We start from the raw sequence: 144,179 nt of genomic DNA on the forward strand, positions 1-144,179 counted from the left end.
CAAATTTTATCTTTCACTCTTATTTCCATACCGAAATGTTCTCTTTTTTTTTTTCCCCAGAGTCATCTTTTACCACCAAGGGAACAAAATCCCAAGTATGGATTCAAAATGACCGATTTTGTGGGTTTTCCTTCTTGGGGATGATGTCATTTGTGGGGAATTGTTGGGTAAACCATCCGCTCTTTTCAGAAACCTGCAATTACCTCTCTGAAAAAGAGATCAATGTCATGTTTCTAGAAATAATAGCTAATGATGCGTCTCCCGAAAGGAAGCGGCGTTATTAATTACCTGGCCGTGAGCGCAGTTTATAGGCAGCGCCCAGGGCCACTTGCCCAATTAGGTGTAACGACCGAAGCTGCAGTGAGTCCACCCGCCCGGCCCCTGGGGCAGCGAGGCCCGGGGAGGCCGCGTGCGGAGGGCCGGGCGGGCCTGGCTGCCCCTCGCTGGCCGCCCTTACCTTCTCCATCCTCGGCTTTGTTTCCAGGGGAGCCGCGTTGCCATTGACCCCATCTCCATGCCAAGGTGCACTCATTCATGTTCCACATTAAATGTCTATTTAAATATGTATAAATGTACTTAAAATTTAATATTATATTTATGTACTTATATAGAGATTACGTAAGTGTAAATATATAAAATTTAAAATATTATATTTATATACTTATATGTAACTATTAAAGTTCATATAATATATAGTATTTATATATAATTATGTCATAAATTTATATATAAATTATAAAGGTAATTACATAACTATATATATATTCTTATATAAAATATAGCACATAAAAATATATTAATACCCATTCTAGTATAAAGTGACAAGAATAACACTTTATAACCCAAGGTGGCCAAGGTTAGAGGCTGAAATTTACCTCAGTGAAGAATAAAGACCTCAAAAATTTTAAATAACATACTACAAATATATATACAAGGTGCCCCCCCAAGATGTATACACACTTCAACAGCTAATAGCTCAATTTTGAAAATGAAATATATTTTAATAAATACTGCCTTTATAATTATTCAAAGTGTGTGTATACATTTTGGGGGACACCCTACACATATATATACACACACACACACACGCACACATATATTTATTATTATTAAATGCTCTTGTGCTTTCAAGTCATAATGTAGGCTGATTACCAAGCCCTGGCCATATATCCATGTTTCAAAGTGAGCCTGTCTTTAAAGGATATGCGTCTCTCTCCATGCCAGCATCAATATAATTGATCACAACAGTCCTAGTTTGGTTTTTCTAATTGGCTACAGGGGCTGTGGGCTGAGCTCTGAGAGAGGCCATGCAACCCTTAGGGATGGTTTTCAAGGACCAGAAGGGTGAGGACACCTGGACCGGGGCCTGGACGCATTCCAGGCTCCCAACGCCCTTAGGCGAGTCCCAGAGTCTCTGGGACAAATCTGGTTCTGAGCCTGAGGATTCCTCAGGCCCTGATTTATGACTTCCACAGTGAAGCAGCCCCTCCCCGCCCCGCCCTGGGGCGACTCCACCTCCTCCCCAGGGCTTGGGTGGATTAGGGATCACTCTGTACGAGTCTCTTTGAAATCCTGCAGCGGAAATCAGGGGGCTGGCCTAAGGTCTGGGGGCTTCCTGAGCAAGCCCGGAACAGCCAGTGCCACATCCTTACCGAGGGCGGAGGACACCTGCCCAGCCTGCTGCTGCTTCACTTTAGGTCATTCCCAAGGTCAGAAGCCTGATGACTCGCTGGGGACGCCATGCAGAGCCCTGGCCACTCCCTGCAGCAAAGGCCCCATGGGGATTTCAGTCCGCTCCTCAGCTCTGCTAATCATCAGCCCAGGGTGCAGCAGGGCGAGCGGAGCTAGCGGCTCATTAAAGCTAGACCCTTAAGGTGCCAGGGTTTTGGTTTTGTTTTTAAGCACAGTCGCCCATTCCATGTCTCTCTTCCTCCCTCCACACACTAACATATTTGCAAAGAACCAACGTGGGCCAGGCATTACTACCCATGAGAAGGAATGATGAAGCTAGACTGTAATCCCACCTTCACCACAAGTTTCTCAACCTCTATGAGCCTCTGTTTGCCCACCTGCAAAATGGGGACAACACTCTCTATGTCAAAGAGTAGCTGTAGAGATTAACAGTGACTCTTTCTTTATGTTGGGTAGGCAGTCGGGGATGTGCTGTTCACCACAACTTAGATATCAGGGAGCCCCTGAAACTTCCCCTTGGCTGCCTTAATTAATTAAATTATTTTAATCTCTACGCTTTCATTTTAATATTGGTGGCATGAACATGACCCAGATTTCACTCCTAAAGAAACACTTTTATGTGCCCCAGGAGACATGAACAAAATGTTCACAACAGCCCTGTGTGTGGAGCAAAATTTAGAAATGACTGAACTCCCAAGAACAGTAAAATTGACAAATAGTAAGATAGGTTTTCCAATGGAATACTACGCAGTGATGAAAAATGAAGCCACGTTCCCATAAATCCTAGAGACATAACAGTGAGTGAATGAAAGCATGACGTAGAAGAATGCGGCATGCTGGGCAAACTGAGCCAAGCTCAGTGGGGCGGAAGGGACGGAGGGAGGCAGGGGGCCTGCGTGGGCAGACGGACAGTCCAGACCCCGCAGTCCCCCTCCCGCAGTGTGCAGCTCTGCTCGCCTGGCCGGTGGCCTGAGGACCACGTCAGCCCCCTCCTGCTGTTCGTGCCGAGTGGCGTGGCCAACCTCAGAAGAGCAGCTCTCCCCCAGGCTCAGCGGGGCCCGGCGGCCCATCCTTCCAGGCGCGTCCACAGCAGGCTCATGGGGAGACCCGCTGACTTCCAACCGGACGGACACACAGCCTCCTGCGGGGCCCTGTGAGCATCTCCGGGGCCAAGGGCGCCCAGATCATTCCAGAATGCTATGTGGAGAGAGGATATTCAGGAAAGGTGGGGAGATTGGCTGGTCCCATGGCCAGCAGTCCCCCAAGCCCCCTTATGGGCTCTGAGTCACCAGGAGGCGCTCAACCATCCCGGGCCCTTCCAATAGCCCGGCTCCCCCTCGGAGCCGAGGGGGCCCCGCTCCACTGCGGACCCAGCGGGCCAGCTGGGGGTGAGATAATCCTGTGGCCGCGGAGCTGTGAGCAGGAGGAAACGGAAGGGCCTGCCTGGCTCAGGGCAGCTGGGGAAGGCAATGCTTCTCCAGTCACACCCAGACCCCCCTCTCAGGGCCTGTGGCTGAGGTCCAACACGCCACCGCCGACGAAGGGCCCCCGAAGCTAAAAGGTCCTGAATCATGCCATGGAAAAAAAGTAGGAAAAGCTTTTAAACTATAATTTCACTATCCTAACATTAATATTTTCTTCTTTGTATAGGTACTTCTAGTCTTTGCTCTTAAACTTTTTTACATAGTTACAGTCATATATGCACATATTGTGTTTTTAAATTTTATACTGTATCATAAACACTTTTCCATATTCCTCCCAGCCTTTGTGGCTAACAAAGTAATAACTGCATTATTATATTACCAAATAAATGTACTGTAATTCATCTAACCAATACCTTTCTTTTGGACATTTGAACAATTTTAGTATTTTACCACTGTGGATAACCCTGCAATGGAGATTTTCATGCATATAACTTTTTCTTTCAAATTTTATTGGAAATTTGACCTTGCTAAATTTTTAATACGTTTATTCATGCATATATGACCATCTCTCCTTTTCAACTGTTATTTTTCCTAGAGATACTTCTACACGCAAGCAGTTTAGTGCGAAGCTGCCCTTTGGTGAATCATTGTCTCTCGTAATGACGTGTGATGCTAACTAAAGATGCAGATGGTGTTTTGCAAACTTCCTGTCCAGACTGATCTGGGACACCTTGTGCTTTTTCTTTGTGGATGAGAATTTGGGGCAGAAGGTCTTCTCTAGTCTCATTTCTCACAACAAACTTTCCCCTCTTTAAATGATAACTTCTCTCCTTATGCAACTTCATAGAAAGAAGAAAGCCTTTAGAAGGCTGGGGAGTAGAAAGGGGCCTGTCCTTAGACAACAGTGGCCTGTCACCCATGGTGCCCCCTGTGGGCTCTGCCTTCCCTGGGGAGAGCCCACACTCACACTCTCTCAATCTGCTGAGTCCACCCCTTAGCGGGCTTCAGGCAAAGAGAAGCACCTTCCCTCCTTCGAAAGCTGTGCTGAACTGACCCTCATGCAAACAAGGGCACCCAAAACAGAAGCATCCCCTTAATGGGGTGGCTTAGCAAAGAATTTTCCCTGAAGATTTTTTTCATTTTCATTTGAAGGGAAGTTTTATAAAGGAGGTGGAAGGGAGGTCAAGGGGCAGAAAGTTTGCCCTTGGACAATTCTGTTAAGATTACCTAAGCCCATTTCGAGCTCTCCTGCACAGATGGAACGCAAAGTTATAGCTGTGGCAACTTGGATAAATCTAAAGAATGACATTTCTAAGAATGACTTTTATCAATCTATCCACAGCCATCGACGGAGAATTCGTGTTCCTATAAAATAAAAAGTGCCAAAGAATTTACTCTTTATGTCAAATTGAGATTTGATGGCAGAAACAGTCAGGCAATTAATTATATTTAGGGACCATGCATCTTGGCTTTGAAGTTGAATGTATTTCCCTGTGGCTTTATATTGAGAACAGCTTTTATTAAATTCAATTACTTTTCCCTCTGGTCTGCTCCATAAAGGTGCGCTCCCAGAGAAGGATGGCTCTTAACGGGATTATTTCCACTGGAAAAGATGATGATGGAGTGGAGCTGGTCACTTGAAAGGGCTAGTCCTCTATAAGCAAAATAGCAGGTGGGGGGGGGCTGTTTCTGGTGCTCTTTGGGTTTCGCCACCTTCTCATTAGCCAGCAAAACAAATAAAGAAGAGAAAAAACTGGAAGGGTCTCCTTGCCTAGATCACCACCCAATGCTTTAGCCTTTCCCAGGAGGGACCAACTCAACGCGGCTACCAATCCTTGGACCATAAGTCTCCCCTCAAGATGCTCCCAGAGTTACAGCCCATTGGCCTTGGAAAGAACAGAGAGTAAATGGCCGGGAAAGGTCATTGGAATGAAAGTCGCCCATTCTAGGCCTCTACCTCCAGCCATGTGACACTCAGTCGTTTCTGCTCCAGGAAGCTTACTTGTTCATCGCACCAGCAGGCATCAAGCCTCGGGCCCTTGCCATCCCATGTGGCTGTTACAAGGATCAGATGCGATGGTGAGGTAACACGCCAGTGGTGGTTGCCAAGCACTGGCAGAATTGATAATAATTCTTTACGAAACCAGCAAATTTTCTGTTTCCGTATCACTTAAACTGTGGCTTGGTTGAAGAATGTTCTCTCCCAAGAGTGCTCAGTTGTATGTTACTATTCATAAAGAATGGTTTCTCTCCCTAAGCCACACAAGCAAAGATGTTTTTCAAAACCTAATATAATATTTGGTTAGAAAGTGACTGCAAAATTAACTGCATCATCGGCTGATCAGGTGGCAGCTCCCAACGGGGCCTTTTCTAACCAAAAGTATAATGTATTTCTGTAATAAAATGACCAATTTTACAAGTCCCAAGCATCGCTTAAAAAATGGTTGTATTAGGATCAAAAGCTTCAGTGCCACCTGGGACCAATAAGTGGTCTGTTTCCTTCAGAAACGTCACCTACGTTCGCCCCAATCCTATGGTTCTGGCTTAAGAAATTAAGAAGCATGAAAAACACAAGGCAAGTCCCCAGGGCTTGTAGGAGAGTTATGTAGGTAAAACCCAATATTATGGGTAAGTCATTTTCCTCCCAGTTTGTTCCAGAAAGGGGCCAAGGTTACAGTTACAATCAGCTTGACTTCCACCAGCAACACACTTTCCAAAGCTCAGCAGCAAGATCTACGAGGAGCGGTCTCCTTGGTGGCCTGTCAAGTGCCACCGAACCTGGTTGTTCGGAGCCATGCTGTCCTCCCTCATTTTTCATCGTTGATCCCGTTGGGGACATGAGTCACAAGCAATATCGGTTTCATCAGGCATGTCACTACCACTGCTTAGGAAAACCTCCTCGATGACAGGTCATTAAACCGCCACATCGGGCCTTCGGGTGGACGGAGCATATCTCCTGGCACTTTCCTTGGGTAGCCTAGACCCGGCTACTCAGTCAGCTTTAAAATAAGTTAAAAACATAGACATTCAGATGGGCTGACCTCACAGCCCCGCAGTGAAGTCACTGAAAGGCTGTATGTGCCGTTCGGACAGCGGGATCAGGTGGGCACAGGAGACGGTGCTGAGCTTAATGAAACAGTGCGACCAACACGGAAGGAAAAGCAGCAACAGGGGTGGCATCTCATCAGGATCAAACAATTTTGTTGATTGTCCATCAAGTGCGATGAATTGGTCTAGGAGGCGGGGGAAAGACATAAGAAACCTGCTGGGCGTGAGTGCATTAGACACAGCGCATCTCTGTCCTGTTAACTTACCCATCCATGGGGGAAGCACAGGGCCCAGACATACTAAGCGTTCAATAATGCTTGATAAATGAAAGACTGAACCAACTACCGATATTTAAGATGTAAGGGAGGCCTCCCACCCGGGATGGAATACCTGCGGATGTCTAACCTCGCCCTCCCAACCCCAGTCATCAAAACGCTAACAAAGGCAGGCCTGCTTCAGGAAGCTAAGGGTGCCATCCCCGTAACCAAGCATTTCCAGGTCTCCTTCACATGGAGACTGAGAAGACTGCACAGACGGAGAAAGAGAAGCCTCTCCTCGAAGTCCCCTTGTTGGGAGAGAGCAGCATGAGCGGGAAGGAACTGGATGAGCCTTCCTGTGTCTCCACTGACAGTATCCAGTCTGAAGGTCAAGGGCTCATATGAGGTCAAGCTCACGAGTGGCTGGCCCAGCAGGGTTCCTTCAAGGGCAACAACCCCAATGAAAAGGCTGAAAGCTGAGGTCACTCCCCGAAAGCGGCTGGGTCGGAGGACATCAACCCCAGCAGGGTCAGAGGAAATTCCTCTCTCCAAGAATCCAGATTTATGCAAGAAAACTGCACAAAGTTTCATATTAATGAATATTCAAGAGGAGCCTGGATCTATAAAACTAAAACACCAACCCTTAGTAACAAGCCAACATCAGGAGAGAGTATAGGGACATTGAAAACATAATTGCTGCATGACAAAACTTTGATAGAATCATTAATAATACACTCAATAATTTAAGAATTCAAATTAGCAACATAGAATTAAAAAAAGTCAGTGGCTGCTCAAGGCCACACAGCTGATCTGGCTCCAGAGTCCGTGTTTTTAACCGTTACATTGTCTTCTCCATCTCGGAATTCTCATGGCTTGTCACCCTCACTCAAATTTGGGGGGCTAACCAGTTCAGTGATGTAGCTGATGATAGGAAAACAAAGGCCAACAGTCATGGGACACCACGTGCTAGGCTCCACGCTGAGCCATTAAATATAAATGGCTCATATCATACAGATATACAGCAGGGGAAATGAGGCTTGGAGAGCCTAAGTAATGAGTTCAAGGTCACTCAACTAGTTAGCAGGGAAGCCTGGGCTTGAACCCAGGCCTTTTGATGCCAGATACCATGACCTTGGCCACTGGCCTGTGGAAGGGTTGTACTTTGGTCCCTCGGTCAGGCTCAGGTCTCTCTCAGGAAGCCTTTCATTACCCACAACGCTAGGAGTTCACGACACCAGGTCAGGGGCGCTGGGTGCCCAACATTTCCCAAAGCTGATGCATCAACTAGCTGATTTCTTTGAAGATGGCACCACAAGACAGGCCAGCTCAATTCTGATCTGTAACAGAGGCCACGATAAACCGCCTTTGCCCACGAAAGAAAACACCCGCATTATATACAGTATGAAACTAAGGCGCCACACAACGCGCAGGGCACAAGTCAACGGAGCCCAAGCGAGATGCCAAGGGAGGAGCTTTCAGGGTCACCCAAGTTAAGGAAGCACCACGTCAAAGCGGGCAACGTGGGCGGGGCCATTGGTGCACCTCGAAGCTCAGAGCATGTTTCGGTGGTGGAGGCCACTGGATGTCCCACGGCCGGCATAACCTTAACCCTTCTGACTCTGGACTCCAGCCATTTCACTCCACCGCCCCAGGGCGGCCCCAGCGATAGCCGGGCTCTCCATTCAGACAATATTTACTTACCCTTTATGATGTCTCTTTGTCCCTCACCGCTTTCTAGGTCCCATACACGAGCAGATGGGATTTTAAAAAATACACAACGCCTAGTTAAATTTGAACTTCACTCACCACGATTTTCGAGCATATGCTGGTTTGTCTGCCTGCCACTCCCTGTGTCCCCACCTAGACCCTAAGGTCCTTGAGGGCAGGGCCTACGTTATTTTATTCATGTTTATACTCAGCACAGTGCCCAGCATATAACAGAAGCTCAACAAATAGTCAATAAATGAGTAAACAAGTTTTATTTTAGCTGAAGAGTTAGCATCCTGTTTTTAAACTTCTTCTGTGGTAACGGGGCAAGTTTCCGCCTCACAGAAGATACGCGTCACAGGCCAGCGCAGCCGGGGGCGGGATCGCAACCCGCCTGGCTCAGTAGTTGGACCTCATGCGACGAAGGTCAGCTGACGATGCCCTGAAGAGTCGAGGCGTTGAGTCCTGCCGATGCCACCTTGGCACCTTTCCAGATGATGCCGCCTCTGGCAGAAGCGGGAGAGGAGGGGAGCAAGAGAAAGAGGGGCGTAGGGGGGACCAGGGGCGCAGGCCCAGGCCAGAGGGCAGGGGAAAGGGGAGGGGAGACTGCTGCGAGCGAGAGAAAACAGAGTGATCCCCTTGGAGGGGCCACCAGGAAAGAGCTGGAAGCGCTGGGCCGGAGCAGAGACGGCGGAGAAACGCTGGGAAAGCAAAAGGTCACTGACAAAAGCCACAGTCCAGTAAACGAAACCTGCGCTGGCGCCTCATAAACACAGCTGCCGCATCCAAAGGGAAGGCCAGCCCCCGAGGATGCCCAGAGAGAGGACACCTCGGCAGAGCTTTCTTCTCAGAATTTGATCTGTTTGCTGATTTTTAAAAGGAAGGTGAGCACAGACGTTCAATTTCCCGGCAGTGCCCAGCGCCTATTTGCACACCTTCAAGTAAAAATAAGGGAACTCGCTCCACTCCTGGCCTACTCAGCCGCAGCGCCTAGGACGGAGCAAGGCCGTGCTCGCCCTGAGCCGCGCGGGCGGGGGCTGGGCATTTGCCTTTGCAATGCTCCCATCCTCGGAAGGATTCAGGGCTGTCGGGCTGTTTCCGTGGTCTAGAGGGGATCTTGAAACCCACGCGGGGCTCTGGCTGATGCAAGTTTACAGCAATTCCTCTCTCGGAAGGATTTGCCCCCAGTCACCTGGAAGGAAGGGTTCGTTGTGAGAGGCGGTGCAAAAACAAATTTGTCAAACGCTCTTCTGCCCTGGAGCCTCTGCACAGGCTGTTCCTTCCGCCACCGCTGGGCTGGCCTTCCCGGCCTCAGGACTCCACACAGAGGTCGCCAACTCAGGGGGGCCCCTCCTGACTCCTGTCTCAAGTAGATCCCCGGACTTTACTGACTCACAGGGGTCTGTTCGTTTTCTTCTCAGACTTATTACAACTTGTAATCATGGACCGATGATCACGTGTTCAATGCCCCTACATCCCCTGGACTGGAAGTTCCATGAGGACAGGGACTGTCCTCATCTTCACCACTGGATTCTCAGAGTCCAGCAGCATGCGTGGTGCACACAGTGGGCCTGGTGCACGCAGTAGGTCTAGAGACATTTTCTTCACAAATGACTATAAAACCCTAGATGTATAGGTGACTCCATGGAGCATTAATTAGGCTGACAAAGCAAAGTAGCTTTCAATTAAGAAAACCATAAGGTTAAAAATATAAGTTTAATTACAAATTCACTTTAAAGAACAAATTCATCAAGGACTTACTATAGAGGGTCTATGACACGACCACTTTGTACTTGTTTGTAATGTACTTGTAATGCTACAGGAAGTTCTTCAAGCAAATGTATATACTGCTTGGGCCAAGCAAAATATAACATTTTTATGTACTAATTTGGCCCACATGTCACCACCTTGCAATCTCCTGTGTGTGTGTGTGTGTGTGCATATCCACGTGCACATGTGTTACATATCTGGGGGAGGAATGGGACTTAAAATGCGGAGATTCAGTTCATAGTGCACTCATTCCACACACTGTTGCTTTACCCATGGCCCTGGGTTTCGTATTCTTAATCACATTGTTTATTTATTCCTGATTCTCCGCTCCCACCACCAGTCCCATCATACGCAACTACTCTGATTGACTAGTGTTCTTCGTTTGTATATTTTCTTGGTCTGTGTGAAGGTGTTGTTCATTTACACAAGTGGGACTGTCATCTCGATCTTACTCTGTTCCTTGCTTTTTTGGTCAAGACCCTGCTTTCTCACGTCGGTCTCTCTTGCTGTGCAGATGTCCCCCCCGTTACTTTGAGCCGCCGCATAGCATCTGTGCTGGGCCCTCACCATGTTTCATCTGCCCACGTCTCCAAGTTGCTTCCAGGACCGACTATGAAAAACAGTATTGCAACGATCGTCTTTGTACCAGTCCCTGGGGAGCCTGTAGAGCAGCCGCCTGGGATATCCCTTGGAGGCACATTGAGTCACGGCCCGCTCGCTGACACGCGGGGCATTGCCTTTCCGTCTCACCTGCAGAGCGGGGACACCTATATGCCACCTCCCCACCCCGGCGGCACCCACCTTCCTTCCTCCCGCTTGGCGGAAAGCGATACTTCGCTGCTCTGTGACATCCAACGAGCACGTCCAGAATTAACACAATTATTTTTCTTGGAAACCTCAGAAGTCTTTAAAAACTCCTTGTGTTCACCCTCACACCCAAGAGGTCGGTGATTCTCTGCTTCTTAGAGTCGACTCTTCACGCGCCGAAAGACAAGACCAGAATCGTTGACACTTAAGCCTCCTGAATCCTGGCCTCCCCCCACCAACAAGGAGGGGGGCACGGCCTTTCCAGCCATCGATGCCCCGTCTGTTTACTCAGCTCAGCCGTCTAACCCCTGGAATACACTTCTGGGGTGGGAATCAGACATACTTTCTACTGTGAGATTGTCCGTCTCAAAAAAAATGAAAGGGACATAAATAGATACCCAGGTGTGGTTTTCAAAGTGAACCTTTCCAAGTGACATTTGGAAAAAGGAAAGTCACGATCCCGGCCTGAGACGAAACACCCTCTGGACACAGAGACATGACTGTGCTTCAGTAAGAGAATACGGTGCTTCTCTGGTCCAGCCTCGGCTGCCTTGTCACCACCGAAGTCATGTTCTTCCTTTCGAGAGGCACAATGCAATCCCCCGGAACTGAGGTACGTGAGCGTGTCCCCTAAAGAAGCAGGAGTGATTACCGTGACCGTTAAGCAAACTTGTCGGCTTTAGTGTATCAAAGTCCCTTCCGTCCACCTCCGGCGAGACCTGCCCGCAGGCTGGAAGGGCCCTGCTGCTTCCCAGGCTGCCGGCTCTGGGGGGGCTGTTAGGTGTGCGGGGTGTTTTCTTTTCTATTCTGACATCACAGGAATATCACGGGTGATTTAATATTTGCCAAAATATTGAAAATCCCTCTAATTGAATAAATTTACTGAAAAGCTGCATCGATTTAAATGGTCTTACGAGTCATTTACTAGAAAAGATTGATTTCTCTAAGAGGATCCAGCTGTAACTTGCCTGGAGCATTGTACGAATTCTTTCGGGGAGCTGATGACTTCTTTGCCTTGTCAGTCTCGTTGGAAATGATACTCGGTAGTTCTCTTTATCAGCGGGGAAAACTTGTTTAAACACCTCCAGAACGCTGCTCCTGTTTTTATTGAATCTAAGCCTCCTGTTTCCCTGGTTAAGAAGGTTTGAACATAAACACAACCAGTTTTGTTCTGTGTGAGCTGGTAAGACAAAGAAAACCAAAATAGCTCTGCCATGGCTCCCAGTAGGCGTGCAAAGCCATTTCTTTATGGGACGGAATGATAGCACCCAAAGGGATCGAAGGAAGGCGAGGGCGAGCTTTGTTCACAATGAAAACGACTACAATTGAATTTCATAGGCCTGGACTGCGGGTTGCTCAGGACAGAGACCGAGTCTTAACTTTCTTTATAAACCCAGGTCCTGGGAATGAGCCTGGCTCCCCAGAGGTAAGTGTTGATTGACTTACTGGAATGGCAGGGACCACGATAAATTATACCCTTTTCTTCCCAACCTGAGACGCACGGAGGAGTCAGAACAACTGGAGAGGAAAATATCAACTTCATTAAAGATAAAAACTAAATTAGAGGGCATGGCTGCATTGTGTATCTAGAATAGGCTCCCTAATCTTTCATCCTGAATTAGAGGGAGCTGGCCCCTCAGTCAGGGGCAGCTCTGGCCAAGTGGTCCCCCTTCAGATGTGGGGCCTGCGCATGAGCTCGCTGCATGTCTGGGATGCCCCGAGCGCATGGCTCCTGTGGACAGGCTGCCTGGAAGGACGCTCAGCTCCCTTCCCAACCTGCCCATCGGGTCACCACACCCCGTTCCGCCCGGGAGGGTCAGACAGGAGCTGAAAGTGTTCCAAATACTTTTCCCTGCAGGAAGCACGGTGGGAACTGGAGGCCTACAGCTGCGGAAGCGAGTGCTTAGTAAAATGGGGGAGAAATGTGGTTTTAAAATGATGTTTTATTATCTACATGGGCTTCCCTAGGGCTAGATTTCCAACTCTATTGTTATTGTGGTAGCCAGAGTATAACTGTTGGCAAATACCCCTACGACTAACTTTAAAATTCATGCCGCTACTTAGATCCACGTTTTAAATCTTCCTTCGATATAGATTAAATTACGTTATTGTCAAAGGAATTGCTTGATCAGGCTTTTATTTATAAGCTTGCATTTTTCTTCCGTACGTATATACTTTTTGGAACCTGTTGCTGGGGCAACCCAGGAATTCTAAGCTCAGGCAACTATTTGAATCTGGCTGCTGTTCTTTACCGACCTTAATTGGCTGGAAAGAGAAGTCCTTGTTATAGTGCTTTCTCTTCTGTTTTGGGTTTCAGAATTTCCGGATGTGTGACAAATATTAAACAAACGATCACTTTGATTTGGGCTTTCGGGCTCAGATCAAAGTCACCATCATCAAACAGTGAGGGAGAGGTGATGAAACCAGGCACGGCTCTGCCGTGCAGGCACGCGGGCGGGCATGGCGTCCAGGGGTGTCTGCAGAGGGGCTCCTCTGAGTCAGATCAGTAAGGACGACACCTCGGTGTTGACGCTCTGCAGGTGTCTCCTCCACGCTCTGGCCTTTGATTTTCATACAGTTCGTTTTATGGTATCCTTGCCCCGGGTGCAGGTCAGGTTTGGTTGCTCAAAACCGAGCTACCAGAATTATGAAAGACAGAAAGACCTCCTCTCAATGTTTAAAAGGCATTTTCTAAAAAATACAGGGGAGGAAGGTAAAACCCCAGGCCACTGTATTTTATAGTCGTGGAGATGTAGGGCTGGGGGAGACTTTAGAGATGTGCCGGCCCCTAACCCGCTTCCTCTTTTTACAAAGTGGGGAAACAAAGGCAAACATATCTAGGAACTTGACAAAAATCCAAAGCTCATCAATAACTAGGGCGGGGCTGGAACTCAGGCTTTTGAGGTTCTCTATTTATCTTTATTAATCTCTGCTTCCCAAATGTTGCAAATGTTAAGGAATAACACCCAAGATCAGTAGAAGGTGCGTGAACTCTCCTTAGTTACCTGCACTCTGTGCATAACGCCAATTCGCTGGAGTATTTAACTAAGGTCCCCAGTGAGTTGCAAATAACATATTGTAGCCCAACGCATGCCTGTCCCTTGGTTCCAACAGTTTTCTAGCTTTCACTTCTCTTCCCAATACCTTTTATACTATAATCACTGTCCTGACAATCCAGCCTCACTGGACAGATCACAGCTCAGATCTGGGAAATCCAGGTAAGAATTGATCCATGAATTCACTTCCTCGCTTGAGTGGACCCAGGACTTAAATCACTCAATTGGCCTCCACTGTTTAAGATTTATTTGCTGTAGGTGTTGGGGGGGGGGGGGCGGTTCTGGGGGTTCCGGGAATGACAGGAAAGGTTTGGGCATTACATTTCAAAGCCTGAAAGTGAAAAGGTGAAAGGAGGGTGAGCAGGGGCGGAGGGCCCCGGGGAAGGAGGTAAAGACACCCTTCCTGAGTACAGGCTACTGGGAAGCGAGTGCGGGCGACTGGAAGCCTAGGGCCACCGTGTTTGGGAGCTGGATCTGGAAGGGCCTGAGGTGGTCTCCACGGGCCTTCCAGGTTCCCGAAAAGGCCATCGGCATCTCCATCTCAACCAAGAGCTGGACGCCTGGGGCGCCCCAGCCCAGCTCAGGGGACAGGAGGGCAGGAAAGGCCAAAGCTGCTGACAAGGAGCTCATGACAGCCCCAGAGGGGGAAAAAAACAACCACCCAAAGAGGCCCAGGAAGAAAGGCTTGCCAGGTGGCACCACTTCAGCTTAATTAGACAAAGGCCCGGGGGTGGGCTGTGGGGTCTGAAAGCAGGGACACCTGGGAGTGCGCGAGAAGGGGGGTCGGGGCAAAGGCTGAGAAAGACAAGCCACCTGGGACCCTCCTGAACCGCCGCCAGAGCGAGGTGTCAAGGGGGCAGGTGCAGGAGGCCGCAGGAGCCAGAGTGCGGGGGGGGGGGGGGGGGGGGGCGCCCGGACACCGCCTGCTGTTAGTCCAAAGGGTCAGGGGACCCAGGAATGACAGAGACGTTACCGAGAGAGTGTCCTCCACTGGGAGTAACAAGGGGTAAATGTCAGATCAGGAGAGATGGCAGGAGGTAGAAGAGACCCACCTAAAAAGTGTTCTTTCTTCTTTAAAATTTTTTTTGCTATAAATATCTGTTTATGAACCATATGACATTATAAGCCAAATCAGATTTTTCCTCTCCATTTCTTTCTCTTGAAAATGTCTAACTTATGGAAGAGTTGAAAGAACAATACGCTCTATGCCCATATATCTTTCACTTCGATTTACAAATTAACGCCACATTTGCTTTGGCTCGCGAGCTACACCTGAGCCATTTTAAAGTAAGTTGCAGACACCAAAAGGCTTCACTTCTAAATACTTCAACATGCGCTTCCTAGTAATGCAGCCATTATATTACATACCTGGGAAAGTTAACATTTTATTTAATATACAGTTCATACTCAATTTTCTCCAAATATATATATATATATATATTTGGCTTTAAAACATGCAGAATACAAAATTTGTGCAACACATTTGGTTATGTCTCATTCGACTACTTCAATGTGGAGCGACCTTGTGTGTTTATCATTTCTCATCACATTGAAGGTTTTAAAGATAACTGACTAGAAAACGCCACACTCTGATTTGTCTGGTTGCTTTTTCCTGAGTAGGGTCCAATTCAATAGCTTTGGCAAGACTAATAGACAGGAGAGACTCTTTTTTAGGACAATATACGTTACAGGTGTCCGTCTTACCTACAGGACAGAAAAGTCCTCATCAGAGTGGCACTGAGCTGGTTCCTTTCTTTACAATTGATGCTGATGTCATGGTTTCTACCAAAAAAAAAAAAAAAAAAGATTTTCAATAAATGCTTTGGTCACAACCAGACCAATAAAACAGTTATTAAACACCCTGTTATGAACTGAGCACTTAATCTGAGGCTAGGATTCCAGGGAAAGAAAGCAATTTGATAAAGGAACCGAGTTTCAGGACGTGGCCGTCCTACTCACGCAGAACATTTAAAGAGCAATTCCCGGCCTGAACCCGAAGAGATTTGTCATCAGGGGCACGATGAACATGTCCCACTGCGGCTCTCCGGCGGCCGCATCGGTCTCCAGGAGGGCCCGGGTCGCAGGGATGGGCGCTCACGGCAAGGGCCCCGCGTGTTCTGGACGCCAGATGTGCGGGCGGGAAAGGTGACGGTTTCGAAAACAGAGCAGCCCGACTCCTACGCTGGGCCAGATGGTGAACCACTCACCTCCGCGGGGAAGTGGTTTACTTGAGGCTCTCTATTTATTATTTTCCAAACGCAGATCACCAAATCATACAGAGTGGCTAAAGTCTAAAATCAGAGAATGGTGAAATGTTCCTGAAATTGGTCAAAACATGTATCTTATTGAATCCTGAAAATGGCTTGTGCGTATGATGAAAATTCGAACAGACCGAGAAGGCTTTATAGAAAGTCCTAGCCTTCAGGAATAACCACCATCTCATAGGTTCTTCCAGAAATGTTCCCGCAAAGACACACGCGTGGCCACGCATGTTTTAATATGCAAACTCCTGGAGCGCGCTGTGCTTTTCTGGCGCCTTTTCCTTCCCGTTAACAATGTATCTTGGATGTTCTGCCACATCAGCTTTATCTCACGCTTTTTATGCGCTGCATAGTGTTATTCCTTCAGATGCCAAAAATCGCTCATCTAGTCACCAATTTCCAGTGTTTTATTATCAATAATGCTGCGGTCATCATGGCAGCGAGCACGTTTGTACACATTCCAAAATATTTATAAGGTAAATCTCTAGATCGAAATTGCTGGATCAAAACAGGAACACACTTAAGATATTAATAGATATTGTGCAATCGCCCTCTGAAGAGCTTGTCTCAGTTTACGCTCCAAATGCCCCAGGAGAGTAGCCCTGTCCCCTTCTCCGGGTCTGACCGTTAACAGCCCCGCGCAATCCGATAGGTGAAACTTGGCATCTGCTTTGTTTTCTCGAATCTGCGGACGTTTAAAAGGCTTTTGGGATTTCTTCTGCTGCTTTGTCTTCTAATATTTTCCTAAAGGCTCATCTTTTTCTTATGGGTATATATAGGACTCTTTATATAACAGAAAATTAGACCTTGTCAGTCATATGTGTTGCAATCTTTCCCCATTTTTGTCATTTGCCTTTTGACTTTGTTTATAGCAATTTTTGTTGTTCAAATGTCTTACAAGTTTTATGTATCAAATACCTCTTTTCCTTTATAAAGCATTTAGGTTTCCTGAGCTGACTAGAAAGGCCTTCTCTGTTCTAATTACTAAAAAACATAACATAATAAAAACTCCCACATTTTTTGGTACTTCTCATATTTTATGTTTAAATTTTTAATCCATATAGAATTTATTTTGGTGTAAAGGGTGAGGTATGGATTGGAATTTGTATTTTTTCCAGGTGGCATTCAGTTACCTTAAGTTCATTTATTGATTGACCCATCCCTTCCCCGAGGCCTTGATGTTAGTTTTTCATCTTTTCAAGGTAATTATTCTTAATACAAAGGCCAAAGCAACCATTATTAGGTCCTGAGTATGACCGACTTCCAGTCAGTCTATTCAGTTTAGAAGCTACAGGGCGAAAACTCCTTTTATATAACAACTCATTCCACTCAGTGGTTCGGTACTTTTTCCCCCCCCTCTAAACCAAAGGACTCACTCACCATAAATATCGATGAGGGTTTCTTAAATAAAACTTAGTGTCATTCATCTTTCATTTCTAAACGACATGGGTGGAATTCCAGGCGCAGAGTGACAGTAAGTTCCCTGCGATGCAGAAAAGGGTAACGACAGCCATTTGCCTCCTTACCTTTAATTCTTCAAAAGCTGCCCCGATTCTAGAGACAACTCCCCTTTTCAGTTTCGCTTGGGAACACCTCCCAGGTTTCAGCCACGTTTTTTCAAAATGGAATCCATGGGTGAATTAAAAGAATCTTGGGGAAGCTGCACGTGAGCTCGACGTTGGTCCCTGAGCTCGGGACAGAGTCAGTCTCCAGGAGGCCGCAGGAGCTCCTGCCCTCACGAGGCAACCTGCATCGCCGTCAGGTGGTGCTGCCCTGACGGCTCAGGGGTGCTTAACTGGCTACTTCAACTTCAGGTGGCCTTAAAAGATCCAGATTGTTCCTTAGAAACTGGGGGGCAGGGAGCATGGACCTCACGAGCCCTTGGTAGAAGGCACTGTTTGCATTTGTTCATCTTGGTCAAGCCTGTGTCATTAGAGCCTAGAACAGCGCTTTGTGCATAACATGACCAATCTGTTGAGTGGGGGAAAGGAAAAATGGACGGATGGGTATTGGACTGGGCCCTCGGATGGATGGCAGAGCCCAGAGGAATCTTCACCAGCTTCCACGACACAGCACCGACTGTTCACCGATCAATGAACGGCCAGGGTGAAACGTGCTTACCTGCTGTACTGAGGTTTTGTTCTGGGCTCAATCTTCCTGACTGCTCAGTGAGAGAATATATACTCGATCAAGCACTCCCGTCGGAAAAGCCTCTCTTGCTCAGGGTTCTCATCAACATGATTTATTTATTTTTGTATCATGATATAATTAGGGACACTGTTTTTATATCTAAGGTTCCCATAAGACTCCCAATCAGAATTTGATTGATGTGTACTCCCTGTTTCAATTAGGGACCACTCAAGGGTTCTTTCTCGCTCATTAATTACAAATATAAGTCAAATTAGAACGGGAGCTCCTCCCTTCGTCAAGGATGCCTAGACCTTAGACAATAGAGTGTTTTTATAATAACCACGGCTGCAATATTTTAAAGTGCAGATAATTAAAATCTCAGCATGCTGCCGTCCAACAAACAAGTAAAACCTTCTTACATAGTATTTCAAAGAACCAGCCACTAAACTCCGTACTCCCCTCCTTTCTCCCACGTGCATTTACTGAGGACCTGGAATGCGACTTGTGACCTGTAAGTGGCAGGGAAGCAAAGTGAGCAGCTACTTTGTTCCATTCCATACGCGCACAGATGCGCAGGTACATAGACGTGTAAACACGTATCTGCCGTAGGATATGATAAGCGCTCACGAAAATAAAGAGATCCGTGAAGCAGCTGATTAAGCATGCTTATCAAATTTTGGTAGACTGCCTATAATTTGAGATGAACGTTTATTTCCACCTGTTCCCCATTTACCCTGGCAATGTCTTTGAAGTAATCAGTTCTCCTCCAGGTTCAACCACCAGTGCCTGTAAAAATAACCCTGATTTTATTCACTTTAAAGGGAGCGCCTTTATAACATCTGTTTATAATAGATATTCATAGCAACCATATAGATATTAATAAAAATAACCTGATCACTCATTCGACAACATTTGAGCACCAACGATATACCAGGCACAGTGCTAGGTGTCGATGTTGGGGCCATGCTGACTAGGGGCTGACACTCTTAGCCAGGAACTCTTTGTGTATTTTTATTTATTTCTTTTACTTATTACGATTTTTTTCAGCTTCTTCAGTGCTTTATTGAAACAAGGCCCTAACAGATGACTCATCAGGACCTTTGTATATTTTTATAAAATAACGATTAGACCCCAAAACAAAGACAAATAAATGGTACAAGATGGGGGTTAGCTGGAGCTCAGCAGAGATCAGACAGGGGACTTGTCACGGACTTTTCGAGGTCTAAGCATCCAAGTGTCCACATGAGGCTGAGTGACTTAGGAAACCTCAGTTTTCAATCTTTCACAACAAGGCTCCTTGCTGTGGGGCACCCACACCTGGTGCCAGCCTCCCCCCGCTTCCTCCACCAATTCCAAGGGAAAAATAAACGAAAAGCCTCAGGCTCCAACAGGGTTCAAGTATCTTTCAAGGCCTTGGATTCCAGTCCGGTCAGAGCACCCAGCTCAGTGATTTTCCTACCAAATTCCCCCCGAGGCTCCCCCAAACCCTTCCTCCAGGGATGATCCCCAAGACGCCCTAGGCACGGCCCCCTCTCCCACCCGCTTCACAAAACAGGGCGCCCGTCATGGTTCCCACGCCCGCCGCGGCCCCGGCAGCAACGTCCCGCACTCACCAAGAGCTCCTAGAAGCGCGGTTCTAATTAGTACTAATTCCAATATTTTTATTTAAAGTCTAGTCACTTAAAGTCAAAATGCCATCTTCATGCCATCTCAGCACAGCAATTTGCCCAGAGTAAGAAGAGAGCTTCGTTTTTGGAGAGACTGACGGCGAGGTTTCACACCGCAGCTTCTTCTCATTAACTCGTGGACTGTCTTCACAAGCGCCCGGGTAGTTCATGGTCTGAGCTGTTTGCTGTACACATCTTCGCAGCGCAGCTTAGTCAAATATTCCTAACAGATGGCCTCGAGCGCTGCGTATTACAGAGCACTCAGTGCATAGCTCGGTAAACAAATGAGCCAAGGATTAAACTATTTTACAGCTTATAAATCATGCGAGAGGCTCCATAACAGCACATTAATTAAAAAAACAACCCTTAAATGTAAACATAAAAACATTCAATGCCGCTATTGGATCAATGGTTTATGACAAATGAATTCTTTCCTAAAAAAGGCGCTCGTCCTGGAGGGTCTCGGAGATGAGGACCTAACTGAATCGGAGGTTGACCACTGGTTTACCTGTGAGCCTGGCCTCCTATCTTCCCCACCCAACTCCAGGGCCTTTCTCTGCCATCCCCCCCCCCCCACCACCACCACCATCAATAATGCCTTCTTCATAACTAGGAAAGGAAATTCATAAGCCAATTTTGCTACTCTTAAGACTAACTTTAGCAAAACTTGGCCGAAAGCGGTTGAAACGCCTCATTCAGGTTGAGGAATCTGAATCAGCTGTGATTTCGATGATCTGAGTTCTCTATCAGAGGCCAATGCTGGGCACTGACGTCCCCGCTGAGGCTTGGCGTGATGATTAAAACAAACAAAACCTTAGAAAACCCAAACCCAGCGACTTTGGCCAGTGTTCAGGTGTCTTCGAATCCATTTTACACTGTTCAGGCTCTAGCCCTGATTCCACTGACAAGGAGGAGCCAAGAAAACACTCTCCCAGGGCATGGTCTCTCTCATGCCACCCTGACTGGGACTGTTACTTAGCCTGATGCGGAATGGCCTTGTCCTAACCATTGGGTGTTTCTAGTATCTCTACGAGATCTAGCAAGACTTTTAAATTTCATCCTAGATTTCTCTAGAGAGCTCCACCCAATGTTGATTGTGAAAAGAATGTAAACTTTTAATGAATTATTTGTCAAAATGATTGTAACTAGCAAAGTTACGAGCGCCTGCTAAGTAAAACCTCCCACCTAAAGTCACGAGCTGGCTTTATTTGTTAAATTAAGGTTCATTACTCGGTTTCACACACACATTCCAAACTGTATTCTACCACATCCCGTATGTGGCTGCACTGTCTCTTTCCTCTACTTCACTAACGTCTGTGACCGCGGGCGAAGGCCCCTGGGAGGCTGAGAAAGATGCCCTCCTTAAGCAAACGTGGCAGAGCCAGGTCAGAACGAAAGGAAGACACTCTGGCAGCTTTACATTAAGGTCCACGCACGCTTCTGACTTCCCAACCGCAATGCCGAATCTTACCGCACAAACAAGGCATCCTGTCAGTGAATCAACCGTATTTCTGCACGTGTCTACTCTGCATAATGTACGGGGCATAGCTTAGGAACATCCTACCCTTATGAAGTTCCATCATGAAGGTTAAGTTTCTCTAAAATACAAAATATTCATGCCCCGGCCAGCCAGCAAGGCTCAGGTGGTTGGAGCGCCCAGTACATCAAAAGGTGGCGGATTCGATTCCCGGTCAGGGCACCTACGCAGGTTTTAGATTTGATCCCTGGTTGGGGTGCCTGTGGGAAGCAACTGATTGATGTTTCTCTCTCTCTCCCTCTCTCTAAAACTCAATACAAAATAAATAAATAAAAAATGTTCATTAAAAACCCCCTGAAAAAACAGGTCCGTAAATAAATTCAAGACAGGCAAGAACATTTACATTAAGTCAATAAAAGGCTTCTGTAAATATTAAGCTAAAAAAAAAATGAGGGGGTGTCTATTTAAGTGGTTCTCAAATATGCATTTGAAACACCTGGAGGGCTTGTTTGTAGAGCTTTCTGGGTCCCCCCCCCCCAAGTTTCTGATACATTAGGAGTTTCTGATTCACCACGCTTGCAGCGGCGGCCCTCCGACTGCAACTCAGGGACAGGCATGCTGGGGAAAGCCTTTTTCCCCTTTATTGCAGTAAAAACATTTCACATAAGAGCTGCCCTCGCAACAAATGCGTAAGTGTACAGCACAGTGCTAAGGGCGGATCTCTAGCGCTGACTCATCTCGCAGGCCCCAGACCTTGCGCCCCGAGGTCACTCCTCCCCTCCCACAAGGTCTTAGCGGGGCTGTCCTCCGTATCACACACGCCACATGCCCCCGGCCAACCCAGCTTTCGAACACACGCAGAGTCACCTGCGGGAGAGGCAGGCAGGCGCCGGGCTCCGGCCTGTTCTCACCGGGAGGAAGCCGGGCGCGGAGCGAGGGCTGGCGGGTCATCAGGGACAGTGCGCGCTGAAGAGGAGACTGCAAACTGGCGGCCTCCGATTTTTCGTTAATTAGTTGCTAACATTTGGAATCATATTTCACAAAAATATCTGTATTTTCAGTTTCTCTAGAAAGATCACGTTTAGCAGCCTGGCCTTGCACTCACCGCCACATGGCCTCGAGGAGCCGGAGCTGCACAGCTGCCGTCCACTTTTAGGGGAAAGATGGGCTCCCCAGATCGCCACTGTCCCCAGGAATCCCTACTCTTCCCCACCTGGCCTGCCCTGTCACCCACCTGACCTGCCTGGCTCTGCAAACCGTCAAGTCTGGGGCCTCTGCCCCAAGGTTGTAGCACAAATAAGAAAATGTGCAGGGAACTGCCAATACCCTGTGGTCTCAGTCTCACACTTTCACGTCCCTCCCCAGGGCGCAAGAGAGCGTAACGTTATGATGGCGACAATCTTCCTCTGTTCCAATTTATTACATAAATCAATCATGGGCAAACTTTGGTATTAGTGTTGAAACAAACCGGCCCGTATCTGGCATCGGCCCACAGCGCACCATCCCTGAAAACCTCTGGAACTTGCTTTTGTGCTTCCGAGGTAAGTTGACTCTGGAATGCGCGGAAGCAACGATGAAACCACTGAAACGTCAGAATCGAGTCGCAGGGCGCGAGGAGTGTGAGACAGAGTCAAGCGCGTCTCGTTCATGTAATTATAGGCATTTAACTCGTCCACACCAAAATGGGAATGTATGACATTTGCGTAATCGTGAACATTATCTGGGGAAAATGTAGAATGCTGGGCATCCAGGCCGTAAGCCCATCGCTTTGAAAAGCTGAACAGAAAGGTTTCTGAGGCAGGCACTGCCTTAAAACAAGACCAGCGCGATAAATGGCCACTTGAATGGAATAGTAGCTCCCTGCTTCCAAATGACTCCACAGACCTTCATCTCAGTGGACTGAGAAAAAAGAGACCAGGGATAGGTGGGAAGAGAGCAATCTAGAGATGCACTGGGGGAGGAGGGGGGAGGCAGGCGGGCCCTCCGAAACGGGCAGAGCGGGGGGTGTTCTGGCCTGCAGAGAGGCCCTCGTTCCAGAGAGCATGATTTACGTCCAAGGCTACTAGGTATGGATCACAACTCATAATACAGAGCCCAACTGCCTACACACTGCCGTAAACACACACACACCCCAGCCAGTCCCTAGCTGCCGTTTCCCTTGGATGCACAGGGGTCTACATGGACGCCATGCTGAGGAAGCACTGGGCACAGGCCCTACTAGCCTATGTGTAAATTCTCAAATGGTATTTTCTACCAAACCATGGCCCCACCCCTATGAGGGCTTATCTTATACGGAGCGCATTTCCACTTCTCTTGATGAATGTCCACTCGGGTCCTGGGACACTCACCTTTGAACAAATTTTCAGAACTGCTTTCACAGTGAATGAGTTTGTGGTCTCAGAGAAAGGACACTGTTGCACTGCGTCAACAGGAGGCACCCTACTTTAAAGGGCGAGGGGGACCCAGGTATAAATGCATATGCCACACTGCTTTATCTGCAGTAACAAATCAGACAGCTGAATTAAGATGAAACGCTTTAATCGACTATAATCGACTATAATAAATCAATATGCGTTATATAAAAAGTCCAATTCATGCATCAGATTACATAAATTATACAACTGTCACATTACGCAAGGATTACATACTTTTGAGTTTGTACCTGTAAAAACGTATACAAGTTACTAGAGCATTTTGCTGAACAAGTGTAATACTCTTCAGTTATAAATAATGCTTATATCCTTCAAATACCTGCTAAATATACACATTCCTAGATCTGCAGCATTCTTTTGTACCTCAAAATACAAACCATCTGGAAGCCTCGAAGATTTATAGGCCCAATGTATCACTTGTTACAGACTTCAATTCCATGGTAAGAGGGGATTTCTTGACATAGGAAATAAATGAAATAAAACGCCAACTCAAGTTTAATGCTTGAAGACCTTCGACACTACTTATTAAATACATCGGAAAACCCTTCAGATGCAGATGAATTCACTAAGGTGCTGCCTATTGCATATTAAATACTTCCAAGCGCCGCATCTGGATTCTGAAGGTTATAAATCTGTGAAAATGGGGGCTTTCCAATGTGCTGACAGACCCCCGCATCTCCCATCACGAACCAGCAGCCCCGTGATCCTTTACCTCTACCTTCAAAGGGATCGAGTGAGCGAGCATGCTTTAGGCTTCACTTCCACACGCACGAGGGACACCTAGCACAGCTACGAGACATGTGATACACGGACATCAAAAAGCTCCGGCCTGACTTACAAATCCAAGGCAGGGAGCTTTCCCTAAAAAGCTAGAGGAAAGGAAAAGCTCTGGTGTAACAAGTACTAGATATGTTAAAGACAGCTCTTTTTTCTTTTAAGACTCTCCTTTCTAAAGAATAAGCGCCCTTACGGGGCAGCGGGGGGTGAGGGCAGAGGGGCCGGTGAAGGCAGGATGTGAGGAAAGCAAGGCTGTCACTAATGAGCTGGGTTTTACTTAGGTTTCCAGTCGTGAAACCCTTTTAAATACAAGGCAACATTTTCACAGCTGGAAAATTACAACTAAATCTTCTTTTACTGCCAAAAGCAATAGATGCAGTTATGTATAGTCTATGGCTAATACCACAGTCACGGGGGACCGGCAAAACGAGGCTCAGTGCAGAAGACAGCGGCCAAGAGCAGCACGGAGGGCGTCTCGGGAGGGGCGGCCCGCAGCTCCATGTCCAGCTCTCAGAGCGGAGCCCGGTCCCAGCGAACGACACCCGAGGACAGTGGGTTCAATCTTTTCCAGGTGGAATTTTAAAGCTGGGAGGGGAACTGGTTGTAAAACAATACTACTTTTACAATAACAGAAATATTTTAATTATATAAAAAAAGTATAGTAACTTAAATAGGTTTGAGATAAATATCAATTCTGTGATTTTTTTAAAAAATCCTCTTATTGGTGGAGTTATTTTTGAACATGCATTTTTTAAACATAACTAAAATCCACTTATAAGTCTATAGTGCTGTGCATTATTTAATGAGTATATAGGTTTTATTTCCATTTCTAAGCTACTAACAAAATATACCATTAGGATACTTAAAAGTTCCATTTTGGAAAAACAAAGGGGACTTTTCGGCCTTCTTCCTGCAACGCCACTCTGTACGCACTCCGGCCCAAACACGAGAAACACTGGTGCTTGCTGGGGAACTCTTCTTCCCTTCCCCTTTGTAGTTTATTATATTGACGGATTATGGAAATAAATACGTTGTCCTCTGGGTCACGAGTAAAAATTCGTAAGCATCCAAACAGAACACTTTGAGGCAGTGATAAATGCAGGTTGAGTTTTCAATAGAATTCTTGTCCCAGATTTAAAGATAAAAGTATTGAGTCAGTTATAACCAGATCACTCACGTATGGATAAGGCTAATTCTTAACAGTTTTTATACAAGCAAAGAATGTCACCTTAAAAATGAATTTCCTCATGAAAAGAATAGCAGTTACTTGAACCATACTTTTTAATGAGCTCTGTTCACATAAATCATATCCCCAGTACAAAACCAACATCTTGGTTCATTCTATAAAGAGCAAATTTGGCCAAAGCATATTAAAATATCTGCAAATAATCTGTCATACTACTAAAAACACATGGATTCTGATATTTTTAAAAGTGTAAGAGCTTCAATTATACTAACAACAGAAAAAACAAATGCTAAGAATTTTGTAATATTTAATAAATGTCAATAAAAAATGGAACGTTAAAAATAATAATTAAGACTTTAAATGGGAAAATAAAATTCTACACCAGCTTTTAAGGCTTATTAAAGAAATATATAAGAAAAGTCGGTGAGGCTACTTTCCCTTCTGCCTTTCTCCATTTTAAAAAATTATTGAATTTTTGTATTTGGGGAAAATTTTCAGAATTTCAAAATCTATGCTCTCACAGGTAAAACTAAAGAAAGTCAGAAAATATAAATAGCAAGAGATTTTAGCTTATGAACTGAACATAAGCTTGGCCAAATATTATCTGATTCAAAATATTAAAATGAGCAAAACGATGATATCTTCTTTGTATTTAACTTTCAATGAAGTCTCAGTAGAGACACATATTAGACAAAATGCACTTCATTGAAAGACTGGGAAACATGTCTCCATGTACAGGTGTGTTTTTCATTTTAAATTCAGAAGAGACAGAGTCAGTGTTTCATAGTAAGTATTTTAGACTTTAAGGTCAAAGATAAGCAGTACATAATTAGTAATATTTTTATAACCATTGTTTTCCACTTTATGTTTCAGACTAATTTTGTACAACCACCTAAAGATAATTCATGGAAGTACTCAACATCCTGGGGGAGCAGACATAGAAACAGCCGACATATAATTTGGTGGTAAATCAATTCTTAAAAAGCAGATGCAGAATAGCGTGTAACATCTTGCTAGTTAAGGTCTGTTCTAAAAACTCACTCCTTCTTTAGTAACTGTTATTTTGGTTCAAGACCCAAATGCAACCATCTGTTCCAGTATTTATGTAACTTGAAACCAAGCCTAAGTCTTTATTCTGAGAATTTGCCCACTGTTTTGGGTTATCAGGCATCAGATGATCACCTCCTTTTACCCGTCACCCCCCCAAAATTATCTTCAGCTTCAACTTCTTAATATTTTCTTTGCTAGTGATTTATAGGCGTTCAGAATCTCAACAAATTACATTAGCTTATCTTCTGCTTATAGCTTAGACGAAACTCAAATGCTAAGATAAAAAGTGAATTTGAGAAATCCATGCTGTTGTGAAGTTAATGGAGTTTCCTTAAATAGGTCGTTCTTTAAAAAGGCCTTTGGAGCATTACTTTTGGAGAAAGAGCAAAAGTGTGGTGCTGGAGTAACATAGTAGCAGCTCACTTTGAAACCAAGGTCCACAGAGTCAAGAGTGATTTGAAGCAGCTCCTCTATGACAAACCAGGACACTGCAGGAGCGGCGGTGGTTGGTTTTGCGTCAATCGAGTGAGCACATGTACACTGTCAGATTAAGAGATTGGTATCCTCATGTTAGAGGCAACCAGTTGATTTTAAATGTTCTAAAAACACATGTATATGTGAGGTATACGCATGTATTTTATATGCAAAGATACGTAAACTTATATTCACATACATACACAAGTATGTAAAATATGAACTGTTTTTTAAAGTAGTGTTTACAATGAGCAGTGTTCCTGCAGCTAAACTGTCTGCAAACTGAACGCTGAGAAACCAACCACAGTATCCGCTCTCCCAGTGTCAGGTTATGAGAAATCAATTCCTGAGGAATAAGCCATGAACTCCCGAAGCCGCTGCCAGGCCTTTGGCAGATAGTGGGCTGGCTCCAGCACCTCCGTGAGGCCCAAGGAACTGCTATTTATCAAGAATCTATCTGGCCCACGTTCACTTTAAAAGCTTAAACCATTCAGCTCACTTCAAAGGTCCCTCTGGATAGTCCCTGCTCCTCCTGGTAAGTCCTGCGACTGTTCCCGACAGGGAGGGCGCGCTGGGCTTTTCCCTCCCCCGCGACACGCGCGCCGGGCGTCTAAGTGCTGGAGAACTTGCCAGCCCTCCGCGACGGCTCGTAGGGCACCCGGAGGATGCTGGGCGTCTCCTCCATGACCCGCACGAGCAGGTTGTCGATGTAGTCCTCCAGCTCCCGGATGTGCGTGTCCTTCCTCCGCAGGAGCTCCCTGTGCTTCACCAGCTCCTGCAGCACCTCCTCGTAGGTGAGGCTGCGGTACCCTGCCGTGGCGTCGAAAGGGTTGCTGTCCTGGAACAGGATGAAGACTGTCACTTCAGTAGCTTTGGCATAGGAACACAATCAGGATTACTTTGAATTCACCTTTTGGTCTGCAAACCCTGACCGAGTTTTCCGCTGTCCTTGGCTAGACCCAGCGTGACAGGTCACAGCGCGGCTAGCGAGTCCCCAAGAAGGCACGGCTCAGAGCGCCGGCGCCTCCCGACTCGAGCCTCGTACAGCCCTTTTTTACAAAGGGGACAGTGTCCTAACGAAAGAAGCTGACACACAGCTTAAGGTGCAGAAAATGTTCTATAATAAACATTACTAAAATAGATTAAAGGGCTCTAAGAATTAGTGTGGGGGAGCTATAGGAAGCTGAAAACCACCCAGCTGGACCGCAGTCCAGTCCCCAGGGACCGGCTTCCTCCGAGCCGCGGTTTAATGCTGCGCCCCAGGCCTCCTATTAGGACGGTTAGGAGCAGCGACACCAACCTGCTTCCTGCTGGGACATGCTGAAGGCACTGGGGTCAAAGCTACGAGCCTCCTGCCAGGACGCTCCCACGGGAGTGACTTCCGACTTAAGTTAGAGGCAAACAGCTGCTTCTCCCGAGTAACTAGTTCACCTCCTCACTGTCCCAGTACCTACATGCGGTCTCCTCTCCCCTTTGGCCCCGGTTACCAGGAAACTCAGTTCGACCATGATCAGGTTAATATTACTATTAGCCTATCTGCATGCGCTCCCAGTTCACTACTGACTTACTTGGTAAAACTTACTCTATTGATGAAAATTCTTTTTACATAAACATATAAACAAAAAAGAAAGGAAAAGGCATGGACTTAATTCATTTTCATTACATAGCATTCTAATATTAAAAGAAAAATATTTCTCAGGAATTTAATCACAAATAATGTTATCTATTTACAGTGCATAGTAATTAGATTTTTCATTATGTAAAATATAGTGCTCAAATATAGCATTTTTATGCCTTTTTATACATAGTTCTGTCACTAAACTCAGCAACTTAAAATAGTTTTCATCACTTTCTTTCAAAATATTTAGATTTGGCTTTAAGGAAAATAAACTAAAATATTGAGAAAATTGGTCTTGCTCTTTCAGACTACAGTATCTAACCTACTCAGTGGGGGACAGAGAATGGAGATCAATGAACGCGGAAAGGCCCTTTATCTGTTTTTTATAGGAATTAAACTTGTCTTTGCTCATTTTCAGGATCTACTTGTGTCTAGAAGTTTTCACGGGTAAAGCCAAAGTGTAACTTTTTACCCCCTCCTCCCCCGGGCACCAAGCCTCTGCCAGCACCAAAACTCCAGCTGGGGTACAGATATCAATTTGATGGGTGCGTTATCAAACCCCTTTCTCCAGGATAACAAGAGAAATTCAGGATGGAGAAACTCTTCCAGCCCCACAGAATCTCTAAGGTTCGGCGGAGACCTAGCCCGCACCAGGCAGAAACGCACATGGGCATCTGGGCAGTGGGCTCGGCCTGTTCAAAGGAAGCAGTGAGGTCCGAGGCCTGCTGGTCACCCCGGTAATCGGGGGAGTGTGGCTGGAGAGTAAGGTCAGGACAGGAGCAGAGAGGCCGAAACGGGGGGCTGCAAGCAGACCCTCAAGGACGCTCAGTGCTGTGATTAAGGATTCGTAGGTTATTGTTGTGGGAAACAGGAAGCCATTGAAGGTTTCCAAAGACAAGAAAACTATCATAAAGCTAAGTTCTAGGAAAATTCAAATGGCAGTAGCCAGTAAAATCATTTGGAGGGGTTGAGATTAGTTATAAAGCTATTGAAATATTACAGACAAGAGTTAATAAGAGCCTCCACCAGATTAACAGGATGAATCGGGAGGCTGCTAATGGGAGGTGAGTTTAAATCCTGCAAGCTACAGTTAAAACACCTTATTTTGTTTTAATGTTAGAAACTGGGAACACACACAGCTTTATGTGTTTTATTACCTTTGTCCCCAAAACACTTCAGAATATGGCTCTGCGAGAATTAAAAGGACAATTTAATCTACTCTCTATTCTCTTCGTTCTCAGATCCATTGATCTTTTTAAAGATCAAGTCTCAATACACACACCCTCTCATGTGCTGAACAGTTTATTTAATTGGGCATGAGTAGTTTAGAGATATAAAACTTTATTATAATTTCCTAATCACATTCTTATTAAATAATTATTATATTAAACAGGTTTCCACAGAAAAGATAAGACGTACTATAGAGGTAAGTATATATTTTAAATTTATTAAAAATAAGCTAAAGTTCCTTACTTTACCCTGAGTAATTCTGCACAAATCTGAGACAGAAACCAACCTGGCTCTCATGTCCTTATTTGAGAAATGAGATGTTCTCCAAGGTCCCTTTTAACTCTAAGATTTCCTGGCCTACACAGTGATTTTTCTGAAGTGTATTTTAAAAAGGTAATACCACCCAACTCATGTGATTTCATCTTTCTAATAAAACATTTACTGAAAAATAGGTATTCTGCTGAGAACTGCAGGGATTCATGACATTAAACTAAATGGGATTCATTACTGATTGGTTGACTTTTATGTTTTTTTCTTAATTTAACCTAAGAATAGCATGTTTGAGTCTTCCTAATCTTAATCAAATTATACATATCTGAACTGACTTTTCCAAACTAATTAAGTGATAAACACAGTTAGAAAATCACCTATATTGTTATATTTAGCACTACACCAGTCCTGCGAGATGATGTAGTGAAAACAAAAATTTTTTAACATTTCTCTAAAGACAATGAGGATGAAAGACATCAAAAAAAATTATTATTTTGACATAAATTGTTTAAATTTAATACCATGACCTAAATCTAGCTAACAATTTAATCTCAAAATAATCAATTATTATCCTGGAGTATTGTTTATTTGGCTTATTTTTTCCCCCCTACAACCATCTAATATTATGTTTAGGCAGATTTCCTGGAAATACACTTCTGACCTTTTCAATAAATTTTCCAGTTGTCCTTTTATGTGAAAATTTTACCCCAAATTTCTGCATCAGGTTTCTAGGCAGAAAAACATCTTAGAAACACATGTACTATAAACTATATTCTCAAAAAGAATATAAAATAATTAAAAACAGTTTTATGCTTAGTTCCAGATTTTATCCCATATTTGAAAATCATAAAAACCTTTTAATTTCAGGCATAAGATTCTTAAATTATATATATCAATAAATATATATCCTTGTTTGCTGATATATTCCAAATAAAATAATAATGATTAATACCAATTAATACATACAACAGAAAATTCAAATATTTTCTGGTCACAAAAAATTATTTTGCCTAAAGAGGAAAAGTCTCAGGCAGCTATAAAAATTGATTTTTTTCCAAAAGATACTTTTAATACTACTATTGAAAAACCTTCTAAAACTGAGAAATATTCAAACTGTTAAAGACTCAAATAACCTACAAGGGACTCATAAGTACTCAATGTTATTTCCTCCAGCACTCCATACAGATAGCACATGTGTTTTTAAGATGTCTTCTTATATTGAAATGTAATGTAAATTTTTCTTCTCTCTTCCTTTCACAACCGATCCTTTTTTATTCACACCCAGCCTCTGTTAAAAATTTCCATATGCAGATATAAGAAATTAGGGATTGGGTGAGAAAATAATAGAATTATTACATGAAGTTTTCTAATCAGAATTTTAAATAACAGTTGTACAAAAGACTTTGAGAATTACTAGCGATGTATTTTTACTTTACACATAGTCTAGCCTTTTAAACTAGGAAATGTATATATTTTTTACAATATTTAAATTTGAACAAAAGCAAATTATCAGGATTCAAAATAACTGAAGATTTAAAGAAAGGTTGTCCTGGTAACCAAATATTGGTGGGGCACTAACTGACATCCAAGGCAACTGGAGGAGAGAGAGAGAGATAAGATGAAGGTTTGGCATTCTCTGATCATCTCATTACTGTTCTAATGAGGAACTTTGCTCTGGGAATATCATCTCAGCTACTTTCACATCTTTTGTCCTACTCCCTTCATCTCCTTTCAGTTCTTAATTAGGCCTTAAAGAGCTCACACTGCCCTTTCAACTGGCTACTGCTCCTGCTTAAACACTGTGCTTTCACAGACAGGTGTTGGCACTAGCATATAAGACATACAAACTTAATTACAAAATACTATGTCCAGAAGGGGGAAAAAATAACTTGGCGGATGGCTATTATCGGAGAACTTAATGTAAATTACTTCAAACACCTTATAATCTTCAACATAAAAATTGTTCAAATACTTTTCCTCAAAAACGATCAGTCTGAGGATGGGCTTTCTCCTCTTAATTGTATCTTGCACTAAATTACCAACACCTAAGTAATCCTTTAACTGTCATTTAGAATAGTTAGTATTCCAGAGAAAAGTAATCACACATCAAGGATTCCTTTATCACCTTTAAATCCTTTAACTAAAACAATTTTCACATTTTATTTCTTTAAAGAATTCTAAGGATGCTTTTACAGCAATAAATTACAAGATTTGGGAAAATACACTTACAAGCACACAGAAATTATAATTAAGGTTACTTAATAAACAATAGCTACACATTAAATTGATTTTTTGATGTTTGCATTTTGTTTGAGATTAAGTAACCTGCCTGATAGAATTCATTTTACTATCTGATCAAAGGCTCACTTCATATATTCTGACATTTCTCTCCAGGCTGCCATATTATAAAGACTGCAGTATTTATGAAGCATAGAAACTTACAAATCATTTACATAAAGCAGCAAGAACAGGACAAGGTCCTCTGCTTCTGTTCTTGACAATTTTAAAGAAATAACTACATTTAGGATGGTTTATACAGCAACATGGTTTCTTCTGGGCATCGCTCATCATAGAAAATTGTGATATGTTATTGCTTTAAAAAATTCTTATTACACATCTGGATCACACACATTAAGGGCAGATGGTTCAAGCAGCAACCACCAGCGTCTTGGAGTAAAGGCTCTATTTCTGTCACCCGGTGGGAATTTCGTTTCTACCCGGAACAAGTGCCCATCTTTTTGTAAAGTAACTTCCTCTCTAGGCTGGATATATTTAGCACTGACCGAAGCAGCCATGCAACTCCGAGCGAGACCCAAAGCTGGACTTCACATGACAATAAAATGAAGCTGAGGTATCTGAGTAATCTTTGCCAGATACGGGAGTTAATTTAGCCTAGTGGCTACCAAGCCAGTTAATATATTTGGTTTTGTTCCGAAGGAAAGGGAAGGGAAGTGTCCTAAAGGTTCTTTCAAATACTTTCTGGTTAACTGGACCTTTTGCCAGATGCAAGATTTTTGAATGTTAATAAGCACTTTGATTCTTTCTTCAATCTTTGTCCCAACAACAAAAAAAGTTAGTCTTTCTCCACATGCTCTTATTTCATAACAACGTTGACCCTGACATTCAGCTTTCATGCTAACTGTAAAACAGTCTGCAAACAAAATATGTTATCTTCTAAGTAGGCTTCAATTATAATGTTTACCTGAAGTTCCATAAATTGTATAAAAGTCATGGCCTATCATATATTTAAGACTGAATTTTGCTTTTCTTTTTCCTCCCCAAGTTATCCCCCTAGGCTCTATCTGTAGGGCCCTGAGGGGTTCACGGGGATGGAAGCCCTTCTGGAAACGTGTGTCCGACCAAAGGCTGGTCTGTGGTTCCTTTTCTGGTAATTCTCTAACCCCTCTGCAACTTACCGGGATTTTCCTGAGGTCTTCACTACTTGTCGGATTCGTATGAAAACTGAGTAATAAAAGACAATTTAAATGTTAAAAATGTATCACAGTCCACGTGGGAGGAAATATAAAAACAGAACATTTTTAACCAACATTTCAGTAACAATTTCTAAAGTCCTAAATCACTGGGATGAGTGAAATTTAATCCAGGATATAGAAGAAAACCAGTATTTACTCAACACTCTAAAGCAGCTACAATTTTAAACTTCCAAGGCAAACCCTTCAGTCATTATCAGAACTGAAGACTTGACCTCTAAATATGTAGTTTCTAAACATCTGTAAACATAAGCGTTTTACCCAGTGAGACATTTTATAATACTAAATTTTATAACGTTAGTATTCATTTTATATACACACACTCACCTTAGGCCTCCTATATAAAGCGATGGAGAATAAAATAAATTTGGGTTGGAAAGACTGTAGCATAAAAGAGTTAAAGCAAACTTTTCAAAAAATTCTACAGGTATTAGAACAATTATCTTTTAAACATCAGTCTATCAATAAGAATACATCCCAAGTGCTAGAAACCACTTCTCTCCTGAATGTGATTTCTAAGTAGCTGGTCTTCAAAATTCAAATACCCAAATGGACCAAAAAAAAAAAAAAAAAAAAAAAGAATTCCTCCTGTACAGGGAGTAAAAAAACATCCCAGCTGAGTGCTATAATCACTTTCTTCTCTGAAACATGTCCATTAGGAAGGGGACTGCAACCAAAAAGCAGCCAAACTTCAAAGCTATCTGACGAGTCAATATTTCATCGTTGCCATTCAAGTTTAATTTTGAGCCGGCACTTAAGAGTATTAGCCATTCTAACCACTACAAAGCGTTACTGTCCTAGGAACCTTTTTATACCTCCCCCAAAAGACTTAACAGTAAAATATATTTTCTACATTATCTGTGCTTTATCAGCCAAATAACTGGACTCCTTTGAAAAAATTCACTTTCAAAACTTTGGGCTGTGCGCACTCAAAGTTTGAACACTAGCTACAATGTCTGGGAAATAATCTATTATTACAGGTACATATCCCAAGCTGTAAATCCACAGAGCACACAGGCCATGTACAAAGGAATTGCTCACAGATCCAGGTTTCATTTGTTATGACTAAGCTTCAGGAGCTGGTGGCTGAAATTTTCTAGCTAGGACTCCCACGGATGAATCGAGCATTTCAGTAGAGCTGGGGGACATGGTAGAAAAGACTGAAACATGTTTTAAATACCTACAATGCACCATTTACAGGCAGCTGACTCACTGTCTCATTTCCTGTATCTCACCGTTTATACTGTGTTCTCTATGGTCCCAGACTAGATCGCTGTACCAGCAAAGACTCATGAGCCTGACAAAAAGAGTGGCTTAAAAGAAAACAACAAAAACAAAATCCAAAATGACATTATGATAGAATACACCTCGGCCTCAGGTGCCTGCTGTCTTCCAGCAGGTCAAGAGACATCCTGCTGCACCTTGCTCCACCTGACCGACATTCAGGTCTCAGCACACCACAGGGGCTACAAGAAGTGAAGCGGTTGAGGGCCCTGGCACCAGGAGGTATGAGTTCAAATCCTGCTTCTGCCCTATAATTGCTGTGTGACCTTGAGCAAGTTCCTTAACTTTGATCATCTGGTTCCTTCCTCTGTAAAATGGGGATGGCAACAGTCTCTACCATATAAGACTACTGTGAAGGTCACGTTAGTTAATAACATGTAAAACACTCAGCACAGTGACTAGCAGGCAGAGCATGCTCAATACATTATTTTATTTAGTAAATATTTATATAGCACTTGGACTGTCAGATACTGTTCTAAGCAATTTTCCCAAATTAATTCATTTAATCTTTCTAACCTTTAAAGTAGGTATGATCTTCATTTCAGAAATGAGGAAACAAGAGCCACAAAGAGGTATGGTGACTTGTGTATGATCATACAGTGGTGATGGTGGAGGTGTCTGGCTCAAGAATCTGTCCTCCTGCCTGTGGCACAGCCCCAGCCCTGGTCCCTGTAAGCAGTGAGCACACTGTGAAGCCCTGAACATACCGGTCACGTGGACTGACCAAAAAGTGCACCTCACCTCCTTCTGGGCCAGCACCTGGTACAGTTGGGGGACAGCACTCCTGAAAGTGCTCTATCACAGCCATTGGCCAAGGAAGGCCTGAGTCAAGGGAATAGTGGGACTTTCAATTACATGAAGGATGGCTTTGGCAGGCCAGAGAGCGAGGACTCTCAAAACATAGGGCATGGCCTGGGGCTGCTAGAAAGCAGTGCCCCTCTGGACATCAAAGAGACTAGAACACAAGGCGGGGTGGGGGGGAAGCCCTTGAAGGGTTTGATGCAAAGATGAGGCGCTCAGACCTAACCCACAGAGCAACAGGCCATTTTTGGCACTTGTAGTCTCCTTTCATAAATGTTACTTAAATGTTTCACGTGCAGTAGCATAGTCCATCCCATTACATCTTTGAAGAATAAACAATATTACAATTGTGTAAATTTCATTGTGTCTCAGGAAAACATGACTAAGAAACAGAAACACTGGAATTATATTTATTGTGATAGGGGTTTTTAAGAAACATTTAGGACAAAGATTTTATCAAAATCATAAAACTAGCAACATGTAATATCCAATGGCATTAGCCTCTGGAAGTAAAGTGAAACTCAGTGACAACCTGGGGCACGTCTGAGAATTATTAGAAAGATTAAACCGGAGAGGTCGCAGCGGGGAGGGAAAAGCGTCGGGGTGCAGCCGGCCCCGCTATTTCCCGTCCTACCTGCATGTGATCGGAGCCCTCTGACACCCTCTGCAATCCCCAGTGCAGATCTGAGGACGGGGCAATTGTATGGGGCATTGTCTCACATCTAAAGGCAGGACCCCTCCCTTGTGGTCGGCTTTACAGCCACACACTGACGTGTCAAACACATGACAGGCTCAGGCATCCCCAGCTGCTTTTTTTGATCTGTCCTTAAGGGGGAAAAAGAGTTAACGGAACTGGATTGAATTAGTTGGCGAAAAATAAAAGGTCTCTATTTACCGAAGTGTGGCCCCAATTTGTGATCTCTCTCCCTTTGGACTGCTGTCCTCATGTCGCACAAGATACTGAATAATACAGTCCGACTGCTCAACTGAGCTGTTGACAGGCTAAGGAACACGATGTTTTTAATCAGATAGAAAATGAACTTAGACATGCCCACACTGACAGAAGTTTATACAAATTTAAGCTTCAGAATTAAAACACATTATTTTAGAATCATAACTGAAGGAGTTTGGGGGTGCCAGGGGATTTTAAAGTACCTATTCAGCTGATACAAATATTTTAAATTCATATTTTAAAAAGATGTTTAAGCTAATAAAATGCTTTACCTTACCATTCTAAAGTTTTTAAGTAAAAGCTTATTTTTTACTCTGTGATATTGCCAAATTTAAATCATTTTTCAAAGTAAACTCTAATTTTAAATTTTGAAATTAATAGTACTCAAATATATTTTAAGGAATCATTAGTATCTCTCCTATAACATCACTCACTGATTTATTTTTTAGGATAAATATTGAGTAAAAAAATAAGTAAACTGGTGAGAGCTTGAAGCTGTCCTTTGCTTTCACTATAGTCTTCCACACCTAGGTCAGAGAAGCAAACCAGTCTCACAAAGCGGTAAAGCTGGCTGCCAGCAATCACGAGCGCATTTGGCAACAGGCGGAGGTTTTCTTTGTCCTTCCTCTTCTCTTTTTAAAACATAAATATAATCGTTTGGAACAGGAATACCTAAGACAGGGAAGGGACTAATGAGAGTATATAAAGTGCCTGTCAAGATAAAAATAAAAACCCGCTGAAGAACAAAGATCTATTAAACCTGATTAACTGTCTTGTTAGCATAAGACAATGCAAACTGTGCAAATTCCTGGCTCTAGGATTTTAATCTTTCAATGAGAAGTCACAGTAACAGCACCAGAAGCTCTTTGAAGGCCTTTAAGAACAAGTATTATTCTCTCTTCCATACCTCTTTCTAGGCCCCATTAGTGCTAAAATTATAAAGGTAAATCCATTTTGGCCTACAACCTGATGCATTTTGTATTTACTAAGTGGACTGGAGTTATCTGAAAACTCCAGGAGGCGTCCCACCTGGCTGGGGGACGCGAGGGGAAGGAGCGGGGAGCAGAGGGGTGACGTTCTGAAGCACCGACCATTCTGCACTAGGTACGGGGTACGGGGAACACGTACGACTTGAAACCACCACAGGAGAACCCCTGACATTAATTATATTCAAAGGCAAGCATCCCGGTGGTCTTCCTGTTTCACTGAGAGAGTGGGCTCTTGAGACCTGGGGCTTCACTTTGGTGACAAATGCAGCTGGGGGAGGGGTACAAACAGGACAGGACTGTAACAAAACATAACATAGCAACACCTTTAGTGAGTCTGAAAAGAGATGGAAAATGCCCCATTTTCAGTGAAGCAAGGGGAAAAAACAAAACAAGGCAGTAGGCCTAACAACTACTATTTATGGGGCTTTAATTGTGGCGCCTACCAGGTACCTTCCTGAGCGCTTTACATGTTAACATGAACTCACTCAGTCCTACGGGGTGAATGCTATTTTCATTTCCATTGACAGGAGAGGAAGCAGGCACAGAGGCTTTAGGAAGCTTACTCCAGGTAACACAGTGATCAAGCGACTGTCAGGATTAAAAGAAACACAACCCACCTCCACAGTAAAGCTCTTAGCCATAAACTGTGCTCCTTCCACACGGGTGTCAGTCCAGTCCTACTGTGAGCTGGTTTCAAGGAGCTCAACACAATTTCCTAGGAATTCTTCCCATCAGCAATGACTACGAAAAGTCCAAGACTTAGATAATCTTAAGGAGATAGAACAGAGGCTGAAAAGCAACAGGCTCTGAAATGACAGTGCCCATTACTTTCTGTTTGCCCCTCCTGCTCCCTCCCTGCAGCCCAACGGGGGTGCACTGCCTGGGCCCCTTTCCCACTGCATTCAATTTATGTTCTGCCACTGGGAGGCACCTGCAGGAGATAAGACAGAGGACGCAGACCCCAGCCCATCCTGCCCACCTCCGTCCCTCCCTGCTGGGGTGCAGTTTTAGCAGTAGGTTCTCTACAAACAGCCTCAGCTGCAACTCCAGCTGTTCCTTCACACCTAGGCATGGCGGTCCCTTCTAGACAGTGCAGGTTCCCAGCGCTATACTATCCCCCCTCGGCATCCTTCAGCTGGGCCACCCCTCTGCACAGTCTCTTCACTACACTATCTTCAATTATCCATTCTGAGTGTGTCATTTGTCTCCTGCTGGTACTCTAACTGATACAAGCATATACAATAAAGGCTATAAACAATTCACTTAATAATTTAAAATAGTTTGGAACAAAGGGTTACCCTATTTACCTAATAAAAAGAAGAGAGAACCAAAGAAAGACAGCATATCACAATTATTCACATGAATTGTCTACACTTCCCTTTCCCCTTCGGTTCTGGCTTATGTTCCATAACTAGTTATTGTAACACTTTTCTTTTTTCCCAAAATATAGTCTCCTACTTGCCAGCCACAAAAAAGTTCCTGGCCTACAACTAACAACACTTTCCACATTCACAGAGCTATAGTAGTGTATGTTCAAAATTATTTTCAATTTAGAACTGCATTATTCAAGACCGCTCCTGCAGATCTGAAATGGTATAATTGCTTAAAGTGACTTGGATTTGAATAATACCACCTCATACTTATGTACTTACAATTTGTAACACATTTTCACAAATGGAATTTTTCTAAACATGTTTTCAAAGGAACAGTAATCAATAGGTTTTCAAATACTATAAAGGGGGACACGTCATTATACATTTGTCGAAACCCACAGAATATACAAGAATCCTAATGTAAACTACGGACTTGTATAATTTGATGTGTCACTGTAGTTCCATCAATTGTGCCAAATATACCACTCTAGTGGGGGATGCTATGCATGTGTGGGGATAGGAATATGTGGGAAACATCTGTACCTTCTGCTCAATTTTGCTGTGACCTAAAACTGCTCTAAAATTTTTCCCCTTAAACTTTGCCTTTGGTGGCCCTGGCCAGATAGCTCAGTTGGTTAGAGCATCGTCCTGTGCAGCAAAAAAGTGGCAGGTTCTATTCCCCGTCAGGACACATACCTAGGTTGAGGGTTCAATCCCTGGCCAGGGCACCTACGGGAGGCAACCAATACATGTTTCTCTCTCTTCCTCTCTCTCTAAAATCAACTGAAAAACATATCCTCCAGTGAGGATTAAAAAAAAAAAGTTTGTCCTTTGTGAATCTTAATCCCTGGATCCCCCACCCCTTGCTTCGATAAACGGCTTGAAGGAAGGAATATCTCATTAATCTTTTCAGTCCTGGCATGTGACAGGCCTCAGAGCATCATGGCAGATGCTTAACAAATGTATGTTGAATAAATTAACAGCCAGTGCTTAAGTAAAAATTTGTAAAAGCTGAGCTAATAGTTGACTGAGTAAATCAATGGTAGGTCGATAAAAGTTTCAACAACAAGATATAAAATCTCCAGAGGAGAGGAAATCATTTTTTCTGAATAATAAAAATTACTTATCTCTAGGCCTGATAGTATATTAACGGGATTTTTTTCAGTTCTTTTTAAGATAGGAAGAATTATTCTGATACAACTGCCAATATGTATTGAAAGGTGACTTCCAACAAAGTCAACTCAACTAGCCAGTTTATCCATTTCACCAGCCAGGTCTGCCAGCTTAGGTATCTGCCCATAATACAGATGACCTTGAGATTTTTCTGGAAAATACTAAAAACATTTATTCCATAGGAATTCAACAGAGTTCAAAGAAGTTAAAGGAGTTTTATCAGCATGTTTCAATGAGGTTTATTACCCATGCAGATAGGGCTTAAGAGGAAAGGTGCAACTCCTTATTGCTTCGTTTTCATTTCTTTTTAGGAAAAGAAAGAAGTCAGTACCAAATCAAATTAATGATATTGTAGATTAAAATGCTACATTCTCTCTCCTGAGACAGGGCAAGCACACTAAATGCATGACTAGCAAAACAGACCTAACGCTTGTGTCTATGGGGATAAACAGTAATTTACTTACTAACATTCCCACAGGATGTCTCATGAGCTCTCACAGGCAAGACAATTAAAGACTATGGTCAGTGAACCAAAGCTCATGGACAGCAGATTCAGACCTTGCTGCTCTTCCATCATGAGCAGTCATAAATACATTGCTGAAAAAGTCCTAAACGTACCAATTTCAGGACACTTATGAAATAAAGGCATGCTCCACCCAGAACAGCATGTTCAGTCAAGTTTAACTTACTCTTCTCTTCTGGTGACGAAAAGAAGTAATTATTTAAATATAGTCACTCAAACAATTCACAAGTTGTCCAACACAAGCCCTGTGACTTCCAACAGTTCTGCATTTCTTTAAAACTAAGTTTCTCAAACATTTTTCTCTTTTGCGCCCCTAATACATGAGAAGACGTCTAGCAACAAGCATAAAATTTCCTTGACATCTCAAATTTAACTTAAAAATGCAGGTAGATTTTTGCATTTTACTCCATACTATAATCACATTTCTTTTTCCTGGTATAAAAAGAATCTTTTCTCCCTAAATCTTTAGGAATACTGTCACTGAGAAGTTATGCTGTTTATCCTGTCGCTCTGAGTAGACCCTGGTCCACCGCCTGGAGTGTATCCACTAGAGTGTTTGGGGCTGGGTGCAGGATGGAGGTGGGAAGCCAGTTCTGTTTCTCTCTGCTTCCGAGAGAAACAGAACTGGCAAGGAGATGAGAGCAAGGCACCAGCCCCGACAGGGCCAGGCCCAGCACAGGCTCCCACTGAGCGTGGCCCAGGCCAACCGCGTCCTGACCAGCCTTTTCCCGTGAGGATGAGGATAACTGGGCAGAGGCAACTCTTCCATGAGGGCACGAGTGAGGCAAGCTGGCCTTGCGTCCCTCCGGACTAGGCAGGAAAGGACAGAAGCCCACAACGCCCCTGGCCAAGAGTGCTCAAGCTGGCTTGTACCTGGGACAAGGCCAAGTTCTGGAGAGGAGCCATGATGCCCTTCAACAACTGAATTTGAGCGCAGCCCTGTGAGCTTAGGAAATCATCATCATGCCTTAGTGAAGGCAAAGCCCAAGCTTAGATTAGACATCTACCACGTACTGCCTTATCTGTGCTACACAAGAATTTCTGAACGCAGGACTTGACAGCAATATTGAGTATAATACCTTTGCCTTGCATAGTAATAAAACAAATTTTCTACTTCATACAGAAAATACTTCTAATTTCAATTTTATTTCATCAAAGATTATTATTGAACATACATCTTGAAAGAAACTAGAATTTCTATGAATTTTGTTGTCTGCCAAATGTATGTCCTTTATTTTTATTGGTCAGCCCCTAAATTCCACTTGTATTTAAGTTTTTTAATGTTGAGAATATACTGTTACTTAGAAATAATTTCATTTAACTTAACACCATTCTGTAGATGCTGTAAAGTCACAGCGAGAGCCACCACTTCCAGGTTTGCCCTGTGGCAAACACCACCTCGCGCAGTACTCACTGCCCCTGCCTGACACCAAGGGTGCTGCTACCCCAGGGAGCAGCTGGAAAGTGAGGCTTAGAAAGATGAAGCGGGGCCGCCCGCCATTCAACGGACTCAAAGCCAGACCTGAGTCCCAAACCTGAACTGGTAGCACTCCCTTCAGAATATTCTATTACTATACATATGTATTTTTTTTTCACTTTACACTGTAAAATCCTTGGGTGGAAAAAGTTAAATAGACCTTCTGAATCAAATATTAAATTGTGGTATGATTTCCATTTTTAATTTATTTTGGGCATTTAATTTCTTTAAAAGTAAAAAATCTATATAAAACTTAAGGTACACCTCAAGTAAACAGAATACACGATTAACCCACCCCAGGCAGCGTAACAGAGGCCTCCATGCAGGGCTGCTGCAGGGCACCCCCCTAATTGGCTCCTTAACTGCCTAAAGCAGCAAACACTTCCTTGGGGAATGACAGTGGAGTAGATATAGCTCCGTGACTCCAACAAGAAAAGAAATGGTAAAATCACTAAGTAGTTGGTAAAGAGCTAATGATATGAGTACACAGTCACTAAAATCTTCCTTCAAAATGCACCTCGCAACTTTAATGCTTTCCTGCTATTTACTAAAACCACCGTCTCTCTCACCCACTCCCCAACTTACAAAATCATGCTCAATGGTCAGGAAGAAGCTCAAAAGCCTCGCCCTTCAAGAGGCATTTCCCCGACGCTGTACACTGCTCCTCCGCCTTTCCCAGCAAGCCCTGGGCCAACTCGGCTCACCGTGGCCTACGGGCGCTGCCCACACAGCCTCTGCCCAGCTTGGGTGGCTACCAGTCCCTGCGCCTGGCGTCTCCAACCCACCCACCGCAGCCCTAGTAGAGCTTTACATACATGTCTGTTAAAACAACTTTAAACACTGGCAGCGTGAATTACAGTTTATTCTAGGCCAAGCTGATTCATGTAATTGCTATGAAAGAGGTATTAGCACATCTGTCAGAAAGAGTTCTAGGCCTATATATATATATATATATATATATATATATATATATATAAATACATAAAAACACTATCTGATATATGTTTAATATGTAACAAATATTTATATATTTTAATATTCATACATATTGTAATTATGTTACATAATAATATAATACTATATTATATTTAACACATCAAATCAAAGATCAGTAATTTATCCTTAAAATTTAAGTTCAAGGAAACACATGTCAAATGTCTGGATCCTGACAGTTTTAGAAACTAGACAAATGCATAAAAGAAAAATCATTTCATAATCAAGTTAACTGCTTTATTTTCTACTGCCGGCAGCTACTGAAAACACCCTGGCCACAGGTAACACTACCACCATACATTAAATATATGGGAACAGTACTTGTTTTTCAAAAGTTAAAGCTTTGTTGTTATGAAAATAAATAATTACAGGTGATGTGGTCATGGCGGCCCAGAAGAAAATGTTCTGAACAGAAGTAGGAGGCCTGGAGAGAGGGGTACACAGGAACAGAAGTCATTCTCTCAGTGACGGGCTTTAGCAAAAGGAGAATGAGCAAAGCCAAAGCCACTGGAGAGAAATGCATGCGGTAATTCCAGTGCTAGGGTGAACATGCTTTATATGCAACAAATCCATAAGCAATTATAGAGATTTGCATTCTTGTGTTCAAAGAAGCCAAAGTGTGTTTCAAGTATTAAAAACCAACCCCTCAAGAGCCATTACCATGTTGATACTAACTTGCTTGTCTCAATCAACTCAAAACACATCATTCCTATTCTCTCAAAAAAAAACACAACTCCTCTAAACGAGAGCATCTCGTTAAAAACAAAAACCTCCACCCTCTCCATCAAGACTAAAACGCCAAGTTTGACTGATTCGAAGGCTACAGACCTGACACTGCTGTGCTAGTTTTCACAATGCTGTTTCGTGACGTGTGCACGACTGAGGACACATCTAGGAATAATCCTCATTGTTTCTTCTCCTTTACCAAGCCCCCCTCCCCCCTCCACATAGACACACAAAAGCAGAATGACTGTTTATTTTAGCCAGAAAAGTATCTCAGAGATAGTCTCTTCTTTTCCACCCTCACCGCCAAGGGACCTCCACCAGCTTTCACCTCAACAATCACACCGACTTCCTGACAAGTTTTCCTGCCCCAAGTCCTTCTCTCTCCCTTTCCACTCCTGCCCCCAGCAGATCCCCATGCTACAGGCCTACCTGTAAGATATTACTTTGATCACATTACAAGCCAACTGAAAAAGCTTTCATGGTTCCCCACTGCCTATATAACATCCAGTCCTTAGCAGAGAACTCAGACCTAATATTTACAAGCCTACTTCTATGAGCTCTAAGAACAGAATTTCTGTCTTCACAACCTCTGATTTCCATGAATTATTTCAACAGTAATGAAAATGAAAACATCATTTGATCACCAGATCTGAAATTCGGGGGAAATCATGTTGATGGAGTGAAGTAGCCACACTGAGGAAGCCAGAGAATGAAGCAGGGGGCCTGCAAGGGCTTCTTTCCACTCTCGGTCTTTACAGAGTATAAGATGTCTGGAATAAAGGCTTGCTGACCGTGGGAGTCTTCCAAACCAAAACTCAATTCACACCCCAACAATTTCACATTTACACAGGAAATAACTAAACCAAATACCTGAAATTGGGAATATCAAGTCTCAAACTTGAAGGTACCACAGGACCTGTGCATCTGTATAAACACCGAGTGGTGAAGGGCAGTCTCCTCTCTGGCCTAGATCCTGACAGCTTTCAAGTGGGTAAGAAAATAAGGTCAACTTGGAAGAGGCAATTTTAGCCAACAGGCCAGAGATGAAGAAATAAACAGAACAACAGACAAACAGAACAATTCAGAATCACATAATTTTTGTCTTTCCAATATATTATTCTCAAAATACACATGTTCACTAATAACAAAGATTATTACTCTATACGTAACAAGCTTTCCTGTTTGTTGGGTTTTACAAAGAAATAACCCTCTCAAATAATATATTAACAGTTAAACAAAAAAACCATACTGATTTACAAAAATTAGTGCACTGGGGTTACTGGAATATAATTTTAATACTTTCCTATCAGAAACCTCAGGAGGACTTGCATACTATATCTTGTATTTGATCATAACAACCTGTTCTCTTTAACTACTGGACTCACTATGTGTTATCCTGTGTCCAGTGCCTAAGAGCTCGTTAATTACCTAAACTATATCTTCATAGGTCTTGTTAATTACCCGTCTCCTGTCTCAGAGGACCTTGTTAATAACTTGTACAGTCTCTCTAAAGAGGTCCTAACAACACATTAAAATTAAAGATGCTTTTCTTTTAGCACCTGTCAAGTGCTGTAAATTGAGAAATTTTCACATCCGTCTATTAGCCTACAGTAGTTTCTGTGGATTTTTAGGGGCCTGTTTTCTTCTCTCAGAGTCTTTCTATATCTCAGTTTCTCAGCTCAAAATTATAATAACTTAGCAAAGTTTGTCTTTTTTTTGTTACAGAGCTTTATTTGTTTTCAATTTTGACATCTATAAATATCAATTTGCATTAGCGAGTTAGCAGAAGGATGGCATGGTTGGTATCTGCAAATTAACCCATTGGGAGACGTACCAATTAATGAGAGCTATTATAATGAGTATTAAGACGACAAAGGGTAAAAAAGTTTCAAGTAGTATCTGGGGAGTTAAGCATAAAGTTCTAGTTAGTGGGAACTAATCACACTGCATACTTCATGCTCCCAGTCACTGGTTCATTGGATACATTCTGTAAGTTCCTGGGCATTAATGGATTAATGGATCTAAAAATCATCTCAAAAGTTTTTGTTTTCTACCTCACAAATAAGGCTACCAGTTCTCAGCTGTGTAAAAGGGTTATGGCTTGCCATAACTACAAGGCAAATATCTTTAATATCAGACAAAGATGAACAAAAAACATTGCCTTTAAAATAAACCTCATGCAGCTCAGCTGGCATGGCTCAGTGGCCAACCATCGACCTGGGATCCAGGAGATCGCAGTTCAAATCCCGGTCAGGGCACATGCCCGAGTCGTGGGCTCAATCCTCAGTGAGGGGCTGCAGGAGGCAGCCGATTAATGACTCTCTCATCATTGATATTTCTATATCTCCCTCTCCCTTCCTCTCTCTAAAGTCAATAAAGACATTTTAATAATAAAAATAAATAAAATAAACCTTATGCGTGTTAAGGTTTATTATGCCAAAGACAGAGCTTTAAACTTATACAAGAAAAAAAATCTCCACAAGGAGCATTATAAAAATGAAGATTTTACATTAAAGATAGTCTCTTCTTCAGGATCATTTGTTTACTGTAACTTTTAAAATTAAAATGTAAGCCTACAGTAAACTATCATTTTTCATGGACATGTTACAGAACTTCATAATAATGGTTACATGCTTTTAAGCCTATGATGATTTTGTTGATTTGTGAAAATTAGAAACACACTGAAATACACAGTCTAAAGGTATGATACAACCATAGAGGGGAATTGACCAGTGAAGGAAATAGAGAAAGGAGGGAGGAAAGGAGGGAAAGAAGGAAGTAGGTCAACCTAATCTCAAAGGTTAAAGGCATGCCTGTCGTGCAAAATTATAAAATATTGGTGATAAACGTGAGGTCTTGATCTTAGACACTATTTCTGTACTGCCCTAAAAAAAATAACTGATCGGCCTAAGTTCGTCAGCTAAGCAGAAGACATGTCCTTCCACGGCAATCATTGCAAATGGAAATATACGCATATATGCGCTAATAAAATTGATAGTACTAAAAATGATATTATAAAATGTGCCATTAAGTTATCATAGACTAAGAGATTGCCACATGGTACTCACGAAACAATGAGGCAGAAAAGAATGAAGCGAAAGCATGTTCTTTGTGCAAGTCACACACAGACGGATGTTCCCAAACAAAATTCTCTGGTAAAAATATCTCCCGTAAGTTCAAGCTCTCCGATAAGCTGCTCCCCTAACATCAGACATTAGCTCATCTCACAGATGACGCTTCTACTCCCTTAACTAGGTGGGGTTCTCCAGTCCTGCCTAAATCCTGAGAAATATTTCACCTACAGATGCCAACATTATTAGTGCTCAGACAGTTGTGCCTGGTCTTCAGTGCCTGCTATAATTCAGATGCTTCTTAGCTTCTCGGCCAAACGCCACACTCCTCTCCACTCCTGTTTCATCAGCTGGTCTTACAGTGCCCGCCGCCTTAGTTAGGACCTGTAAGCAAAGCTAATGTGATGAGGTTGTCTGTTCAGCGATGAGCATACAAGCACAACTCCCGATTCCTAGTCATCAACACGCACTTATGAAATAGCTGATTTAATTTAGACCAGCAATGTTTACACCTGTCTGAGAATCAGTGGGAAGCTTTTAAAATGTTGACTTTTATTTCAGGTCCATTCACTAAAAATTCTAACTCAGTCTGCAGTAGGACCCAACAAATCATAATTTTTAAAAATCCCCAGGAGCCCTTGATGCTTAGCACTGAGGACACGCCCTGCTCTAGGCGCTAGGGGCACTAAAGATTCAGCATGACTAAGAAGCTTAGGTCCCTGGATCGGGAGCACTAAGACTAGACACAACAAACATCGTGTAGCAATTATGTCCTTCTGGATCAGCAGAAATCCAAAGGTGGGAAACATCACATTATTAATCAAGACAGAAAGAGTTTTTAGCAACAAGGACAGACAGGCTTAGCACATTCAGGTGGGTTAAGAGTACATCCTACCACTGAGCCAAAGAATGGAGATGAGAAGGCCTACAAGGGCCTCAGGGTCGAGATGTGAGTAAGGAAATTAACTTACCGAGAACAGAGAGAGGAGGAACAATAAAAGAAAAGTTGTACAGTTCAGAAAAGTCTAAAATATAAGCCTTGAAAAATAGTAAGATAGCCTATCCTAATACAGAGTTCTTAAACTCCAGAAATGTGCTATTTAGGGTATGAATATTAAAATTTAATAGTCCTTAAAAACTCACTTAGATTTTTAATAATGTTTTGCTGCGCATAAAAATACACACATCTGCCTTTATGGTCTGCTCTCAATCTATCAGAAAGATCTCCACAGCCCACACTGAGCTGCAAGCAGGAGGCTAGGGGCACAGAAGCCTTTCCGGAGACCAGTCTGCTGTGTTCAGTTACTCAAAAATGTCTTTCTGACACCTACTACCTACCAAGCAAGCATCACGCGGCCACTAAGGACAGGAGATGAATGAAACGCAGGCGCTGCCCGCAAGCTGTCCACGGTGGAGGGAGGGGAGAGCGGGTGGCCTGTCAGTGACAATGGGACGCCATGGAAAGGAAGGCGTGGAGGAAAACGCTGCAGCGCAGGAGCCGCGAGCTCCCTCCCCTCCAGGAGCAGGAGGGGCCTCGAAGAAGAGGGCGTGAAGAAGGCAGGTGCCGAGAATCAGCCACCGGAGGGAAAAGTGTCCCAGGAGTCCTGCTCTCTGGTGAAGCAACCCGACAAAAAGCCTAACTCGCTTGCTTTATCCGTTTTATGCAAGACAACGGGATCCATTCCAGGAACAGAAGCAAAAGGCAGTATTTTTGTGATTTACAAGGTAATTTCTTCAGGTGGATTTCACTGACCCTAAGAAATAAAAACACTACCTTTTAAGAAAATGTTCCTCAGCGCTTTACAATCTTTGGCATAAAGGAAGCTCTCGGTTGTAACCACACGTCACTCGCCCGCGGGTAGGGCCGTTCTCGCGCCCCTGCCGTCCCGGGTGAGCCAGCAGAGTCAGGGGACCACATCCCGCTCCCCAGCTACATGTCTCACCCTCAGCTCTGTCCAGCATTCTCACAAGCTTCCGTCACGAGCGAGGCCAGGAAACTCCGTAAAGAGATCTAGTCAGCACTAGTGGAAAAACAAAATTCACAGCACACGTCCTAGCGATGCGAGTCTATAGCCGCAAAGTGCATTTGGTGAGAAATCTAAACGGTCCCATCTAACTGAGGGATGATCCTGGGACGATGAAGAACAGTGACACGCTGTCACACAAAGACAGAACTACCTCAATATACCTCCCAGATTCCACTCAAGGTAAAGCCGCTTCCCAAAAATTTGAACCACACGCTCTTCCAAGATCTATTTCTATTCAATCTTACTCATTAGAGCTACCTTACTGCACATGGTTTAAATTTACCACAAAGATGGTTTATGACACGAAAAGAAAGACTAACTTCCCAGGAATCGACAAATGTTTCTGCCCTCATTTCTGGCATCTCACACAATATGGAGATGAAAGAATATATAAAAGAAGCCTTAAGATTTTAGAATCTATTGTTTTTTACATGCTTGCAATCATTTCACACATATAACATGAAACAGCTCTAATTTTGACAGAAAATGCATTCATATTGAACCCCAAAACAAAGCCTAAATCTGGCAGAATGTCACACTTACTTTTAAAACCAGTGGCAGTCGATGTAAATAGCCCATGTAAGGGGTGACTAAAGGTTTGAGGACACCTATTTTCCCATATGCTGCCATAATTTAAAAACATTTTCCTACCATTTCCCATTTCCTTGCTTTTCTTTGACTCTAAAATAATATAAATTACCCAATCTCAAGTTATCTTAGTTATTTTCAACAATCATCTTCAAAAAAAGTTCAGTAAAGGAGGGGGGAAAGCAAATTGATTTCTATTTACCCCTGTAATTTGGGTTGTAATGCAATACGTAAAGCACACTATGTAAAATCCCAAAGTAAAATATCTGAGAAGAGCATATCAAACTGTGGGCTCCTTGATGAAATAGTAATGCCATGAGATAAAAATGGATTTCTCTAGAGTCCAGTCTATGGACTCCAGAAAGCTGACCAATGCTTTCTAAAGCCAGAGCAAATATCCTAAAAGAAACACACACTTTTGTTGCTAGAAGAAAACACACACTTCCCTCTGAAAGGTCTGAATGCATGTTGTAAGGAGTCATCAGATTACGGGAGAGGCGGGGAGAGCACAGCCCGAAGGGTGACTGTTAACACTGTAGTTTATAGTGGGACAAAACTAAGCACCGTTTTCAAATAAAATATGACACAACAATACATAAAACCTAACAGCAGCCACCATTTATGGGTTCTCTATTTGGGACCTGGGTTTGTACCTTGTACTTATCATTTATCGTCACCCACTCTTACCAATAGGATTTACTTTCCTTGTTTCAAAGGTGGAGATGCTGAAGTTTAGGGAGATCACTGAGCTGCTAAGCCAGGATTCCCACTCAGGTCTGAATATATTATTGCCTCAAGGAGAAACTTCTGTTACACAGCCATCATTCTACCACGCGCACCTAAGACTGCAACGAACTCATTTCGTTCTTGGTCTGAGGTTTCCTTAGTTGGCAGTTCCATCCTTCACGCCTGCAAAATCCCTGCTCTTAGATACGTATGGTTCCAAACGGTACTAGAGAACAGAAAAAGCATCCTATACCCAACTGACAGCTCAGATGCTGAAAACCTAATCTTTATCATGACAGTGGTTATTTCTATGACTATCAATCACTACATAGATATTCTTTGATGTATTTATAATACCCACAAGGGTCCCTGAATCCCAATAAACATCCACAAATAGAACTACCTCTACATAGTCATTTGATGAGGACAGTTAAGGCCTATTATGAAAATCATTAATACCTAGTCCAGTGTTTCTTAAATAGCCCATGGGCTGCTACTGGTCCACAATCCGCTCCCAACAGCCCACGCACAAACTAATTCCTGGAAAATAACATATAGAAACACAACACATCCCTCAATTACTGGCTTGAATGAACCCCCTGTGACTCACTCGCACCACGTCTCATCAAGGTTACGCCTTTCTCTCTGTAAGTTCTGGTGAGTTTCTGGCTCACGTAAGTAGAAACAGACCAGGATAAGGATTCAGAACCTTTTGTCCTTCTAAGGGACAGAGTCCAAATCCAAAGAAGTATGCAATACGGTCTGACTCCACAATCAATCATAAAAATAGGATAAAAATGTTTTCAAGTAAAATAAAAGGAATTTAGAATGTTCAAGTATTTTTCAAAGGGATATTTGATACTTTCAAGAACAACATTTTTTTCAAAACAGTGCACCTTTCCCCATGCTCCTCTTACCTTGAGGACGGCACTATGTTGGAAGCCCTGAATTTTGCTGTAAACGGATTAGTTGACTCGTAATCAAAATAGTCCTGACGGTTTTCGCTGAACGCACTAGGCGATTTCAGGAGGCCAGGGCTGCCGGCCCCGCTGCCCAGCTTCTCGGGCCTCCTGCCTTCCTTCCTGCCCGTCACTCTCTCCAACAGGCTCACTTTCTCTCTTTTCTCCCTTTTACTCTCTTTCCTTACGTCGACGGATTTTGCGAATAAAGTCGCGCCGTTGTCCCAGGGTTCGCTGCTATCTTCAAAGGGGTTTTTCTTCCGTGGCAGTGTTGCGAATTTCTGGGGTAAGGACGCCGTGACGTTGGTAAACGGGTCGCTCTGTCTCCCGGGGGCCGACGGGCCCTGGTCGGCGCCGCGCGCCTGGCTCGCTTTGCAAGTATCGAAGCTCAGCGTCCGCCGGTGCGGAGACCGGGGGCTCCCTGCAAGCAAGTGGGCAGTGAGTGGGCAGCGCAGGCCGTGCGGCGAGCTGCGGCTTCCCGAGCGAGAGCAAGGAGCTAGTTAAAGATTTAACCTTTAAAATAATCGAAGGAAACAATCCTAAAATGCTACGGTGCAGCAGTCTGAAGTATGTAGGCTAATAATAATTAGGAGATCGCTAGACATTCAGTAATTTACTCAGCTCGGGAAGAAAAAAACAAACTACAATGTCAAAACTAGAGGCTCTGCTGGGCAAGACGGTGCTATAAATTCTCAAAGAGCTTTTTCATCATTAGAATTAAATTTACTTTCTTACTTCTGAGTATGGGTTTTTTTCTAGGAGCTTTCTGATTAAATGGAATATTCATTTGTGCTTCAGGCTGTCCAGGCAGGAGAAAAAGAGTAAAAAATGAAGCCAGGCCCTGGCCAGGTGGCTCAGTTGGTTACAGCACCCTCCCCACACACCAAGGTTGAGGGTTCAATCCCTGGTCAAGGCACATACAAGAATCAACCAATGAATGCATAAGCAAGTGGAAGAGCAAATCGATGCTTCTCCATTTCTCTCGCTCGCTCTCCTTCCTCTCTCTCTCTCAAGTCAATTTTTTTTTAAAATTATTAAAAAAAAAAAAAATGAAGCCCAGCCATGAAAAGTGACTGGGACTCATTTTATTATCATCTAATAATATAAATACAATACTGAATGCAGATAGGCTCTGCCTTTAATAAAATTATCAATTTTGAGGATAGTAGGCACTCAATAAATATTTGATTTCTAAATTTAGAAACTACCACCACAAAACTATAATTTTTATTTTCTAATCTTAGAATTAAACTTTAAAAAATTATGAAGGGTATTTCAGGCCACTGAGGATACAATTAGAAAGAACGTCACTCACCACTTTCTGGAACTGCTCCAAAGGACTCTATCTGGCGTCCGAGAAGATGCGTCTGGCCAGTGGTGCCAGACTTCAGTTTCTCAGAAGACACGTGGGCCCCAGTTAAATCCGACATTGAATGCGCTGAGGAGAGCCTCTGAGGACCCAAAAGGAAAGGCTTTTTTGGTTTCGATTTCATCTGCATTTCACCACTTGAAAACTCAGAATTGGCATCCGTCACATGAGAACTTGGAATGATTGCAGAAGATGTGTCAGAAAATGTCCCATCGTTCTTTCTCCCTTTCATCTTATCTTTTAATTTTGCAAACGGAGATCTTGTTTTGTCTTTCATTGATAAGTCAAACATACTTGCTGTCATATTGTTCCTCATGAACTGAATACTGACCTTTATCTCACCCCGGGTTTTGGCTCTTTTTCCTTGTTTGGATTCTAACCTAAACCACCTTAAAGAGAAGGGAAAACTGGGTTGTAACATGCAATGGAGAGAGGATACCAAGCTTTGCGGCGCAAATACCTCCCTAGGTAATGCTAGTGCGCACGGAGGCCGCCTACGCGACACGGGGGATGGTCAGCCAGAGCACCACCAGTTTTACTCGCTTTTACTGTTAAAAACTTACCCTGTCCCCGGGATGTGGCATACACTGAAGAAATAGGTCTTCAGTAAGTCTGAAAGGGTTTTCAGGTAACCTTTTCTTTCATGATTTGAAAATCATTCACATCCAAAATTCTCACCAATGAAGGCATGTTTCCATCTGGGCCAAGCGTCACTAAGGGCCTAACACCATTTTTAAGTTAAAAGACCCTGAGGTACAGACTCTGAAAGAATTCATTGATACAAACTATTTCAGGGCACTATAAAATGATAAATGGCCACAGTTTTAATAAAGTAATAAATATTTAGCTCCATCCCAAAATTTCTTCCGTAAAAACTATTAAAAGAACTTTGTTAATATTGGAGGCTACTGCATGTGGCTTATTAATCATGAAAATTGCAGATGATGTCGTCTGTATTAATATAAATGGGTCAATGCCTTTTCCGGAACAAAGAAACGCAACATGAATAAAATGCAGGAAGCAACACATAGTAATAAATCTTTAGAGTTTCTGAAGAAAAAAGAAAGCTTCAGTGCTTCCTGTTGGACTCTTTGTTTCGTTGACTATGCTACTGTGACAACACTGACTCAAAATCATTTCAATTGGCGCCAAATCTTATGCTTTCAGTCACTTCGCTGTGTGACATTGCCCATTGTTAACTGATGTATATAAGAAACAAAGTTTATTTTGCTTTTGTTCATAGTATTTTTATCCATGAGAAAGTCTCCAGTTGTGTCACAAGTGATCATTCTATAAGGCGAACAGCCAAAAAAAGTCCAAAACCCACCCTAGAAGGCAGTTTCTACAATGTTTTCACATTACCTAACAATGAAGCATAATATCCATTCCTGTAGACAGGTTATTATTTAAATACAGTTCTAATCAAGTGTAACAAATTTTCTTAGCTACAAAGGAACTCTGATCTAATTTTACACTAGTTCTTTCCCTCATTGTTACCAACAGGATATGCCAGGAGAAGGTGCATTTACTATACATCACGTGGAAGACTGGTCCACAGGTCTTTCCAGGCAGGAGAGCGGAAAAACTGGCTCATAACCTATATACCAGCTGCATCTTAGCAAGGACCACGCAGGAGAAATATTTTCTTGATTAACCTGAAGCAATTCAATCAAGATCTAGCTGCATCAAAACAAACAACTTTTAAAATAAAAGAGTATTTTATAATAGAAAGCATTAACCTGATACCCGAAACTGAGAAAATGGTAAAATCTGAAGATGCAGAGACTAGAAATGACAATAAACTCTGTAGAAGAGAGAATCTTGAACACAAACTTGAGCACTGGAAAAGTCTGGAAATGAAACAAGGTTACACACCCAGTTGTTAAGAGTTTTGCAAAATAGAATCATTTCCAATGGGGGAGAAATACTTCCGATGAATGGTACTACAGAAATACTCGGTAACACCTCAGCTTTCACAGAAAATAGACGAATACACTTTGTAAGAAACGTACCAAAAACAAAACAAAAAAACCCAAGCATGTAGGATTTCCATGTGTATAACAAATCAGAGCAAATCAAGAAAAACAAAAAACAAAAACCAATACCCCAAAAACTGGAAGGGGGTGAAGGTAATCAAAATTCATAGAATTTTACAAATAAGACAAATAAATCTCCTACTTTACCATCTTTATTTCGGAGATGAGGGAAACAAGGCACAGAGAATATAAGTAACTTCCAACGTCAGGTAAAAGTCAATAAAGAAGACACCCAAAGGTGATGAATAACATCTGCATGAAAAAAGTTCTTCAGTATGTGATGAGCGGCATGTGTTAGTGAGATGAAGCATACAGGACCCTGGGTTTAATCAGGAGGCTGACAGCCAGGCAGGAGGGATGCAGGTTCTCTGTGAGTGGAAGCTCCATGAAGGCAGCTGGCCTTACACTAAACAATGTCAACTGAATCGTTTCTAAAACCATACTCTTAAAATAACCAAGCTATAATTCACTGTGTGTATGTGTTTTGCATTGTTTTGCTTTTACAGTAGGAAACACTAAAGACTTGGATGAGTTTTAAAGAATAAAACTAGTCAGTGCCTGAATATAGTCTGTAAACAGTCTTTTCCAGTCTCTTCCCATCCCTTGCCCAAAATACTGCAAAGACGTTTAAATACGCTAATTTAAAATATAGGCACGACAGTAACTTTAGCTGCTTTGTTTTGAAAGTGATGTAACAGGGAAGTCTTAATGAGACCTTCAAAAATCATTCCAGAGATAAAACTCGTTTTCCCATGCTTCAAAAAGATAAAATGAAGACGTAGCATTTGCGGCTTAGTGGATTAATGCTGATTTTTTTTTCACCCCTTGGGTGCTGGATTTAAACTGTATATGGCCTCTGTTCAATTTTTAGTGGGCACAGGTCCATGTTCAAAAACCACCACACATGTGGGAACTATTCCCAAGCAATTGGTGCTGTGTGGTCAGAAATGGGACAAGATTGGCAGTAAGGGTGCCAGAGGCCAGGACGCAGGTGCACTGCAGAGGCGCACACCAAAGTCCTAAAATCGCATGTGTCTGAGTCAGACCTAACTCTGGGGACTCTGATTGTTATTACTTTTCATGAGCATTAAAAAAAAATAAAAAAAAGATCAACATCACCCACGTCTGTTGTAAAAAAAAAAAAAAAATCAAGATATTACATAACAGCATGAACGATTTTACCACTCTATTATTAAACATTGTATTATTTCCTTAAATCTTGTGCCAGCACCAACCCAGACACCCATGAAAGTGGGAGATACAGAAGTTCTCTTTCCATGCTCCACTCAAAGTGTGCAGGCTCAGGCCCCTCCCCCCCTTAAAAAAGAAAAAGGTATTTCATTTCAAGGTATAAAAATAAGTAAAATAATGGTTTTAGCTGTCACACCACTTCTTTGCTCATCACGACACAACTGGAAGACAAGCTGTAAATACTTGTCTTCAGTATTAAGAGTAAAAAGTGTCCCACCCAGCGGTTTCTTGGGACTTCTAACCCAGCTGGTAACCTTCGTCATTCATACCAGTTTTCTAAAAAGCACTTGGGAATGTGCCGACAAGGCTCAGCAATGTGCAGAATATTAAATATCTTTCTTGCAATACACCAGTGGCTCAAGTCCGTCTCTTACTGGGCCACATGTACAGCTGTGCCACAAAAGGAAACTATTAAATATATTAAAAAACCAGAAATATTACCAATAAAGATACCTCATCAAATATGTGGTCCCTATTTATCCACAAAGAAAGAAAATGTTAGGGGCTTAATAACATGAAAATCACTTTGAATGCAATAACATCGCAAGCCCTGCTGATAACATTTTAGAGCATTTTCCCCAAAAAAGTTCTAACCAATTTTATATACTAGCCAATAGAGAATTTCTACAGGGAGACTACGATATTACTGTTTATAGCCAAATGTCTTATAATTGTGATGTTGCCAAAAATCGGGAGTAAAACAAGGAGAAACTTTTAAAGGCTTATTTCATCTTCAGAATCTCTGGGTTCACAGTTGGGCCTACTTTCACTTGGAAAATTTACATTTCAGAGAAGGCCTGCAGTACATCTGATTCATTCTCAGTAAAAGTACTGTCAACGGTATGAAATCTGAAGTTACGATATACTTACAAGTTTACATTCAAGACACTTTGAATATTATATAGTGTCATCCAAAATGGGTAATTTGAAACAAATTATTTTATAATTATCCATTTTCAATTTAAATTTGATAAACCCCTGGGAGGAAACTGCCACTTTGTAGGTATCAAACAGTTTTATTAAAATCACTGACATATATTCAGCCTTACATTTTTTTTAAACCCTTTTCTCTCCTTTTTCTCACTACTTTCACCTCCTTAAATGGTCTAAATTACCACTGTTTGTCTTGCATTCCTAGTATTTCTTATCTCTCTACTCTTTTACCCTACACATTAACTCTTAGGTAAAGAGCTCATGGAAAACTTTTTTTTAAACAAAAACTCCAATCAAAAGAAGCTTGCAGAAAGACATGCATAGCAAAGAAGAGGTGGCTGCTTTAAAACATGAGAAATTAACACAAACGTCAAGAAAGTTATCATTATAAAAAAGTTCATAAAAGGATCAATAAACTTCAGTGATGACTGAAATAAACAGCAAAGCTATTTTGGAAATTTCAATCCCTCTCATACATTCACAGCCTATATTTTTGTCTCACTAATTCCATCAATTATAATGTTCTCTCCAACTAGAAAAATTACGTTTAAGGAAGAGGCGAGTACACCTATCTCTGAAAACACACTATTTTTCAATTTAAGACACACTGTCCTAGTGTTAACTTATGTTACGGTTTTTGATATTAGATGTATCGATCCTAAGCTCGGAAAAGCCATGTTTTCATTGAAGATGTCATTACATCATTTCAGCACAAGAATTTAATCACTGTCCCCAATCTGACAGCATTTAACGTGGTCTAAACACACTGGCTTTGCAGAACTAACTCTGAAGTATACACCAGCTCCAATATATTGTAAATTCAGGGGAAAGCATTCGTGTGTTCAAGGTTGAGGGTGTTCGTACATACTTTTAAAACTTTTTCTCTTTAGGCTCCATCAGGACGTACCTACCCTGAAAAACGGCTGTGCTCAAATAAAGGCCGGTGTGTTCATAACACTGAAATGACGTGCTGGGCTCTAAATCTGATCGTTTATCTTTTAGCAGCTTCAGAATCCAACGTGTCTGTGACATCACACTGGCAGATTTCGTTTCCTGCCATTCTGTTTCCTTGAAAATTGTCATGTTTAAAAACAACTTGCACAGGTTGTTTCCGCCAGTCAACACTTGTGACCCAGTCTCCTTCTAAGCAGTGAAACAATGTTAACTTACTTAAAAGCCTGGCGAAACATTCAGTTATTTAACATGAATGCCTCGAACAAATGAGGTGCGATTAAAGACTCCATTTTTTCAAAAAAATGTTTCTTCGCAAGGGCTATTTTTTACTTCAAATTCATGCAAATCTGGTGCTTAAAACTGGGTCATGTTTTAGTCCCCAAACCGGTGCCCCAGATATACCAATCATTTCCAAGAACAGAAAATCCATCAACAAGATAGAGGTAAGCTCCCCCGAATTCAAAAGAAATGACACAACTTACTCTGTTTTCCTTCTTTGTTTGTCCTCAAAGATGTCATTGAGGTTGATTGCCACCTGCCCTAAGAACTTGTCGAGCCCCACCAGGGACCTGTGCATCACCACGAGTAAAAGCACGTACTTGTCCGGGCTGCCCCGCACCAGCAGGCCCGGGAGCTCGAAGGCCGCCTCCTCCCGCCACACGGGCTCCAGGGTTTTCTCAGCCACGGACGTGGAGTACTTCTCCTTGCCCAGCTGAATGATAGTGTATGTGTCATTGGTGCCACTTTTGCCTTTTGGCTTCAGATCCCTGGCTTGGAGCACTGTGACCTGCACGTGGGTTGGAAACCACTTCTGGGCTTGCTCGGACAGCAGCATCCTGCCCGCTTTCTCTGCACCGGGTCCCCGGGCGCGGGGGGGCCCCTCCCGGAGGGACAGCCTGGTCCCTAATCACCGCATCCCGAGGGCACTGAGCGGAGCGGGCAGCTCACCGCGGCCCAGCGGCCCGGGGGCTGAGGTCACAGGGCCTCGCCGGGGCAGCCCGGGGGCGCGGCCGCTCGGGGGGTGCCCTCTCCTCCGCAGCGCGGGCGCCCAGCATCACCTGGCCGCGCCGGCCGGCCCCGCGCTGGCACCTCCCCGCTCAGCCGGGCCGGGGGACGAGCCCTGGGCGGCGGCGGGCGTCTCCCGGGCCTGCGGGCAGGTGAGGCCCGGCCGGCGGGGCCCGGGCGGAGGGTGCGGAGAAGGGGGCGACCCCCGCCCTGCAGACCCGAGCTCGCCGCCCGCCCGCCCGCACCCGCAGCCCCCGGTCCCCGCCCGCCGCCGAGGCCCGGCCGCCCTCGCCCCTCCGCGGCCCCGCCCGGCCCGCGCTCGCCCGCGGCCCGGCGCGGCTCCTCCTCCGACCCCGGTGATACGAACCGCCGGCGGCGCGCGCGGCCTCGCTCCCCTCGCCTGCCGCCCCTCCCCCTCCCCGCTCGGCTCCTCCTCCCGGCGGGGGCGGGGCGGGGCGCCGGGGATGGGGCGGGACCCGGGGCAAAGGGACGCGGCCGCCCGGCGCCGGCGGGCCGCGGGCTCCGGGGCGGCGGGCGCGGGGCTCGGCCTGGCCGGGCGGGCGGCTCCACGCAGCGGGCGGGCGGTGGCGGCGCCCGCACTTCCGGGTTGCCGTGCTCCGCGCCGCTCTCCGGAGCGCGGCGGGGCGGGGCCGCGGGGTCAAGGGTCAGCGCCTCCGGTTGCCGTGGCGACCGAGGGCGCGCGGCGAGAGCTGCCTTTCCCCGGCCGGACGCTCGCTCCGCCGGGGCTCAGAGCCCGGCTCCGGGACGCGGGGCCCACAGCGGTCGGCGGGGCCGCTCCCGAGGGCTGGCGACCAGGCCCCGGGCCCGCCGGGTCTGGAGAGACCCGATTCAGGGTCTGGGAGCTGCCGCTGCGGCCTCCTGGGCGCCCGGTGCCTGGCCCGCGGCGGGCGCTCGGCGAGCGGTGCCGGCGGGAGTGGGCGCCCTCGCTGACTGACAGCCCCGCCTCCGCAGCCCCTTAGCCCGCTTCTCTCCCTTTGAAAAGGAGACGGCCGGTCGGGAGAAAAGGGGAGGAGGGGAGCAGGTAAGACCCCGAGGCCGACGCAGGGTTGACAGCGATGGCGGGCGGCGCCGGGCTGCGGCCGTAAGACCCGCGCCCACCCCGCGCCGTGCCCCCTCCGCCTGTGTCCCCCCGGTCAAGTCCCTTCCCTCCCGGAGCCTCCGTTTCTTCCTGGCTGAGGAAACCCAGGCCTCAGTCTCCCGGGGACGCTGCGGACGCAGCGCCGGAAGGACCCCTCGGGGCGCCGGCGGCCCGCAGACGGCCCCCTGGTCCGGTAACGACCGTCAACCAGGGGCCGGGAACAGCCTCCCGCGGCGGCGCCGACCGGCCCCTCCCGAGGGGACGCCCACGGCCCCGGCGCCGCCGCCACGACGGGGCTTTCCCGGGACTGGGAGGCGGACACGGCGGCCTTGCGCCCCCCCTGAGGCGGCCCTGCGCCCCCCCTGAGGCGGCCCTGCGCCCCCCGCCGGCCCTGCGCCCTCCCTGAGGCGGCCCTGCGCCCCCCGCGGCCCTGCGCCCCCCCTGAGGCGGCCCTGCGCCCCCCGCCGGCCCTGCGCCCTCCCTGAGGCGGCCCTGCGCCCCCCGCCGACCCTGCGCCCTCCCTGAGGCGGCCCTGCGCCCCCCGCGGCCCTGCGCCCCCCGCCGGCCCTGCGCCCCCCCCTGAGGCGGCCCTGCGCCCCCCGCCGGCCCTGCGCCCCCCGCCGGCCCTGCGCCCTCCCTGAGGCGGCCCTGCGCCCCCCGCGGCGGGCGCTTGGCCTCCCGAGCGGGCGGCGGGGGCCCCCTCGTCCGTGAACTGGTGCAGCTGTTGCGGGGCCGCGAGAAGGACCCGAGACCTGACGCCCCGCGGAGCCTGGCGCTGACTCCATCTCCTCGCCCCTCGGTCCCTGCGCTTCAGGACGCTCGGTGCCGCCGCTCTCGTCTCTTCCCCAGGGAAGCCCAGGCCCTGCCGCCTGCCCCCGCCTCGGGGTCCCTCGGGGCCCCTGGGGGTGCCGGCGGGGGGCTCGGCTCCGGACCCGCAGCGCTCCCCTCTCTCCTCGCCGAGTCCTGAGTGAAGCCCTGGGGCGGGGGATGCGTTTTCCCAGCTTAACGTGGCCGTGGAAAGTGTAAGGTGCGGTGCTGATGACTGTCAGGCGCGGGTCAGAACTTTTCCATTTGAGGAAAAGATTGTTTTCCTTTTTTTTTTTTTTTTCCTACCATCCCCATGTTTGCAGGTTACTAGCTGCGGCACTTAAAACTCTGAAAACCAAGGGTCGCGTCGTTAAATGTTTTTTTTAATTGGAGGTGTGTCAGGGCCCAGCGTACAGGGTGGGGCCGAGGCAGGTTCATACGGAAAATAACGCAATCAATAAATATTAATGCAAAAATGACCTCTCTGTTTTGTGTCCTCACAGCTGTGAACCCACTTTCGCCCCGCCCTGTGCTAGTGACAGAAAAGCCGCCGAGTTTAAAAACCTTGGGGGGGGGGGTAAAATGCGTTATTTGAATCTTATGGAAGGAAGATATTCCCTTGACCCGGGGCCTCCAAGACCACCCGGGGCGCGGCGCATCCTTCCCGGGACCCACCGGCACCTGCTCGGGTCTGTAGGTACCCTCCCTCTCACTGGGAACCCCACTTTCTTAGTGCTGCTCGCACGGCGGCTGGTGTGCGCCCCACAGGCGGCGGGCGCTCTAAAGGAGACGGCGGATGACTCACCGCCGAGGTCCGCAGGAACCCGAGCTTGGGGTGCACCTTCCTAACCCTGGGCTAGACGTAAAAGGACCTGTCTAGGCCATTCCGATGAAAGTGCGCTGCGAAGTGTACAGAAAGAGGATTTCCCGTCTGCGAGAGACCGTGCGTGGAAAGGCCGAGCACGGAGAACAGACCCAACCCACCCACTGTGCGCACAGCATCTGGGCCCCAGAGTGGGCAGTTGTCAACTTTAATGAAAAATATTCTCTAGGAATTTTTAATTTTTAGAGGGTGCGCCGGAATAGTCAGCGGCGGAATTTCAACCAGGATCCCCAGAGACAAATCACTTGATACCTGAAACTTACAAAAACAGAGTAAGCATCATGGAAACAAATTTAGTTAGGTTGAGGATTTTTATAAATTGCATTTTACAAGTCTTCGCGTCTCTATTAAAGGTTGTAATTAAATGATAGGCGGTTAGTTCTAAGAGTGGACGTGGGTTTCTAAAGAGCTCAAGGTGGTTGGTTAGCTTTATTGATGATGACAAGCCTGTTTGCAGGTCTCGTGCACTCATCTCTGAAATACAGCCATCTGGGGGGGCCGGGGCAGTTCACAGCAGAGCAGGAACACTGCAGCACCACGTAGGGAGTGCTCGAAGGCTGGAGCTGGACAACTGGAGTTACATCTCTTCTATAACACCTAAACTCCTCTCGAGCTTTCCTAAAACCTGGCGAGAGCCAAAATTGTTTAGTTTTACTATCCCATAAGGACACTTATTCCAAGCACTGTGAAAGAACTTTTCCTTTTGGATATCAGCATCTCCAAAACTGCCTCTTGGAAATCTATTGTAGGACAATCATGAAGCTCTCAAGTGTTTAAATAGCCCAATGGGTCAAGTGTGAACGCTCCCATATACAATACTAATTATTTGCCAATTGGAGATTCAGAGACATAAGGGCAACGAGAAGCTTTCCCAAAGTATCATTACAATCTTCATACTTCAGACGCACACACACTTCAATATACATGCAACTCAAATATGTATAAAATCTATACATGTATACATGTGGCAAAACCCCAGAGTTATGTTGGAGGTACGTACATAGATTAATCTCCACATAACCAGTTAAAAAGTTAAAAAAGTATTTGGCAACTTGATTTGAAATTATAATTGCAATAAACTAGTATTTGGCCGGGGTTGGTGATCATCTTATTTTCATCACTGGGCTGATTGATTTGTCTTGCGGGACTGGGCAGCGTGCGGACACTGTGATGCGTGAGCGGTGTGACGTGGGGCACCAGAAAGAGCTCTGGTCAGCAGCCTGGGACTTAATCCCAAGACTGCCTGTTTTACTAGCTACATATCTTTAGGGAAGTAATTTTCCTTCTTTGGACCCCTGTTTCTTCATCTGTAAAATAAGAGCCTATAATAAGACCGCTAAAGCATTCTCTAACATTTAATAATTCTAAGTAGCATATCCACCTCACAAAGAAGCAAACTGCATCATAATTACCTGATTGAATTTGGTCACTATACTAAAGCAGATCCCTTTTTTATGTAAGTTATTAATAAAGGACCTTATAATTCAGAAGAAAAAAAAATCCTTAAGACATCCTGAGAGCTCTTTCTCCCAAATGAAAATGATCATCACAGCAAGGAAGTAAATAGATCTCTTATTAATAGGTCCTGCGTGAGGAAATGGACACTAATGGCTCACGACCAGGAAGAAATCACGTGTAAGTGCAAGTGGTTTTGAAAAGCCTCAAACTTCCCACGTGTGGTAATAAATATAACTTCTATTCATATTATCTGTAGCTTTCTCAAACTATGAAGACATGTTGAGAAGGGTAAGAATTTATGGAATAGAAAACATTTTTGCACGTAAGAGTTTTTTGTGTAGATGTCTTTTAATTTCCTCTTTATGGAATCGCACTATGACGTTGTGCAACTTTTGTTTTCTCAACAAAGTCAACACGTGTTAATGCAGAGGAAGCAAACTGATTTACTCTGTTACATGGTTCCGAGTTAGAGGAGTGAGCTCCGTTTGACCTTTCCTCCTTCCAAAGGATGTTTAAGTTGTTTTCAGGTTTCACGAACATAAACAGTGCTGTGGGCAGATCCTTTTTTTTGTCATGCCTCTTTTTGACAACTGACAATGAAATGACTGGGAGTCTGTGAATGAGGGTCTGCCAAGCCCACAGGCCTGAGCATCAGGCCTGATTGCTAATCCTGACAAGTCACAATCTTTTTGGCCTCTGAGGCCCCTTCTACCTTCAGAATTCACAATGTTCTTCTTACGTGTATATGGCATTGTATTTAACATATATATTACACATATAACATATACTATATAATTTATAAATTTTGCATATATGTATATTGTATAATAAATGCCTTATATTTATGCAATGTATAATAATATATAATGCATTAATATAGAGAGAGATGATTTGTTTCTATATGTAATACAGTAAATTTATACAGAGAGACTTACTAAAAGCAGAGATTATGTTACTGGAGAAAGGTTTTGTGAATACTTAGGCATTTACCTTCAAGTTTCAATCTCCTCCTCATCTGAGTCTTTCTGAAATCCTCTAGAACATTGCTTGCTACTCGTATGGATTGATGTGGAGGCAAACAAGGACTAGATAATTTTGGTTATTGCTGAAAGAAATGTTTATCACAATACATACACTTATCATTCTTATACTTTGTAAACATCTGTTAATATTTTTCATATTCAGTTAAAACCCAAGATGGATAATTTTTTAAACAAATAATGAAGGATTGGAATTGTAATATTTCTGGAACGAATGTATAGGATCATTTGGAGAGCATTAAACTGGTGAGCAGCTGGCAGAAACATTTGGTGGTGGTGTTTTTTTCTCCCTACTTGGAATCTAGTGTTCTCTCTCTTTATACTTAATCTGTGCTCAACAAAGGAAAGGACTTTAAAAGTATTCGTTATAGTTTGTGTTTGCTATAAAGCCCGGGGCTGGGGGGAGGATTGGCATTTTGAAGGGCAGGTCCAACTCTTTTTGTTCCAAGGTCAGATTGGAAACCATTTCTGCTAAGCAGTTTCCACTAGCCTGAACAATGTTTTATTTAGTCCATGTGAATATTTGATGATAAAACTATATTTGGCTTAGAACCGGGTGCTTATCTTTTACATGGTCTAGATTAGGTCACCTTCGGGGCACTGGTAGGTTATGCTACAGGGAATGGCCCTTGAGAATCTGTATCACAATCATTTTCCAGTTATTGGAATAATCACCAGTCACCTACACAGCCAAGATTAAGCGTGGCACTTGTCCCGGCACCGCAGACCTAAAGGAAATACCTGCTTCCAGGAAGTCAAGTAGCATAGCGGGAGGAGCACTGAGCTGAGAAATCCTCCGGCGCAGCCAACTAAAGGCATCCATGACCTTGAGCACTTAACTTCTCCCTCGGTAAAACAACGACATCTCCACTCCTCCTGTCGCTCAACTTGGATCTCTTTATCCAGGAGGCCTTCCCAGTAGACTCCCATCCACGAGCAACTGTGCAGTGCTGTGGTTCATCAGGCCTTTTCTGCAGGAGAAGGTGCAGACTCTGTAACTGGGCTCTCATACCCTGAGGTCTTAAGAAAAATGAAGGAAGTTTATTGAACACTTGTGTCCAAAGTATGAGGTGCATTGATTGTATGAACTTCTAAGTTAAAGTTTTGCCTAAGTCACCTTTGTAATTTCGAGGGGTTTAGTTTGCCTTTTCTGTGTACACTTGGACATTGGAGAGGCATGGAACAGACTGGCTTTGTCAAAGCGAAGTCTGGTGCATTCGGCACTCCGGGAATCAAGAGATTGCAAAATTTTCTAACTCAATGATATTCCAAACCTTACTTTAAAATTGAATAATGGCTTTTTAAAGTATCAGTTTAACAACTTTAGGAGAATTAGCTTCTTGAGTAGCAGAATAAAAGAGGAACTCCCTAAATTACAAACCGTCTATCTCTACAAGTAGCTGTTAGAAACTTAAGTAATAAATACAAAATAAAATTTAAAAAGAGAAACTTAAGCCGTAAGTCATCCACCAGATAATGTTTTAATATCCTAGATTTCCATCTAGAAGGAAATTATGGTGAATTTTTTTTTTAAGTATGACCTCCTTTGGTATACCTGTCAACATAAACATTTGGTGACTAATCAGTGTTTTCTAACTCCCATGCGCCACTCTAATTTTAAGCATGCTATCTGTTTTAACTGATTAAATAATAGCTAACATTTGCTGTTGCTCATCTCATTTCTTTAACATCATAATTTCATTTGATTTGAAAGAGATTAAGCTACAGCCAACACCAACATTACCATTGTATTTTTCCTGTCCCATCACAAAGACTGAAGGAAGGTTGTGAGGTGGACTCTCCTCTTGGGCATTGCTTGCACCGGGATGAGGCAGGAAACCTGGAAACCAAATCCTTCCTCTCCTTTCAACGACTCTGATACTTCAACTGGCTTTAAGCATGATCCGAGCATCCTCGACGCAATCCCAGAGCCTTACACGGCTTTAGTGAAAGCGCGAAGACGAGCAAAAGACAATTGATCTGTTTTGCAACTCACGACACACTCACAGAAGCAGCAGCCTGAGCGGCGGCACTCGGATCCATAAACCACATGCGAAAGGACTGGAGTGCATTTCAGTGGATACACTGAAAAGTCCCCTCTGACATCACCGGACTGTCATCTGTCTCTCGTGGAAAATGTCCGGCTTCCATTCAGGAGTCCAAGGCTCCCATGGCACCTCAACCTGCCAATCACGTTTATTAGACATTTGCTGGCGAGTATAACACAACATATGGAAAAGCATTTTGTAAACTGTAAAGAATTTTACAAATATGAAATTTCATCATGGCTCTTAAGCTTCTATCCATTAAATGTATATCTCTTACCATTCACCCTTTTTCCTCTAGCATCAGTGGTTGCTTAAAGTGGTGAGCTGAACAGATTTAAAAGAAAATTCTAGTTTATCATCATTCAAACTATGTCAAATCCAATGAAACTTTATAAGATAACATGAGGATAAATAAGAACTTGATATCTAAATAGGTAAACATGTGATCGGTCAAAACCGATGGTTGCAGAACAGACAGAATATACTGCATTCAGCAAGAGATGATCTTTCATGGGGGGGGAGGCAGGAGGGGGTTGCAAAGGGTAAATGGTGGCAGATGTATGGGGACTGCAAGAGACCAGGCTTTGGGCGGTGAGCACACGGTGAGACGCGCAGATGAAATACTATAGAGTTGTACACTTGAAGCTTATATAATGATACTGACCAACGTCACCCGAATAAATTTAATTTAAAAAGGCAAAAAGAGAAAGATGATTTTTAAGTTGACTGCGGAATGAAAAACCTAGAGCCCTCTGTGCCCGCAAGGCTGGCGGCCGGGTGGGCAGCACCCTGTGGTTCCCACGGCCGGAGCGCCCGTGCCCTCTGCCTGCCTCCTGCTTCCGCAGCGGCTGGGGAGCCAGGCTTCCCGCCCGGGCCGGCTCAGCTTTGCCACTTCAAGATAGACGGTAGGGGGAAAGGGAACAAAAGCCAACGACTAGTCAATGAATAAAGAATTGGGGAGGAATGCAACTGATAAAGAGCCGGACTTGACCAAGGTCTCACTGGCCAGGGAGAAGACAGTGAAACGGAGATGGGTGAACGTCAAGCTTGTTGGGTGCTTCGGATTGTCCTCAAGGCCTTTCTTCTCCCTGCCTCCTGGTTGAGCAGGGGAGTTGTGCAAATTGTTCACAGGGCCTCCAGCTTGATTTGGGCCTCCAAGAGCAGTGATCACTTGTATCTTGTCTCCCAGGAGGGACCTTAAAAGCGAGCAAGGTCTTCGGGCTCCCCAGCGCCGGGAGCCACACTGGCCTGGTGGGAGCAGCAACAGGAGCGGTAGAGCAGCAGGTCAGGGGATTCCAGGCAGAGCAGGTCTGAGGCAACCCCCCTGAGCCTCCTGTCGCCGGAGAGGCACCGGAAAACCCTTTGGGAATTTCATCTTCCCCCAAAAGGTGTGCAAATGACTAAGAAACCACTGGTAGGCCTCGGTGATCCGCTGTGTGGACTGGGGAGATTGGTTGTGCATGGATCTAGGACCAGGGACCAGCCATGCTGCAGTTCAAATTTCAGAGTCAAGCTTCCTTTAGAAGCAAAATGCATTCGACTTCTCAACTTAAATGAAATAACGTGTTCAAAATCACTATGTAGCTCTGTCAGGCGACAGAAGCACATGTTGCTCCAAGTCTTTCTTTCGACATCCACCTTCATGTTTGTCGATGTTTTGCTCTCAGCTGTTAGACCCATAATGACTGCAAATTATAATTGCTAATATTCTCTAGAGGGGAAGGCTTTTAACTCACCTTCCAGCATTAATACCTATTTAAAAAAACAACACTGAGTTGCATTTGGAATTTCCTGGATTCTTCTGTTTGTCATGCAAATATTCAGTTCTGCTCTTTTTATGATAATACGAAATAAAGTAGTTTCTCATAGTAACATTGTAAATCATTTGCTTTCTATTACATGCAGCTGGTTTTGTTCCTGTAATGATTTTCTGTGAGTGCATGTTGCAGAACACATAAGATGCAATGTGATATTCCTCTATTCAGAATTTATATGCAATTCTTGTTTGCCCAGAAATAATGAGACAATTTGGAAATACACTTATTTATTGTAATGCATTTCTTTTTAATAGGTATCTACATTCGGGTGGAGGGATCTAAACTTCTAAAACTGACATGCCATCTCTTTTGGTTATATAGACTCGAGTTTTCATTGCACTGAAAATTCAGAATCAAAATCAGAACCAGCTGAGGTAGTTACTCGGGTGCCTTCCTTCAGCTTATTCAAAAGAATATAGGATGAACGGTAAGAATTAAGTCAACCACAAATTATTTTGGAGTGTCTGGTTTATATTATAAATAAATTTTTCACTGCTGGTTGTTTTTTTCAAAAATATTGCCTGTATTTTTGATATTCATCCCTGTGATCTAATGTAAACTATGTCCTACCAGTTTAATGTATTATTTATTCATAATTACATTTTTTATTACCCTCATATGCTATAAATATTTCTCACTCTGCTCTTTTGGATCCCCTCCAAAGAGCAATAGTCTCTAAAACGTGTCTGGAAAATGTTATTAAGAGAACCATCCCCTCTTCACATTGGCACATAACTAATTTCACACCTTGAGTAAAGCCTAAGCACAGCAGCAATGAAGCATCTATTTTTAAGACACCAAATTAAAGATTATTTATTAAGAAGCAACAACAGCAACAAAAGTCAAGACAGAGTGTGACTCTGGTATCAGATTTGTCTTCCTTATTGGTCTGGACAAGAATTTTAAAATTCATGATGGTAAATTTGCATTAGTTTGCAGTTTGATGAAATCAAAGTAGGTTTGATTTTGGTTTCGGAGTACAAATGTTTGTAAACCTTTTCTTATATACTTAAAAATGGTAAATTTATCCAATATCATCCTATTTCATTTTTTTAAAATATTTCCCCCCCCAAATATGTCTTTATTGATTTCAGAGAGAGGAAAGGAGAGAGAGAGCAAGAGAAACATCAATGATGAGAGAGGCATCGATCAGCTGCCTCCTGCAAGCCCCCTGCTAGGGATCGAGCCCCCAACCCCGGCATGTGCCCTGACCGGTACTCGAACCCCGATCTCCTGGATCCTAGGTCTATGCTCCACTGCTGAGCCACGCCGGCCTGGCTCCTATTTCATTTTTTTTGGAAAGGTAGCATCACTAACACAGTGCATTGCATATAATAGGGAGGAAAGGTTGCTGGTTGTTGCCTGTGGGCCACATATTCTAGGAGTGTGTTCAGTTCTCACTACCATGTTCTATTCTATTCTCATTTTTCTCAGTGGCTCCTGTGGCTCCGTGTGAAGGAGCAGAAAGTTCAGAAGAGGGAATGGAACAGGGCAACACGGCACCGAGAAAGGATTTTGGAGGCAGGAGCTGCCGGAGAGGATTATCCTCTTTGAGTGGGGCCTCAGTGGAGGGGCAGAGTGACACGGACTGCGCCCAGAGAAAGCCATGGGCACCATGCACACGGGGCACCGTGCTGGTGGACAGAGGGACAGAGCAACCAGGAGAGAAAGAACCTCTCCACGCCGCTGACTAGCAAGGGGAGTAGGGATCTCCCACCACATGTCCCCTCCCCCCTCTGCCTCACCTCCATTGAAAGAGAAGGCCTCCCTACCTCCCAATCCCAAGTCCCTTGAGCCCTGCGTCGGGCGAGGCAAAGCTGGGCGGTGCTTTGAAGATGTGAACTGAACTTTGTGAGCCAGTCCAGGTAGGCTTGTGTTTTAATTTTAGAGTCACCAGAATATTATGAGACATGCTGAAGATATTCCTATGGGAGGTGTCAACCATTATTGTCTTTAAGAACCACCAGAAAAACCTTTTGGTCCACCCAAGAGAAGTTCATGAGACCTGCTGCGATGAGGGAGAAACCACCTTGACCATCTCGGTTGGGAAAGGGAATTAGGACCTGGGCTGGCGATGCTGAGGGGGTGATGCAAGGCAGTAGGAGGGGCCAGGTGGGTGACACTGAGCAGTGAGTGTCATAATAGCTTTAAATAAGTGCAAAGCAAGGCTAGAGTCTTGGAATCTTGTTGAGCAAGTTGCTGGTCTTGATCGGTAAGCTATTTAGCCTTATCTTTCAGAACAATTGTTTTCTAGATCAAACAGCCAAGTTCTTTTGCATGATCTCAGTCTCCTCTAACACAAGGACAGGAACTGGTTCCTGGTCTCAATATTTTTTTTATCATGGGCATGTGAAATTATATGGGTTCCATTCTCAATTAAGAAAGGAAAGCTTTCCCAAAACAGTGTTAAAAGCAGCAACTGGACAAAACTGAAAACACCATGTTTACACCGCACCTCATTGAGATTTCTAAATAAATAAATTACAGCATATTATCATCTTCATTAAAAATTAGAAGCTCAAAGAGGTTAAAAACTTGTCCAAGGTCACAAAACTAATCATCAGAGGAGTGGAGATTCAAGCCTAGGTCTGTGTAAGGACCATCTGGCTAAGGCATTTGCCACCCCACTGATTACCTGGGTTGGTGCGGTTGTGTTTTTTCCACTGTGCCATACTATTTCCAAGGAAGGTAGAGTCTGCCATTTTTTTTTAGCTGAGCTTCAGTTTATTTTTCCCTTCAGTGATTAAAACAAGACCATGTCTTTGGCATGACACATGTTGGTATTTAATTACATGCTTCTTGCACAATTCTTTTTTTCTGCCCTTTCACTCTGATAACATTGAAATAGGCCAAACCTGTTTCTTGTATTTCTTTTGTATCTTGCAGCACTTAGTGGGTGTTAAGCACAGAGTAGGAACTCAATACTACATTGACCTGAATTTAAATTGTTACCATTCCTCAGACACTACCAGAGTTTTAGCTACTATTAAGACACAACAGTGTCTCACAGAGATACAACTCTGCTAATTAGTTGTCGAGAAAATGGGCAAACATCTCCCAAAATGTTCTGGCAAGCACATCACCCCTGCCAACCATTTGTCACTGGAAAGCTTTGCTCTTATGTTCGAAAGCTTTAAAAAAGAAAAATCGTTACATCTCCACTGTATCAGAAATAAAGATAAAACTACAGGAGCATTTGTAAAACAAAGGCCAACTGGCATTTCAGCTGCAAAACATAGTGGGGAATGCTATTCTCGGATGTTAAGTCGGATGATTGTTTCGGTCCCCTGCCCCATGGGACTAAGGCAGCTGCTCGTGGGATGCTGGAGGTGGTTCCCCTATATACTAAAAAGAAAAAACAAAAAATAAACCAAATCCCATCTCCTTATCACAGGCGCGGTCGAGGGACGTTGAAAAGGACAGGGCGGGGGGAGGAGGGAGGCATTTGTGTTTCTGAGAACATTCTCTGGAAACTAGGGCCCTTCGTTACTTCCTTACCTGCCCCTCCTCACCCGCACAGATTTCGCGCTGACCTTTAATTCTTTAGAGTTGCCACAACTATTTATTATGTAACTTGGTTTTTCACCTGGATTCAAATGTTGGCAATAGGGGACCTTTTGCAAAGTTATTTCCTGAGGGCCTCACCTTCTTCTAGGGACAGCCCGAGCTACACCCATTTCGATGAAAATTGCTTGCTTTCCGTAGGTGCTGAATTGTTGACAGATGGAGGAAACACGTGGGCGGTGCCCGTGGCCCCCGAGCGCTTCTAGTGGCTTATCCGGAAGCTCAGCGGGTCGGACACACTCTGCCGCCCGCGTTTTGGTGGTGACCGTGGGCGCCTTTCCCCTGGGGAGGCAGGGGGTAGTTCAAGGTGGCTCTTAGGCATGAGGAATGGATGGGTGCATCTGCCGAGTTAAAAACCTCAGCACAACGGGGGGTGTGCATGGGAGACTCCCAGAAACCATTTGCTCTTTTTCCAGTGAAAACCAGCTAGCAGAAGGAAATGGAAAAGCAGGTGATTATCTTCGATGCCGGCGCTTTGGTTCGCAGTGGCCTAGGTAACGGGCGCACTGCCTCTGCGCATGGGGCTGAAGCTGAAGCGCTTCTTTCGATTGCGCAGCAAACAGCCTCAGCCCCCCAGTTTACTAGGTGAGTGGGCTCAGACGTCCAGGGAACTCGGGAAACAGCCAGCCTTACGGGAGGGCAATTTTCACCCCTTTGATGTTGTAGCAGGAAGGGCTCTTTTTATGACAGGCCAAGGAGGCTCCCCGGCCGCTGAGACCAAATGCTTCACCTGCCCCCTGCCTCCCTCCTATTTCTTCTCTTCTCTGGTCTATACCTTTCTCCACCGACCCTCTAAGTCCGATCCAAACTCACTGTTTTACCGTTTCGAGTCCAGAATGCTTTGAGTTGCGTAGACAAAACATTCCATCGTTTGATAGAGAAATGTCCAGGTTTATGCAAGGACGGGTGCAGGTAACTGCCTACGGGTGTTGTTACCGTCTCTTCCTTGTATGTTACCTCCTTTGGAGCCTCCCTTTCTAAGCTATATTCTTAAAAAAAATAAACCAAAGTTACTTGTTCTAGTTGAGCTTTGAGGAAGGGCTTTTTATTGTAACCCCCTCCAGAAGGTCTCCTGAGAATCACAACCCCCTTCCAGGCGAGATGGGGGGACCGTCTAAATGGAGAAGCTCCGCAGAGAAATGTTGTTTTTCTCCTAAGCGTCCGATGACTCAGAGAGCACGAGTGCCCACCTGGATTCTGAAGAATGTCACCTACTCCTCAGCTTCTATCTTTGTTTGGTTTTCGGGGAGTTGGCCTCCAGCTCGATAACAATCCTTGGCCTTGTCTTGTGACTCAACCTTCTGGTACCAGGTCCTTGTTTTTTGCCCGCTCGGTGCCTCCTCTCTCCTTTGTCTTCCCGTTTCGACCTCAGTTTACTAACCCCGTTAACGCAGGCAGGACAAACCTGGAGCAGAGGCCAGCGGTACCCCTCAGGCCCTGGGCTGGCGCTCCTGCCACCACCCCCGGGGGCCCGCCGGGCCCAGCTAAGGGGGAACAGACACTTTCACCTGGTTAGCATCTTCCCTCGGGGAGCCAGAGTTAAGTTCAAGTAGGTTAAAGCATTACATTTGTAAATTTGTAAAGGATCAAGTTGTGAAAAGAAAGGCAATCTTGTTCTCGGAGACTTTACTAGCCAGTAAATGCAATATGATACATTTATAGGAGCGAAGACCCAGATTTTCTGAACTTCACGGAACCAGAAAGATGTGTTTATTTCATAGAGTTTATGGAATGGCTATAGCATAGGTACGTTTTTACAAGGCACTGCGTCGACTGGAGTTCATCATAAAGTGAAAATGGGCAATGAGTACCTCCAGGCCTAAGTATAATTTATATACATATTTACCTAATTAAATGCAAACAACCAAAGCCACATGTTTTTAATTTTTGGTTTAATTTTCGGCTCTTTTGATGCTTTTTTGACGTAAAAGGAGCTGTGATACTTCGCAAGCTGGTATCACAGTAGAAGGCGCCAAGGATGCAAACAAACACTCATATCAGCAAAAGTGACGAGAGGTCACGTTCCAAAGTCCTTCACGTTGACAAAATAAACCAGAATTATATGGCAAACCCCTTACAGCTTGTTATCGTTCTGCTAAGAAAACAGAGCTACTGGGCCTTTTATATGCGGAAGCCGAACAGAGGCAAGAAGGGTTTTTCAGATGAAGCCAAAGTCCTGGCGCTGTATTTTGACGCGGGCCTCCTGCTAATCTTGTGATTGTTGTTACCCTGTCCCTGTTTGTCTTCCATTCCACTCTTGTTATTTTATGGCTTTTTGAAAAATTAACCTTCTGAGGGGGAAAAGTATAAATTTTAAGACTGGCGTGAAGGGCGGTACAAACTATATAGGAAAGGCAGAGCATAAATAGCAGGGTTAGAAAATTGTTGGATCGGTAGGTAGGTAAATAGACAGACAGATATTAGAACTTCCCTCCTAATTTTGAATCTCTTGTTTACGTTTACCATGTGCCAGAAAACTAGTTGACCCAGCAAGAAGTCTGCAAGGAAGGACGGGAATTTTGGTGGCTGGTTTTAAAAATATTTAGTATTTTTGAATTATTGAAATGTGTGTGCTTTCTATTTAGAATGGCAAAGAGAAATGAGGCGCCACTTCATTTCTCTTCTTACCGTGCGTCTCGATGCACTTGAGCCAAACAAATCAAGTTGCACAGGAGGAAGCAGGGCAGCCTCCCGACCGCCTCCCGGCTCCCGCAGCGCACGCAGCGGGGTGGGAGTGAGGCGGGGCCCGCACCCCGTCAGCCCCCATCTGTTCCGCACGCGCCTGTCCATATCTGTGTCTGTATCTGTTGTTTGCACACGTGAGATCACAATTTATATATCGTCCCTCAGTTTTTTTCACCCTGTGTGTCAAGGAGCTCTTTTTCGGCAAGTACGCGTAAGCCAATTTCTTTCCTTTTATTGGCTGCATAGAATTTTATAGCGTGAATCTGTTATAATTCGCTTAACTCTTATAATACACCTTTTTATTTCCAGTGTTTTACTCTTATACAGTCCTACAATGAATATCTTTATGTATTACTTTTTAAAAAGTGGGAGTGTTTTTTTAGGATAGTTTCCCAGAAATGGAACTGCTGGATCAAACAGTAATCCTTTTAAAATGTTTATAGGTTTTGCTGAATTGTCTTCCAAAAGCTTATCCTTTCACTCGAGGTAAGAGTGCCCGCTTTCTCACGCCCTCGCAAGCCGTGGAGATTACAAATCATTTTTTATTTCATCTCCCCAACTGTGTGAGTGAACATTTATATTTTATTATTGTTTTGATCATGTGTTTACTTAACTGTAAGGCTAATTGAGCATTTACCTCTTTGTGAATTCCTTATGCATATTTTGCCCATTTTTCTTTATTTTTAAAAATGATTTGTTGAAAGCTTTTATGTGTTTTGGAAATTCATTCTCTCTCTGTTAAATGCGTCACAAGCATTTTCTCCCAGTCTGTTCCTTTTTTTAGAAGCTCTGTTTATTGCCGAATCCCGTTTGGGCATGTAAAATTATTGGTAACACTTAAACACTTAAGGAAATCGGGTAGCTAACATATTTCTTCAGTTCCCCATTAATTATTATTTAAGTAATTTTTAAATGTAAACTTGAATCTTTTTATTATATTATGAAAGTTTGCTTAAAGTGTCTTTTAAAGTTTTTTCTCTTTAACAGTTTTTCTTTTTATTAAAACACCGTCCCACGTGATCACTGTCACATTTTAAGTTGTCTGTTTTTGACATCGTAAAAAGATACCTGAAATATGAAAAGTTTATTCTAACACCTGTGCAGACAAACCCTAAGGTGACCCCCGTGAGCTCCACTCTCCGGTGTCGTGTCCTTGACTAAGACATAGGCCACATCTGGTATGCTCGCCTCTCGCCTGAGAATCTGATATTCCAAAGCCTGGAGAAGTCCAACTGCTCTTGACTGTTTGGGCAAGAGAACCGGTGTGTAGGTGGTAAGCTGGATGCTTACAAAGGCACTGCACACTTGCAGAAATGCAATTACAGATGCTGTATATAAGACACAAAATTGATCATAGATGGTAGGTGTTATTGTCATTTCATTTATCTCATCTCCTTTAATCCACATGAAAACATTGGAAAGTCTCCATTATCACCCCCATTTTTATAGCGGCGGAAACAAGGTAAGAAAATATAAAGATTTTCCATTAGCTCGCAGAGCAAAGTGAGATTCCACTTTAGTCTTCTGATTCTGGTTTCAAGTCCTTTCCCTGTGACATGGCAGGCTCCAGGATCGAGCGGTCTCACCTCTTTACTCCCGTATTATCAGTCGTAATTTCCTTGTTAATTTTCCCCACACATAAATATCTTTCAACCTCAGGTAACGTGTATTCTTTCCTGTGCTATTATTTAGAAGGCTAACTTGGTTTCTACCTGAGACTTCTCCTTAACTCTGGGCCTACAAGGAAGAGAGGTTTGCTGACCCTTTCCCAGACTCACAGCCCATCTCGCATCACCTCCCTGCCTTTCGATGCCCCTTCCCCAGCTCTTATCCCCGCAGATCAGATGCTAGGGATGAAAAGACAAAAGGCGAGGTCCCTGCCCGCCACGACTCCCGATTTAGTAACAAGACAGCCGCCTGCACAATTAACCATAATGCGCAGAAAGGGATTCGGGGGCGTGGAAGCACTGGGCAGGAAGCGGATGCTGACGGGACGATTGTCACATCTGTGACAATACACCCGGAGTGGCATTTCAGCTGGTCCCTGAAAGGAAAGCAGGGACCAGGAGAAAGGGTGTCTGGGCGGCAGAAAGACAGGATGCCAACGCCGAGCGCCCTGAGCGATCCTCAAGGGCCCGCCAGCCGGCCGGCCAGCCCGGCAGAGCGCAGGGCCCCAGGAGGGTGCAAGCCTGAGAGGGGTGGGAACCGGCGTCCCAAGGGCTCTGCCTTGCTCAGGAGTTGGGCCAAGCAGTTGAGGCCCATCAAAGGATTTTAAGCAGAGATGCGATATAATCACATTTTTTTGCCCTAAAAATAAAGTCCATTCTGGTGCTAGTGTGGAGAATGGATTAAGAGGGGCCGAGACTGGAAAGGGGAGGCTCACTGGAGAGGCCAGCTTTTACCACGGCCGCCTCCCTCTAGGAAATAAACTCATCTACCTCCCGGTGAGGTTCAAATTAGGTCGAAAAGGCTGAGCTCTTTTTTCTTAAGAAAAAACTAAAGATGAAAGTGGAGATGCCTCACCACCTGAGCGCTTTCATTGAAGTTTCTTAGGGAAAGGACAGTTCTAAAACCCGCAAGGAACTTAAATCTGAATTTTTACTCTGATCACTTTACTGGGACCTCTTATATTCAATGGGCACTTGGGGCGGCGGGGAGAGAAATGGGCAATAAATACAATGAAAGACCCTAATGAAATTAGTCTTTCATTTTTCAGTATGAATAGCACTTCACTAAAGTGCTGAATAATTATTTTTTAAACAGAGAAAAAAGTTTAGAAGAAACTCTTTAGTTTCAACGAGAGAGCCTGGCTGGTTCTTTCCTAGTACTGAACGGCGTTGCGCTCTCTCCTGTTTACATGTACCCACCCCCCTGGCTGAGCTACAGGAAAGCGCCCGCCTCAGATACCCAGCACTACCGGCTTAATTTGACAATTTGTAGCTGGTACTCTTATATTACCCTTTCGGACCTTAATAATTAGTTTTTCTTTAGTGCAGAATTAAAGCATTAAAGGTCATAAATTCCACAGTCACCTGTATCCATTTATTGCTAATTTATTATGAAACATATCATAAAACTTTCCCTGACATAGAGGCCTCTTCATAACTATAAATCTTTTTTCAACTGTTTAGATAACTTATGCTGAAGTTCAAGAAGAGACCTCTAGGAGCAAATATTTAAAACATCTATTTATTACACGCTCAGGGTGCAGGGTGGGTAAGCACGTGAAGTCACTGTGAAGGATTCATCTACATTCAGTATATTTATCACTTCAAACCTTTATAAAGATAAATTTGACTTCAAGAGGAAAAAATGTTAGCTGTCAAGTAGCTGCTTTCCTAAGTGCTTTAAAATGTCCAGCTGAACCGAGCGCTCTCTCTAGTTAGTTTAGAAACGCAGAAAAAAATGTTTCCAGGGAGATCAAATTTGTCACTAGTAACCTCAGTTAAGCCTAAAAGCTTTGCCAACGTGTAGCTCTTCTCCTTAGACAGCAAACGGTCCCTCTTACGCGACAGAGGGTGCCCCCTGTTTCGTCTGTGGAGAGGACAGGCCGTGAAAACCCCCGGTTACCAAATGCATTTACCTTCCCGCTGCAGCTTCTGCGCCGATGCGTATTTGTGGCTCACGCCTTTGGGAAGGGGCAGGAGGAAAACCAACTCGCTGGAAAACCAATGTATCGAATGAGCAATTTGCTGAAAATCAGAGTTTCCATGAACTTTGTTTAATGCTATCAGTAACCATAATGCATGAGGTGGTTGCAACCCTCTTGGGGATTTTTTTCTTTCTTTCAAAGCTTTCATTTTGCTTCAGCTTTTCTGCAGCTGCAGTAGCGAGCCCAGCCAGAATGTCACAGGTTTTACCCCGCCTGACTGTGCGACACGAACATATCCTGTACATTTCAGATGACAAATGTAGGTATATTGACTGTCATGATTTATAAACAACGGCGTGGCTTTTTCTTTTCACACATTTTTCAATCCCACCTTCTGTGCTTTTCTTAATTGGCCATTGAGCCAGCCCAGTACAATATGAACATTTTGCATGTGTGTTTAGCTTCTGGGAAATGTGCAGTGTCTCAAATCTTAAACACACATGAACTTGACATGATGGAACTACGCCGACAAACCACTGCAAACGCCTGGAGCGAAAGGAGTACAGCAAAACTAAAACCGAGTGAAAACCAGAAACACTGATAACCTCTTAAACACCCAGCCACACGATTTGCTGAAATCTCCCTTTCTCGTAGGACCCACGGGCTTGTGTCCCCTGGGCCGCGTGTCTACGTGTAGAAGTGGAGCTGCTGAGGGGATCGCTACACTTACTGGGAGGAGATGCTCCAGCTCGCAACATATCAGCCACCAACAATGGATTATGCAAGAAAGACTGAACTGGTCACAAACCCTTGAAGAATGCCGAAAGATGAAAAAGTAAAGCAAAAGCAAACCGAAAGATAACTGGGAAGAAACGGGGCCACCACATTGCCTACGGAGTTCTGGCTTCTAGTTGATAAACATAACAAGGTGAAGTTGCCATGTGACTTGGGAAACTGGTGAAATGATCCTTTATAAAGGGCTAAAAGTTCTTTCAAAATAGAAAAAGGCATAAAAATATGTATTTTTTCAAGTTGGCGTTGTATTAGTCCGCTTGGACTGCCATGTGCTTTCTCTGAGTTCCCGTGGCTGGAAGCCTAGGATAAAGGCGCTGGCAGGGAGGGGTTCTGGGGAGGGTTCCCTTCCCGGCTTGACGCTGGCTGCCTTCTCGCTGGGTCCCCACATGGCCTTTCCTCCATGTGGAAACACTCCTGGGGTCTCTTCCTCTTCTTACAAGGACCCTGGTTCTATTAGACTAGGGCCCCTTCCTTATGATCCTATTTAACTTTAATTACCTCCTTAGAGGCCCCATCTCCAAATACAGTCATACTGGGGACTAGGGCTTCGCCCTATGTCTTTGGTGGGGATACACTTCAGTCCATAATAGTTTGAACTCCAAAATTTCTATGTGAATTAGAAGTCGTAAATCCCATGGCCATTTATATCCATTTATTGCTTTATTATGAGTTACTCAAAGTTTTGGTTTCTTTTCTGAATATTGAGTATATTCAGAAGAGTCAGTCACCCCATGAGCTCTAGCTTTTGACAAATCTAACATTTCCATTAAAGCTATAAAAATCATTCCCTCCATTACTAATTTGTGCAAACTTTATGATGGGGAAAGTAATCAAATTTTAACTAATTTGGGTAAATTTTATAAATTTGGCAAAGTGGTGATTCAGAGACACTATTATTTGTAAGTTATCCTATGGCCACAGAAAAGCACATTAGGAATAGTCGTGGTCTCTTCACTATCACAGTTGGCAGAAAAATGGTGGTGTGTGTGGTGGTAGGAAGCTAGGTGAGGCCTCCAGAATTCTTTGGAGCCCCCAGACACTGCTGGTGGGAAGGTAAAATGGTGCAGTCACTCTGGAAAACAGTCTGACAGTTCCTCAAATGGTTAAACATAGAATTACCATATGAGAACATGTCAGTAGAAACTTCCAAAACTAAAAAGCAAAGACTAACAAGATGGGTGAGCTGAACTTAAAGTCTGTTGCTGTAGAAGGGACTCACTGGTGATCTGGAAAACAAAAGCCCCATTTCATTCCAGATTGCCACAACACAATGTCAAGTTTAAGGTTTTTCTTAGGTAAATTGGATTCCAATTGTCTCAACCAAAAATAAGTTGAAAAACAGTCCTTTGGCTATACTGAAGCTATTCTAAAGGACACTAAAAACTGACATCAACTATAATCCAAAGTGTGTGAAAATATCTCCATTTAGAGAGTTTCTAAAGGAGCCTGGTTAGCCTGGTGACGTGGGGCCATTTGTCAAGCAAATCAATAGAACCCGTCAGTTACCATAAGTCTACACACATTTGGAATGAAAACACGTCCTTTTTGAGATTGAGGAAATCAACCCAAACTGCTTTTTTCATTAATGTTTTGAGGAGACAGCTTACTTTAGTCATTAAGAAACCAAAATTTACTAATATTTCAGCTAAAAGTGGATTGGGCACTCACCCCCCTTCATGGAGCACTGCCTCTGAAATGTGGCCAAAGACCAAAAGGCTCGAAGCCCTTTTTGATCATTTGTAAACATCACTGAAGTTTCATATTTTCAAAATATATACATTTCAACTTAGCCAAAGAGGAAATATCCTCTTAAAACTCACAATGATTTTTTTTTTTTTTTTTTTGCTTTATTTCTCTGACAAAAATAATTTTCAGAACTCTGGTTCATCCTGCAAACTTTCCCAAGCTGGTAACTTCAGCGGGAAGTCTAAGAAGCCGTGCTGTGCAGAGAACCCTGAGCTTAGCAACACGTAAGGCACGCGGGTTCAGCCAAGCTCCCTTCGGGCAGTGACAGGCCTCAAGCCCAGTCTCCAGCCTGCTAGCCTGTCTGGGAAAAGCTGGTGCTGAATACCTGCTTGATCTGTCACGACCCGGTGACCAGCGACAATTGCTTCCCAGCTACTTCTCTGTTACACACCCATCTCTAGAGTATGTTCCATCCCAAGCAGGAGTCACGAACCTTGAAAACCCGCAGCTGTTGATGAGCTGCCACCCCATTGCCCCAGAGGAAACTCACTGATGGTCTAGAAGACACAAATCTCATTTATTTTATATTGCCAACCCCAATTTTAAGTATTAAAAACTTCTAGGAGGAATTGTAACATTTTAAAGGTGGCTTATTTTAATATAAGGGACGTGCTATACATTAAAGACAATGGCAGTCTTCAGATTCATTCTCAGATCATGGCAAAGGGGAAAAGGCTGCGTTAATAATACGAAGATATTTTTATCAACGTGAATCTGAAATGTCTTTGGAAACCCTGCTCTATACCTTATTATGAAGAACAGTTTCCGAAAGGTTAATATTTACTTACAAAGTATGATTTCTTAAATTGTAGTTTTTAAAACATTCATAATTGCCAGTGGTTGCAAACAGACTTCCTTTTATCGAGGAGCTAGGGATTTTTTGGTTCACTAGATCTTAGTCTGTATAAATTGTTTACTTTTATTTGGTGCCACAGAGATTCCTGCAAACTTATCAGAAGCCTCAGTTTAATACAGAAAAAGAGAGGTTCAGACCATGTCAATATAATACTGTTAATGTTTTCCACGTTTATGATTCCAAGGTCAAAGTAAAACCTCTTATTGTATTAATAATGGCAAAGCAAAAATAGGCTTTGTAGTTGTGAATTCATGGTTTTACAGAATAATTTCCCTATGTTTTTATAAATTCAAGCCATCCACTGAACCACTCAAGGATTCCATTGTGTGTTCCAATGAAACAGCTCACGCTGTACCTTTAGCTTTGGAAGACTATGAGAGTGGAAATGCGTGTGATTCTTTACAGTCATCAGCACGAGATGTTTCCTTTGTCCAAAAGTTATGTCAGCTCATGACATGGCAAGTGAGCTATAGTAAGATAAATGTTAGCGCGTAGCAGGGAAATAAAAGCCAGTTCACCTCCACTCACTATTTAAAGCACGGTTTGCAGTCTCGGGTACCTGCTGCGTGTTGCAAAGCAGGGCCGTATCTTCTGGATCTGGCACAATCTGATTTGTAGACCAGCAAGAATCAATATTCTAATCAAAAAGCTCCAAGGAAAAAGCCCAGGCTCACCAGGCCCGCCCCTTTGCGGGCACCCTGAGCTCAGGCCTCACGCAGCAGTGGGCGGCGGTGACCCGGCCCCACGGCTGCCAGGGTGTGGCAAGAGGCCTTTGCCCGGCCGAGGCTTTCCTCGGGGCTCCCCTGGCCCGGATGCCACCTCGGGTGACGGGAGGGGCGGTGGAGGGACCCAGCAGCAGCTGCTTCTGCCCGAGGGCCTTGCTCGTCCATCTTTCCCGCCTGCACCCTTCCCCACCTTAAGCTTGATCTCGGTGGATGGAAGTAGGAGTTCAAAGGGCAGCCGAAGATGCCCACGGCTCCCTTTGAAGCTTAACGAGGCAGGGGAGTGACTGTGAGGAGTCCGGGTGTGTTCTTGCCCAAACTGACACTTTCAAAGGGCACACACCCCTCGCCCTCTCAGACGGTTGGACAGGTCCCTGTTCCGTCCCCTGGTCCCCCTGTAAAGGATGCGGCGGCGAAGGGATGAATGAATGAATCCTGTTCTGAGAAGGGGGAAGATATCCCAATGAAGCACGCCTCCCCTAACACACACACAATCCATCGTACTGCTGATCATTCACTATAAAGGCGGAAAAAAATATCTTGAGACAAAACCGTCTACTCGGAAACACGTTTTTGATCAGGTGACATTCTGTAGTTTCACATTTTTTGAACAGGGGGCTCCAAGGTATAGTCCATAACGTATTTTAGCCTAGTAACACTTGAAGAAAGTAACAGTCTTTTCAGAAGCATCTTTAGAGGGAAGCAGGTTCATTTTTCAGAGGAACAAAACCCTCCTGGGCATTTTTGAATGTTCCATTCAAGACCGAGATGAATCCAATAGAGGCTTGACAGATGTGATTGTCACAGTGTGCTGGGACCCAATTCCTCTGAGTACCGAGAACCGAATGCTCAGATAAAACCTGAAAGCTCTTTCTTTCGGTGCTGCCCTCGTCTTCAAATCCCCAAAGCGTTTGTTTTGTAAAATCTAAGTGGAGACACATTTTGGTGCCATAATTTCAAACAAGCCATCCCTTTTTGAACTCTGCAGCCTTGATGCATTAACACACCAGCATATCAAGTTCACAAAATTTCAGATAAACCACGCTCGAGCTATAAAAGCGACTGAAAAAAGGTCTTAATTTTCCCCACATCTCATTTCCTTTCCCCACGCTGCTTTAAGCAAGTCCAGCTCAGGATCTCTTTGATAAGAGGAGTTGCTGGAGAGGCACAGGCTGTCACCTCGGCCATCCGTGTCCTGTTATGTGTCCTGCCAACCGAATCTACTTACAATTTCGTGTCAGGTAGCTTCCCAGGCACCCTGACAAGCAAGGTGAGGTCATCTTGACCACAGTGACCATTTTGTGGGGCAAAGAGTTGAGTAGGCGGCAGAAACGGAACACTCCAAGAAATCAATGATTGGCTTAAAATTGGGTGCACTGTCTTTCATAGAAGAACTCTGCCTGACCCACCCTTTTTTTTTTAATTTTTTTTTTGCCAACTCTCCTCTGAGATAGAAAAATAGAAAGAAGTATTATTGTTCTGAGTCCTGCATTTTGCCTAAACTAATATGCTTAAAGCAGTTAAACACTACCACATTGCTTTCTAAAGTCAACGTGAAATATTTCAGTGCAATAAGGTTTATCTATTGAAAATTCCAGGCGATGATTTGGATAACTATGAGTGTCTTTGTGTTGTTTAATTTACTTGCCGAAAAGAGCACCAGATTAAAATAACCTGCATAAGTAAACAACCTGAAAATATCCCAGAATAATTGCAAAGAACAGTGCGGGAACCCAGGATAATTTCTCTTCAGTCAGGTACCAAAATGTTTTACTGTGCTACAAATGCTTTGGAAATATATTACAGAAGCTTAAAATGTTTTTTTAAAAACAAAAACAAAAACATGGACATCCTTTGGGGGGAAAGGTGCAAATCTCTAAGAGGTAGGGGGAAAAAAATGATTTATTCTGTTTTTCTGGCGTTGCTAGCTTCCAGGTGTTCACCTTTTGCTCCGGCTACAGGCAATGATTTTCTGAAGTGGTTTCTCATGGTGTCTGACATCATTTATAGCACTCTTGAACAATCTTGTAATGTGCTAAACTACACCAAATTAAGCGAGTTAGTGGCCCAAAAGGAGTCCAAGGGGCCTGTGAGTGTCGTGAGTGTTGCGCTGAGGGGAGCGACGGGGGCTTTGGTTCTCTGAGACCCCAAGTGCAGGGAGGGTCTGGGAAGGGCTGTCACGGGCCTGGGGTAAGTAGGAAGGGGGACCACGGGCTTACGCATGTGGAAGTTTACAAGTTGCCAGTATTTGCCCTCTTCAGTCACCACGGTGATGGATGGATTCAGTCGGTCAGTCAGTCGCCAAGCATCTGGAAGCTCAGCTCTCGGTGATGTCTGACCCAGCGTGCTGTGTGGGAAATGAAGAAGGGGGACATCCTGACGTTGAACTTCAGGAGTCCACAGTCACTAAAGGAGGAGTCGGGTATAAGAGAATCTACTGGAGGCAGAGTAGTGTGTTGACTCACACAGTGGTGTTGTGTCTGAGTTTAGAAGAGGGGGAGATTTCTTCCAGCTGCAGTGATTAAGGAAAATATTCATTCATTTATACACCCATTGATTTCACACATGTCCTTAGTCTGAGACTATTGTGAATAAAATGCAGGTAAAGAGGCAATTAAGCCTCATTTATCTGGCCATTCAACAAACACACACGAAGGGCCTACTGTACGCCAAGCATTGTCCTAGACACTGGGGGTTGTTTGATGAACAGGCAGAGCCCCTTTTCTTGTGGAGCAGCCATTCTAGTAGGGGAGACGGTCAATAAACCAGTTCAGTATGTGCATGTGCTGGGAGAAAGCAAATCGGGTAGGCAGAGTAGACGACAGAGATGTGGACGGTCATCTCAGGGTGTCCAGGGAAGGCTCTGGGGGAGAGAGGTCCGAATGACGAGAGAAGCGGGCCATGGAAGAACCTTGGAGAAGAGCGACCCAGCAGGAGTGGCCGGTGTGAGGCCCTGTGACAGGGAGGAGGTTGGTGGTCCCAAGAAACAGCTGGAGCAGGGTGACCAAGAGGGAGACTAGTGGGCGATGAACGTGGACAGTAGAAAAGGCCAGGTCACTTGGGGCCCGGGAGCCCAGTTTGGTACCGTGGTTACTCTCGGGACTTGAGAAGCCAGGGGAGCTTTCGAGCAGGGGTGAGGTGGGGCCTGAGCCTGAGAGTCCCCAGGGGGTTCAAGAATGGAAGGATCGGGGAAACCAGGAAAGCCGAGGGCAGCTTGAACTGGCTGGCAGCAGTTGGTTTGATGAGACGTGATTAGGGTTTGGGTAATATTTTAACAGAGCTAAAGCTTGTGAGCGTGGAGCAGGAGAGGAAGAGAGGGACCAAGGCTGGCGCTGGGGTTTGAGCTGTGAGGGGCGGGGTGGGGTTCAGCACACTCGACTGACGGGGAGTGTATTGGTCCCCTTGGAGGGGGCGTGATTGCCGGGGTGATGCCTCTGAGGGGGGCTGTGCTCCCAGCTGCCCCCTCTCCTCCCTTTCCCTCTCCCCACCTGACACGTCCCTGCTGAACTCAGCAAGTCAGTTAGTCCCCAGGGCCTTGGGGTGGCTTTACCACGGTTCCCCTTCCACTCACTTCCTCTCAAGGCTGGAAGCACAAGGGAATGTTGACAAGTGTCGCTCGATCCTAGGGTCAGTTGTTGATGGGACTCTGGCACCTTCCAATAGGAAATCTAAGTGGAAGCTTCTGGGGTTCTTCGCAGCCTGGTGGAGTCAGAGGTTCTGGGAAAACGGGGAAGACCGAGAGTGAGGGGTAGACTTTGGCCGCTCCCCCAATAGCAAGAAGCACATCTGGTCGTCGTCAAGGCACTGAGCAGAGGTCGCTGCAGCCGCAGCGAATCTGCGTCTACACAGCACACAAGTTCTCGTGCCCATCGACGTAAAGGAAGATTCGTGGCGCTTTGCTGTGCTTGTTGGCTGCTCCTGCTCTCTACCTTCTCTAAGGCCCAGGAACGAAGGGTCTTCCTTTTGCAGCGAGGAACTGAGTCTGTGGGTCGCTGAGTATGAAACACCAATCTGAGTGGCCCAAGTATCCAACATTTCTGTTCCTCCTGACCCTGGATCTAGGAAAGTACCTCCATTCTGCAGCTAGAGCACTTCTTATATTTTCACTGGGTTAGAAAAACTACTTTTGAGGCATAAACGTAATTTTTCAAGACAAACTGTCTACTGTTGTTTCAAAGGACCCTCGGGGAAAGCACACATAGCTCATGCTTCTTCCTGCCAGAACTTTCTGTACAGATAACTCCAAGAAGATCTCTATCGTTGACATCAATCTAACTTTGTTTATGGGTTTGGTTTGACTGAGAGATGGATACTTAATTCCTATACCTCATGGACTGGAGGCATTTTTCTGAAACAATAAATATCTGCATAGAGTTTTGTTTGTCATTCAATTGGACAAACTGAATAAGTCTTATTTGCTACTTGCCTCCTTATTGTTAGCTGACTTTATTGTGAGTCATGGAGGAAAGGTTTTATCTGGAATTTTTGTATAGAAGAAAGTGAGGAAGAGTATTATAGACAGATAGACCTATAAATACATAGATATATAGAGGTGACTTGAGGGATTATTTAGTCTAACCCATTACTGTTGCAAATCGGGAAACCGAATCCTACAGAATTTAAATTATTTTTCAATGCTATAGAACTAATTGGTCACAAAGTCAGAACTGGAACCCAGGTCTCCCAACTCTATCCCAGCCTTGGTTTTCTCCTTGCTATAGTCTCCAGTCTACGAGCAGTGTAAATGGAAATCGCGACCTCAGATGACTCCACTTTCCGATTAGCCTTCTTATTTCAGGAAGTTACTGGATCGATAGACACAAGCACTCATCCCCGTATTGCCCCTTCCACCCATCCCTGCTTTTGTATGTCTCTAAATAAATGTCCTCTGCACCCATCTAACTGTGGCTTTTGTTTCTGAGGTAACGGTGACAATAATACGCAGGGGTCAGAGTGTAAGAGCTCTGAGATCGGAAAGACCTCTCTGATAAGAGTTTTCGGGAAGAAAAGAATCATTTTTGATGTAATAACAGTGAACGAGGCTCGGCTTTCAAACACGGTGACGCACCAGCATAGTCACTACTTAACCCTATCATCCAAGCGTCCCACGGTCCTTCCCGAAGCAGGGCGCACCGACGGCCACTTAGCCACATCGAAGACACATCCGTCACTCTGAATGCAGCCACCCTCGGCTTCCCTCAGAGTTGACAAGTCTTTAAAGGCTGGAGAGTGACGGAAGGACAGGGAGGGAGGCCATCGGCAAGCTGAGAGGTGAACTAGATGGAGAGACAGAAAGACTGTTAGGAGGGAGCCAAAGAGCTGAGGGCGAGCGCCCAGGCCCACGCCCCTGCAGCGCTGCCCACGGACGGCCAGCGGGCCCGGCGCCGTCAGAGCCCAGGAGGGGTCTCATTCCAGCTCGAGCAACATTCTTCTGCTCGCAGCAGCCCTTCAAGTCACAGAAGGCGCGGTGGTTATGAACTTAAGGATCTCGTAGCTATGTTCTCTGACGCTGTTAGTTTTGTTCATACTAGGCTATCTTTGTGCTTGCTGGGGACTTTCCAAAAAATGAAGTATTTAGGAATTTCAGTAGGTCTTATCTGTAGTCCCATGAAAGAGCAGATTATGGTTGTTTCTTTAGGCATGTATGTTACATCCTTCTAAAAATAAACGAGTGGATTTCCTGTTATGTAAAACATATATATTAAAAAGAAAGGAAAATCCTGTCTCCAGCTAACGTTTCTCTATTCATACTTCTTGTATTTTTTTTCTAGGCATTTGTTTCTTCACTTATATTCTAATTAATTCCCCAAAGGGCAACTTATCATAAAACTATGTTCTTCTTTAGAAATAATTAAATCTAAATTTTATGAAAAACATCACTTGTATAATCAAACAAAAATATAAACCAACTCACCCTCTGCCCCCAAAAATGTGAAAACTGGTATAGAATTAGATTTTGGAACTAGTCTCAGAGATACTTATACCAGAAAAACTACAATTCATTTCAGCACAAGACTCCTTTTCTAATTTTGTGACCAAAGAGGCACTTCACATACCAGTAATTTTTCTGAAAGACGTTCCTTACCCTAATATGTTTCTATGTACCTTTCCACTTTTTTCCCACAGGTCACAGGTGCTGCCTCATTCAGTGTGGGGCCCAGAAATCCTAAGAGCACCCTGGCCATTGCTGATGAAGCTGGAGTCAGAGAGTCAGTATCCAAGGGAAGTATCCCCCTAACTCTTTTTCTCAACAGAAAAGTAAAGTAAAAACAAAAATGTGCAATGCCACCGAGTTTTAAATGCTTTTTCTCCTAAAAGGAAAACAGGACTAGTTCAAGCACAAGAAATGTGTCCACCTAGTAGGGACTTCTGTTTACACAGAGACAAGACAACTAGTGGGAAATCAACACTTCAGAACGTTTGTCTACATGGGGCCAAAGTACCTCTTTTTGCTGATGTCTTCAACAATTTGATATTTTGCTGCAATATTTACTGAATTAAGAAAGTAGACAGAGAGTCAGTCCTTTACAACACGGTGTGAAGACTCTCTGCTGGATCGCACACTTTTAGGTCAGAGCCATGGTCCCGTGACCAGAAGCTATACCTTATCTGGAGAGGTCCCCTGATTGGCCTTTGAGAGGCTCACATACCATTTACAACGCCAAAGAGCATTATCTAAGGAGCAGGTTTGAAGTTGCTGGCCCTTCTGGAGACTTGCTCTAAAACATTTTCAATGCTTGCTCTTTGGTAGTTTTTCTTTTTTTAAAAAAACATATTTTTATTGATTTCAGAGAGAGGAAAGGAGAGGGAGAGAGAGAGAGAGAAACATCAATGATGAGAGAGTCACTGATCAAGCCCACAACCCGGGCCTGTGCCCTGACTGGGAATCGAACCCCGATCGCCTGGATCCCAGGTCGACGCTCAACCGCTGAGCCACACCCGGCCGGGCCTCTTTGGTAGTCTTTCTACAGCGTGCTTTCCAGCCCTTGGGCAGGAGGTGGAGGAAGGGATGCGTCTCCCCCTGAAGTTCGGCCCCTAGCTCTTCGGGGCTCCCACGGCTGAGCCTCAGGCCCCAGGCGCGAGGCAGTGCTGGGCCCTGGTCCGCGGTGCTGGGAGAGGGGCAGCTTCAGACCAGGCTCCCGCACTTGGACTCAGCGTGGCCCTTCTTGTCCTGTCCCTTTGGCACTTGGTGACCTAGTCCCATTTATTTTGCCTCCGACTCAGAAACCCAGGCGCTGTGAGCCCTGTCATTTGCTTTCAGACTTCCTTGCCTGTGACCTTGGCTACTTAGAGTCCTGCGGCCAGTCCCCAGAGAGGCCGGGTAGACAGAATGGGATAAAAACACAAGTAATGATGACAGCAGTGACGGTCACAGCAGCAGCAGCAAAGGAAATGGCACGCGGCAGGCTTACCCCGCGTCAGACTCTGACCATGTGCACGCAGCAACCCACTGAACCCTCCCAACCGGCAGCCGAGGCAGACCTACGGGGGCCCCTGACAGGTGAAGGCCGTGACCCCCAGGCGGCTCAGAAACTGCCGGCCACCAAAGAAGTCGTGAGAAGCGAGCGGGGTGGGAGCCCAGGGAGCCCACCCTGTTGCCCACGTCTCTGTGCCCCCCTAATCTAACAATGAATTAAGTAACAACCAATAGGCCACATGTTTGTGTAGCTATAAACAGTAGGCCGTATGACCTTCGCAAGAGCTATAAAACTGCCATGGGTAGCCCATTGCAAGTGATACGATGACACTGACGGTGCTGTCATTATTTTGGGCAACCCTGTGGCGAGCCCCCCTGTGAATATTTACTTACATTGATATTCTTCGTGCATCTGAGTGCATGTTTATATCCAGCCCTGAGCTGTTACTAGAGACTAAGATTTTCCCTTTTCCTCCTTGGTTTTGTTTGATTATAGCTTTAAAATGGTTTTTGTAAAGGCCTCTAAGGTAACCCGGTAGAAAGAGTGAGCCTGTTCGCGGAGGAAAACTGAGTGCCATCCGGTCCCTTCAAAGAAATTTGGGACAGATGTGTTTTTTCCCCTCCTTCAGCGGATCCAGAAGATGAAAAATGTATTTTATTTCTTGTGAAATGCATTTTCCTGTTGATCTCAGTATGTGGGACTGTCAGGGTTTGTAAGTTTGGCAGTGTTCTAACGTGGCCATTCTGTTCTCTTTTAGAAACTTATTAAATCTATGCTTTTTTATGAAAAACAGAACGTGGGAGATTTTTTTCATCTTTTGACATTCACTTGTTGGTTAGTGTTTTTAAGTCATGCTAGATCTCAAACCAGAATGGCAAAACATCCAAGACTTAAGTGTTTCCAAAGCTTCCTTGAGAAGGGGGAGGCTCCGTGAATGACAGTGACAGTGCCTGGCACGTCTGTGCGACGTTTGATCTGGGAATCGATGATTTCAGAGCCGTTAACCAACTCCTCTGGATCGATGTAGATTTTTCAGGAGGGAAAACAAATAGAACAATGCTACTAAATTGCAATGTAAAGTCTGTGGGATTTTTAAAAGTTTGGGTGTGGTCGAGCTTGGAGGCGGGCGGACCAACTGGAGTTTCCTTCTGGACCGAAGGTCCAAGGCATTTTCTAGAACGCATGACGCTCCACTGGCCTGCCAAGAGCACTGCCCCTGAAACCATGAGGGTCCTCACCAGGGCTCCAATCTCCTTTGCTTTCTCAGGCCCTTTCAAGCTCTAGTTTTAATATCCCAGCTTTGCTGGGGACAGTCGATGTTTTAAAGAGCTTCAGAGTTGACATTAGTTGTGCCCTGGCGCTTTGAAGAAGTCATTCTATTATCTCCAGTTTAGCATACTGGATGGTTGGGCTTGATGGCCTCTAAGAAGGTCTGCTGAGGTTTCATGTTCACTCCCCCGCCATCATTGGTGGTAATTTTGCATTTGCTAGGAAGTTTTCTGCAGGAGAGGAAATGGCTAAATTCTGTCATTTCTACCTTTGGCTCATTTCAACTTTCTTCTTGTTAAATATCCGCCTTTAAATATTGTGATTTAAGAACCATAATTATTTATATAACATACATGAACCAAATCACAGCACGAGCAGCCGAGGTTTAGCATGCATCGCACATCATGACATGAAACTCAGCACCAGGCGTGGCCCCCACGCTGCGGCTCACGTGCTAAACCCACCAGTCTGACGGCAAATCTGGGGGAGGCTCGGGGGGGGGGGGGAACCCTCCACGGGCCTGCACGAGCATTCACAGGGCGGGGAAAGGCGTTCGATAAGCACCTTTCTATACTCCCTACGCTTTAATAGGCTGAATTTTCTCGTGTCCCATTATTTCGCTGGTGGGTGCTGGAGAAAATAACTATTCTACAGGCGGCTCACAAAAGAGTGGCCGGCAGCTACAGTTACACAGAATGCTTCGCACAAATCTTCCCGGGGCCCATAGCTTGAATAAAAAGCTCCTTTTCTGCTTTGCTCCACTGGGATGAGAACAGTTTGTTTGACTCAGACCAAACCAAATCAAGCATTTCTGCGGCACAAAGAGGGCTGTGGAGCAGAGGAAGATTTTTCTTCCTTAAAAAGAATATGTGCATGAAAGACAAAATTGCTTGAAATTTCACAACATCCTTCCCATTAAACACTGAAGGCAGATTCGGGTCAGCCCAATTGCCTTTGCAGATATTTGACTTTAGAAATCGCATATTCGACTTTTAAAAACGGATTTGTGTGAAATGATATATGAAAAACATGCCGGGGTCTACAAGGCGTGATGGGCTTCAACTCCTGTTTCACCCCCGCCTCCTCTCTAACAGATGCAAATTGCCTCCGGGCAGCAGCCCCTCAAGAGTTTACATCAGAAACTCAGAGTGACGCTGAAATAAATGAGTTTCTCCAGAAGGCTGGCCGCCCCCTATGTAGGAAATTACAGGTCATTGGGAGAAATGTTTTTAAAGCAATATCAGATATGTACGCAGTTCTTGTTTTCTCACCCTACCAGTACATTTTAGGCCCTCGAGTGACTGATTCTGGCCACTACGTGGCTGATTTTAAGAGGGACAGCAGGACTTTGCCTAAGTGATGTGAGCATCGTACCCTTGCGGTTTTCCACGATCACAGATCCGTGACTGTACTTGTTCAAAGAATGCCATGTATTTGCTTTCCCCTTCAAGAATGTAATGTTACAAGTGTATTTTAGATGCGACCTGATGTGAATGCAGCCTGGTAATTTTTTGCATGCATTTGAGAGCTACAGACTCTGGCCATAGAGTCAGAGGGATTCTCTGTTCCCTTGTCCTTGAAACAAGGAAAATATCTTGTCTACTTTCTCCCAGGCTGGCTGTGAGCGCTAAAATTGTGGGAAATCGGATAACTAAGGAATAGGTTGAGTTCTTGATGGCAGTCTGGGCCTCGCTGTCCCACTCGTGAGTAAGACTTAATCCAAATTCTCGTTCTGCAGATGCGGAACCGAGAAACAGAGAGGATGGATGTCATACTCTAGGTCAGCGATTTCAACCTTTTTTATCTCATGGCACACATAAACTAATTACTAAAATTCTGCAGCACACCAAAAGCATATTCTATTGTTTGCCAGTCTGACAAAAAAATAGGTATAATTTTGGTTCATTCACACCAGATGGCCATTGTTGTGTTAGTTGTTGTCATTTTTCTATTGACAATCTAAGGGGAAAGAGGTCAGTGCCCTTGATTAAATAGTCAGGTATTGCATGTTTTAAACATTCTTGTTGCATACCGGTTGCACATTGCTGCTCCAGGTCAATCACACAACACTTTTTTAAAGAACCAGGACTGGAATCATCTCCTGGTACTTTCCCACACTCTGCTATCTTGACAAATGATCAAGTCAGAGTTTTGATTCTCAGATTTGACAGTCTTTCTTTAAAAAAAAGAGTACCTAGTTCTCTAGAAATGGAAAAATTAGAATTGCCTCAATTTCCTCCCGAGTGCTGACACCCACATAGAAGGGCAGATTGCATGGCCTAAGGTCTACCTGTTTTAGAAAGCGTGTATAATAACCCTCTATCACCGAATGGGAATGCTGCTGTGAGTTTTAATTACTATTCATTAAGGGCACAGGTGTGGTCTGTTAAATGAAATGCTCTAAATGAATTTTCTGATAGCTTTACCAGGTTATAGAGAACTGACAGACTCTCAGGAACCCAACTATTTTGGTCAATACTAACGCTATATTATTAGTAGTAACATTATGCTATAGATCATATCACATCATAGGTAATAATATTATATATAACATGTAATATATTTTGTAACAATATCAGTATGTGGGATTCATAAATAATTATGCTGTATTGTATTTATGGCTTCTCTTTAAATCCAAGTTTAAATATACTATTGAAGGAAAAATGTGTATCTTTCTGATGAGTTCCCAGGTTGATGTCAAACATAAAAGCTTGGAGGGCACCAAGAACAGCTCATGGCAGGGTATAGAGACTAAAGTTCAGCTTCCATTAGTCAACATCAGCACCGCATGTCCCTGCTCATTGCCCCTCCTGAGTGGCCTTCCCTCCCCCTTCTCTGCTAGAAGCATGCAGGGTCCTTTCGTTTTCTTTCCCTATCAAAACTCATGCTCCAGGATTTTATTTAGCTTAAGGAAGAAAATGACCAGTGGTTATTCTTACCAGGGTACTTGTACATTAACAGGGATCTAGAACTAGCCTGAAAGGCCTATGAATAGGGTTCTTTTAGAAGCAAGCCAAGATATAGGGGCGTAGGAGGCATCTTCCCAGGGCCCCAAAATCATGCCGATCTGGGAGCTGCCTCCTTTGCCTATGTGTTGAAGGTCACCCTGACTGTGGGACACTCCTGTGGAAAGAGAAAGCTGTCTCTCCATCACATTATTTTACTCTACAGCCTAACCAGCCCGCAGCGTTTTTTGACTTGTCTGTCTGTACCTAGAATATCCTCTGAGAAAGGGGAGATAAATCGGTGAGCTGCCCCTTGGTATGGAATCAGCACCATCCTTCCCTTGGTTGAAAAGAGGCAACGTGACATTTAGATACTGCTCAGCGGAGCTCATGACAAGGGTAAAGGACAGTTTGCAGAATGCTTCCATTTGCATTTCATCAGGACGATTTTACAAATGATTCAGCATTCCTTATGGCACAGCTTCTTTTTGATCCTGCTGATCTCTACAGAGTAGCAGCAGCAAGAATAGTGGAACTTGTCCCTTGTCTCAAAACGCATGCTTTTTCCCAAGAGGATTTTTGTGTAAGTGGCATTTTGTGTTATTTTTTTTAGTCTGGGAGAGGTCTATGAACCAAGGAAGAGTAGCCATTGAGGAGCCGGTGCACAAGTTCTCCCTGAGCACAAGGGAGCCATCCTGCTGGTCTTGGGGAAAGGGCCCTGGACTAGGATTCAGAAGACCTGTCTTCCACTGATGAGATGGGTGGCCTTGGGCAAGTCCTTTCCTTCTGGCCTGAGTTTCCTTAGTTATAGAGCATTGAACTAAGCGATCTCCACAGTCCCTTCCATCTTCAACATTCAATGATTTGAAATAAATCAGTCTTGTGTTTCCAGGAGTCCAGTTGTTGTAATCCCCCATCTTATGAGTTTAATAGTATTAGAATCACCCCCATTGGAAATGAGAACATAGAGACAGAGCGATTAAGCAGCTTGCCCGAGGTTACACAGCTGGGAAACAGCAAATTTCCAATCCAGGCAGTCTGGCTCCGGAGTCTCCGCCCTGAGCCACTGTGGTGACCATCCATCTGTGTCACAGATTAGTCACTAGAAGGACCTGGGTGATTCACCCTGTTTTCACCACTGAAATGGCTCCAGTAAGTCTCTTTCCTGCCCCCATCTGGCTGGCACGATGGGTTTGGTACTTAAAACCCTAAAGCTTCTCTGTCTTGACGATCCCTACAGTACACGGTTTGCCCCAGATAGTGCCTTTGGGAACCTTCTTAAAAGAAGCACTAAGGTCTTAGCAGCCCCTTTGCAAATGGATTTCACAACACAGAGCCGACAGGAGGTGAAAGATGGGCAGGGCGCTGGGCAGAAACGGAAGGCCGCCTATTTCTAACCGATGCCGGGGAAGGCTGGGCCGTCTCTGCCGATTCGCGCTCCGTCTCAGAATCACCACCAGGAGCCTGTCCCCATGGGTGAGCAAGCACCACCCTGGCTCCCACGCTGGGAGACGGGAAAGAGGCGGGGGCCTTTGGGTCTGAAGCACGTGACTAATTGAACCCCTAGGATGGACAGCACCGCCCTGCTGGCCTTCACATACAAACTGGAGCCTGGGGCTTCTGGGCCGTCCGGGGTGGCGCTTTCCACAAATATCAAACGTAAACAAGTGACGAGGCGATGCTTTAAAATGGGGGAGACAAGGTCCCAGGTGAGTGTGCTGCTTGCCCCTCCCCCCACCTGCCTCTGCCCCCCGGCATCTCCACGGATGCCCCGCGGGCAGTGCGGGGCCTTTAAAACACTGTCCACCGCCACCTCGTTTATTCTTTCACATACTTGGGCTCTTGGGTCACTGTTTAGAAGAGGGTCAAAAAATAGAATAATATATTTGAAAAGTCTTTTCTTAAATGAACTACGTTAATGAAAAGATGATAATAAAAATGACCGTGAATTTCAGAAGAAAAGCTACCACTCTAGCTTGTATGGAGTTTACTTACAGCCCAGTTGGAGCACCCCCAAAGTAGAGAACAGTCTAGATATAAAGCAGAATTCGTTGATTGTCACACGAATCACTGCATTTTAGAGTGGTGATATTTATTAGGCCTCTTGAATATAGTCTCACGCACAAAAACTCCTTTTTTCATTGAGCTGTCATATAGAAAACTGAGAGCGCTTTCGATATCTCTAACAATCTTAAGCTTGAAATTAGTGATAACTTGGCTCAGCCCCAGTCATAGCTGACACGCGCTTAGTGAATAAAATCACACGTGGCCTCACGTCTGTGAGCTCGTTAGCTGGATACGCCGGCCAGCGGGACGGCTAGGCCATGTCACGGCCCACGGGGAACCACTTAAACCCATCGTGTTTATACGATGGATTGGTTACCGAATGTTTAAAGTAGGCAGGCTGGATGTCTGAGCTGTGCCGCGCCTGCTGAAGGACTTCGTGTACCGGCGGCTTTCCTGCCCGAAGCACTACGCACGACAGAGTCACGTTTCGTTAGTACCGACGTAGCGAGAAAATATACAACATCAGCGAGGCCAAAACAGTGTGTCAGCTTCGATTTACCAAAACAAACAGAGGAAAATCTCTGGTCATCTCGCATCCGATGGGCTGGAGAAACAGGATCCGCCCAGAGCCCGAAACGATGAGACGATGAAGGAAATGTGGTCACGCCACGAAACCTGTCAGATGCGTCCCTTTGCCAGGTAAATAAAAACACAGAAAGCACAGCGACACCCAAGAGCATGGGAAGAGGGAGAAGACAAGACGGCAGGGCTGTTTTAAACGCCCCAATGTCAGGGCAAAACAAGCCGTGGGCTGTCCGCACAACCTGGCGCGCCTGGCCCTGGCCCTGGCCCTGGCCCTGGCCCTGGCCCTGGCCCTGGCTGCTGGCTGGGCCGCCGCGGGCTGGGCCAGGCCTTTGAGGAACAGCGGCCTCCGGGTGCGCCACGGAGCGGTGGCCGCGCATCTCCACTCCTGTGCCAACCGGCCAGCCCGGCCACCATGGGAACGAGGGAATGACTTCTTTGAGGACTTGGGCTGCTTATAAAATAAAGTGTCGCATCTATTATGCGTAAATGATCGTGCAGGAGCGCGCCGGCGGCCGGCTGCTTGCTGAGTGTCACCCCCCGTGCGCAGAAATTGCCCGGTCCGGGGACAAACCCAGTGAGTCCACCCGAGCCCGGGCTGCGAGGGGGAGCGGCCTGTCCGTGGGCAAGTGAGGACGCGCTTTCAGCTGCTCCTTGGTAAGAGCTTTAGTAATTGGAATCAGTTATTCAAAACATCGCTAAATGTGATTTAAATGGCAAGGATTTAATAACAGAGAAAGAAGCCATTAAAGGGGTTCAAGCAGGGGAGAAGGGAATTCCGTTTTTTAGAGCAGAGGGAGGAAAATAAAGCAATTACTTGATGTAAAGGCCAGAAACAGGACTCCCGCTGTCAGGGAGAAATCAAATCTGTCAGCAATTAGTGGGATCTTAGGAGGTAAAGAACTCTCCAGTGTTGAGCGGCGAATAAGGGGTAGCAATTATAGGAGCTGATAAAAGTGTTCTGGTTTCCAAACAGCAGGTTAACAAGCCGCGCTTTTTTCATAACTTGATGCAGATGTGACGGATCACGCGTCGTGATATTTTCAGTGGCCCGCCGCGAAGCGCCCTGATCAGCGCGCGCGGCCTCTTCCCACCCGACGCGGTCCCCGCCGCCCAGCCCCACGCGCCGTGCAGGACAGCATTTGACAGCAAGGTTCTTCTTCCATGAAAAAAGGGGAATCGCAATTCCATTGTCATTCTCTGTTTTAAGAAGCCAAATGAGAAATGCACGGCCCGGTATCCGCTCTTCCCGTGGGGGTCGATCGTTACTGGGGTCTTCAGCATGAAAAGAACATGACGTGGTATAAAACAGGGAGACTTTTCATCAAATAAATAAGTTGCCTCTACCGTGATTCTTTGGCTCATTACTTTTCAGTCTTAGGAATTAAAAAGTCCATTGCATGTATTTATACACAAATGTGGCCCACAAATGACTCTTATCTGAGTTCTTTAAAAATCATCGTGTGTTGATGTAGGGGGCTGTGAAACTCAGTATGGAAAGGGGAAGTCATATTAGAAAGAAAAATAAATTATTCTGTCACAAAAAAAGCTAGTTACAGCCTTTCAATTCCAGGAGCTGCTTTCTCTGCTGAGAGAATGCTCAGAGGTCAATAACAAAAAGCACTGGAAGGAAGGTCATTTGAAAAGAAGCTTCTAGAATCCTCTTGGACCAGCTAGGATGGTGACCTATCTATGTTTCCACTGACTTGCACTGTTTTAAAGACATGAGCAATTGTACCTGAGCAACAGAACTGCAAAGGGAAATCTGTCTTCCAGGGTATGCTACCGATTTCTCAATTAACAAGAGACATCAAAACAAGGACTTTTTTCCTTTCTTTTTTCCCCCCTGAGAAAACCTGTCTTTATATATTTGGGCATTGAGAGGCTCCCTGCTTCCACTTAAGCACCATATAAGCTAGTCATTAAATAATTTTAAAATATCCTATCCCTGTATGTCCAGGGGATTAACATTTTGAGCTAAACTCCTGTGACCAGAAAAATCTTACCCCTCCCTTCCGGCGAATGGTCACCATGGGTCTGCAGAGCTCCCGTAGTGGAAATAAGCAAGTTCCCTTGAAGGCCAATGATCATGAGGCATCTGTGAAACCCAAAGTGGTGCAGAAACATACGCTCTCCAGGGTGTAGCTTTAAGGGCAGCTTTTCACAAAGCTCTAAAGTCAACATAAGGTTAGTTCGTTTTCTCTTTTCAACACGGCCATCAGCTTTCTATTATTATTGTATATTCTATATAATAGTGTATGTTACTATCATTATTGCTCAGCTCTCTTAAATATTATGTTGTTTAATGCACATTTACAAGCAGCATCTGGCGGACTTCGTTGCACAGGTTTGAGGGGAGCGTGTGGTATGACACTGGGAGCGAAGGGCCATCAGCCAGAGTCCCCTGCAGAGAGCCCGAGCTCTCTCTTTGCATTGCTGTCACACGCACACACCGCAGACTTTACAAAGATCCCTTACCCCGAGTGCACCTCACGGAGCCAGACACTGCACCGAGCATGTTCCTCTGTCCTGTGTATGCAGGTGTGCTCATGTTTTAATTACTAATAAGCTATGGAGATTTTTAATAGACAAACCCTCATCACAGACTTCTTAATTCATATATACATATACACATAGACATATATTTATTTTAATATAGAGGGCTGCAAATTTTGGCCTGCCTTAGTTAATTTCTGGTTATCATTATTATTTTTTACAATTTCCCATTGTCTAACCACAAACGTCACTTAACTCCAAAAGACACCAAAAGCCGCGGAGTTAAGGAAGTCATAAAGATGAAAAATACCAGAGTAAAAAAAAAAATCCAGAGAAATATTCCTGTGGAAGAGTTTACATCATATGACTGAGGTTTTTCTCTGATGATTGTAGTGAAATTTTTATCATTCAATCAAAGCCTCCCTTTTGGGGCCCGGTTGACAGGGTGCTGGGCTCTGGGCTCCCCAGTGAGGAGCGACACGTTTAACCAGGTTTCACGAGTGGCCGGCTGGACTCACCCGCTCTGCCGCTGGCGGGGGGGTGCCCTTGACACCGAGGTCCTCAGTTTCGTCATCTGGGGGCAGTCAGAGCAACGTTGAACAGAATGTCTTTTTCTACATTCCCTGGAAAGTATAAAATCGTAATACAGCCTTGCCTAAGAAAAACAACTGGAATAGATGGCCTCTTAAAGACAGGGAAGTCAAATCTGCTCACCCTCCTAGGCTTTACTAACTTAGGGGTGAGCATCAAGTCTGGTTTCCCACTCAAAACACCTGCCAAGGGACAGGAGCCAGTAGAATGTAGTTGGAGATGTCACATGCTTCAGGTGACATCACTGAGAGAGCACGGGGTATTTAAGTGAGGCAAACAAAGGATTCTATAACAGTGTTCAGAGCAGCGTGTAGAAGGCCCAGGCAACTGTTTATTCTACACGATTCATCAAATCAAGTTCAGGGCTGTGGCGAGAACATCTTCACCCGAGTCCTGGGAGGATCCTCGCTGGCCCGAGAGGAGGACATTCCGAGGAAGCTTTCGCGTCCAGCCCCATCCTGTGACAGCTGCCCTGGAGCCGAGCAGTGGCCTAAATTGCTTCACTGTATTCTGGCCTGAAGATGCAGCTTCCAGAGTGTGAGGCAGAGAGACCTCTGCCAGAGCAGTGGCCACCACATGGGTGACAATGAAGCACTGCAGCCAAGGGCCTCAGATCCAGGACCAGGCATCAAAGTCGTGTGGGTGACAATGCAGTGCGTCTGTCATGAAACTCCAACCGCCCTGATGAGAGGCTGCATGACTATTGTCACTCCTCACTTTCGCCCAGCTGGACACCGTTGGGAGGACAGTCCCGCTTCCAGGAAGCGGCCTTGCTAAGTGCCAGGCAGGACCTGAGACCATTGCCAGATGAGGAATCTGAGCGTGTCCACTGGGACGCCCGTGCGAATTTTGATATGTCTGTCTGACTATTCTTCCGAAAGGGGATCCTAGCCCAGCAGCCTTGCTTCACAGCAAGAGGAGAAACCTGGGGGACTGCAGTTTTGGGGGGGAAGGTTGGGGTAGCTGTGGCACTGTGGCAGTGAGGGCCTTCATCTGGATTCTGCCTTAATTTTGTGGTTTTGATCTACTTAAATTACTGATGAGTCAGCCCTCTGAATAGGCACTTGCCCACTTGCTCAGGGGCAAATAGTAAAGAAAGCTGGCATCGAATGCCAGGCTGGATGCCACCACTGCCAATCATCCACTGGGACTGCGGGCTGGGAAAGCAAAGTCGGACAACCTGGGCCACTTCCTTGCCAAAGAAGCTATTTCTTACCCTCTCGGTAGCCAAGTTGCTTCCTTGATGTGATCTTAACTTGCACAAGTTGGCATGGGGGGACTGGCAGCCTGCTCAGGGGTATTAAAGGTGGCTCCACTCTCCGTGAGGGGTGCTCTTTCTTTGCACTGTCAAACTCTCGATGACAACCCGGAGATGAGTGTTTAAAAACCATCTAGACTATGAGCTTTCCTGTATTTTAAGAAAGACAGGCTATGTTCAGCATAGGAATTTGTTTTATAATATTCATGGATCTCATATAGATTTTTAAAAATGTTCCCATGGAACAAATTTTAACTACAATGTTGAATGGTCATGTGTAATTTGGATGATTTTGTTTGTTTTCATCTAAAACAAATGTTGATATGTATATATGGAAACAGAAAAATCTGTGAGATTAAACAGAGAATTAAATATCATTGGTTTCAGCTATTCTTTTGACATGAAACTCAGATTCTTAGCTTGTCTTCTTTCCTTTAGGGTGAATTCCTTTCAGAGGGTCCTTATTGTGTTTTTTATAGTAATAGATTCATGCACAGTCTAGTGAACCCCTCCTAATATCTAAGAGACAACTACCAGAAAAATGAACCATTAGAGCTAATTTTTTTCTTGTAATCATTGGTGGAACCTCTGTAATAAATGAGAAAGCTATCGCAAAGCATTATTCACTCAATATTATCAGAAGATCTTGTTGATGTATCAAGCAGCCGTCAAGTATCTAACTTAGGAGTAAGGGCTGTAGACTAATCTGTTCATTGTCTCTGACCCATTCTGTGATCCAGGAAGAGAGAAAACATTTGAAAATGGGCTTCAAGGTTTTGTACATTACGTTGCCATGTGGACCCATCGGTGGGGTTTTCTTCTAGAATAAAGATTCCGTAATTGCATAAAATTCTCATGTCCAGAGCACGCCGCTGTTGCAGCTCTCTCCCTCTGATAGCGCCCCCAACAGGCGAACCTGGGCAGGTCCAGATGCACGCTGCTCCGAACTCGGCTCGTGATGAAGCACCAACAAAATAAACCCCCAAACAAACCTCCCATGATGCAAGTTGGGTAGGGTTTGTTGGCAGCCTCTCAAAAATGTCTTCAGAAACATATCACCTTAGAGGAAATAAAAACGGGAATGATTTTTATCGTTCATTAACTAGTTTCTGGAACATTTCTATTTAGTAAGCAAGTCTTTCAAAGGGCATTTTCAAAAAAGGGGGAAATGCAAATTAGAGGCATTGGTCATTACACCGAAAATAAAGGAACCGTCAAAGAAAGACCTACTGGAACGCCGGTGGCCCTGTGAACTGGACAGTGACAGAGCCTCGCTATACCGACGTCCGTGGAACTGGGTCATCGGTCCTTTCGATTGTCGAAACTGAGAAAGAGAAAGTTCTAGGCTGCCTTAAATGAGGACAGAGGCAACTCTGCGTTACCTGGGTTCCACCCTTTGGGTTGCGATAGTGGGAAGCACCAGGGTAACTGGAGTTTGGAGAACATCTTAAGTGTAAAAGTCCGGTGGTAGCAGGAGGTGGTGGCTACACTACTGATGCGGTTTCTTCTCCCACACGGGCAGAAAAACCCGAAATTCGTTATACTCTTGTGACTTTATGATAATGTCATGTCTATGGAAATTCAACATTGACTTATAAGTAATTCAAAATTACCTTATCCCCGCCCCATTTGTGATAAGAAATCTCCGCTGGTCAACCCGTCCTCTTGCCTCATTTCAAATGCTTGTGATCCGGGTGTACCCGTGAAGCAGCTGAATGAAGTTGGGGGTGTGGTTTGTGGCCAGGAAAATGGAACGAGACTCGTTGCCTTTACCACTCAGCCTACGGTTGTTATCGTCTTTGACTCATTAGCATCACAGTCCAACCAGTTGACCCAGTGACACCATAAATGCATGTAGAGACTTTCAGAGTCATTCGTATATTTTCTGTTCCATGTCAAATCTGCTGCAGCACAAGGACCGGTAAAATGGAAGTCAGGAGACCCAGGTTCTCGCGTGGGTCCTATTGCCACCCTATCCACCCGGGGCAGTCGGCTCTCTGCTACAGCGTCCTATTTGCAGAAGGAAGAAATGAAGACCTGCCATAGCTACTTTCCAGGTTTGTCATGATGAACAGTAATTGAGGTAACAGGCATTCTTAATATAAATAAATTATGAAATGATGTTTTCACATAACTAACAAATTAGTCAACACAATGTAATTTCATGTCTAATGAGAGACTCTTCTTCTCATGTGACATTAATGTCAAGTACCGAGTGTTCTTGCCTTCAAAGAGCTTCCCCAAAGTGATGGGAAATTACTCAATGACCATCCATCCCTGATTTTTTCCAGACATTTAGACTGTATCAAGTTTTAACAAAGATTCCACACAAAGCACTTTGGGGGCCTGTTGCCCCCGCACTCTTAGCGCCACCACCCGCGAGCACCCCGCTGAAGTGGTGGCCTTTGTGCCTCTCTCTTCGTTACTCTCGGGTGCCGTAGTCACTTGAATGCTGGAGCTGGGGGAGCAGGGGTCCCCGGCGTCAAGTCAGTTTCAGCTCTTGAGACCTGAAAGGCAGCCACTTGGAGCTCATTACACATTTCTACTCAACACCCCTGCCTTGGCCCTGTGTTGCTCAAGAATTCTAAACTCCTTTTGGCTGCGGTACAAGGCCTCTTTTCTGCCTGGATGCCCAGGTCTCTCTTTCTTTCTATTGTCTCTGGTTGGTGTCCAAGAATAAAGGATACTTAACATTTAAAAAGGCAGAATTGCTTGCAATGAAAATACTTCCCACTGACTGGCACTCCCGGAGAACTCGAGAGACTCAAATGACAACAGTCATTTCCTTTGGAAGCATATTTAATTTTGTGCATCTTTTCTGAGAAAAGAAAAAAGTTATCTTTTTGTGTATCTTGCTCTTCGTAATTTTTACTTGCAGTCCATGAGAACTTACAAAAAAGTGAAAAATTCTTAATGGAAAAGAGTTTTTAGTGAGCTGGAGCTTTAACGCTCATATACGTGGCCAAATCTCTTTCTTGCCCCAAAATAAAACCCTTTTTCTCAAGCTTCTTAGGACCCACTAGGTCTTCACACTGGAACATGAGTTAAACTATGCTGAAATAGAAATCTTTTAAAATATGTCTTGGCATGTTTTGTGGATAAAGGTAATCGACTAGGAATTACCTTCCTTCCGTTCCGTTTGTTGGGCACAGTGAGCGGCGGTGCTGAGGTTTCACTCACTTGCACGCCTGACCTCTCTGTTTTCAGGGCCGCCTATCTACAGTGTTCTGTGCGCTGCAAGGTAATCTGGAGACGTGTCCATGGGCCTCAGGGGGGAAGAGCCACTTAACTGCTTCTTTTGAGAGGCTGAATAGTATCTGTGAGGGAGGGAGGTGGGAGGGAAGGAGCTCTGCGTGCACTTTTGAGTGTGCATGTGTGTGCACAAGTGTGAGTGTGAGTGTGAGTGTGTGTTTTCCACAGGGAGAAACTGATCTCTTGGCTTCGATCCACCCCAGTGTTAGCCTCGGTGCTTTCTCTCCCTCCTTTGCTCTAAATCATTCTTAAGTTGCTTGCGAAGATTAATGGCACTGCCCGGGCGGAGGGGACTCTGCAGAGCTCAGTGGCTCCATAAATAGCACCTGCGGCTAAGTCTCCAGCGCCCGGTATCTCCCCAACACATCTTGGTCTTTAAACAATTTGTTCAGAAGAAGAAAGCTAAGGGTCACCGTGCACTTTGGTGTTGTTCGAAGTGTGTTTTATGGATTGTGGGTTTTTCCCCAGGAAGCCTGGCCTGGCAGGTCCTGGAGGGAAACTGGACGTTCCCGCAGCTCCCCGGGGGGCAGCCTCGCTAAGGCTGCCAGGCTATCGCAGAACCGGCTGGGCCTTGGGGTGCTGCCCACTAATAGCTTTTGCTATTAATCCCGCCCCCCACTTTTGCCATTTCTTCTTTCTCAGTAGGTTTTGGACTCAGCTGAACTGTTCCAGTAACCTCGGGGGAGATGTGACTTCATGGAGTCGTAAAACACAAAAAGGGAAAATGCTGGGAAAATTGCAAAGCTAAGGTTCAGTAACTTGTGGTTTCAGAAAATGGAATTCTTCTGGACAACACAGATCGCTTGAAGGGCCAGTGACCATCATAGAAAAACCTCCATCATCTTTAGGGTGGTAGTTGGAACAGTAACAAAAAAAGAGCACCTGACCTCTATGGCTGAGAGCAGGCGTTCAATGAATCGTTGTTGAATGAATGGGTAGAGGAAAGGAGGGATGTTTCTTGTTATCAGAAACTTGCTCATCTGATGAGCTCATGTCGGGGCACTTGCAAGCGAAGTTCTGTGACTTAAGCAGGTCAGAAAACCCTTTAAAGTAAAGAACAGGGGGGGCTCAGGCTCCCCTTTGCTGCTGTTCATTTCCTGCACTTCAGCAACTTCTTCTGGGTGGACCAGATCACCACCAAAAAGTGGCCCATTGTGTTGAGTATCTGGTATTTTGCTGGATACTTTGATGAAACCATTGAGCTGTATATTTTGTATGTTAAGTGCAGAGTTCTCTTAAAAATATCCTCTACTGCTATCGCATATTTACAAGTAACTTTGAGAGCAATGAATTCTTTCCCATTTGTATGGTCAGTAAGAGCCTATTGTTAAATGAAGAGATCGGGAACACCTCAGACCTTTAGCACTAAGGCAGGTTTTCTGAGCCCCAGCATTACTCTGTGAGCTGAGAAATTCTGTGTCATAGGGACTGTCCTGTGCATTGTAGGCTACTTAGCCGCATCCCTAGCTTCCACCCACTAAAGGCCAGTAGCACCCCTGCTTATGTTGTGACAACCAAAAATGTCTCCGGACATTGCCAAATGTCCCCTGGTGGACAAAGCTGCCCCTCGTTGAGAACCGCAGAGCTAAGGAAAGCCTTGTTTTCTTTCCTCTGAGCTTCTGTTTCAGATGGACTCTATCTGACCTGCAGCCACCCTAAAATGCAAACTGTTTTGACAAGCAAAAATAGGCAATTGTATTGCTCGAATCTGGACTAAATAGTAAGTACTTTCATCCATTAACTCATTTCACCCTCCATTTTATTTTGTTTCGTTTGGAGGGGATTTTAGTGGAGTACACAATGCTTACTAATTTGGGGAGATTGTGTTCATCTCATCAAGGAACATGATCCCTTATTCTCTTGAGACACCGGCCTGAGGTCGGCCAAACGCCACAGTTCAAGGACAGAAGACAAAAATGACAGCGTCATGTATTCTGTCGTCATTTAGAAGTTAGACTGGCAATCGGCTGGTTTTTCTACAGTCTCCCCCTTTGGTGGTTCAGGGGACACCCTCTGATTTTAAACAGCCGCCATTCAAGGCTCCATTCCTGTCTATTCTGTTCTAGGTGTCACGTGATAGCCTGTCTCAGGGCATCTTCTGTTTGAGAGAAACGAAATGTCACTGCGCGGCTGTTGTCACCAATGGAACCGGACTCTCCACTTCAGATGCAATCACCAGTTTAAAGAAACATCTAAGAAAAATTCCCCGTATCTCCCGCCCAGAAACTCATAATCAAGGCGCAGATACAGAACGCAGTTCTCTAGAGGGGGCACCCTCAACCTCCCCTTCTCACCCTCGACCTGAAAGCGTCACGTTATCGCTTCCCAATGTCTAGGTCTTCACAGTTTGTAGCCTGGCTGTCCCCAACACCCACAAGCTTCTGAGAGCATTATTTTCATTGACATCCAAATAAAATGAATCAAGAAGCTCCCCAATATTGCAGACGCCTGGGAGTCAAACAGTCCAGAGGTCCATTCACTCATACACTCGTTCATTCAACAAATATTTACTGAGCATCCTATGTGACGACGATGTCCTGGACTTCCACTCCGGGTTCCTGGCCTACTGAACTCCCATCTTGCCTCCGCTGCTGTCCTTCCTCCCTCTACTTAATCTCAGATACGGTCACTGTCCCTTCTCCTAGATTCTCCAAACATCGCAAACTCAAGGCTGCTGCGGGACACAGACTCCCACAGAAGGCTGATCCTGTTAGAGGGGTCGACAGGCCTGTGCATGACAAGAAACCATTTAAAATTAACCACTGGTCATCCCTTTTTTCTTCAAACACTCTTTGCCATCCCTGTCACCAGGGATGCCTCGCTGACCACCTTCCTCCCCAGGGCCTGCCCCCTCTTCCCAGGCCGGAGAAGCCGGCCCTCCGAAGCTCCCTTCCCGTCCACAGCTCACAAGCACCTCCCAGCGTGGTAGGTGGTTGTTTTGCACTTATCGTCTGATGTAACTTGAGCTTTTTGTATCAAGCACCTTTAATTATTAGAGTGATTTTCTACGCAAAAGATTCCAAAACCCTTAGCAAGGCAAAACATTAACAGCAGTTTTGCAATTTTATTTTCCTCTTTAACTTGCTCCAGTTTGTAACTGAGGCAGAGCTCTTGGCCAGCCCACCAACCTCCAAGACAGAACCACGGCAGCTGGCAGCTTATTTTTCCCTGACCCAGAGCAAGGGCCCTGGGGTAACTTTAAGAAATTTTCATTACATTATTACCCAAGTGTCCTAATTCATTACTCCCTTTAGCTCTGCCCCCAAGTACAAACAAGTTTCTCATTTTTGTTAGTAGCAATTATGAAAAGGGAACAGATGAAGCCGTACCTCGGGTCTGCTGAGTTTTTCCTCTTGAATAACTTTAGCCTAAGTCTTCGTGAAAGAAGTTATAATGGACGGGTTGCCATGAGATCTGTGCTGATGTACTCGCTCTATTTCTGTCCCAGGGCAATGGGCAGTCTGAGTTAGCTCACCCGGGAGTGCAGGCTTTCTCAGGAAAATAGCTGCAGTCCTTGTGCTGGGCATTTGGGCTGAGTTCCATACAAGCCAAACCATGAAAAGGCAAGAACACGTTTTCCTCTAAGAAAGCTCTGGGCTCCCCGCCAGGTGTGCAGCGGCCAACGCAGGCGGGCGGAGAGGGGGCGCCACCCGCAGTTCAGGCCCAGCATTCAGGTGCGTGGGGTCCGGTGCAAAGAGCTAAGAAGAAACCCGCGTGGGATGTGCGATGAACGGTAAGGGCCAGAGGATGCTCCTGTGTGTGCAGGAAATGAGCACACGAAGGAAACAAGCGAACAGTGGGACAGGCCCACCTAGTTGTTAACGAGATACATTGCCTAATACAAATAAAATACCAGAAACACAAATGACAAGGACAGGGGTCTTTTCCTTATTTAGATCCGATAACAGTCTGATGCTTCTTTTAACAGAGTCAGGTACACTAGCGATTCTTTCCATAGATGGACAGTATTTATTGAGCACTTACTATGTACTAGATACTCGCTAAGCCTCATCAGCAATCCAGTGAAGCAGTTACTCAATCCCCATTTTACTGATCAGGAAACTGAGGCTCAGGAAGGAGAAGTAACTTGTCCTCAGCCTTATCAGTGAGGGGCAGAGTGAGAACTCAATCCCAGCTGCTTCTGACTTCAAAGCTGAGCTCTTGGCCACTTTGTATTGCCTCTTTTGATATGAGTTCCATTATTTCCAATTTTGTTATTTTTTTATTTTTATACCTTACTTTGAAAATCATACTGTATTTCTTTTTTACTATGTTAAGTTACACAGTGGTCTTTAGTGTAAGATTCTGATCCTGTGGCTATTTCATTAAATATAGTGATTCTTGCTTTATCCTATTTTGGGCAAAAGCAGACATGGTAAATTCCATGGAAGTCATGTGCTCCCCAAATTTGTTAAAGTTGTTCTATCCTTAAATGTCTGGTACATTTAGGATCCTCGCTTATTTGCTCAAATAGCTCTTTGCCTTTGATTCAATTTTAAAATTGGCACTTGTAAATTTGAATATAATTCTTTGCACATGCTAAGTGTTCAATGAAGTTTTGTTGACATTAGTGAGCATATTGCATTTTTTTGAAGAATAAAATATGGCCCAAGAGAACTTAAAACTTTCAAAGTTTGGAAATAATTTCAGTTCTGAAAATAACCAGCCAAATTTCTGTGATTTGGCAAAAAAAAAAAAAAAAAAAAAAAAATTTTAAATAGTATGTTAAAATGAGTTTCTAAGAATGTTCCCATTTTTTCTTGTCTTTTTCAGATCTGGCCTTATGTTTTTCTTGCAGGTAAACATAACACAATTTCTTTAAAAGCGCTTGGCTTCTCCCATGTATCAGTACAGGGATGAGAGCATTTCCTGTTGCTGACCCAGAGTCCGCCACACGCCGGCCTCCGCTCCATGCTGTAAGGATTTTTGTGTCTGAGTCTCGCCGCAATCCACCGCGGTGGGCGTTTTCTCCATTTGCAGATGTTGATCACTTCACTGGGCCCCACCCCGAAACGGAAGAACTGTGATTCAGGCCCACGCTGGTCTTTTCCCAGAGCCCTTCCACGCTCCTTCCTATGAAAACAACAAGCTCTGCCCTCTGCGCAGATGTGTTCTCTGCAATCTCTTCACATCACTCACGTTGCTCTTAAGCACCAGAGAGTGAGATATTCCGTTATCTCTCCCGGGATCCTTACCGCAAGCCCCTGGACTGGATGCCTGGAGTCCTCCCTCTGCTTCCAGATCTAACACTGGGTGACCTTTGGCAGTCGCGACCCTCTCTGGGCTTCTTCACCTGCTTTCTCAGCGGCTTGCCAGCTCCAGCACACGATGGCCTTCACAGTGACATTGCATCTTCCTCAAGTGGTCAGGTGAGGTAAGTTTTCCCAGCGTAGCGAGCTGAATGGGGGCCCCCCAAAGACGTGTCTACATCCTTATCTCTAGAGCATGTGAATGTTACTCTAGGAATGGATCCTGCATTTTCCAGGTGGGCCTTAAGTACAATCGCATGGTTTCTTATGAGAGGCAGAGGGAGTTTTGAGACAGGCGGAGGCAATTAGGGAGGCAGAGATTTGGAGTGATGCGGCCACAAGCCAAGGAATGCCCAGAGCTACCAGAAGCTAGAAGAGGCAAAGAACAGATTTTCCCCTAGAGCCTCTTCAGAGGGAGAACGAACCAGCCAACAATGCCTTGATTTCAGACTTCCTGCTCCATCACTGTAAGAGAATACATTTCTCTTGTTTTAAGCCGCTCAGTTTGTGATAACTTGTTACAGCAGCCACAGGACACTAAAACACCTGGTTATGCCCCCAAATACTTCTGCTGGGTTTCCCTATAATTGTAGGGGAACATTTATAAAGGAACAAGCACGGGACTTGACTGTTAATTTTGTTTTCTCAAGTCAACATTCATCCTTAAGTCACAAGCAGAGACTATCACGTGATGTGTATTTAAACTCTTCTTAGAAGCTGGGGCTCTCATCTGAGTTGGTTTTGCTGAGATTAAGCCTACACGCGGGGGAAGCCAGTCCTTGGCCGGAGAATGTAGACCAAAGTTGAGAAGACATTCTGTCCCCAGCACCCCTTGCATGACCTGAACATGTCTGTCCTGATTGCCAAATGCAAACTGGAAATGAAGACTGTGACGTGGTTGCCATACAAGTAGGGTCAGCAAGGTGGGTAGAACCAGGCTCAGCTCTGGAGTGTCAGGAGAGAATCCTAGGTGCTGGCCCCAATCACAAGGGCCGGGGGCTTCAGGGAAAGTGTAGAGGCTGTTCCTGGTTAAGAAGGGTGCCGGCTTTTAGAGAAGGGCTCTCAGAGGCCACGCCCTGAGCAGTTACTTAAATTTCCTTACATCACAGCCATGTTATTATCGAACCTCTAAAAGCGTCCAACAGCACCCATTCATTCACTCACCCACTCAATATCTGAGCGCCTTCTGTATGCCAGGCCACAGTAATGGATGAGACCAGGAGTCGACAGTCTTTTGTAATAAAATATAGTAGGAAGAGGTTTCGTTCTGTGGAGAACACAACGCGCGGGGCAGTGAGCCAGAATGATGGCCTCTGCCCGGAGGACTCAGGGCTGGCACCTTAAGAGGTGATATTTGAGCTGAGTCTCAGAAGTGAGCAGCACTTGCCCCTGAGGCAGCTCATTTCCTCTTCTAAAAGTCCTTCCTTACATGGAACCAAAATGTGCGCTTCATTAATTTTTACCTAAGCTCTGAATGGTCATTATAACCCAAGCCAATGACTCCTGAAGACTTTGATCTCAATGGGTGGAAAGACACCAGGAACGTATGAAGTTCGCTTTCAGTAAGTCTCTGCAGTATGGAGGGTCCTTTGAAAGGAAAGTACAGAATATTCTCATTTCTTGGACAATAAATTCTTGAATAAGAATTTTTATGGATCACCAGAGGAAACTCTTTAGATAGTTAATATTACAGCAAGTATGAATTCTTGGCCCAGTGGCCTATCACCTGCCCTACACTTCTGAGTAGATATTTCCTACATGGAAGGTGGGAAGATCATGCAGTGAGATGTGTGAGTTGTGAAAATCCAACTGCTTGAGCCAGAAGCCTGGGAGAGAGCAGGGACCCCTCTCCTATGCGACCTGTCATCACTTCCTGTTGATTCTGGCCTTGCCTGGACTCCATCCATTCCTTCCTGTCCCCTCTGGCCCAACAGCTCTCCCCTGAATAACTACAACAGCCTCCTGCCTGGTCTCCTTGCCTCCATTCTCACCTTTCTCCAGCCCATTCTTCACTCAATAGCTGGTGATGCTCAAAAATGCAAACTTGGGCCTGTCATTCCAGCCTAAAGCCCTTCCCAGTATTAACTTCTAGACAGGAGTTGAGTCTTGGTTTTGCTTGCACCCTCCACGGATAAAAGCAAATATTTCTAGAGCACCTGGTATGTGTGAGAGAGGACAGTGTGGGCTGTGGGCAAACCAAGTGCCAGGCGGAGCTTACCCGGGTAGATGCTCAGTGAGTTTTTGGTACTAGATTGATCTAGTATTGTTTTATACAAGGGTATAAAGCTCAAACCCACCTTTGCTAGGAATGGAATTATTTAAGCACCAACACTGTATGTAGCTTACAGCAAGTAGTCAATTAGGTTACTTTAATTAATTTTTGGTAACAGCTAATTGGAGCCTTGAGTCTTTTGTCTTTAAAAAGTTCATCTAAAACAACAAAATGAAATGATTATTGCTTAAACAATATTATTCAAAGACTTAAAATATAGGATTTAATTAAATGTGAGTTGTTCATCTTTTCATAGAAATTCATTTCAAGTTCACTCAGATAAACAGGGCCATGCATGCCTCAGGATTCTATGAGCAGTCTCCACTCAGGCCGCCAATTCTTGTGACATCGGGGGCAGGGCAGAGGGTGCCTTTTGGTGCTTCTGCATGAGATTTGGGATTCAGCCCTGTAACTTAGTCACAGTTTCATTTTTATAATATTGAGTTTATTAATCCACTAACGTGAATTTTATTGAATTGCATCTTTTTCTGTGCCTTTTATCTTCTTGATAAACCTACTTTCCAGCTTTGTTCCGCATATTCCCAGGTTATTACAGGCTGTCTTGGTGTTGTGCATGTCGTCATTTTGTGGTCCTGCAACTTCTGTTGATTACTGGTGGCATATAGAGAAGCTATTGATTTTTTGTGTGTTGACCTGATAGCCAGCAACTCCACTGAGTGCTCTTATTTTAATCATTTGTCTCCAGTGTCCTTTGAATTTTCTCTGCAGATTATGTCATTTTCACATACTTCACATTCTTGTAAAAATTGTATTGTTCATTTAATCTTCCAGATTTATTGGCATAAATATTGTTCATGGAATCTTCATAGGATTTAAAGTACCTCGTCTGTAGTTTCATGCTTTTTGGTTCTTAACATTATCTGTGCCTTCTTTTTGCCTTGAACCATCTTGAAAGAGGTTTGTTTATTTTAATAATACTTTAAAAGCACTCTTGGAACTCTTACCTTTTGCAACAGCAGGGATGGACCCATCAATGCGTAACTATCAAGAAGATAAAACCGTATTTCTCATCTGATAGCTCTCGGTCAGCCACCCATCTTCTTTAAGGACTGAAATGCCCACCCCTTGTCTTCCGTGTCATCTCATTCTGTTTTCATTCTGGCCATTTATTGCCTCCTTTCTTGGACCATTACAGTAGCCTCGCAGCCGGCCCCTGTGTCCAGTGTCTTCTTCTAGCCCATCTGCCACGCTGCTGGCCAGTTGTCATGCCAAAGCTCAGAGCTGATCGTGTACTTTTTATGCCTAAAACCCTTAATACCCATCCTCCTTCATCATCTGAAATAAACTTTGGACTCCTCACTATGCTGTTCGGGTCCCCCTGTAGCCTGACCCAAAGTCTCGGCCAGCTTCGCTGCAGCTCGCTCAGATCTACTTCCAAGAACAGGCCCCAGCAGCCTTCCTGCGATTCTTTGTACGTGTCGTCATTTCCTGTCTCCCTCGGCGGGGTCCTTTCTGCTTATTCCAGCCTTTCATTCAGGAATGTGCATCCCCTGCCCCCCACCCCTCAAACGCTGGCTCAGATCTCCTCTCCCCAGCTCCCCCTTCTACAGCGAGAATTCACCTCTGCCTGAGCCACACTCCCATTTTCTTGGTGGCCTTACCTAGGCCCTTACTAGGTAATGTTGCCAAATTAGATGAATTATTTCCATCTCTGTCTCCTGTAGCAAGTTATAAGCTCCTTGATGACATCACTGTATCTTAGTCACACTCCACCACAGTACTTAGAACATTCTTTGTACCCAGCGGGTGTTTGTGCATGTTGACTATGTTATTGCCTTTGAACGAAGGCCTTGAAGCTAGGAAAGGAGAGCAAACACTCAAAGAGGCACAAGAAAAGGAAAAGGAACTCTGTGAAAATCTGAACAGGTCGCTTTTGTTGCCAAAGAAGAGGACTGGTTTATGGACATGAGGGATGGCTCCCTCCTGGGGACCCGGCCCTGCAGCTCAGGGAAGGATGTGGTGTGATAGGACAGAGTTGTCAATTTGTGTGTTTTTTTAAATGATTTATATATCCAATGTATTGGGACTTTTACAAATTCTCAAATGTAGAGGATGGTCAAGCTAAAATGATGCTGAGTTTTTAAAAAATCTAAACATTGTGCAGAAGGTATTTTAACTAGTTAAATGAAAAACAGATGTCTTAAATTAAAACACATAAATTATTGGAGCTTAAAATTTTCATATATCTTTGTGATGAAAATCTATCACTCAAGACTTAATAAGATAGATTTTGAAAACTTACGTATTTGTGTGTTTAGTTAATTGATGACACTCAATAAAATGTCTCTTTAAAAAGCTGCTTAAAATTATAGACAATGATTATGCTGTTATTACATTATTTCCACTTTAGTGTTACTATTAATACTTATTTAACTTTGGAAAATTTAGAAGATATAAATAGTGAAGAGAAGAAAATGACAATTGTGTGTATTTCCAGTGCCTGGATTTAATCATTAATTTATTTGCTCCTCACTTGCTAAGAAAAATTATTCCTTCTTATAAAAGTGATACATATTTATTATAGAGAATTTGCATCATTTGGAAAAGTATAAAATAAATATTTTTTAAATGTTAAATACTTTAAAAATTCATACATTGTCCTTGGCAAGGGCCAAATGACTCTTCGGGGTGTAAATTTCAGGTAAGTTTTTAAGGGGCCCTATAGAGTGGTAGGGCTACCACTCCTCTGAGAAATACCGATTTCTCTCTTAAACTTAATCGTTACTATGAAGTAAGTTTTTCAAAGCTTTGACCAGTTTCAGTTTGAAAGAATAATGCCAGGCGTGGCTCAGCGGTTGAGCATCCACCTAGGATCCAGGCGATCGCGGTTCGATTCCCGGTCAGGGCACATGCCCGGGTTTCGGGCTCGATTCCCAGCAGGGGGCGTGCAGGAGGCGGCCGATCAATGACTCTCTCACCATTGATGTTTCTCTCTCTCTCTCCCTCTCCCCTCCTCTCTCTGAAATCAATAAAGATATATTTTAAAAAAAATAAAAAAAAGAATAATGCACTTTTTTCATGAGTGGAATAGAATAAACAATTTAGGTCGTAAGAACTGGAAAGGTCTTGAAGATGCCACCAGCTTGACCCATCAGCAATAAAGATTCTAATTGGGGAAGACCATCGCTGGGGTATCGATAGCTGATGCAGAAATCCTCGAGAGTACTTGAAATTTTACCTATTTGTTTACTAGTCCTAAGAGCAGAAATGTACGTGACCACCTGCAGCAGCTGGAACCCTTTCCTCCCCAGTGTCAGCTGCTCGGCCTGGAGTGGCTGAGCCCCAGGTCATTTCTTAGAAAGATAGCCTTTGTCGTGCTCCTCTCTTCCTCCGGATGGAAGGTGGGTGAAGGCACTTAAACATGCACCAAAACCTTTGGTAACCGAGGCATTTTCTCCTAAGTGTCACCTAAGAAAACAAATACAGTGATGGTAAAATAGCATTTCCCATGTCCTCCTTGATGCGTGGGGCGGTGAACGAGAGCCTCTCTCTGGCTGGCTCCAGGTCCCAGACTTTTAATGAATTACGCTTTGTCTTTATTAACAACGTACCTCATACTTTGACATTAAATGTTTTCACTTCAAAGGTGGGAAGCAGAGCCACGCTCCAGTAAAAACGTCCTCCCAGCTTGATGAAAGGGGTGCCCAAGCGGGAATGCCTGCCGGGAAAGCGCAGGAGGCTGAAGCGGCCATGTAGCCGGGCACATCCGTCCAGGTGGGCCTAGCGCCGGGCTCCACCCGACGGCACCATCCACAGGAGTGGGCAGGAGAGAGTCCACGGTGAGCACAGAGAACAGTGCCCAATAGTCCCATCCGAGAAATACCAGGAGGTCATTATATTTTTTCTGCCTTTATAAAAACGTCCTTTCCATCTCATTGATGGGCTCTTATTTTTACAGTTCTCAAAAACTAGTTTGGCCTATCTTCCATATACAGGAGGTCTATCTCCTAGGTACAGTAGAGCTATCCCCCGGGGGCTGACTGCCTTCCTACCCAGGCCACCCTGGCATTGCCGCCGGCGAAAACCAAATGACAAATAGCAATCACTCCTCACTGTATAACAGCCACGCCTTGTTTGTGAAGAAAGAGATGGGAGTTTGTGATATTGTTAAAACTGATTACGGGAGAAACCTGTCGGAGAAGCTTTGGGAAGGAGAAATTTCATCACCTCATTGTGAGGCCCCAGTTCTGGCACCGTGGTGATCTGAGCCAATGTGACACTCTCTGCTACAATTCCCTGGAAATTCAGGATCAAAAGCCAAGAAACAAACCCAGCTAACAAACAAACAACAAAAAACAAATAGCTGAGCTTGAAAAGAGAAAAGGAAGGTGCTCAGTCTCAGGAGCAAATGCACGACCAGTGCGGAAAGCTCGCCAGCTCTTGAGGGGCTGCTGTGGGGTCAGAGCTGGAGGCTGAGACCCTCAGCAGGGAATTTAGAGAGAAAAGATCCAGGTCTTAAAGGGAAGCAACAAGGGGGTCTCTCTGCTGCGTGCTCTGTCTGGGTTGGAAGGAAGTCCTCCGTAGGACATCCCGATGAAGTCACATAAAAGCAGGGGCTGAAGCTAAACTGCTCACCCAGTGGGGACGCCTCACACCAGGAGGTGAAATCAAGGCCAGTCCCCGACTGCAAGCTCAGCAGATGCGAACCCAAGGCTGCCTTGTTGCTGAGCACAATTTTTTCTCTTGAATATGATATTAGGACTGGTGGTCCCTGCAAAAGTGTCATTAATAAATTCATTTCCTTGGGATCCCAATCCCACGCCAAGCCATTAACTTCTTTGGAGCACGGGGGTCTTTCCCCCTCCTGGGAGCACTGCAGATTGGTCAATGTAATTCCTATTCTCTCTACTACTAATTTATAATTTTGAATTTAAAAAAAAAATAACCAAATCAAAGAAAACATTAAATTCATTCAAATCTGTACCAATATAACTTTTAACATCAATCTAGGAAAACAGCAAAAGTTATTCAGTAGAAACGATGCGGACTTGATTGTTGAGGTGCTTGCAGGACTGACAGCCCATAGGGATATTGTTTTTCCTAAACCATTTTAGCATTTATTCTAGAGCAATAGTCTTCTAATTTGGGTAGCTTTATGGGTTGTCATTGTCTTCATACAAAACACTCAATATTGATTGATGAGAGGACTTGCCAGCTTTGCGTTTGCAAGAGCTTGGAAATACTTCCACGATCTTGAAAATCCATGTGAGCGCACCCCCTTTCTCGCCCTCATTCGGGGGGAAGCCTGAAGCTATGAGGGCGGCTTGTTTACTTTCACTGCAGCCCCCCCCAAGCAATCCCGCTGAACCTGCCGTGACCTCCTCCGACCAAGCCCCCTCATCCACAGCAGCCGGAGAGCATCTTGTGGCCAGATGTGCCCCCCCACCCCGCGTTCCTGGGCCCAGATCCATAAATCCCCCGCTCCCGCGTGACTGCTTTCCCGCCGCTAACAAACGCCGCTTTAGATCGCCGCTCCCGGACCCGGTTCCAAGGCGGGGAGGCGATTGGCCATCTTCTGAAATGACACAAGATCGATGAGGTGTCCTCATCCCCAGCCCAAGAAGATGACAGGTAGGCCTCATACCCAAATCCCCTTCCCCTTCCACAGCCGCACCAGGCTGATGGAGTCATCGCGTGTCACCACTGGGTCCAAGAGGCTTCTCGATCCCAGCAGCGTGGAATGTATTTCTGCGTCCCATCCGCCTAGGCCCAAACCCATCCTGGATGTCTGGTCCCCGACTTATCCGCCAGGATCTACATTTTTCTGTCTGGCTTTTCTCATGCATTGATGCATTATAAAAATAACATTTTACATGCATCTTTACCAGAGAGAAATTTACTGCACGTTTTCTGTTCCCTCCTTCCTTTCCCTTCACTTCTGGGGCCACAAACAAGTTGGCATCTGTACAGCACTTACCTAAGGATTTCTCTCCGGCTCTTATTTAATCTTCTCTGCAGCCCTATGAGATAGGTTTTAGTGGTGTATTTTACAAATGAGAAAAGCGAGGCTCGGAGAGGTGGGGGGACTTGTACAATATCACATAACCTACGAATGATAAGGCTGGTTCTGCAGACCCAGGCCTTCCACTGCCTAATCCGAAACTTTCCTCTGTCGTTACCAAGTTTTCGGAGGACGCCTGGTCCTGGCTTTTTCTTGTTTTGATGAGTGAACTAGCCTCTAAGGCTTCCTGATAGTTACATATTTGCAAACAGATAGTGGAAGAGCTGGGACAGCCCCGGCCCTCCACGCTGCTCGTCCACTCCTGCTCGCCCCCGTCTCTGCATGGCCCTCCCCGCCACCCCGCTGTCCCCTGCACCCACACAGCACGTGTCCATAGTTGTCTGCGTCTCCTGCCATGGGTCTTAGAGAAAGCTGCTATGCTAAGCCCAGGATCCTATGTACCCAAAACTTGGCGACACTAGATTATCAAATGGGCCTCCCTCATCTCCCACAGTCAGCTCCATTATCCACTTCTCTCTTTCTGACTCCCAGATGCTTTTGTAAGATAAACTAACAAGTTCCAAACAATAAATTCCTGGAATATAATGGATGTGGACCCTGGTCAGTGGACAAACAAAACACTACTCGGGACAGTAATCTTTTCTCTTTGTTTATGCCTTCTTATGAATCATGATCTCTCCTTGCCTTCTGTAAGGTTCTGGAGAAACAGAGGCAGACATGTGAGGCGATTATTATCGCTAAAGCAGGGTTTGTCAGTCATTCATGCCTCCGCTCACTTTGGCAATAAAAAGACACCTAAAGGTCTTGATACCAGAAGATCGCTCTTACCATTCCCAATATTTCTCCACTGGAATTCATAGGAAACCTGGTGCCCAACATTGATAGAGAGCAGTGGTAGTCCCTCTCATTTCTATAGTTCTTTACAGTTTATAAAATGTCTTGCAGATCCATTTTTTTAAATACCATTTATAAATAATAAAACCGAGTTTCAGAAAACTTAGGGAATTTGCTTAAAAGCAAACAGCCAGCAGGTGACAAAGCCAGTGACTCTAAAGTCTCCCATTCCCGCTGCTATGCATGACACAAACAACAATGGTCCCCTACACATCATCAGGAGAAATCTCACAAACCTTAATCAAAGTCGCAAGTGTCACTGATCACGTAGGTTCTACCAAAAGCACTGGAGGATACCGGCGAAGCTATTAGACACAGTCTCTAAAAAACTTTAAATTTTGCCAAAGGGAACGCTTGTGTTAAGTTATTCAGGGTCATAGCCTTGAATGACTCCAGGACGCACCATCTACCTAATATTTGGGGGGAAATGAGAGTTTTTCTCTAATATAATTTGGGTGAAATGTTCACAGTGATTTTTCTCAAATAAATAGAATCCCAGTTTTACAACTGAAAGGAACCCCTCTCAGCCTTCCGTGATGCTAGAGCTGGAACTGGCCGTAGCTATCACTCACCCACCTCCCGACAGTTGCCCCCCAACATTCCCACCTCCTGGTTTCCATCCCTTTCTGGAACAGAGCGAGTAGCTCATTCCGAAGGCAGGAAGCATCTCGCCTTCTCACACAGCAGCGTGCTGGATTTTGCCTGAAGTCTGTTATTAGAAAGTTCTTCTACCAATAGAACAGCTCGAATCCTACCTATCAGCTTTTATTTTTAGCCTGATGAGGAAACTCGGGCCAGTGACGCGTCCTACACAGGTCACGCCTCCTAGCAGGGCCGGGAGAGCCAGCAATAGTCGCACCCAGTGGTCTTTCTAACTCTAGTTCTCTAGACAAGAGCAAGGGTTCAGGGGCTGTTGCTTGCCACCACCTGTCTTCTTTCTGCCTGGATTGTATCTGGGCAGGACAAGACTACTTGGGTAGTGCTGGGGTATTTCTGAGTGACCACTGTGGTGAATCACACTTTCCCATCCTTGATAGTAACTGCTTGCTGAATTATCTGGACAAGGGCCTTGTCTGCCTGGCTGAGCAGGGCATCCCCAGGACCTGGCGCCACTCCTGGAATGTAAAGACTTGTATTCTGAATACATAAAAAATAAACCACAATTTCTGTCACCCTCGGGACCTCCCTTTCATAGCCCCATCCCATGAATTTGCCCGGTCTCCCATCAATGGTCACACAAACTTGCCCCACAGTGATGGGCTTCTTGTTTGAGAAATTAAAGGTTTCTGTGACCAATTTGGTCATCCAGACACAGGAGGCAAAGGAGTAATATTCATGCTTGAACTTTCCCTTTCTTGCTCCTGGGAGATCATTGTCAAATTTTTCAACCAGGAAAAGTCAGGAGGGGAATATTAAATGCAAATGGACTTTGGCAGGTTGAGTGATTGTCAGGCAGCTACAAGAACAAACTTCTGTGTCCACTCTCGAGGAGGGAAGAAGGCAAGGTTTCAGCTCTAAGTGGGAGATTTATTTTTTTAGGTCAGGTGTTTTTTGAAGTTTGCAGATGGCAATTTCATTTGCATTTAATGTCCTTCAGATTATTTCCTTTCTGTTGTGCTAAACACCTCTCTCGGTTGGGTCTAATTTGATGAGGTCATGCTGTGACCCTTGACCCTTTGGATCTTAAATGAAACCATCTGACCAGAAAGGAGAGAGCTCGATCTCAGCCTTGTTCGCAGACATTTGATATTTGCAGATGTGCGGCCAACTTTGCTAACTACCCACTGGCCAGCTTAGTCCTTGATTAGAAGTGGAAAACTAGTAAATTCCCCGAGAGTCCAACATTTGAAGAATAAATGGGTCCAATTAATCCTTTGTCACATTCTTGTCAAAATAAAAGCACTGTGCCCAGGAAAGAAAAACAACCGCCTGCCCCTACAGAGGGTAATTTGGGATATTAGCAAACAATCAATCTTGGAAAACACGTAAACATTGCAGTGTACAGGCTATTTGCAGAGGGTTCTGCCAGTGAGTTGAGATTTACTGTGTACAAGCAGACAAAGACACTGTCCTAGGTTACAGACAACGCGGCCTACTCCATCAGGTCCTTGTTGCTACAGGCTATAGGGGGAAAGGGATCTAACTCCTTAATTAAAGCTCAAAACAAAAGTTAAGAAATCAGGTGCCTAAGTCGAGGCTGGGATTTTCCCAGAAGGATGACATTGTTATGCTTGGTGGGCATGTGAACTGCAGTCTTATAAACATTTTGGCAAGAAGCTTATACTGTATTTCTCCCTGGAATTTCACCATGAATCTGTCTGTTCAGAAACAGAAGATGCCACAATATCCTATCCTTGCTCACGTGTTACATGAAATAACCTGTAAAGCGTCATTCTGGAAAAAGAGATTGATATCCCCAGCTTTCTACCCAGAAAGATATCTGCTTCACAGTAGAGATTAAATTATTGCCTGGGCCACTGCTCACCTGGGGGGGGGTGCTGCTCAGAGCTGGGACCTTTGGATCCCGTCTCCCTCAGAGGCTCCCGTCCAGGATAGGAGGGGTGCTGGGTTGTGTGGCTGCAGAGCACGGGGGGGGGGTGGGATTCAGAGTGCTTGCCCCACTCCTGACGCTCAGCCCACATCACCCCAACAGACTCTTTTGCTCTGTCTCCACCCCAGTCCTGGTGGCTCCGCCCTGCTGAGCTGGCTCTTGCACTGGGGACACCTGGCTGCACCCACCCTGAACCTTTGCTGTGCTCCTCGGGAGATTGGAGATTCTGGCAGAGACTGAGCGGTATGGCTCTGGAGTAGGGCCACATCCTCCCATTGAGTGCCAGCCCACACTGCCCCCAAAAAGGGGACCCATTAGCCCGGTCCTCCCGACCCGGGTGGCCCTGCCCTGCCGAGCTGCGCCTTGTGGAAGGGCTGTGAGTCTCGGCCAGCCTGGGCCCGCTCTACAGTCTTTTATCGAAGGTGCTAGAGCAGGGGTGGGGAAGCTTTATCCTGCCAAGGGCCATTTGGATATATAGACCATCATCCTCGGGCCATACAAAACTAAAAAATAGCCTGCTACATTTGGTCAAACATTTCATTAACTCACCCCTAATGCAATGGCTGGAGCTGCTTCTCTTCGGTGAGGCCTGCGCAGGGCCAGGCCAGATGACGTCCCGGGCCCTGTACAGCCCTCGGCTGGGGTTCCTCACCCCTGCTCCAGGGGAAGGCCGAGCGCCCCCAGCAAGCGGCGGAACAGCCCACAGGTGGCGGCGGGCCTCGGGAGCCCAGGACCTTTATTGATCTGCCCCAGCTCAGGTGCAGGGACTGAGCGTCAGCTGAAAGCCGTGCTCTTATCCACTCTCCTCTGCCTCCTCCTATGGTATAAATAAGTTCAAATAAATTAAAATAATCAGCAAGACTGGAGAACACGCATGTCTTCTTATAATTTTTACACTAATAACACTAACAGAAGCCTAATTAAACAAAGCACTTGTCATGACTTAAAATGCCTATTTTTTGTTTCATCTGAGTTCATAAGAAACAGCAATTTGAGTACACACTGTAATCACAGCATGGATTTAATCTTGTGTTTTGCTTTAGTCAATTAATATTATGTCATAAGCACTTCCGGGCTGCTACACAGTCATCACAAGCATATTCTGAAATTGTGGCATAACATCAAGTGACGACTCCATAATTCACCCCTTATTATTACATATTAACATTATTTCCAGTTTCCTTCACAGTTACAGGTAACACTGCAACAAACACATTAATTCATGTAGCATTTTCTTTTTATTAGGATTATTTTTTTTTTTAAATAATTTAAACCAAAAATAACTACCTCTTTCTGGGGAGTCCTAAAGTCACTCTGGAGTCTCGAAGGCAGCACGGCCTTAGAAAGACGACTCGGGATCTGAACCCCAGGGCTGGAGGCCGCTCCATCCCGCCTCCGCTGTAATTGTGAATAAACGACTCGTGTTTTCTAAGGAAGCGATTGCCCCTCTTGTAGGCCCAAGGAAACCAGGGTCAGCTCTGCTCTCTTCACGCCGGTTTAGCGCTCAGCTTGCTGGGCAGAGGGGCCCTTTCCACACCACGCTGACACAGGGAGGACTCGCACAAACTCTCCCTTAGCCATTTTATTATTATTTCTCTCTTCCGATGAAAGTGCTTTTCAAAAGTATTGAATATGTTGAGACTTGGAGGCGGCAAAAATGTGGATAATTTTTTATCATTTTTCTCATGAATCCCTGGCTGGTCCCCAACCCCTTTGGCCATTTGGCTGAACGGGAAGAAGTTTGAGGATCGAAGGGGGCACAGGAGAGAGTGGAAGGAGCCTCTGGACGACAGGATTTCAGGGTCCTTCTCTCTGAGGGCCGAGGGGCCCTGACCCACCCACTGGCCCTTCTAGTTGGCTTTTCAAATCGGCCCAGGCCATTGCTTTTGTGGGAGGGAGCCCCAGGGCCACGCGCTTTCTAAAAACCCTCAGTTGCCAACATCTTAATGACCCCATGAGGAAAATCAGACCCTGTCGTCTGTCAGCTGACGTGCCGCTGTTCCTTAGGCCTCACTGAAAGCGGAGAGACAAACCATGACACGGAACAGCCGAATGCTGAAGCCAGAGACCAGAAGTGGGGGGATGTTCTAAGTCTGGGCTCTTTCTGAGACTGGAGCAAACTGAACCTAGAAACCTTGTCTGGATGGCTGTTAACGGGGAGAAAGGCACTAGCACTGCCTGGTGAGCTCCAACGCTCTGCCAAATGTGCCCTCAAACCAGCTCGTGCACTCGTTTCATTGTGTTGCTCAAGGTCCTGAAGTTCCAGTTCCGTGTCATTTCCCACCAGGGGGCCGGTTCAGAGAGGTCACTAATTATCTAAGATGCACAGCTAACCGTAAAGCCCGAAATCAAGCTTGTGTTTCAAGCCCTGTTTTCCTGCTACCGATGCCATATTTTTTATAGTTTGATATACGCGCGTGTGCCGACATTTCACCTTCCCGGGACGTGAGTAAAAGCAGAGAGGAACGCGGTGCTCTGCTCCTCAGAAACGCGCTGTTGTAGGATCTCGATGGGTTTTCAAAGTACAGAGTGAGCGTGTCTCCCCTAAGCGGGGGTCAAACAGAAATGGGTGCTGGCTCTTTCGGGAGTGTCTGATTCCTCTGGGGAAAGGGTGTGCACAATGGATTCTCTCCCCAGAGGACACACACACACACACACACACACACATGTTTCTGCAGTTCCTGGGCTCACAGGTGCCCTAAAGCCCATGGTTAAGAAGTTTAAAAGGCTGCAGTTGTTCTCGCTGCCCCAACTTTCTTCTTTGCGACCTTCCTAGAGGCCAGTTTCAAACTTTCCTTCCGTGGCCAAATAGTTCCTGACTCTGTGCCAGAGATTAGACTGAGCATCGAGAGCACAAGAGTGAAAGGACATGTCGGTGGCCCTCAAGGAGCTTACAGGCCATGGAGGAAACCAGGAGGTAAGCCGACTATTACCAAGCACCAGTGCCGTCGACCTTGAACAACATGGGGCTGGAGGCTGACCCCCATGCAGTTGAAAGTTGTGTATAACTTTGGACTCCCCCGAAATTTCACCAATAGCCTACTGTTGACCAGAAGCCGTGCCAATACCATAGTCAACGAGCACATATTTTGTATGTTACACGTATTATATGCCACATTCTTACAATAATGCTAGTTTTAAAATGTTATTGAGAAAATCACAAGAGAAAATACATTCTCTGTGCTCATTGAAAAACACCCGTGTATAAGTGGGCCCGCGCCGGTCAAACTCGTGTTGTTCAAGGGTCGACGGCCGAGTAGCAGACGAGCAAAGTACAGGGAAGGGATGAATGGGAAGGACAGGCCGAGAGCCAGTCCTGCGGGGAGCTCCGGCTGTGGTGAAAAGGTGACCGTAGCGGACACTTGTCATTATTTTTCTGTGCCTAGCCCTGGAACCCCTTCCCATACGTGGACAAGACCACTCCCTAAAACAGGCACACCCAGCACGGTCCGCAGCTTCTCCTTCCTACCGAAGCCCGAAGGGCCGACTCCGGTTCGCTGGCTTCCCTCGCAGTGAGGGACAGCATGTGGCCACGTCTGCACCAGTCACACGGCAGGGGGCCTTCGGTCTCCACTCGGAGGCTGACGCAGCAAGAAAGCAGGTTCCCCCAGGAGCTGGGATTTGGCAGCACCAGCCACAGCCGCATCTCGTCTCCAGGGGTGGCTGTCGCAGTGGTTCAAGGGCAGCAGTGGCCGTCCGGGGCTGGTGGGGGCATGCAAACCTTGGCGTGTGTGCCCGTAACCATCACGGCGGTACCCACCGGACTGCTTCCGCAGCATCACCTGCGTCCTGCTCTTGGTTGCCTGCCCCGGCCACGTTTTCTGAGCCTCCCAGAGATACTGTGATTTGCCCAATACCCGTTGTCACTTAAATTACCCATTGTCAGTATCTGTGCCTTACACTTGAAACCCCAACGGATGCCATGATTCTCTGTGACCGGCACAGAGCAGAGTGGTGATGCTGACACATGCATTTGGACTCCCGTGGGGGTATTTAGTTATGACATGGAAATGATGATGTCTCTAGGAGCTGACATCCACAGCGTATCCACAGGAAGAGAACAGAGGCTTCCATATAACATTGTTTGCTCTTTTCTGTTTTTAAAATATGTCTTTATTGATTTCAGAGAGAGGAAGGGAGAGGGAGAGAGAAACATCAATGATGAGAGCCATTGATCAGCTGCCTCCCGCGTGCTCCCCACTGGGGATCGAGCCCCCAACCCGGGCATGTGCCCTGATCGGAAATCGAACTGTGATCTCCTGGGTCATAGGTCAGTGCTCAACCACTGAGCCACGCCAGCCAGGCTGTTTGTTGATTTTTTGATGGTTATGTTGCTCAGCACTCACTTTCCGGGACATTTGGGCTCTGGGTTTTATATTTGTGAATTATCTGCTTGTGATCCTTCCACTGTCCTTTCAAACTTGACTGGAGAGCTCAGCTGGCTCGCGTTCAGGGAGCGCTTAACGCTATCGCCCGGCCGGGGCACTGGGGATGGCTGAAGTGCAATAAGGCGCGTCAGGTTGGCCCGAGGCCCCTTAAGAGTTGGTTGTGAAGATAAGGCATGTACACGTGTCAAGATAAAAACCTAGTTCCCCAAATACCTCTTCTGTGAGCAATACAGCAAAACAACTCCTGCCTGGCCGAGCGTGGCTCAGCGGCTGAGCATCGACCTAGGATCCAGGCGATCAGGGTTCGATTCCCGGTCAGGGCACATGCCCGGGTTGCGGGCTGCAGCTGATCACTGACTCTCTCATCGCTGATGTTTCTATCCCTCTCTCTTCCTCTCCTTTCCTCTCTCTGAAATCAATAAAGATATATTTTAAAAAATAAAATAAAATAAACAACAACAAGACAACTCATTTTATTACAGAAACACAGGGATGGAATTTGTCGAGTCTAAACATTCTAAAATATCCCCATATTGGGACCCAGCTGCAGACTTAACAGCTAAACGTAAACTGTCACACTTGGACGCTGAGCTTTGATAACGGGGCGATAGGACACCGTCAACCCATTGTCTTTCCCAATTAAGCAGTCACATGGCAGAGTTTTGCCTCGCCCCTTACTCACGGCTGCAGTTCAATAAAATCATCGTGAACGACAGTCACAAGTGACCGGGGATAGAATGATTTTAATGAAAGTGATTCAGAGGTCTCATTTTAGTACAAATTCTACTGTACTAAATTCTAGCGATTATCTGACCAAAGAGCCCGATCCCCCTGAAATCTCACCTTAATTGGGTCCCAGAAAAACGTAAGAACAGGAGAAGCACAGGCTGAGTTGGAACAGATGAGCCGAGGCCTTGGCGCTAGGGCCTGGAGGACTCTGCCCCTGGCTGGGGGCATTAGCACACTTCTCGCGCAGCCACATTGAAAAGAAAAGTTTACAAGAGGCACGAGCGGAAAGAGGTCACGTGAACCTTGCACTCAGAGGTGCCATCTGCTCAGTGTTACCCCGCAGTGTTACCGTCCCCTGTGCGGGGACCTGCTCGCCAGCATTTTCCGTCCTTTGCAGCTGCCAAATAGGTCACCTTTTATTCTTCGGCCTAAGTCAACTGAAATTCTCCAAGAGCGGAATGTCTTGAGTATTGTATTTTCAATCACCTCCTCGTTAGAGGGAATTTCTTTTCAAAAGTCTGTTAGGAGAAGGGACAGGATTTGGAACTGACCTGCTGATTTTTCATCCAAGAAAGTTGGAGGGGGAGGGGAAGGTGCAGGCGATTAGATTCCCCTGTAGAGTCATTGGCATCTATCTTTAAGATTAACTTCAGCGAGACTTAAATGAGTTTTAAAGGCCCTCATAAAAGAACGAGGGAAAGTCATCGGGGAAAGGAAGAGTACAATATTTCTATTGCAACTGCCAGTGATCTTTATAAACCCTAATTAAGCCCTGATGGGGTATAAAATATCCCAACTTTTATAAATGACTCTGTCAACTAGACAATACGCAAGGCTTTAATTCCCACAAGATCCATGTTCATTTTCAATAGCATTTTAGTGAAGGGAGGAGTGTTCAGTCTGAATAGTATTTCACTGGGAGAAGAGAGTAATCTATGGCTTGTTTCCGCACCCAGGCAAATAGCTCTGGTTTCTTGGAGCTTAGCTGTTCCTTTCAAATTTGCCAGGAGAAAACCACACGACGTTGCCAGCAGATGACAGTGTCCTTGTCGTTGCTTTGAAACTAGCTGCTCTCTTCTCTGTTTTGTTTACCATCAAGCAGGTGTGTAGGTTTAAAAATTAATAAAGTCTTTTTTTTTTTTCCCTTGGCCAGTACGCTAGTTATTTAAAATTTTTCACATTCTGCCTATTTTCAAAGGTAAAAAGAAAGACTATGAACAAAGCTACAGTAAAAGAACAGAAAAAATGCAAAGAGCACATAGATTCCTGGGTGGACAGCATGCAAGGTTAATGTGGTCACAGGAACAGGACAAGATGTTTATCCATTAACAGAAAATGGATACAATCCACACACTATCTTGAGCGATCTCCCTTGAAAAGCTGACGTGCATCCTTGAGGAACTGTGACAGCAATCTTACTTGGGAACCTGACCCGAGAAAAATGACAGAGCTACCGTGCCTGAGCCTCTTTCCCAGGCAAGCGAAATGTGCACGGTGAACGGGAACAATGGTAGAAAAAGAGGTGAGCAGTCCTTTGGCTGCTGTGTTGTCTGTGTTTGTGCTTAACTTCCAGCCAGAAAGAGATGCAGATGGAACCACGGACCAAAGGAGATGGAATTTGAGTGCTGCAGGGCCCTCCATGGGCCTCGTGCCCTGACCCGAAGGTTCAGGTTCAGGAATGGGTACATTGGTCAAGCCAGGTAAGCTGAGGGACACTTTGTTAAGATACTTTGCCTCCCTTGGTTCCGAATCCTCACTTATGGGTTACCTTTGTGACCGTGCCTTGGCTTCCCCGGTGAGCTCCTATCACCAAGTCCACACCCCCCCATCATCACGGCTTCCATTGGCCGAGCCCTTCCTCTCTGCCCTTTCTTCTTCCCCGTGCTGAACACCTACATGCATCATCTCCCCACGGTCCTTAGAGGCAGGTACTCTAAATATCTCCTCGTTACACATGAGGAACCAGGCATAGAAGAGTGAAGTGATTTGCCCAAAGTCACACATTGAATAAGTAGCGGAGCTCGGTCTTGAAATGCAGGCTCAAGTCTAAATACAGTGCTCTCTCAACCAGGATTCAATCCTGCTTATCTTGGCTGCTTGTAGAAATATCTCACAAAGTGCGCAACTGTTAGGATTATTAGCAATGTTGCTCTCTTGTGAATGCGGTTAACTTTGGACAGTCTCCAAGAGACTAATGAACTCTATTGTTCTAGAAAACATTGACTTGGTTGCTTGCAAGTATATTTAACAAAATAGGCATTCAATAAATGTCAGCTGTTATTATCATGATTATTAGCGTTATACACAATCATTTTCTTGAAGAGTCTGGTTAGCTCGAGATAGTCTTTAAGAGAACAATCCTCTCTTGTTTATTGTTCAAGAAAGCTGAGGGCCAGATTTGGCCTAAGTTTCAATCATAGAGCTCATCCCGGGAAGTCTCTGCCTCAACATGTCTATGACACTTCATCTCAGCGTTTTCGAATTACGACAATCTGTAACCAGGATAGCTAAAATAAAGTTGAGCAAGACCACATATTATATAAGAATGAAAGAATTATACCAGCAACAGTAACGAGATACATATCTTAGTTGGACATTAGTTCTGAGCTTCCTGATCGTCAAGGCGAAAAGGGAAATCTAGAAGAGTACATACGTTTCCTCAGGAGGGGCAAACTTCTAATGCCAAGTCTTAGAGTTTATTATATTCATCCCCATCAAGTGACACTTGGTGAGATAATGATCTCATCAAAATGTAGTTTTATGCAAGATCCAGACATGTCGCTATTTATGTTGATGTTTCTAATTCCAACCCAAGACAGGGAGACAATGTTGAACTGGACGACTGTTAAGAGGAGGTTGTGTCTACATGACGTGTCTGACATTCTGACTTGCCACGAGGATAGAGCATAAGGGACCGAGAAGGACATAAAGCGTCTTTAGTCTCAGCCAGGACTTTGATGGGTAATTCAGAGCAGTCCATTCAAAAATGAGGTGTCTGGGGAGAGTTGATTGAAACGAGCCCTATGCTGATTGAAAAGAGATCTATGTCTTGTGGCTGCCAAGTTTGGATTAGTAGCAAAGATTGATTTTTGTTATGTTTATTAAGAAACCTAACATTCACTTTTGTCCCAGCAGAGGACAATTGTAATTATACTTGTGATGAATGTCTGAATATCTGTGGGGCAATGACATAGTGAGGGACTTTCTCAATATCTCATATGGCTATCAGCACATTAGTAGGAATTCTTCTACAGATTGTCTCTCCGACTTTAAGTCATTTTTCCTGCTTATCAAAGTAAAAATATAGATATTTAATAATAAATATGCCTACTTATATCTATAGCTCTCTATCCATCTTTGTATATGTACATACGTGTGTGCGCATGCACATGTGTATGTATTTTTATTCCATTAAGGTTTTTTTGAGTTTTGTTGCTAAAGAAGTTTGAAAACCATTGTTTCATAACTTATTTTTATTTCTGCCTTGAGTTTTTATTGTCTAGGCGTGAGAAATCTAACTTAACCACATTTTCATTGTTGCCAAGACCATTTATTTATTATGCTAAGTTAAAAGTATTTATGTTAAAACAAACTTCCTCATGCATAGCTCTCTGTGTGCACCTTAACCTCTCCTTCCAGAAGAAGGCAGAGAAGTGAACGGCTGATCTGAAGGATCATGTTTATGTTTCATATATTCAAACATCGAGTTAAACCAGAAAGGAGGGAGAAGATCTTAAATCTGAATGCAAATGGAAATAAATTAATGTAAGTATATACGAAATTAATAACATAACCGCACAGATGGAAAAAAAATAATGAATCTCAATGAGGTTTGAGAATACCTCTCATGGTACCCCCTCAATGGGCTGTAGGCTAAGGGCACAGAGACGTTTCAAGGAATTCGGCGCCACTCAGTAGGTTGGCTGGTTGGTAGCGGTGCTGGTAGAATGCTTCTGAAATACTGAATTATAGGACTGAAACAAGCAAATATACTAATGTTGCTGGGAACCTGTGGATAAAGGGCGATCAAGACTATGAAATCAGGAGAAAGTATCATATGATTTGGGGTTAGGCTTGGAGGTGGGGGGGGTCCAGTTCACACACCCCTGGAGAAGCTGTGGGGGAGGAGGGCAGAGTCGGGCTCAGCCAGCCTTCTGGGGGACGAGATCCATGCTAGGGTTTGAAGGAAACAGGAGGAGAGAGCAGATGACCCCTCTCCCGAGTAAAGAGCGAGTTCCAGTCTGCGCCAGTGAAACGTGGAGACACGCACAGGAAGCGAGGCCCGCTCCGAGCGCGCCCTGCCGGGAGCGTGGCCACGCGGGAAGAACACGCGCCCTGGAGACGCCGCTCAGGTCCCGCACACCTTGTTCCTGGCTTTGTCACTCGGGCGACCACGGCTGTTTGAGCTTCAGTTTCCGCGTTTGTTCGGGGAAATGACCGACTTGGTGAGGCTGCCGGGAGGACGCTGGGAGGGATGTCTACAAGCTCGGGGCCCAGGAGGCGGGATCAGCACGACTCACGATGCGTAAGTGACAAAGTCAGGCAAGCCCACTGCTGGAGGGGGCCTGGAACACAGTGTTTCTGGAAAATCTACACCCAAAGTTCAGAAGCTGTTTCCATGCTTGGAACCAGCCATTCTACTTCCCTGCGTTTATCTAGAGGAAAGAGTAAACATGTGTGCAAGAGCCGTGGATCAGGATATTCATTTCAGCATAGTACATAATTTAAGACTGGCAACAACAAAGATGTTTAAATTAAATTTCTTAAATGTCAACAATGAAATCTAGGCAGACATAGAAATAAATACATAAAAATTAGTCGTATAATGATAGTTTTCAAACTTATTTTAGCAGGGGAACCTAAAGATTCTTATTTGAAATCCAAAAATATACACATAAAGAGATGACTAGATACTTAGATAGCTAGGCAGATTTTTTTTGTTAAAAATATATATTACCTTGGTAATTAAGGGAAATTCAATTAAAATCATGCAGACAAATTGTAGATACTGTTCTATTGCTCTATTCGTTCTTTCTACATTTATCTGTTGGCATTCTTTGGTAAAGAAATCTTTCCCTCCTCTCTCTCCCGCTAGCTCCCAAAGATTTCTGCTTTTCTTTTTGTTTTAAGTATCGCTATAGCCTGAAGGATTCTGTGTGCTGTGATTCATAACTGTCATTATTTTTTCTGCTGCTCGAATTGTCCTAAATTTTACGGTGGAAACTCCCTTAGCTGACTCCTGTATCTTTTTGACACGTCCCATCCATCTTTGAGTACTTTCTCACTTTCTGGTTCAGGATGTTCCAGGCTCACCCTGTACTTTTCCCTCCCCCGGCTCATTTCTCTAAAGAGCCCTGGTTTTTATTATTGGAGATTTCGGTGTTTAGAAACCAAGATCTGGACACTAGCAGTGCTCATCGCTCCTGGAGTGTCGCAGCTTCTCTTTTCTTCCAACAGCCTCTCAAACGTGTTATTTTGGCTTCTCATTTAGAAAGAAGTATTTTTCATTTTTTGCATAGGGCCAAAAATACCAAAATGTAAGATTCACAGCTTTACCCTTTTTTCCTCCCCTTCAGTCCTCTTTGTTGCGCTGATCAGAGTAAGGGGTGAGGAGGGAATTGAGAAATAAATGTAGAGAGACTAAATTCGTTTATGCGAGGTCAGAGTGCTTCTGTCTGGAGCATGGGGACCTGAGAGAAGCAAGCCGGAGGTTGAGAGAGGCCAGACAGAGATAAGAGAAGCAGATACAAAGGCAATCGAGGCTGCTCTCAGTAGGGAGATGCCTACAAAGGGTTTTGAGAAGTGCTGCTGTTTCTTATGTGATAAAATTCTCATTTTCTACCTCTTTGAGAAACTTCAGTGAAGACATTTTTCTAGTCCTTTGGAGACAGATTTGTGTTTCTCTTAATGGTGGCATCAAGAAGAAACGATTCCTAAGGCAAGTGCAAGAAGAACCAGGATTATTGGGATTATAATTATTAAGAGAGCATTTCATAGAAGGAGCTAAATGTCCACCAATTCCCATTTCCAGAGTAGTGGAATAAAGAAAAAATATGCTCCAGATTCAGGAATGATTTTGCACTCCATTCCATCACCTAGTATTTGTGCCATCTTGGCCAGGGTACTTAACTTTTCTGAATCTCATTATGTCTGGAAAAATTGTAGAAGACTTGGAAATAAGCAAAGAGTTTACTGATGTCTTTTTAATAGAATTCTAGACATTGTTTAATCCAGTGTCTCCACCTGGGGTGATTTTGCCCCCTGAAGGAATTTGGCAATTTCTGCAGACATTTTTGGTTGTCATAACTTGAGGGTGGCTGTTGGAATCTAGTGGATAGAGGGCAGGGATGTTACAAAACATCCTACAATGCATAAGACAGATGTCCACCATGAAACACTATCTGACCCCAAATGATATGGGGAAAGCCTGGTCTAAACAGATCCTCCAGGAGGTTATGTGATTCTTTAGTGGTCTACACAGTTCATTGTTGTAGAGCTATATTGTAAACTCTATAAACTGCAGGAAAGTTAGAGTGATGTCAGTGATTCTTACTCATACACATGTAAATAAATTGTATCCCTGTGGAGATGCACATGGTTATCTCCATGTAGATACTGACCAGTTTTGCGTCTGTTAGCAAATTCATGTCAGCATTCTTATGACTTTTACATGCACCTGCTCAAAGGCTTTTCCTTATACCTATTACATCTTACTGGTGCTCTCACTGACTAATGAATTAAATAAAACCTTTAACAAGTGTACCCTTGCATGAAAGTCATGATTTTATCACTTAAAAAATTATGTTTTAGTTCCTCTATCTGTAAAAGAAAAAAGAAAAAACAAAAGGGCCTTTCAAGATTACAATTGGAATAAACAGGTCCATGGGTAGGACACACCATCCTTGCATTTTGCGGTGCTCAGGTACCATCACTTTCGTTACTCCCTTTCTCAGGAAAACTGAAATAGATCATTCATCTTTAATACCCCAGCCCTCTTTTCTTGATAGTTGGCCCTTTCCCCACAAATTTTCTCTTTCCCCTTCTGTACTCCTCTAAGTGCCAGATTTCTGCCCTTCCCTCTAGCAAAAATGATTCTCAAAAGAGATCTGATAACAATCATTTACAACTTAGAGTAAATTTAATTCAATATGTAACCTCTCCCAGGCACCCCAGATAAAAGAAGTGAGATATTAACACACGCTGTTTTGAGAATAATTTTGTGAAAAGGAATTTTCTGATAACCCATATATTGTACCACAAAAAATTTGCTGAGCCTATCTTTGAGCCAACATAGGGCCTCAGTTTTCTCTCATAACCATTGAGATCAGCAAGGGACAATGACAAATAATGTATCTGAATATAAAAGATCCATGAGACCTAAATTAAAAGGGTTTAGCAGAGCAAAGCATGCGCATTAAAATTTTAAAGATCACATGCGATGACAGGATAGTTCTAGACGAATGGGTTGGGAAGGGATTTAGCTTTTAGGAATTTTGTGGCCTTTTGAAAACATTTGCAAATGTAATATTTTCTAAAGGATTTCTTAATCATTCCTGTCTTGTCCATCATGAAAAGAAATGTAATGTTTGCATTTTTCTGGATTTCTGAATCTCTGCCATTTGGGCTTATTTAGCAAACTCTCTCCTGAGACGCAACACAATGTGGAAAAAACACAGCCTGGTCCACGGCGAATACAAATCGTATCCATTTATCCTTTGGAGCAGAAACGTCAACCATAACTAAATACAATATGCTGGCTCTTTTTTTGTGCTTTTTATGAGCTTTTGAAGCGGGTTTGCGATGAATAGATTTTACAGGATTATGCAGTTATAGTTTGCTTTTAAATATTTCAGAAAGAAATCATAAATGTGACCTCATATGTTAATAAATCAATTATGGAATGCTGTTTTATACATATGTTCAAAACATGACCCCAGCCAAAACTGCTTCAACGAGTCCTAAGAAATAACTTTAAGCTATTATTTAGGAGGCTCCGGTTCTCCAAGCACTGTGTGTGCAATTCTGCTCTCCATATAAAGAAAATAAAACCGTTTCTTGCATGGAAATTTATATTGCTTCTAATATATGAAATATTAAAGCCATGCTGAGGGTGGGCCACTTGCTCCCCATTAGGCCTTTCCTCTGCTTATTTTCTCACCCCAAGTGGAAGCGAAGGCACTAAGGGCAAGAGCAGAATCAGTCCTGCCGAGGGGACTGAGTGGCTGTCGCAGAGCTCCTAGGAGTCCGAGCTACTTGTTTACGTCCCCAGAATTCCCTGGTGCAGAAGGTCAAGAAGCGTGGGTAGGACTTCGGTCACTGTGATTTCCCTCAGATTGGGATTTATTCCTGTAAGGCCACTGCCTGCTTCATCGAAGGTGAGCTTTTAACTCTTCCATCCATTCCTCTGCGTGATGGTCAGAATGACTCTGGGCCATCTCCCTATGCAGAAAAACAGAGGCTGTTCTACTCCCTAAAAATGTATGTTAAAAATAAATAACTTAACGGCTCTTTCTTCATCTTTGATCTCTGGGCCTGCTCAGTCAATACTTAATGGCATAATCAACCGAGAAGATGGTTCAGGAAACTCCTCTCTGAAAGTGGACTCGTGACCAACTCAGTTGGCAGCGGGAAATGTGGCCTCGATGCCACTTCTGAGTCAATGCTGAGGAGCATGAATTCGTGTTAGCAAATGTCAAAATAAAGGAGCTTTACAGTCCAACATGTGGGTAATAACTTTCAGCTTAAAATCCTGTGTCAAGGGCTTCAGAATTCTAAGACTGGAGTTGGGTTTGGTACCTCAACGTCAGAGCTCCAGATGCTTAAACCAGGCCTTTCAAATGTGTCCCTGTCCTCAGAGCCAGGCATGGAGTTTAAATGACTGGAGCAGACGCCCAGCAGAAGGATACAGGGCAACAGAGGAGAGACGACTGTGCCAAATGGGAGCCTGCACCCTGCCGCTGGGACGCCACCTGGGACACGCAGCTGGGACTCTGTTCTTAATGCTGCCTTGCAGATAAATACCTTGCTCGTGTGCTGAGACCGCCGCCTCCCAGCTCGCTGCTGATCTGAGCCCTCCACGCTCGGTGCTGAGCATCCAGGAGGACGGCTCCCGGCCTCCTTCAGACCCCTGCCCAGTGCTTATTTTGTCGTTTTTGTCGTTTGTCTGCTTACTTGCATTAGTAGAGCTGGAATTCTCCCCACACTGAACTGAAACTGGTGCTTTGATGTAAGTCAACTTCTTTCTGTTTGCTCACCAGAATCAGAGAGAATTTAAAACCTTAGCCTGTCAGAGTCAAAAGGCCCGGAAAGGTCCATCTACCCAGCTCCGGCTGCTGTGTGACTTTTCTCTTCACTGTTGCCAGCAAGTGCTCATTCTTAAGTGGACTCCTTAGCAGAGTTTTTACAAGAATTTTTGTATTCTTAATCAAATAATAGATTAGACTTCTCTTCTAGAAAAAAAAAAAAAAAGTCCAGACCCTTTGGCCTTGCCTTGTATGACCCGTTTCCTGTCCCTTGGTCTGCTTTTTGAGAATGAGCCCTGGACATGTTTCTCTTCTGCTTCTTTGGACTCAGATGAGGCAGAATGATGTTAACACTAGATGAGCACAGAACTCAGCTTTCTAAGAAACATTTAGGTATGTTTCCTTTCATTCATTCTCATTTCTTTTGAGTCAATAACTCTGCAACTTTATCACAATCTCAGTCTAAAATACAGTTAACTGTGTGGCCCGTAAAATTTGTATAGCCTATACAAAGAAAACCGTTGACCATTTCTGAAGTGATTTGTTTGAAAAAAACTGAAACAGAGTTTGGATCTTTTATCAGAATGGGAAGATTATACGCTAGAGTCAGAAGATGTCAATTCTTTCCAAATTAAATGAGCGTGAATATTATGCCAATTAAAATCTTAAATGAAAATGCTTTAGCGTTTATGTGATATGGTAGGTGCGAATAGCAAACAATAATTTGAGAAAAGATATGAGAAAAACTAGCCCCAATGATGTCCTGGTGAACTAGTTTTCAGAGAATTAAAAAAAAAAAAAAAAAAGCTCTGATGTGTAGTGTTTGCCAATTGCTATGGTGTAAATACCCCCATCCTGGGTCAATTTTGAGCTACCAACATGGCATGAATGCATCATTGGGAAGAGATGCAGACTTGGCTCCTGTGAGCTAGTAAAAGCCAGCTCTAGCACATCACTGACTGAAGCACATGAAAATTATTGTGAAACAATATTAGAAGTATTGTAAAACAATGATTTTAAAAGTATACTATTATAAAAAAGAAAAAGAGGGGGGAAAAACGATAGAAATGAAGAGAGAGGGGGAAAAAGATCAGTGTAACATAATAAATATCCCCCAAATGAATTACATTCCCTACAAAAGTATAATATAATGACAAAGAATTTATCTCAAATTACTGGGAGGAAATATAATAAATGATGGTAGGACAATCAGCTGGCTATTTGGATGGGGGAAGAAGGCACATGGGAAATAATTTAGAGCTTCCTCTCACATTGTACAATAAAATGTGGATAAATTCCTGAATGATTAAAAAATCAGAAGAGGAAATAAGTGTATATGATTCAGTCTTCTGGGGAGGGTAGACTTTTTTATGATTAAATAGAGAAGGGAAAAATGTAAGTAAATAGATCCATGGATTTAACTATCTAAAATTAAACGGATTTTTTTAAATCTTCATAACTTAAAAATCAAACAAAAGGACTTCTGCTTCTGGACAAGATAGAGGAACGTAGGTCAAATTTACCCTTTCATTTGAAAGAGCCAAAGTATTAAAGATAAAAATATATGTGAAAACAATCTTTAAGACCTAGTATATTAAGCAAAAGCGGAGGTCTTTGAAAGACATGAGGCAAATGAGATGACCCCTATCATTTCCCAGTTGCAGCCTTGAGAGACTTGTACAGCAGTATTTAGAGGGAAATTTGTAGTATAAATACTTACACTAGAAAAGAGTAAAGGCCTCAAAGCAATGAGCTCACTTTCTATCTTAAGAAACTAAACAAAGAAGAGCAAATTAAACCCATGGTAAGAAAAAATGGAATAATAAAGATCAGAGCAGAAATCAATGGAATCAGAAGCCCAACACAACAGGGGAGGAAAAAAAAATCTATGGATTTTTCAAAATAAAGAACTCTCTCAAAATTCTCTAATGTGACAGCCAACAACCCAATAAAAGGGGCAAAATATGTGAACAGATATTTCATACACAAAAAAATGTGAATGACAGTAAACACATGAAAAGATACTCAAAATTAATAGCCATTGGGGAAATACAAATTAAAATCACAATAAGATGCCAGTATACGCCTTTTAGAATGACTAACTCAGAAAGGCAGGCTGTACTGTGCTGGTTGGAATGTCAAATGATTCGGCTAATTCAAATCCATTCAATTCCGTAAGGAGTGACTGATTAAATTAAATTAAATTAAATGCTAGATAACTGTATCCCTCCCTCCCCTGCCCCCTTTAGTAGCACTGAGGACCTTGGAAATCCTTTCTCAGGCTGGAAGACCTGCATTCCTGAATTCGTGCTTATGTCGCATAGTGCCCAAGTCTTATTTCCCCGCGCTGGGATACAAAACGAGATCCAAAGTGCGTTGACAACCGTCCTGCTTACAGACGTCTTAAGTCTGCCAAGTCGCCAGAGTATAAGAAACTCCACATGCAATGCTTTGGGCTCTTTTTGGACAAATGGGCCACCTATTATTAGGATGATAAACTGAATTAGTCAGACCAGATATACAGAGAAAACAGAGATTGTGGAAACACCCAGACCGTGTATCAACTCCTACTCTGCCCTTATCATCTCCATGACCTCAAGTAAGCTGGCCCAGACCCAGTGGGTATCGGTTTTCCCTGCTGCCAAGCGTTCATTCGTCATTTCTCTGATGACCACAGGCTGACATCCCTCTGGGTAACCAGCCAGCCCTCACTCTCAGCTCAAGTACTCCCTGGCTCGGTATGAAGCATGTGACCTAGGCCTAAGCCAGTCCGCACATCACATCACCTCCCCCTGGACATGTGACTCTTGCATGTGGTCATGTTAATAAAGCCCCTGATTCCGCCACTCCTGCTTGCCTGCTGACAGCCTCCCCGGGGCGCCCTCCCAGCTTGTAGCCCCTCCAGCCCATCACCTGTGATCCCACATAAGAGACTCGCCTGTGTGCCGGTGGCAAGTTCAAATAGCACAGCTTGTAGCCCATGCTGGGGAGCCCCCACCCCACTACACCCTCCAAGCCCCCACCCAACGACACTCTCATTTCATTTCACTCCAGACCCAACCAGAGTCTTTCTCCTGGGGGAATCCTTCGGCTCTTTACCGTGTAAGTAATAAACTTTCTTTCGTTTCATAGGTTCCTATACATCATTTGTCCCAATACTTATATAAGTCACTGGGCGGGGGGGGGGGGGGGGGCTGCTATCCCCAAATCCGAGCACGCAACTTGGCACGAGGTTGGCCTCGAGTAATTGGTTGGTGGGCTCTCACCTTCACCTCTGGGCACCAGGCCTCACGGGCTGCTCATGGTCACAGAGGGAGGCAACCTCGGGCCTGAGCTCCTCAGTGGCGCCTCGCAGAGGCAGACAAGCTAAGCCAGGTCCTTCCAGGGGCCGAGCGCTCTCCATTCCAGGCCAAGCTCCCTCTTCTCGCTCTCAGTCGCATCGCGTACATTAATTCCTCCCTCCCGGTTTAGTTCTGACTAAAGTGAGAAGAAAGCACCTGATTCTAAATAAGGAGCTCAACCCTTCAGCTGAGAAGAGCCCTTACACAGTATGTTTTTATTTGATTATTTGTTGACCAAAATCACAGCCTTATATATCTATACGACCTGAAGGAGCCCACAAACAGCGTTTTGACTAAAACCACTGTTTGCTTTTGGCTACACACGGCAGAGTTTGATTTGCGGTGATAGGAATGTCAGTCAGATAATGCAACTGCAATTTCTCCAGCTATTTACCTTTAAATCTCAGTATTACACTTGCTACAGATGATGTATGGAAGCAAAATATTTGTACAGTGTGTGATCGGTCGGGAGCAGACAGCGCTGGGCCCCCGCGAGTGGGGGGCCTGGCTGACCCCGGTTTCGTAGGAGGGGAGCAAAATCGGCGCCACGTGTGCTCTGTGGACGAGTCCCGGGGTAGGTCACTGTCCCGGTGGCAGCTACTGACAAAAGCTGCTGGACTGTGACAAAATGCACATCTCGCTTTCGGTTTGTCGGCGGATCGGGAGGCAGCAGAGAGGCTGTTTTTAATCCATCTCCGTTCCCCTGTGAGTTTCCCACCGTCACAGGCATCAAATTAAGCAAGTAGGGTTCCTAACTCGCTCGGACCCTCAGGTCCTTTGTCTATGTCCCAACTCTGCCTCTCTTTGCAAACTTACAAATGCCTCTTTCGAGTCCCAGCCTTCCCCTCTTTCCCTGTCTCCGGGACTCGGTGACACATGGTTCCGAATGGAGCATTTGAAATCCCCCTGTCTGAGGAAGAGCCTGGCCTATCAGAGTAGGATAGTTTAAAAAAGCTTGTAAAAAACAAGCAAACAAACAAACAAAAACCACTTTAAGTTGCCCCAAGCAAAGCCCATTTTGTTGCAAATTTGATTTTAGTGAGCGGCCTCCGTAGAACGCGCCCCTGTCGTTTCTGTAAGATCTATTTAGGCACCCGGGAGGGCTATCTGACTCTCGTAAGCTAATCCTCTTGGAAAGTATGTCTCGGTTCATGAGGAACACGCGATGTTCTTTACATGACGAGTGTCTGAGTTCGATCTGGGATAAATGAGGCAGGTTGCACTCTCGGTCACCTGTGCCTCGGCCGTTGGAGACACGGGAGCTGCTCCAGGGAGGTTTGTAGAGACTGAGATTTCTTTTTATTGTTAGAAAATCAAACAATAAATTGAATGTGATTGCTGAGTTGACATATAGAAATTGGTTGCAACAAATTCAATCAATGAGCACCTACTGAATTGCTACTGCGTGTCAGGCACTGCTGTAGATATTGAGGTGAGGGCCAGGGAGACTGAGGACAAAGGGCTCTGTCCTGAGGAGCTCACATTCAGGTATGGAAGACAGACATGGGACAGGTGAACAGAACAGTATGTCGCATAAGCAATTAATGCCATGAGGAGATGTCAAGCAGGGATGAGAAACGGGGAAGATGGATGAGGTTGATATTTTAAGCCTCATGGTCAAGGGTGGCCTCCCTGCAAAAACAACATTTGGTCAGAGGATGGGATGAAGTGTTAGGAAGTCATAGGGGTGAAGGAGAGCGCTCCAGGCAACAATAACAGCAAGTGCAAAGGCCCTGAGGCAGAAACAGCACGGGAGCGAGAGTGGGAAATGAGGTTGGAGAAGTAGCCCGGAGCCAGCTCATGCAGGGCCTTTTCGGTACCTGCAAGAATTAGGTGGTTTGTTTCTAGGCGCAAAGGGCCAGGGGATGCTCAGCGTAGGGAGGGATTAGTCCCAATTTATATTCTAGGTCTTGTCAGCTTTCTTCTACTCTCAGCTTTATATTGGTTGCTCCTTGAGTCAGATGCATTCCCACTACTGTCAAGTCTTGGCCAGCACCTGTCAACAGTTACTCACATTCCGAGGTCGTAAGATAAAAGAACATGGATTCTATTCTCCTCAACCTCATGGTGAAGATTGAAAAGCTGGTGCAAAGACACAGCCTGCTCAGCCCTCAGCTGTGCTTGCAGGTTTGGTTCAGTTGTTTCCTTATAAGAGGACCCAGGGTGGCCAGGTGCGGGGGAGGCACCAAGGATGGAGGCCGGGTGGCCACGCTGCTCATCACCAAAGGCACGCGTGAAATTGCTCAGTTGAGTCCTAGGAGATGGGTGGGTGTGATGGGGTCCTATGCCCAGGCCTCTCCCCCGGGTCCCAGTTTCCAGTTTGGGAGCCAGAGGAGAACAGAGTGCAAGGTGCTGCTGGGGCAGGACTAAAGGAACCCTACCTCCCAGTCTTTCTCAGGGTTCCTGGAACCTCTGTGCTAAGGATACAGATTCTGAATGTGGGCCCCCCAAATTCTGATTCAGTCACTCAGGGTGGAGGGGCTGGGGACGAGCAGGAATCTGCCTCTTTGACACTTACTCTGATAATGTTGATGCAGGGGGACCACAACCCACACTGAGGAATCACTAGTCTGCTCTGTGATCAGAGAGGAGCGTTGAGAAGCCTTGGGCCCCAAGAGTCGTGCACAAAACTGGGCCGCTGCCCTGGCCCAGAGTGTACCCTTGGGATGGACTGTCACTTTGGAGATTCTGACACTCCTGGCTGGAATGGGAAATCTCCGGGCACGAGCACCCGGGCCGGCTGAGAGAAGGGGTGACTCCCTCTGCGCCCTTTCGGCGCTGTGAGCTGTCCCCGGAGCAGCCCCACCCGGCTCTGGGACCTCTCAGAGGTCCTCCCAACTGGAGCCCAAGTCCCTGGCGCCGCACTTGTGAAGCCGAGGGCCTTAGCACGGGGCATGTTTCGATTTTATTCTTTGCTTTTCTTGGCAAAGCCCCTTCCAACAGCTCCAGAGGGGAACAGTCGAGATGAAGGTATTTTGGAAGCACTTACACAGTAATCCTGTCACTCGTGGAGTTAGAACGCGGGTCGGCTTTTCCTGAGGATGGCACGAGCCAGAGTGTGACCTATTAACTGCTGTCAGACCCTTCGCGGGAGCCTGGAGGGTCCTCCAGCTGCTTTCAAGCCCTCCCTCCAAACCCTCATCTCAGGAGTCGCCGCGGCTGCCCCCACGACCCTGCATGACACTTTCTGCTTCCCCATGTGCTTTCTAAGAAGCATCGCCAGCCTGCGCCAGCGACGGGTCCTACTTCGTGAAGCAATGAGCACAATTTCAATCCGTTTCTGCAGATGAAAATGTTCATAAATTGCATTTTCTCCCTGCTTGGAAACACACTGCTCCGCGCACTCACCTCCCGCAAACCCTGTGCGCTCAGAAAATAAAACAGAGAATTCCAGGCGGTGCGTTTTCTGATACATTCGACATCTTTGCTGAAACTGTCACCGCAAGTTGGTACTTGCCTACATAGCATCTAATAATTTCCTTTTCCAGTTGCCCGAGGAGCCGCCATCAAATGATCGCTTTTTGCTTATAGGAGAAAGTCAAAGCGGATCCTTCCTCAGGCCTCGGCCAGGAGCGCGGCGGGGCCTCCGGGCAGCCCGCTCGTCTCCCGCGAGCTTCGGGGGAGGCCGCGTCCCCTGGAGCCATCGGCGTGAGGCCGGGATGGAAGGGCAGCCAGGGGCAGGGCACTGTGACTGCGGAGTCCGGGCGTGTGCCGGAACAACATAGCCTCCCTGCGAGAGCCATTCAGAACTGGCCCCCGAGTTATTATAAACCCACGGTGCTTGGGGCCAATTAAACTTGGTTGTAAACACATTATGAAGGCACAGCATCCAGAAAGGACCCTCCCACGCAGACAGTACCAAGGTTTTGCCTTTCTCGCCTCCTAAATCAGTCCCCCCCCCCCCCCCCCCGGGGAATGGCCCTGTGTCCCTGCTGCTCTCCGAGCTGGCGCTGGGCATTTCCCGGGCTCTGGGAACTGTCATTTCCCTCTGCACGTGTCTGTCCTGTGTGTTTAGAGGTGGGTGCCCCCGGGCTCCATGTGCATTCGCTGGGCACTGCTGATCCGTGGGGTCCCCCCCACTCTCGGTGACAGACGCCCCTGCCTAACCTTCTGAGCTAAACTGGCCCCAGGGCCTGAGGCTGGCTCCTGGGCATCCGGGTCTCAGAAGTTTGCTCTTGGCAGGGGCTCCCTAGAGGGAGCCTGGGGCCCATCTTCACATGGTGCCCAGCTCCCCGCCCTGCCCGTTGGGGCCCTGCCCAGGGCAGGCACGCCAGAAACATACGATGAGGAAACACCGAGAACTGGTCCATCCTCAGCGACAAGGAACTGAGGCTCGGACGCACAGCAACGTACCCCACAGGTCGTCGGTGGAAAGATGGAAACTGGCTAGTGCTCTGTCCAAAGGCCGTTTTGCGAGCAGAAACACCCTGTATTTAGTGGCCTCCAAATAACTAGGGAAAGTGGAACCCAAACATTTATCTTCCAACTGTAAAATCTGTAAATAACTGGCCAGGCTTTCTGCTTCTATATTTTTAAAAAGTGGGTTTTTTCCTCCTTAAAACAAAAGTATAATAAAGTCTCTATTTTTTTTAAAAAATGGAAACACCAGAAGATCAAAAGGAAGGAAAGAACATCAACCATAAATTTAGAATTCCGAAGAAACCCATTGTCAACACCTTGTGTATTCAAACCCAACCTGCCTCAATCTGCCTTTTTCTTGTAAAACATGCTTTTTAGAAACACCGGTTTAATCATGCGGATGTTTTGGTGTTCTGGTTTTTTTTTTTGTTTTTTATAAAAATATGTCTTTGTTGATTTCAGACAGAGGAAAGGAGAGGGAGAGAGAGAGGGAGAGAGAGAGAGAAACATCAATGATGAGAGAGTCACTGATGGGCCGCCTCCTGCACGCCCCCGACTGGGGACCGAGCCCGCAACCCGGGCCTGTGCCCTGACCGGGAATCGAACCCCGATCCCCTGGATCCTAGGTCAGTGCTCAACCGCTGAGCCCCGCCCTGCCAGATTTGCTTTGTTTTTTAATCTTTTTTATCTTTTTCCCCACAGTTACTATAAAACCTTCACAAACAGAATTTATAGGTCTGTATAATTTTTCAAGAAATTGGTCTAAGAACAACAACAACAAAGTCCCCGTGGTTCAACTTCAGGTTGTTTCCAAGATGTTCGTATATAAATATTATTGCTGTGACTATGTTTGGGGAAAAGGGTGGATTGCAGTTTTGGAATTTTTTTTCTTAGGCCTTAGGGTTGATTCCCAGTAGTAGAACTTCTGGATCAATATCAAGTTCATTTTCAAGGCTCAGGTTGCATGTTATTTTGTGATTCTTATTGCCAAATTGTTGTCCAAAAGAATAATATAAATTTACATGGTCACTGGTGATATATGAGGAACTATTTCATCAGACCTTGACAAATGTTTTCCTGGATCATTTAGAAATACTTCCTAAAGTAAAAATTGATATCTCTGTGTTGTTTTCATTTCCATTTCTTCAATTTTTAGTGAAGTTGGATCTTTTCTCATTTAAAACACTGGCCGTATTTTTATTACTTT

At 44.9% G+C, this 144,179-nt stretch overlaps 1 protein-coding gene and 1 long non-coding RNA gene across 2 annotated transcripts; one reads left to right on the forward strand and one right to left on the reverse strand.

Moving 5' to 3' along the window:
- Positions 1-23,817: 23,817 nt before the first annotated feature.
- Positions 23,818-58,988, reverse strand: RAB11FIP2 (RAB11 family interacting protein 2). The gene is made up of 5 exons (XM_016206334.2): positions 58,512-58,988; positions 52,802-53,244; positions 51,445-51,907; positions 33,750-33,795; positions 23,818-28,053 (listed from the first exon to the last, which is right to left on the reverse strand). Exons 1-5 carry the CDS (start codon positions 58,862-58,864, stop codon positions 27,826-27,828), a joined length of 1,533 nt encoding a protein of 510 aa, XP_016061820.2. The 5' UTR covers positions 58,865-58,988; the 3' UTR covers positions 23,818-27,825.
- A 2,749-nt stretch (positions 58,989-61,737) lies between these two features.
- LOC107532087 (uncharacterized) lies at positions 61,738-70,184 on the forward strand. The gene is made up of 3 exons (XR_001602688.2): positions 61,738-62,095; positions 68,441-68,613; positions 69,621-70,184. It is a non-coding gene; the product is annotated as an uncharacterized LOC107532087 (long non-coding RNA).
- The last annotated feature ends 73,995 nt before the right edge of the window (positions 70,185-144,179 follow it).

Source organism: Miniopterus natalensis, chromosome 14 (genome assembly GCF_054644295.1).
Source record: "Miniopterus natalensis isolate mMinNat1 chromosome 14, mMinNat1.hap1, whole genome shotgun sequence".
NCBI classification, from domain to species: domain Eukaryota; kingdom Metazoa; phylum Chordata; class Mammalia; order Chiroptera; family Miniopteridae; genus Miniopterus; species Miniopterus natalensis.

What these genes read in the sequence shown, in the direction of transcription:
- RAB11FIP2 (XM_016206334.2), bottom strand. Translation starts at nt 58,864, where the DNA reads ATGCTGCTGTCCGAGCAAGCCCAGAAGTGGTTTCCAACCCACGTGCAG. An exon ending in AAACAAAGAAGGAAAACAGA is followed by an intron (nt 53,245 to 58,511) that starts GTAAGTTGTGTC and finishes CTTCTCTTTAAG; the next exon opens with GTGGTTTAGGTTAGAATCCA. An exon ending in AAGACCTCAGGAAAATCCCG is followed by an intron (nt 28,054 to 33,749) that starts GTAAGTTGCAGA and finishes ATCCTGTTCCAG; the next exon opens with GACAGCAACCCTTTCGACGC.